Here is a 143217-nt window from a genome sequence, read left to right as displayed (position 1 = left end):
TCTTTCCCAACATCAGGGTCTTTTTCCAGGGAGTCTTCTCTTCTCATGAGGTGGCCAAAGTATTGGAGTCTTAGCTTCAGGATCTGTCCTTCCAGTGAGCACTCAGAGCTGATTTCCTTAAGAATGGATAGGTTTGATCTTCTTGCAATCCATGGGACTCTCAAGAGTCTCCTCCAGCACCATAATTCAAAAGCATCAATTGTTCAGCGATCAGCCTTCTTTATGGTCCCGCTCTCACTTCCATACATCACTACTGGGAAAACCATAGCTTTAACTATGCGGACCTTTGTTGGCAAGGTGATGTCTTTGCTTTTTAAGATGCTGTCTAGGTTTGTCATTGCTTTTCTCCCAATAAACAGGCGTCTTTTAATTTTGTGACTGCTGTCACCATCTGCAGTGATCATGGAGTCCAAGAAAGTAAAATCTCTCACTGCCTCCATTTTTTCCCCTTCTATTTGTCAGGAGGTGATGGGACCAGTGGCCATGATCTTCGTTTTTTTGATGTTGAGCTTCAAACTATATTTTGCGCTCTCCTCTTTCACCCTCATTAAAAGGTTCTTTAATTCCTCCTCACTTTCTGCCATCAAGGTTGTGTCATTAGCAATTTTAATGTGAATCTGTGACCACTGTGTTTTTAACACCATTATCTAGGTGTTGAGGACCCTTTAGCAAACCCTAAACTGGACTGAGTCCACAAATAATATCTTATGCATATTTGTAAGCCTTTTATTTAAAAAAGCTACATTTAAATAATTGTTTTAATAGAAACCAGTTTTTGCATTGTTTCCTCCCTCTATATATAATTTTGTCTCTTTTAAAATTTGATTTGGTGTTTGTCAGCAAAGAAACAAAACATCCTGTACTCACACATATTTCCTATCTGCTGCTGTCCTGGCCCCAGCAACAAGCACAGTGGTGTAACTATGCTATTGCAGCCAGTAAGGGAAAACCTTTAATATATATAATATATATCTCAATCTCCAAAGCGCTTCTGTGAAAGCTATAGAGCTACAGGGATAATAACAGCAATGCATTCTGCTGATGGGAGTGAGCAAGAGAAAGCAAAAGTGAGCGGTTTAACATGAAGAAGTGGGGCAATCAGAATAAGGAACTATAAAACCACAAAGGAGTATATCCATAGATTTACAAAGCAGCCTGACGCCCTTTCAAAACACATTTTCTGCACTTATTTTCCCAGCTGAATCATGGGGATAGGCAAGCCAGGCTAGTTTGCTCTCACTTTAAAGCAATAAAATAAAGGCAAGGGAAGACGTTTTCTCCTGTTCTGGTGACTGAATGGAAATAACAGCCCTCAAATATTAAACACGGTTGCTGCATGGGCTGGGGCACCAATTAAGGAGACCTGGGGATGACCAGGGACCATACTTCCCCCACCTCTGTTTCAGGCAACATAGGATTTTTGCTCAAGCACACCTATATTTCTGGCTAGTTCTACATATTGGGAACCTAGACATGATAGGCCATCTGTATAACTGGCAGTGAAGGGGTTGACCTATTTGAAGGGCTTTCAAAGGTCACTCACATATCTGAAGATGTCCTCTAGTTCAAGTCTGGTTTACAGGTAGCCTCACCCATAAGAAGGGTAAGGACCTTGTAACAGTCCATCAGCAGACTGAACAGCAGAATATATGAAGACAGAAGCCCCCACAAATGTGTATCTAAATACAAAAATTAGCATATGCAATTTTTATGCTAAATTGTGTCTTATTTTTTTCCCTTGGGGGCATGTGATACATTTCCTTTTTTTTTCTAGTGATGCTTAAGTGCCTCTCCCATTCTCACCCCCTCCTGAGGTTCCCTGCAGTGCTATGTATTGCTCAGTGATCTTTATGCCCAGGCAAAAACCTGAAACTGTGTCACTCTGGTTGTACATGCAGCACTCTCACCAGTACACCATACAGGAGATCACTGTAGAGCATGCTTCACTGGATCCTCCACACCCACTTGCAGAAACTATGCAGATATTGTGAACATACCACTTTAAAGATCAAGGCCACATCCGCACTATAGGGAAATCTGAGAAATTTATTCTGTGAGGGAAATGGAGGTCTCGTAACACCTCTCAACACCCTTAACAAACTACAGTTCCCAGGATTCTTTGGGTGAAGCCATGACTGTTTAAAGTCACATGATACTGCTTTAAATGTACTGTATAGTGCATAGGGTTCAACTTGCATTTACCATTTTAAAGACGTTCATTTGTTTTACGTTAACAGGAGCATTAATAAAGTAACAAGTAGAAGTTCCTACACAGTGAACAAAGTGGGGATTACTTCTGAGTAGAACTGCACTGGTTCATGAGAGTTGCTATAACGTTTGCTGGATCATAGCATAATACTTTAGTTTCTTCAACATAATTAACGATCTGTTTTATAATCCCACCAGCCCTCCTGCTCTTTTGTATAATTGGTTAGGTAGATCTTACTCAACAAGGCCTCATCCACACTTCCCTTTTGCCCTACACTTTCTAGGCACAGATCCCTGCTTTCCCCAGGAAAACTCACTCTAGTACTGAGTCGGAACCAACAGCAATTCATGTTTTCCAGGATTCATTGGTAAAGGGTGGATTTTCGCAGGAAAAGCACCAGGGCAAAAAACCCCCAAATGCCTAACCTATCTTTGTAGATGTTTCTTTATGAATCCATCATATTTATTGTTCTCATTTGAGCCTCTCCCAATTTAGGAATACTGAATGTAACTCTGAGATGGGACCAATACTTAGGTCAGTGCAACTAAGAATTTTTTCATATGCTTTTGTGAATATTTTTTGGAATGCAATCCACTACTTTTTTGTCTTTTTTGGCAAAAGAATCATATTGACTGTGTTTCCTTTGGGATCTATGACACTACTCTGATCTTTTTCTCTAATAGTGCTATCTAACTTGAAATCTTCAGCTGGTTTCTGTCCATTTGACATTACAGTTTACACTTGTCCTTAGTTATTGGATTTCACATCTTTGCTTTCAGATCAGTTCTTCAGTTTACAAAATTCATCCAGAGCAGTATCTCATGTTCCATCTTGCTATGCAATCTGCCCATCTGTCAATAATTTTGCCGCCTCTACCAAGATTGGGGGAAAATAATAAACAGTATGGCAGTCAGAACAGATCTACAAATTGAACTGATATCTCTTATCATTTGAACACTGGATAGCTGTCACCTTTATGCCCTTATGTAAGGAGCTTGCAGGCCCCAGTGGGAAGAGAATGCTGACCTAGAGGAAAGGATTCTTACATTTTCCTCCTTGAGTCGCCCACCATGTTTACTCAACTTGTTTGTGAAAATGTTATTTATTTCAATTTCAGAAGGCTTGTGCCACCCTGAATACGGGGTGAGATTAAAATAAAAGAACATATAAGTTGCCTGTTAATAACAATAAGAAAAACTTCCTCTCCCACCGGGTGCTATTTTTGCAGAAAAAGAGGTGCTGGAACTCACCATGAATGCCTCCCTTGTTCTCTTATAATGGCAATGGCATCCACCTGAGAGGTGGCAGGACTGAGTTCTGGCTGGAAAAAGCCCTGCAGTCCCATCTTGTGAGGGAGCAATCAAAATTAGGATCATGGCGCATGGGGAAGAGGGTTTGGCCTCTCCACACATGCCATAGTCACAACAAAAATTGCCTCCATGAAGCTATTTGACACAGGATGGAAACTACTGTTAATGCTATACTTCCATCATATGAAGAGCACATCCAGGAGATCAAGGAGCAGCAGGACTACATTGCTCTATGTAGGTGTAGGTGTCTGCATGGGTGAACACCATGCTCTTTGTTGTACTCACCTTTCCAGAACCACATTGTGGAGTGATATGATGAACCAATATGCACTCCAATTGTACTCTTTATGGGATAAGAGCCCTTTGGGACTTTGTATGAGTTAGCCACACCTTAGTTCCTAGCCTGTACAAGGGAATTAATAGGAAGTCACAAACTGGTTCTGTTCAAAGAATTCCTGCTCCAGGGGCACAGTTGAGCCTCAGACAAGTCATTTCCCCACAAGGGAGGAGACAAGTTTGGGGCAGGTAGGAAGAGTTGCAAAGGAGAGGGCTTAGGGCAGAACTGAGGTGGTCTCTGAACATGATCACCTTAGGGGGAGGATCAGTCCCTGCTGTGTTGCCCTTAAAATACTGCTGCCTGGAGCAATGGCCGGGGCTGTTTGTTCAGTTGTACTAATCCTACTGAGAAAGGGCACAAAACCAGCACATTCTTTCAGTATTAACTAATTGTCTTCATATGTGTGTTATATTTCCCATGAATACCCCAAAGGAGGATAACAGAAATCCGAGGGCCACAAATGCTTGCATTCACAAGTCTAGCGAATCAGAAAAGCTTTCTCAACAGTACGAAATGTGTCACTGGTATGCAAAATTCTCTCTCGGCAGAGCTTTTGATAAGACCTCAGTACTAAACTAAACCCACACACCTGCCTTTCAACTTGAAAGGACCCATTTGGTTTTTCAGGGCTTAGGGGTCAGCAGTGACTTTTTCCATGTGCTCTCCCTATTTAGTTCATATCCCTTTTGTGGAGCACAAGATGGCAGACATATATATCCAGTAATAGGGGCAAAGCAGTCATCATAGGCTCAGAGACACTCTCTTCATTATTACTTCATATGTTCCCCCAAACTAAACCTTGATCCATTGATGCAGCTAAGCCTTGGTTTATCCTGGCTAAACCTGTTGGGTTTGTCAACATTTGTCCTGTAGCACTGTCCAGTTCAGCACTCTTCCTCCTTACACCTGATGGCCCAGTTCTTATTGCACTTTCATTACTGAGCATCCAACAACAATAGAATCCAAAAATATAAAATGGCTGGGGAGAGCACAATCAAAGCTAACAAATCAAACTCTGCTCTGGCACAATGCCCCGGTGTTCAAAGGAGTTGCAGCAGGGAAAAAGCAGGGATAAAGGCTTGCGTGCCAGTTGCTACCTGCCAATCAGAGCCTCTTAGTTATTTTTTGCACATATATAAGTAGCTTTTAGGCACTGAGCTCTAAGCCCAGCTGTACAGTAGGTGTAGCTGAAGTGGCCATTATATCCGCAGCAGGTGTCCTACTCAGGCAATTATTTCGGGAACATTAGTGCTTTCAGATCCTTGCCACCCTGCCTAAAAATCGTGACCAAAGAAATCACAGAGTACCTAGTGGGCACCAGAAACCATGAATAATAAGTAGCCTGGATTTATAAAGGATATAGTTCTTCCAAAAAACATGCTTTTTTTTTCTTATGACAGAACTACAGAATCAGTTGCTGGAGGGGATGCAACAGTGTCATTAATATATGCCTTTTCAAAGCACACTCATTCTCTCACACCCCTGACATCTCATGTACAAAATAAATTTTGTGTCGTCAGGATGGGATCTTCCAAAAGGGCTATGAGCTGTATGGGGGTGGGGAGAGTCTCCAGCTCCCCCCTAAAACAAGAAGAATTTGTGCTCACATGTATATGGTAATTTATTTATTTAAATACATGGGTTGCTTTTTATATACATTATAAACCTACTGATTAGTAAAATGTATTGTACCATGTGGATTATGCACATACCCATATCAAATACCAAGACCATTTTTGAAAACGGGTCAAATGACCAATAACGTTCCTCATCTTATTACACCTTTTTGAAATGCAACTATGTAATTCATTTAAATTTATGATAAAGAAGGAGAACAAAAAACTGCCATCTGGTACAGTGAAGAGTTGCCTCTCCTTAATATGTAGAGAGCCAGCTTTTATTTACTACAGTTGATTCACCTCCTAAATTCTGCCACCAAATATCTGTACTAAGTTGTTTACCAATACCTTTAACTACAACCCAGTAGCTGTGATATTTTAGATGTGATACCAAACCAGCCAAAGACTTTTATAATTAAATCAAAGTACCGGTAACAAGATATTCTATATTTATTGTAAACTATAAATGTAAAATAAGGTAAGTACTATATTTATGGGGCTTTTTAAGACTTACACTTGCATTAATAAGGTTACTGTATATTTAAATTACAGTTACAGATGTTTATGTAAGGCTGGCTGGAAAAGTGTAGTTCCTAACCCTATTTAACTTACATGCCAAGTACCCTTAGCCCCTCTGCCCTGGTTAATCTCACCACCAGGTATTGTGGACCACACCTGGTTTCCTTTGAGCCAGGCTTGCAGGCAGTTATCTGGTCAGCTGCAAAAGCTCCTTACTGAATCCCTCTCATGCTGTTATGGCCTTTCTTCCAATCTTTGGCTTCAGCCAGTGATTTAGCTCTACACTACCAGGATTTCCCTATCCTCAATAGCCTCTTGCCACCTCACTTCTACTTCAGCTCCAGCCCCAGCTTGTTCTTCACAGCCAGTCTTCTGTCTTCTTCATCATCTCTCTCAGCAGTGGCAGAACAAGCCTATTTATGTTCCAGCCAGCCTATCCATCAACCAATCAGATTGGTATGGAACTCTCCTACTCATCAGACCACTTACTCCATGCAATGAATGACCAAGAATGTCTACCTAGTAAGCCAATTAGAAGTGTAATTTTGCAATCCCCACCTCTCAGTATTTAAAAGAACCCAGTTTCCCCCCAGACCAGACATATAACTAAACAATAGCCAACTCTCAGCCACCAAGGTATACTTAGTATTTCAAATTTAACCCGTCATTTTATGTGGTCCCACATACCTATACATTGTATCTAAACCAGGCATGTCCAAAAGTCCATTTTGGGGGCCTAATTCGGCCCGCTGGTCGATTTAATCCAGCCCCCATGCCAGTATATGTCCTGGGGTAAACTCCTTAAAAAAGCTCAGCAACTTTGGATGGCCCTCACACATGTTCACTTCATCAAATCTGGGGCCCTCTTTGGAAAAAGTTTGGGCAGTCCTGAATTCTAAACCAAACCCTGTTCTAGTAAGTACCTTTTAAAAAGTGAGTTCTCCACAGTTACCAGTGTTTTATAGGGTGGGAAAGCAGGTTACGACATAATGCTGTCTAACTACTTGGAACCTAACCTTGAGCTTTGAATTTTCTTTCCTTCTTTTATGTGATTTCACAGCCACCAATCAAACTGTTCATAATTCACCCCCACCCTGCCCCAAGCACGTGACTGCAGGGACGTGGGTTGCTTGTGCACTGTTGTGAACACAAATTTTTAAGAACATTTTGCTTGGCTGAAAAAAAAATTATATTGACAGATATCCGGAGGTATTAGACTGAGAGCACTACTAATATCCTCTGAGACGTATTTCAAGATATCTTAGAAGCCAAAGGCAGCTTTGTCAAACTGTTAGTATTCTGGTAGGCTCTGGTCATAGAAGTAATACACAATGAATTGCCAGCCCTCCATCATTAAGATCAACATTCCTGATGCAGTTTCCCTTCAAGAACACAGATCATTCTAAAGATTAATGCACTGAAACACTACAATCATAGACTTATGAGGACAGACAATTTTGAAGTAAATGGTGGAATAATTCACAAGAAGTAAATGTACTGATGTACCAGGTACAAAGCCTCATCTATATCTATATCTATATCTATATCTATATCTATATCTATATCTATATCTATATCTATATCTATATCTATATCTATCTATCTATCTATCATCTATCATCTATCTATCATCTATCATCTATCTACTATCTATCTATCATCTATCATCTATCTACTATCTATCTATCTATCTATCTATCTATCTACACACACACACACACACACACACACACACCACCCCGCCCTTCCCGGTTTAAAAACTGGGCTCAGGGCGGCTAACAGCAAATATAAAACATTGATTAAAATGTAACTTAAAAACTCATAAAACAGCATAGAATACAACATAAAATGCAGCATCAATATCAATAAAATTCAATAATTCAGGGGTCATTTTTTTGGGGGGGGAACCCAGTCAGAAGACATTGAATAATCACCAGGGCTAACTGGCCAAGTTGGTCCTACTAGGGCAGCAAGGAGGTGTGTGAATAAGAATTTAAATGTGGGGTCCCAGAAAGGGTTTTTTCACAGAAGAGGAAAGGGAAAAGGGAATAGAGGATCAGGCTACATAATTCAAACTGAAGCTCCACTGGGGTTTATGCCATCAGCCACAGTGGCAGAAGGAGGATACAGCAGCTGCAATGTATTCTTTGATGAAACCATATTATCCTGTTAAAAAGTGGACAGTGACATCCATCAAATTCAGTTTAGGGATGGAAGAGAAATTCAATTCAGTTCACATTTAAAGATGAAGCTATCAAATCTGCACTTTCTGAAACAATATAGGAACCAAAACGCAGCCATCCTTCAAAATTCACACTTATCCAGCTTTGCAATGCAGTTCTCTAACCAACCAATGTTTAGGAAAAATACATGCATTAGGGGAAACTGCTTCCAAAAATGTGTACATTAATTAAAACTTCATTTAAAAATGTGTTTATAATGAGAAATGTGCACAAAATGCTGCTGGTTTTTTGTTTTTATTTTAATTGCAAACTGCTTCGGAAATCCTGAGAACTGAGTTTAAAATTGGGAAAACAAGAAACGGAGGGCACCAAAACTGACAGGTCCATCCCTAGTGACCACTCAAAATAGGCATGTTTTTGAGAAAGTGCATTGTGGGATACCAGAGCAAAATCCTTGCAACACATGGAAACATTCCAGCTATAAATTGCGAATGTCAAATGACTTTATATTTCTGGGGATATATTCAGTGTAGCATGAATTGAAGACCAAATACAGAGTGTTGTTGTCATGGAAGCGGGCTGCTGTATTGGAGTCCTGTCTTTCATATGATTCAGATCATGAGGTGATTGGTTACCATATGCAGCAGGACAGACATTTTGGAAAAGTGAGAGAAGCTATGCAGATGTCCATTTAACCACACATTCAATCATACATTTTAGTAGAAAAAAGATGGGGAATTCTGAGGTAGTAGAATGGACAAAGTTGCCTCAGGCTGTAGGGTTGAGGGATTCCAGTTTTGACTGCTTTTGCAAGTAAAAATCAAATAGAAGAAAAGAAAAAGAAAAGACCCTGCAAAGCGAAAGTCTTTTGCTTGAGCATTGGCTTGCAGTTCTGGTGTTCCGTTTGCATTAAGTCACTAAAACAGGGCATAATATTTTTTTAAGTTTATAATTTTCCCTCAGTCTGAATAACTCCAGTCCATCCTACCACCTTGTTCTGGTGCATGTATAGACCAAGCCCATCATGTCAGTAGCTAATGTTTGGTAAAATTCTCCTTATGACTGGGCAGGTTGTGAAAAAGAGAAAGCTGACCCTGAGGTAGTTTGGTCTTCTGTGTGGGGTCTGAATCTCAATCAGTCTTGCTTTCTGGGGTTCAGCTGTGACAGCTTTCCTGATTAACTAGCAAGCAACCTGAGGTGTGAAGCATGGAGAAAATCACTTTGGGCTGGAGAGATCTATGCCTTCCAATACTTGCATCAGGGTTAGCATCATCAAGCACCTTCCAATGTCTGCCTTAGGCTGGGGGACCACTGGAGCTTCCTGCTCCTTGCTGTTGCTGAGCAAGCGAGCAATATGAGGAGTGGTGGGAAGGAGCAGTAACCTCTGCTTATCCTTGTCTCATTTCCCTGGGAGGTACGGTGGATTACCAAAGAAATGGGCAGTGGCAACAGCGACAAGGAGGAGGTGTGAGCACATTCAGTGAGCACCAAGACCGACTTGCCTTAATTTCCTCCAACACCTGAAACTCTCACTGGTGCATGGCTGTCCACATTTCCCTTTTTTAAAGGGAAATTCCCTTATTCCGAAAAGGATTCATCGCAAAAAAGGGAAAAAGTTGACAGCTATGCATTGGTGCCCTGAGGTCACCATCAACACCTCTGTTACCAGCTTACTAATTACTATACAGTGGTACCTCAGGTTACATACACTTCAGGTTACACACTCCACTAACCCAGAAATAGTGCTTCAGGTTAAGAATTTTGCTTCAGGATAAGAACAGAAATTGGGCTCTGGCGGCGTGGCGGCAGCGGGAGGCCCCATTAGCTAAAGTGGTCTTCAGGTTAATAGCAGTTTCAGGTTAAGAACGGATCTCCAGAACAAATTAAGTACCACTGTATTGAATGTTGTAGAAATATAAGGCTGGACATTAAGAAAATATGGGTAGGCCCAACATCCCCTGAAAAGAGCCAGGGTGGTGTAATGCATACCCTCCAGCGAGTCGCTGTGGAAAACCAGGACATGCATTTTCTCTCACACAGTAGTGGGAAGGGAAGGAAATGACCCCACTTATGCCACCCTGAGTTACTGAATTGAAAAGGGAGGCTAGAAATGTGATGACGAAAAACAACAACAGGGTTTCTAAAGAACAGAAGGTTTATGCTTCAAACAGGAGAGGACTTTAGTAATATGGCACCCTGAGTGATGGCAAAATTTGTGGCCATAAATATTTATTTGGCACCCTCCCCCTCTTGCCTTTCCTTCTGCACATGCTGCCAACTGCACTACACCATAGTTGCAGCAATTCAATTGCCCATCTGTCTGGGGCCTTTGAGTAGGTACCTATATAAATATAGGTGTTGTTGTTGTTGTTGTTATCATGCACCCCCTCAGCTTGGCACCCTATATAAGGGAACCACCTGCACTGCCCTAAATCCAGTGCTGCTTAAAAATAAATGTACCTGCCAATGTAGGAGTAATTTAGGCCAGGGAAGGGAATCCCGTGGCCCTCCAGAGGTTGTTGAATCCCAACTCCCATAAACTGGGGTTTCCATATTTCAAGATGTAAATATGCGGACACGATTTCTCGGTTTACTTTCCAAAGATCCAGGACAATCCACCGCCTTCCAGAAATTCTTCCCAGATGTCACTTCCGCCTTTGAGATCCGGGTAACGTCCAGGAAATCCTGGACGTATGGCATCCCTACATAAGCCTCAGCTAGCACAACCAATGTCATGGCTGGTGGGAGGCATAGTCCTCATGCAACATCTGGAAAGCCATAGGTTCCTCATCCCTGGTTTAGCCAATGAGATAAACATAACCTTAAATAAATTATCTAATCAAATTCTCTCTCAGGGATATAATCATATTCTTTCTCGGGGCAGCTCAGGCAGGTCTGTGGCCTCCTTGATTATATTATTTCCCAGGCCCCTGTCCTGAATTTCCAACTTACGTTTAAAAATAAATTATCTGACCCAATTACTTGTGGAGAGAGATATAAAGGAAAGTGTGTAGGCAGGATCCTACCCAACAGCTGAGTAAGAAGCAACAATGTTCCAGTGCCTCAGCCCATGAGCGCAGAGGTGCCAAGATAACTGACAAGCACCAGGCGCTTACTCTTAAATGTCATAATAACACTGATTCTCGTGTTATTAATAATATTTTATGCACATAAATCACTTGAATGTATTCACTGTTGGGTACTGATTCTACCCACCCCATCCATGATGTCCCTGTAGACACCCCCACCACTTCCCCTTGACATTAACAATTAATTAATTAATTAATTAATTAATTACATTTCTATCCCACCTATCTTCCCAGAGGAGCTCACGGCAGCCAACAGCAAGCACTAAAGCAGTGCAATTGAAAATAAAACATTTAAAAGCATTAAGAACATGTGAGAGACATTGAAAAACAGCCACATATTCTCACCGCTAATAATTTCATGGCTGTCAAGAAGAGTCGTCTTTCAGCCGTCAATTGCCTGAGCAAATAGGAACGTTTTAGAATTCCTCCTAAATGTTAATGTGTGAGAGAGAGAGACCAGAGAGGGCATTCTGCAAGCGGGGAACTTTCACCAAGAAGGCTGTGTCATGGGTCAGTGCCAAGTAGACAGCACCAGTGGCAATACCCCTAACAGGGCTTCCCCTGCTGATCACAGGTTACTAAAAGAGGTTATACCCACTTTTGACCCAATACATGACCAGATTATACCTGGTATCACTGCCAGTGGGCAGAAACATCACTGCCACCCAAATCAGCCATTGTTAGACAAAGGGTGCACAGAGTAGTACCAGCCTCCTCTCAAATGTCAGGATAACAGGAGCATGGTCTTTCTGGAGGACTGAGTATGTACATCTCACTGGAGGGCTTGTTTGTTTGTTGCATTTATATCCCGCTTTCGTTCCTCCAATGAGCTCAAGGTAGCGCACATAAGTCTCCCTCTATCCATTTGATTCTCACAACAACCCTTTGAGGTAGGTTAGGCTGAGAGTGAGCGGTTAGGCCAAATATCACTCAGGGAGTTTCATGGCTGAATGAGGATTTGAACCCTGGTCTCTCCCAGGCAGGGTTGCCATGTATCTTCTTTTTCATGGGTAGAGTTGTCATCGTGACCCATAGTTAAAAGTAGAAGTTGCAAAATGTGTCCTCTTTTTTGCTCTTCAAAATATGGCAACCTTACGGGCCTGGTCCTAGTCCAACACACTAACTCCTAAGCCACACTAGCTCTCACACCTGAATCCTACATACACTTTCCTGGGAGTAACTTCTGTTGAACTTAATGGAGTTTACTTCTTAGTAGACATTGTGCAGGATTGTGCTGCACATCTAGAGCCCAAAGAGGACCTCAGTGTTATAACAACGTCACAATCAGAGATGGACTGACCATCCATACCTTCTATGGGTAACAAGCCTTATTGCTCCAAAGCTGTAAATTTCAGCAAAAATGGGACCCATTTTTTTCCTTGTCATGGTTGTCTGCTAGCCAACAGAATAATGATTCATTTCTTAATAGTGCTTAAAATTGAATGGAAACTATTAATTAATCCCAGGAAGGAACTCGACTAGCTAATAGTAATTAGAAATCTCCACAGCACACAGGAGGAGTGATTTCTGAGTCCAGCCAAGATGGCTTTTCTATAGCTAACAGAAACAAATGATTCATAGCATCAGAGCTTTCAACAAGCAGCAAAGTCGTGATCTGATAAGGTGTCGAATATTATCACACCATAGTAGGCATCTGAATAATCTCACTTACCTGGGAGTAAACTCCATTGGGTTCAGTAGGACTTACTCCTGAGTAGTTAGAACTGCACTGCCAATTTGGGAATTAAGTATATAGTTTGGTGAACATACTTATGGCCTGCTATGACTGTACATGTTTTATGTAGGTTCCAACAATGAGCAACATGTAAAGCAAGTTGGTTGCTTAATAGGTTGCTGTTAAAGTAAAATAATAATAATAATAATCTGCTAATTTTCAAGGCACAAGAAAAACCCATATAACTTTTTTGTGGGGGAGGTCTTTTGTGGGGAGGGGAAGTGAAATAATCCTTTTCAAGGTAATACCATAAGTAATACTGAAAATAATACAAATAATACTTGTATTACTGTTAAGAGAAGAAGAAATTAAAGCATACAGAGATAGAACAGGGAAATTCATATATTCACATGTACCTATGGAAGATATTTTTACAGGTTTCCCGCAAACCTGCATTTTATTCCCCTTACCAGGCTTTTTTTGGGGGAAATTGACTTTTCTTAAAAACATTTATGGGATTTTACTGGTTCCTCATATCATAAATTGTTCATCTCCCCCACCCAGCCTTCAGCATGTTATTAGATTCTCAGCAAAACAAAAAACAAAACCCAGAGGGAATCAGAAGCAAGAAGGTGATGGAGAAGAGCTGAAAAACACATGAAATGTAAGCATTCAGATCAAAAGCAAGTTGTGGGTGAATGTACATGTGTGTGTTATGTTATGCAAATGAGCTGAGTCTTCCTCATCAACTTCTCGTCAACTTAAGACATAATTGCTCTTTCTCAGCATTTTGAAGTCAGAAAACCCTTTCTCTCTCTCTCTCTCTCTCTAAATATATATATATATTCCAAATTGAATATAGTGCAATATGATTAGATATAAATAATACAACATGCCTGAAATAGTGTCGCCTCTCGGCATTAAAGCATGCACGTCATGGAAAGAAAGGGGAAAAGCTTTTTATCTATTTTGGCATATTTTGTTTGCTGTGGTTTGTTTTGTTCCTTAGGAAAATTCAACCTTTGCCATGGAGGAAAATGCTCAGAACCTTCCTTTGTTTTGTTTTTGAAGGAAATTAACAGAGAGATGAGAGAGAGAGAGAAAAAGGACGCTTTTGACTGAAGGGCTGCCATAACAACACACTTGAGGGTTGGTTGTCTGAGCACACCAGGCCCTCCTGTCTTGGGAGCAGAACACAGCCTCAGTTGTGATGTCAAGGGCTTGTCGTGTTGTACACACAAGGGACTGGTTCTGCATTAGGAAAGAGGAAAACATTGCAATGGCCCTTCAGTTTTCTCCATGTTCTGTATATTCTTGTGACTTATACGGACAATATATTTTCGGCAACATGGTAGCATTCTTGTCTTTCTGCCTCTTGTAGCAATAAATGTCCACTAGGGCAGAACTGAAATGATCACCACTCTCTTCTTAGGCTATGAAGAGTCTCCACCCCTTTCACCATTTTGTTTAGGATGTGAATTCAGCACCATAGCTCAGAGCTGTTTTTTCCTTCCTTCCCACACACAACTCCAAGGAACCAGGCAGATCTAGCAACATGAAGGTGTCCCAAAGCCAAATCAGAGTGAGGGCCATGGTCCCTGCCCACACTTTGACGTTGTTTCATGCAAAAAAGGAGGAGGAAAATGGTGCTAAGCAGCACTGAACAACACAGTGGCCATGACTGCCTGGACCACAAACAAGGGCCAAAAAACTAAATGAAGCTTAATACCCCCTGAAGTGTCCTTTCAAGACAAAAGAAATTGCTATAGAGATATTCAACTGCATCGTAATATTTCCTTTTTCAGTTGCTCTGGCAAACCATTTCCCCGCCCCCTCAATTTTCATAGTATACCCAGAGGTAGCTGCTAAACTAAGAGATCTCCCCAGTAAGGAGTTCAACCAGTGCCCTTATGATAAAGATGCGTACATTTTGTATAATAGGAGAACCACTATGTCATCGCTAGTGGCAAGGTCCAATTTTCATGCCCTGGTTTAGAGTTTAAAACAGTTAACAGAAGTTAATAATGAAGAGTCTTGTGTCAGCTTAAGTACTAACAAATTTATTACGGAATAAACTTTCATGGACTAGGGTCCACTTCAACAGATGCAAATATCATTTCCAGAGGGTCTCTTGCAGCGAAATACAGTCTACTTCAACAGATGCACCCTCTGGAAATGATATTTGCTTTAGGGCTTCTCCACACTTCTGCTTGTCCTGTGCCTAGAAAGCCCAGGCCTGAGTAGTTTTCCCAGGGAAAACCCACTCTTTAGCGCTCAGTCGGTAAAGGTAAAGGTAAAGGTACCCCTGCCCGTACGGGCCAGTCTTGCCAGACTCTGGGGTTGGTGCGCCCATCTCACTCAAGAGGCCGGGGGCCAGCGCTGTCCGGAGACACTTCCGGGTCACGTGGCCAGCGTGACATCGCTGCTCTGGCCAGAGCCAGAGCCAGAGCCGCACACGGAAACGCCATTTACCTTCCCGCTAGTAAGCGGTCCCTATTTATCTACTTGCACCCGGAGGTGCTTTCGAACTGCTAGGTTGGCAGGCGCTGGGACCGAGCAGCGGGAGCGCACCCCGCCGCAGGGATTCGAACCGCCGACCTTTCGATCGGCAAGCCCTAGGCGCTGAGGCTTTTACCCACAGCGCCACCAGCGCTCAGTCGGAGCAAATGGCAATTTGGGCTTTCTCCGGCTGTTTGCTTCAACTGAGGACTAAAGAGCAGTTTTCCTCAGGTGAAAGCAGTGGGACAAGAGGAAGCATGGCTAAGCCATTAGTTTCACAAAAAAAGTTTCTTATTCTACTATATCACATGGGTGCACAGGCATTGTCTTAAAAAGAAAAACAAATATGAAGCTACTGCTACCATTGCCCTATCGCCTGCATGGCCCCTTGTAATTGCATTATAGGTATCATAGTTATATTGTTATATATATAAACAATATATATGGTTATATATATAAACAATACAGTATTGCTGTATTGTTTATATATTTGCTTCTAGTGTATTTGGTTTGCACAATCTCTCTTTTGTAATTTTTTTTTTTTAACACCCATTCTTTTAATTGTAATTTGTTTTAACTGTTGCATTTTTACACTGCTGTGACCTACGTTGGGGTCTGGTGATGATGAGAAGGTTCATAAAGCTTCATCTCTTTTTTACTGTACAGTGGTACCTCGGGTTAAGAACTTAATTCATTCTGGAGGTCCGTTCTTAACCTGAAACTGTTCCTAACCTGATGTACCACTTTAGCTAATGGGGCCTCCTGCTGCCGCCATGCCACCATAGCACGATTTCTGTTCTCATCCTGAAGCAAAGATCTTAACCCGAGGTACTATTTCTGGGTTAGCGGAGTCTGTAACCTGAAGCGTATGTAACCTGAAGCGTCTGTAACCCGAGGTACCACTGTATATCTAATGCATGCACAGCCCCCATTATCCATGCACGGACTTAAGCTAGAGTAACCCAATTACCTCTTAGGATGTGTGACCAGTGCTTGCCACCCTCAGAGTGACCTTTGTTATTAAGGCTTTAACTGAAAGGCAGTGGTAAACTCAAACCAGGAACTCTGCCAGTAGGGCCTGGGACTTTTAAGGCCAAGCTACAAGTAACATTAGATACGTATTTGCACTTAGTACACACAGGGTTTGTTTTCTGAAGATGCAAATAGCATCAGCTGGGTGTGGGGCTGATAACTAAGTGTTGAGTGTTACCCCTTCCTCCCGTGTTGTGGTTCTGAGGAAGCTGGTGATTGTTTCAGGGGGAAATCCTCCATTGTTGGCAACGCTTCAAACTTTCTGAACCAAAAGCAGAGGCAGAAATGCTTTTAATAAGATGAATTAAACATGATGTGGCGACTGTACTAAAATGGAAAGCACTCTAGCTGACCCCAAAGGGACCCAGGAGGCACAGGAGACTGTCACTTTACTGAAGCCAAGCAGACCTCCTGGAAGCCACATGTATGGAAAAGGTGAGATAGAAATATAAGAAGTAAATAAGGGGTCTTGGTGTTGGTCAAGCAAGCCCTGGCTAGAGAAACAGCAAGTGTGAATCCTTGCTCTCTTTGCTTGCAAGGCCAATCCCCATTGCTGCAGACTTGAGGGGGAGATAATGTTTGCCAAAATCTTCAGCATGTGAAGTAGGTATCCTAACTGGCCTCAACTTAGCAGGCAAATAAAAGCTTTTTTTTGCCAAATTTTAACCCTATTGCTTTCCATGAGAAAGTTAGGCATGTAGTTCAATATTTCCACTGAAATGAATGGGACTTAGTCCAGTTAATGTTAAGCACGTTTACGTTCCATTGATTTTAGTGGGAAAATGTTTAAGCACATCCTTAACTCTCTCAGGGAAATCAGACTCACTGGCCACTAGTGAAGTTTCCATTGTGAAGGTGGGAAAAGCACCCTGGTCTTGGCAATGCCCTAAAATGCTTAACTCAGAAATGATACACCAGTCCAATATGTTGAGCTTATTACAGCAACTGTTCCCACAGGCTTACATTTTATTTTGCCCTCTTAATTTACTAAGAATTTTGATCATCTTCACGACAATCCTGAGAAGTTAAGGGGGGCAAACTGGTTGTATGCACATGTCTGCTAAGCACATGATTAGCCGTCCAGCTGCGAAGCAGGGGTTGTGGAGTCTCACTTTGATCAAAATGAGCAGGCTGATGTGGGAACCAAAGTCTGCCCTGCCCCTCACAGCTGCTTTGAGCTGTTCCCCCCAGCCCAGCTTCAATACCAGAAGGTCTCCTTGATCAACGTGCAGCTCTAAGTCTAGACATGTGGCATTTCACATGTTTTTGTTGCAGCACAGCATGTTGGAACAAAATGATCTCCTCATGCTTCACACCAGTACAAATTTTCAGCACCATAAACAAGGCTTAACCCTACTTGCCAGAGGATTTCTGTAAAGATCCTTAGGGCAGCAATATTAGTTGAATAACCAGTCACATCCATCAGTTAAAACATTTTCATAAGCTAAAAGTGTGCCTCTGATTAATCAGTCAGTTTTAAAAAAATGTATACAGTGTGTGTGCACGTGGGCAAAAAAACAACTGCAGGTGTCACACTTAAGAGAAAATGCAGTGTGTGTTTTGCCTGTTGTGACAAATGTGTGCACCATTGAACAGATGGCTACTCAGAAGTAAGTCCTACTGAATTCGGTGGGGTTTATGCCCAGGGAAGTGGTCAGGATTGCAGCTGAAAAGCATGATTTGCCCCTTAAAACTATTGTTTTTCTCATATACAGTTAACCAAGTTTCCTTCAACTGGGTTACAGCCCTAGAGATAATGTAGGTCATACATGTTTTACACAGATGCCACAAAGAGACACTGACTAGATTGGTGATACTGACAAGGTCTTACTATTCTTTTGCTGAAATCTGTATAGATGTAATTAGAACAGGAAAAAGAAGGTGCAGTTACTGCTGTTTGTCAAATTCAGTTGCCTGCTCTCTCTAAAAAGAGCTCATCAATTGACTGGCAGTAACCTCACCCACCTAGGTGAGGTTACATCTTGATTGTGCAACCAGAATAAGTAAAGCCTCTTAGCAGGGGAGTCAGACAGCCGTGTGACATGGTTAACAATCTGTGGACATGCATCAAAACAAGCATGCTCTGAATACCAATTCACACTACTTGTGGATCTCTGAGGACTTTTTACAGGAGCGACACAGATATTTAACAAGGGATGGGTGTGGTCAGTCATGGAGCAGGCATCTCTGTGTCCCAAGGTGAGGGAGTGAGGTTCTTCAGCAAGGTTCATCCACAAGGAAGCTTTCTGTTCCTCTTTGTTCTGCACTCTAGCACAAAACTTGAAGTATCTGCCAAAAAAAAGAGGCAGGTATTGACAGTGACAGAGGATGCGCAAACCACACATCGTATTTCCAAACCTCTAGGCATCAAGCAAAGGAGGAACTTGCACATCACCCTTGAAAAGAAATGCCCAAGTTCTGCCCATAATGGGAGTGGATATAGATATTGGAAGGGCTGAAGCAGAGCAAATGCAGACCCATATGCACTGGGAACAGAAACTGCTTTCGAATGAGTCTTGATCCAATTTAACAAGCATAACTTCCTCCAAACAATCCTGAACATTGTAGTGGTGTTAGGGTGCTGGAATTCCATGAAAATACAGTTCACGGTGTTCCTCAATAGGAAGTCAGGATACTTAATTAGGTTTGAAGTGGGATGATGATGATGATGATGATTAAGCAAGGATAGAGAACACTGGACTGTCAGCCAGCAACGTTCTCCATGTGGATGCTACAGGAGGCCAGCGTTCAGAATTCTGTTTCCAGGCACCAAGAAAAAAAGAGAGAGGGCTACCCTCCAAACCAGCCTGAATGAGCTTAGCTGTGCTCTAAATCACTGCTGGCGATCTGGTCTTGACATCTCAGCCTGGGGGTTCTCCCACATAGCATTTGCACAAGTCCAGATGAAATCTAATGACAAACTGAAGTGAATTAACTAGAAATGGGGAGGCAATTCAATTTGCATTATGAATTTAAGGGAGTGCTTAGGAGGTGGGGACAACACTCCACCAAGGCTTTCCGTGGGTGTCTTATAGAACTCTTGCTGTGTGTAAACAGACTCACTCCTGCTTAGCCTTAACAAGCAAAACATTTCAGCACACGATGAAGTAACGAAAAGAGAGAGAGAGAGAGAGAGAGAGAGAGAGAGAGAGAGAGAGAATCCTTGAAGAGGATGGATGTTTCCCCAGCTCATTCTCTGCAGTCGTGGCTGGGTGGGGGAACTCTTTTCCGTTCCTGCTGAGAAGACAGAGCCAGCGTGTTGCCTGAAGGATCCAGGAGGTACAGCTTAGATGCAAACCTGTGTTGTTTTTTTGGCAGACAGAAAATATTGCAGCTAGGGATTGGGAGCCACCTTAAAAGTGGTAGCTAGAGCTGTCAGGCTGAGTGGGGAAGCACTCAGACCAAGAGAGACAGCAGTTGCCAGCAAAGACAAGCTCTATCCACAACAGCACAGCAAGCAGCCTGGAAGAAGAAAACAGACATTGCTCCCAAGCCCTCCTTGCCCCCTATGCTTGCCTGCATTTCCTGACACCCAAGAAGCCAGCCAGCCAGCTAAGCCTCCTGGATTATAAGGGCCAAGGCTACAGATGACAGGCTTGGGCATTCAAAGCCATCTGCTCTGTTTATTTGGTTGTCCTCCTAAGTAAAAGGGAAGAAAAGGAAGGGAGGAAAGGAAAGGAAAGGAAAGCAAGCTTCTGGCAACTTGAACGGTAAGGCTGAAAAACACTTCAAAAAGCAGAGAATTGCAGTCAGCCTATCTGTGCACACGTGTGTGTGTGTGTGTGTGTGTGTGTGTGTGTGTGTGTGTGTGTGTGCTTGTAGCTGATGCATGTTTATTTCACTGGAGCCCATGTTGCAGACAAATAGCAAAGCTCTGGCTGGTGTCTTAGAGTGTGGGGAGTTGGTCTGCAGTAGAACTGAAAGGAGGACGCAGCTTAAAGACTGCAGCAGGATGTCTGTGAGGTTTGTCTTTAATTCAGCTGCAGTTTAATAGTCTGTTGGGTCTAGTGCAATGTAAAAAGACACTGGGCACTTGATGCTATTAACATACAGACACGGTGCCTGCTGTCAGAGCTAGTTAGGAAGGAAATGAGCGTCCGTTAACTGGGCTGGAAGGAAAGCTGTTGTGAAAGAATGATGGAAGGTGGGTAGAAGAAACAAGAGCAGCCCCCTCCCAGGGGAAACTTTGCTCTCCAGAGATTAAATACAGCTTCTGGTTTAGAGAGATAGGAGATGTGGGCTTCCTTCCACACACATTTTTTTCTCACTGGTTTGCTAAGACATATAGAAATAGGAATCTTCCTTAACCTGCTAGGGTCCTGGAGCTTCACCTGTTCACATGAAGTTTTGCCACTGCTGTTTTGCAATGCAAAAGCGGGATAGTTTCAAGCTGGCTGAAAATCTGATCCTGTTTTGTTTACTAAAGCCACATCTGCAAGGTGGGCTTTTGCAAGTCATATTCTATACAATCCCATTATGGGACAGAAGGAGAGTAGTCAGATGCAAAAGAGGATAGAGCACTTTTGACAAGCAACTGCCTGCTGAAATTCCCCGTCTCTTCACAGCTATTAAAGGTGCAGGAGCTGTGGCTCTGTTGTATCTGGCACTGCCTTACAAAGGAGGTATTTGTTTAACCAGGAATGATACTATGGTTTCCTACCTACCAACCCCATTCCAAATTACTCTTACAGTCCTAACAATGTCTGCAACAGGTGAGGGGCAGGTAAGCAGGGTACAGTGGAGCACAGAGATTTGATATTTATCAACATGCATTGGGTCTGTACTTGTGTGTAAGCAGAACATCATCCAAGGGGCAATTAACATGATGCATTGTTGTGGTCAAGTTGATTAGACCCAAGCTAAATTTAGCATGTGGTGATTATGTAGTTTCATCTTGCACCCAGTTTGGCACTTAGACCAAACTGCTGATTTAAATCTTCTAATCGCCAGGTGCTTTGTGGCTAGTGTATGTTGAACTGCAAGTTGAGCATGTCAGTTAAATTCTCACAGTATCATTTCATCATCTGGTAGATGATCCACTCAACACATAGTCCCATCAGTTCTTGTGAAACTGAAAGTTTTCACAACTAAGAACCCACACTTTCAATATGGAGCTCAAACCACACAATCCACGGCAAATACTGGCACATTTTTATACTTCAGTGAAGGCCATAGAATGAGCCCAGCTAATATGGCCATTAAGCATTGTCTGCTGTGACAGACAGCAGTGGACTTTCCTAACCAGGTTACAATGCTACTCAAATACCTTCATAAGCAAACCTCCTGGGAACTGAACAGGGAGCTTTGTGTATGCAAAACGTGGGTAGTAGTTCTAAACAATCCTGCCCTCCCTCCCATTACTGGAAGCAAACACATGCTTGTAGATTCAGGCACTGCAGTACAGAGCCACATCAAAAGTGTTCTGGAATTGTTATCAACGTTCTTTACTAGGGATGACACAACCCAACCTGGGTTTGGAGGTGGCAAGTTTCAATCTGCCCAGAAACAGCACCTTCAGAAAGCCAAATGAATGGTGGTCTAACATGATACTCCCATCTCCAAGCTGACTGATATTTTTACAGGCTATTTTTAGGCAAACACTGATGTTGGGCAATGTGCCATTTAAAATTTACATATCTAACAAAATTAACAGAAGCAAATTACACCTTTTCTTTCTAAGGAGATGACAATCTATGATTTTAGTCCAGGAATTACGTCATCCCCACCCACCCTCCGCTGGCTTAATGGAACTTGGCAATTAGCAAAACTAATCAAAATGGCTCTATTTCCAATGTTTGCTAAAATCTTCAGCATGTGAAGTAGGTATCCTAATTGGCCTCAACTTAGCAGGCAAATAAAAGCTCTTTTTTTGCCAAATTTTAACCCTATTGCTTTCCATGAGAAAGTTAGGCATGTAGTTCAATATTTCCACTGAAATTAATGGGACTTAGTCCAGTTAATGTTAAGCACGTTTACGGTCCATTGATTTTAGTGGAAAATGTTAAAGCACACATCTTTAACTCTCTCAGGGAAATCAATTGGATTTAAAAATGCTTAACTCTGAATTGTCTTTCTGGGGCCATTTGAGCAGCACCCACTGATTCTTTGCTGGTATCTCCTCAGATGCTTAAAGTGTTTGGGTTCCCTTCCATTTGCATTTTATGAGAAAGAAATTGAGCAGCCTTATTCCTATGAGGGCATCAACTGAATGAAGCCTTGGCCATTATTATAATTTGCATAGCATTTTCTGTTGTACAAGTGTACTTTCAAAGTCACTATCACATTCACTCCCATAACAGCCTTTAAGGTGCAGGTCATCCCCACGTTACGAGTGAAGAACTGACTCTGAGGTGCTCTCCTTGACATATGGAGCATTCATAGCTAAGCAAAGATTTGGACTTGCTTCCCGCTGGCTTATGTTGGTGGCTTTTCAGTCACTGGGTCTACAGCTACCTGATTTCAGACCAACCGCAGACATTCTTCTATGAGATGAGAACAGCTAAGCCATCTGGCTATTATCTCCACGCAGTGTGAAAAATTAACTTTGGAAGATAATTCATGATTTCGCAAAGGAAAAGACCAGAAAAACAAAGCTTTCTTCCTGAATTGGTCTGTTTATAAAATGTTTGCAGCTGCATCGGTCCCTTAGGATGGAGGAAGGGGGAATTAAAACAGTAAAAGCACAGTCCCTTTATTAGTGCCAACCCCCCCCCCCAAAAAAAATGACAGAATAGCAAGCTTTATAAGCCTCTTACCTCAGGCTGGAAGTTATGTTAAAAATAGAGGAGGGGTATTTGGGGGCATAGCATAAACTCCCACTGTGGCTGTAGTGTAATTTCAGAAATGTAGAAAATGTGATTTCAGGATTAAAATAGAAACTTTTCTTTCATGACTCATGAGATTGAGATGGGATTGATGTGATGCTCTTTTTTTTACTGGGCCAAGATCAATGATGCTTGAACCCAGAAGGAGCTGGCGGGGGGGGGGGGGGCGTTGTTGCTCCTCTGCCTTCCCAACCCAGCGGTTGCTGCCAGGGAGGTGGGGCATAAGAGTGGGGAGGTTGGTGTTATGCAGGCGCAGTGTTATTGAGAGTCAAATTGGCTTCGTCACTGCACCAGCACCACACCAGCCTACCCAGCACTATGACACTCCTTCTCTTCCTCTTGGTTTATGGCAGTGATCACTGCAGTGGAAAACCAGGTAAACGACGCTGCCCCAACCTGCCAGCCAATGCTGCGTGGGCTCTAGTCAGATGAGACCAATGGCCCATCTTAATCTGCCATGTGGCCTTAGAGCTTCCTGCTTGATCCTTGCTGCTCTGGGCAACTTTGAACATGTGCCTATGGCCCCTCTAGTTCTCACTTTCCTGCTCTAGAACCTCCCTTTAGTCTGTGTTAACCACTCCTCCCCGGCATCCTTAGCCAGCCAGCCAGGCAACCTGCTTCCCTCAGTCCCAGAATCTAATGGTCTAGAACAGGCGATGGAGATCTGCTGGCTGTCCAGATATTGTTGGACTTTCATCATCCCCATCCAGAATGGTCAATGGTCAGGGAACATGGGGCTTGTAGTCCGGCAAAATCTGGAGGGCCCCAGGTACTCCTGCCACAGGTTAGAGTTTGACAACTAATGTGGCCTAAGTCAGGATGGGCCAATCTGCCAGGTTCGGTTTTTCTCAGTTTCTTATGTTTCCAATGTTAAGATCAGTTCTCCACATTTCTATATAAGTTTGCATATTTTTTAAAAAAAAAAATACTCTCATGAAAATGTGTGAATTTTGAATAGCGGCTGTAGTTTGGTTCTTGTATTGTTCTTGTATTGTTTCAGAAAATGCAGATTAGGTAGGTTCACCTTTAAATGCAAAATGCCCACAATAAACATGTTAGTTGTTAGTAGTATAACCTTAATGTTTAGAAGTGCAGTCTCTGAAATACTTAAAAATGTAGAATGCAATTCTATATACATCTGCTCAGAAGTAAGCCTCATTGAGTCAAATGGGGATGTGTATGAGATTTGAGATTAAGTTTTGCCTCTTAACAGGAATGCACTGTCAGACAAACATATTTTATCCTTATTTGAAGTGCATCAATGAGACTACATTTCTAATTGCAGGAAAGGGTATAACATTTATTCAGGTTGTTTACTTTTTATAAGATATATTCATTTTTGTACCTCCAAATCATATGTCTCTTTCGTACTAACTGCCCCTGACAATAAAATCCCATGTACGTAAATGTCTACTCAGAAGTAAGCCCCAATGAGTTCACAGGGACTTACTCCCAGGTAAGTTTGCATAATTTATCTCTAAGTTATATTATTGGGTAAAAATAATAATAATTAAAAAGGCCACTAGTGAAATGCTAACATTTGTGCTTTCCTTTGATGATAAAGGATTGCCGTGTTGGTCAATATCTGTTTTAGTTTAAACCTGTGTGCTCAAGAGGGAGAGCTGTGATTTGAAGGTGGAACGGGGGGGGGGGGCGACAAGGGGCCCATGGATATCCTGTTCCCAATGACCCCCACAAACCTGGAGCTAACCCTGATTATGAATAGACCATCTCATCCAGGAATTTGTATACAGTAACTCTTTTTTTAAAAGCCACCTAATCTATTGGCCATCAACATATCCTACAACAGTGAATTCGATAAATTATGTGTTTTTCCTTTCCTGGTACATTTCAAATATATCCAAGGGTGTGATAATAGAATACAAATAATTTGCAGGGGAAGAACTGAGAGATCTTGCTATTACATCCTCCTACACAGAGCAGTGTGTGAGCCTGGCTGGGATTTCTATCTATCAGCTATCCATTTTACCATGCCATTTTTCTTCATATTGGCTGAGAACAGCAAACCTGACACTCTCATATTTGGAATACTGCAAATAACTCCAAGTCTGAGAGCGGTAGACATTCCAATATCAAGAAGATATAGATATTCCTTTTAACAGAATGTGATCGAGCTCTTGAGCAAAGCCGCAACAAATTCCATCCCCCAAAGTGGATTAATGAGTGATATTCTGCAGGTTGCCTTCCCCAACTTGGTGCCCTCCGGATGTTTAGGAGTAAAACTCCCATCAACACCAGACAACATGGCCCTGGGAGACATAGCCCAAAATATCTGGAGAGCTCCAGGTTAGGGGAAGGCAGATCTTGAGTGAGAAGGTATGAGAAGATGACAGGTATGAATCCTGATGGATGCAGATGGGAGAGTTGTGATGAGCAGATGCCTTCAGAGGATGAAAAGTGAAATTGTACCAATGGACTTTTTCATTGGTTCTGCTATCCAAGAAATTTCCTCTTCCATCAAAAGTATAAGCTGGAAACATCCAATAATTAAAGCAAAAGAAATAGATTCTGCAAATATATTGTTTGGCTCTGTAGTAACAAACTGCTTGCAACCTTTTTCTTCTCCCCCCCTCCCTTTAATCCCCCCCAATCAAACATTATCTTCACATACCTTAATAAACAAATACAATTAAAATTTAAAAAAATAGAAAATAAAACATTTTCATATATCAAATCCATATTTTGGCATTCCTCCGATCCCTTGACTTCCCTCCATTTCCTCCCCTGGTTCTTTTGTGTTTTCTTATATTGTACATGTCTATAATTTTCTTATCTTTAAATATTTCCAATTTCAAACCTTGTCATTAATATTACAAGTGGTTTTTTTAAAACCCTGCTATTGTAGTAACGTCTTTACAGTGCGTTTGTAAATATGCAATAAACATTTCCCATGCTTTTTTATGTTTGTTGTCCTCTTCATTTCTTAGCCTTCCAGTTAATTTAGCCATTTCAGCATTTTCCATTAGTTTACGTTGCCAATCTTCTTTAGTTGGGACTTGTTCTTCTTTCCAGCGTTGGGCTATCAGTGTCTGTGCGGCTGTTGTTGCATACATAAACTTTTATATTCTTTCAGTATATCTGTTCCAATTATACCTATTAAGAAAGCTTCTGGTTTTTTAACAAAGGTTATTTTTAACATTTTTTTCAATTTGTTATAGATCATTTCCCAAACCTTTTTATAACCTTACATTGCTACCACATATGGTAAAATGTACCTTCTGCCTCTTTACATTTCCAACACTTATTATCTTTTGTACATTTTTGATAGTTTAACCGGTGTTAAATACCATCTATACATCATTTTCATATAGTTCTCCTTAAGTGCCGTACATGCCATGAATTTTATATCATTTCTCCATAATCTTTCCCAGTATGCCATCTATATATTATGTCCCACATCTTTTGCTCATTTTATCCTTACACATTTGACCTCTTCATCCTTTGTCTCCCATTCCAACAATATATTATACATTTTTGATGATAATTTATAATTACTTTCTATTATTTCTCTCTTGAATTTTGAGATTTCATATGCAAATAATAGTAATAATAAAATGCTTGCAACATTTTTCATAGACCTAATAGAAAGAATGAATTCAGAGAATGTGGAAGGCATTGCACAATTCTGTGGTAGTGCCATGTGCTACTCTGGCAAATGCGATCCAATTGTCCCTTTTTGATTTTCTTCTGCCCAGATACTTTTTGAGAAAACAGTGTAATAATATTTGATAGCATGGATGTTGACATGGAACTACATAATGTCCCTTCAATATTTGGTGAGATTGCAAATACACTTCTCCCCCCACCCCCGAACATTCCTGATCTTGTACCAAATGTACCTACAAGACTTTGTCACAGATTCCTATCCTACAATTAGTATAAAGAACGTGTAACAGTACTGAGCAGCTGGTAGATCCCATTTTATTTGTTTTTGCAGTTTTCCCAATTTTGTTAGACATAGCAGTTTTCTGATAGGAAGAAAGAGAGATTACAGGCCCCTTCATTCATTAATCTCATGAAGGGGATTCATATGATTACAGGAAAAGTGGGGCCACCTGCTCCCTGGCTTTGACTCCCTGCTGCCCCCATATCTAAGAGTTGCGCATGGATGTCAGAGAAGGGGAAACCTCTGGTTGTAGAGGTCTGCACCTGAGAAAAGGTCTATGCTCTTCTTAGTTAGCTATTCTCAGTTTGTTGATGTTAGGGGAATGGACTTTGGAGTTGTACAGCCTTGGCGGGCAGGACCAGTGATGGGGGACCACTGCTCCTTTATTCCCTGGAAAGAGACTTACGCAGAAGGATGAAGGCTTGCATGCTGTAGGCCAAAGACATCACTCTCATTGCACATTGAAAGTCACAACCATGTTACATCATGTCAATATTCAGGGTAGTCAGAACTAATTTGTAGCCATGGTGAATATTACTGAGTTGGGATATAAGAGCAGAGGGGCTTTCACAGTAAAGACAAATAATTTGTGCTTTGGATTGGAAGCCAATGTGGGTATTTAAGGAGAGATCTGATGTGATCAAAGCAACATGAGGACACGAGTGATTTGGACTTCTAAGTTCTGTTTTGACAGAGGTGAGTGGGCCAAGATAAGAGCAGGCTGCGGTAGTCAAAGCAAAGGTGTGGAGCAGAGTTTTTGTTGAGCCAGTGGAGGGGCAAAGAGCCATATTTTTAAAGAGCCATATTTTTAATTAAATTTCTCTTTGTATTGTTGTTCAATTTCCAGTCTCACCGTGGGATCAAAGTCAAGCTGGACCTTTCTGATTCTGTTATTAGCACACAGATCCTGCGACTGGGTATGTAGATTTTTATTTTGCCTTTTAAAACTTGCTGCTGTAACAACTACCCTTTTTCCTGGGTTAGATATATCAGAGATCACCATTCTGGTGGGAAGGTAAACGGTATTTCCGTGCGCTGCTCTGGTTCTCCAGAAGCAGCTTAGTCATACTGGCCACATGACCCGGAAGCTGTACGCCGGCTCCCTCGGCCAATAAAGCGAGATGAGCACCGCAACCCCAGAGTCGTCTGCGACTGGACCTAATGGTCAGGGGTCCCTTTACCTTTACCTATGTTCCATGTACACCACACCACAGATTATTTGCAAAGTGCTTCCCAAGAAACTGGTTTCATTCCAAAGAGAATAGCTCACTGCAAAAAGAGTCTGCATTATCTCACAGTGTGTCCTTTTGAAAACAGATGTTTTCAATACCAGATGTATCCACACCTGCCCAGTGACATTGTGGGTGGGTGTATACCAAGAATGCAATCGTTACCTCCTTTCTACTTCAGGAGCATGCGCAGGAAGGAAAAGGTGTGGATAACCTAAACAAGAGGAAGGTTTTCAAGTATGTATCATGTAACCACCCGCCCTTGTGAATGTCAGGATCTAGAATCAATCTAGCTTAAAAGCAGGCGATGAGCATGAACAATCATGGAGGAAAACTACTACAGGTTAGCGTGCATGTAGCCTGATTTCAAAACTCTAACCACTATGTGAGACTGGCTCTGGTTTATGCAAGAGTATCCTGTTTAGAAAGATAACTGGTTCAGGGTGAAGCTACTCTAACACCACCAGAATGTAACTAAGACAATTCCCAGTCAAAAGCAGCATGATAGGAAAAATTGTGGGGGGTGGGATCTTGTTATTCCAGCATATGGAGCAGCACATTCTCTTTCTAATTTGTCCATATTAGCTTCCCAATTCACTGTGTATTATCAATCACAGTGTGAAGGACTGTTGTGCTAGGAGCAGATGGAAAATCAAGGGGAATGCTCCATTGTTGCACTGTTAATTAGAAATGACAACAACTCCTTGCCTCATTGTAGAGATTAAGGTCTAAGAAAACAGCTACAGTCGCTACCATCTTCCTTCATAGGAAAAGGAATACATTTAGGAATAGCTGGCAGTCTAATGAACCTGGTGGATTTTTTCCTCCATCAAAGGCAGTTTTCTTGCACTTCAGACTAAATCAAAGATTTACAATGTGTCATACAAGAAAGATAGCAGGACCTGTATCTTTCCTCCCCGCAGTCAAAAAATGTCAGGAAGCAAAAGTCTTGCACAGGGTTTTTTTACCCTTCCCACCATTCTAGAGGCTGGTTTTGATTTAAAAACAAAGAAACAACCCCCCCCCCCAACAAGATACAGCCAGCCAGTTGTAACATGTAGCTTGGTCATTTTAGAAGCAGCTGTGTGAACAGCTGAAGCAAGTTAGATGAATTTAGTTCTTCAGCATTTGCAAGTCAAGGTGGGGCTGGAATCTAATTCAATCCGCTACTTAATCCATTTATACTAATCTGTAGCAGGCTTTGTGCAGATGACCCTGTAAGCACATGGGCTGAGTGAAAGAAACCGAGGGTTTATCTAGTCTCAAAAAAAGAGAAATGGACAAGGATCTCCATGGCAGGAAGATGAAGTGAGTGTACGTATCCTAGTATTTGTATCCCCCTTGATCCAGCAGCAGTAATTCATGGTGCTCCTTCTTTGCACTGAATTTTGCTTTTATTTGCTGAACATGTTGCAGAATACAATTGCAAAAAAAAACCCCATAACCCCACACAATCTGTCTGGAGGGCCTTACATAAATACAAAGAACTGTTTTTTTAAAAAAATATCAAACTCTTTGCCTTTACTTTTCCAGAATGCATATTGTGTGCTGGCATTTGATTCTCATTGGGGTGGATGGTTCCAAAAGGATAGATCTATGTTTAATAACCCTCCCTTTGATTTAATGATATACTAATGGTTCTGAAGGTGTGGGGGCTGGGAGCTGTGTCATTCCAGGTGGTAAAAAGTAATATGAAGGAATGGCAGAAATCGGAAGGAGAAGCTGCTGTTTAAATGTATGCTTTCTCCTCTGAGCGCTGGTGGTATTGACATCAGTATGCACAAAATGCTTTCAAATAAAATTATCCTGCAATTGCCTGGGATATTTCATGCAGGAATTGATTGGGCAATCCTAAATTTAGTTAAGAGGGGAAGCCCAGAATCCAGCTTCACACCTTCCTCTCTTACGTCAGAGCCTGAACACTGACTGTTCTTGAGGCAGCTACAGACACAATTTTTGAAAGGGACCTGGTTTGTCTCTGTGTGCAAAGAGCAGGGCTGCAGGAGGCCCTCTTCACTTTGATACGGCCAGCAAAGAGAATGCCAGGTGTAAGTGGGGTCCTAAACACCAAAGTCTCCAGCCTTAGCTCTTCCAAATTTGTGTCCCTCTGGAGAACAAAAGGTTTATCTTGGAAGCCCTGGGAAAGCTGTAGATTTCTTTGAGAGCTGCTCATCAGCTCCTTTTCCCTGGCACTGAGAGAATACTAGAGCTATACTTTGAGAATATAGATGCCTTTGCTTCTCATTTACTGTGCACAGTCCACACACCTGCCATCAAGATTGTTCTTTTGTGTCAGTGGAGAATCCAGGATCTGTGAATTTTTCTTTCTTTCTTTCTTTCTTTCTTTCTTTCTTTCTTTCTTTCTTTCTTTCTTTCTTTCCTTCCTTCCTTCCTTCCTTCCTTCCTTCCTTCCTTCCTTCCGTGTGTGATGTGATGGAGGAGATTGGGGGCCCTGGCAAAGGGATTCTCCATTTCAGCAGGGAGACGTGAGAGTGGAGTGCAGCAGGAATGGATCTTGAGGAGCTTAGCTATCATGTAGCAGCTCCGCTCACTCCATTCATCAACAGAGCATGGGGCAATATGATGGCTCTCTGGGCTCATTGAGTCTTTAGGTGGACCTAGTACAGCCAACCCTTCCTCCCCTGGAGTGATTCTTGTAGTTATCTTGGGGATATCTAGCTGATAGTGGAGCTCATTCCAGAACTATTTTAGTGTAGAGGTAGTTTGAGTCTGCAGGGACTTAGTGCAGCTTCTGCAAAGTGTAGATAGGAAAGAACAAGAACGTTAGGGTAGGAACAATTGTGTTTGATGGAAGCATGGCAGATGTTACTGTGGACCAGCATGAGTGCATTTGCACCAACCAATACTTTCACTGGCACCCATAGGGTCTTCTTCCCCCACCCCTGGCATGAAATTAGTCTTTAAAGAAAGAGTCTATTGTAGCCAGTATAATAGATTTTGGTGTGTGCTTGGTTGTGATGTCTGCAATAGTGTCTATAGTTTGCAAATGTGCTCCTGGGCCCTGATCTTGGCCATTTCTGCTGGCAACTCATTTCCTATACCAACTGCAGAGGTGTTGTACCAGTATTTGGATCATCTGTTCTGTCTGCTCATTTATGCAGAGACGATAGATGGAAGAGAGTCGGCCCTTGATTTGTAACAGTGTCAACAGGCTTGCCAGAACCATAATAGGGACCGTGTGCGTTCATCTGTGATAACGTGATTGAGTGCCCAGCGAAGTCAAAAGAGGAGGTGAGCTATTTTGCTAGCCAGAGGCACTGGATTAGCAGGGACAAAATGAATTGCAATCATGTCTGGGAGGTGGTGAACACAATGGAGTTTGCTGTGGTGGTTGCTCAGGGACAGGTTGGCATTGGTGATGGAAACAAACCAAAATACCACAAAACTCTGTGTTAAGTCTGCTGTGGTAAAACCAGCATAATTCCTCCTCTGAAAGGTCTCTGTGAGAGACTCTTGATGTTTGTGCAGGAGTTGTACCAGGATAGACACTTCCAAATGGTGAGTAGAAAGTAGGGCACCAGGGAAAGAGAGTTTATCAGTTCAATGGTTTTTTAATCCCAACATTTGTTGGTTAGTTTATTAAATTTATATACCAACCTTAATCCAAAGACCACAAGGCAGTTTACAATATCTCCTGCAAAGGAGGAATAATGCCACAGATACAGCACCTTAAGTTGCAGCAGATCACCTTAGGTGTAGAACTGATAGGTAATAGAAAAGATTTTCAGTAGGTGATATTGACAGGGGAAGACAGAATCATCAAAGGATGTCAGAGTTCATCTGTTTCTTGCTTAACCTTATTCAGTTTTATTTCTGCCAACCTAGCAATTTGAAAGCACACTAGTGCAAGTAGATAAATAGGTACCACTGTGGCAGGAAGGTAAGCAGCATTTCTGTGCGCTCTGGCACTTGTCACGGTGTCCTGTTGCGCCAGAAGTGGTTTAGTCATGCTGGCCACATGACCCGGAAAACTGTCTGTGGACAAACGCTGGCTCCCCCGGCCTGAAGCGAGATGAGTGCCTCACCCCATACCCACCTTTGACTGGACTTAACTGTCCAGGAGTCCTTTCCTTTACCTTTATTTCTTTTATCAAGGAAACATAGAACCCAGCGGCTGAATGCAGCCCTCCATGCCTCTCTATTTGGCCCTCAGGGCACCCCCTCAGCCATACCCTTCACTGGCCCTGCTTGCCCCCTCCCCCAAGTGTTTTTGCCTGTCTGGAATGTGCCCTTTAATAATTATTCTTCTCTAGATGGAGGATACAGAGAATGGGGGTGTATAAACTGGGCTACTGGACAAAGGTAGTGTTTACATTTGTTTCTCCACCCACTTTTGCACCTGGCCCCACCTACCACTGGTAGGTCTGTCCTGTCCCTCCCCTATCAAAGAAAGATTTCCCAGAAAGGAATGTAACTCCTGTTTTAAACCTTTGGAGACTGCAGACTGCCTTCTTGCTGAAATGGAAAATGAATTCCAACACAGCAAGGTTACCCCCTCCACCTCTCGTGTAGACAGGAGATCAAATTACTGGTACCGGAAAAGGATTTTGGAGCATCATGCAAAATTCAGCTGATGTGCATTATGGCTGACTGGGCCGAAAGACTTAAAGCAGAGTTGCATGAACTCCTCCACAGAGTTGCCTTGATTCCCTCCTCCACAGCCGGGGCCATTGCAACACTCTTGTTATTTGAAAGGAACTAGAGCAGGCAGGGAGCTGCTTGCTTCCTGCTGGGATCCCACAACCCTTTCTCTTGGTGAGGGAAATCCCTGCTATGTACATGCTGCCATCCTGCATAATCGTGACCAGGCTGAGAAACTGAATCTATAATCAAAACATTTCCAAAATAGCCTAGCCTCAGGGGATTTCCCACTGGTTGCCTGCTCATCTGCTGTACCCAGAAAGGCTGCCTTCCATGTTACGTCACGGGTGCCTGAGAAGAATGCTGGCAGCAAAGAGTCGGCTTATCAAGAGGAAATGCTTTCTAGTAGTCTATGGTCTTGAGCACCAGAGCTTCTGTTTCTGGTCTATGTCAAAAACATTATGCTTTGTGGCTCAGCCAGCCATCAGCAAAACACTAAGAGAAGAGCCTGTGATCATAAGTGCTCTGGGCAGAAGGAATACTAATAAAAAAACCCCAACCAGCTCCACCAAGCTAAGCTACCAGAAGCAGCACAAGAGAGCTACAAGGCCTTGTTTGGGTGTAATGCTGAGCCAGGGTTTGATCAAACCACAGTTGGTCCAATGAGTAAGGATCGTTCTTGCAGGTGCCTGTCAGGGAACTGCCATCGGAGCCAGAGGAGGAGGGAGGGCTCCAGAGGGATGCCAGAGAGCGTCCCAGGAGGGAGAGAGGCAGCCCATCTGCGGGGGAAGGAAATCAGCGTAGCACCAGTGGAGAAGGGGGGCAGATGGGGGAATCGGTGAGGAGGCTCCATGACTCCTCGCCGGAGGCCAGCAGGGAGAGCACAGGTCCTCCACTGCCCACACCCTCCCTGCGCAGAAGACTTCCGCGCAGGGAGAGTAGGCGGAGACTTGGCGTCAAAGAACTTCTTTGCTGGAAGAAGTTCAAGAAACGCCCACTGACGGATTCTGCCAGCGATTGAGACAGCCACGGATGGGTGGCTGTCCGGACAGAAAGGGTTCACCCAGGTGACTCAGCCAGGTGTGGCGATGACTTACGCACGAGCAACCCCCTAGAACCATTACAGTTCCCAAATAAACCATAGCTTGTTTCACCTGATGTCTCCCCCTCCCAAAATGCCCAGCTGCTATATCAGTGCCCTCTGTCACTGATTCACTTCTGCAGAAACAAGATGGAAAACTCAAGTGTGCTGCTCCTCCGGCCACAACTCTGAGAAAAAGGCTCTGTTCCCCCAATCCTGGGTGCTCCTCGTGAAGGCTCACAACACACACAAAATCTTCATGAACAAAAGTGACTGAGCAGGCCCACTCACCTGGCAGATTTGGGGAGAAAACAATCTGATCTGCCAACCAAAAAAATTTATGGTCCCCTGATGTGCAGTGTTTAAGGAAGTACTTCCTTTTGTCTTCCACCCTATTGCTTGCAGTTCAAGGCTGTTCTTGCTTTTTTTATTCTCTTTTATGTAAGCTGAGAAAGTTTCTTTACTACCAGGGTGCAAAACGATTGGGTATAAACATAAGAACTTCTTCATTCCATACACTGATAATAAGTCCCAGTCTATACTAGCTGCAAGCTACCTGGTAAAAAAAAATTAAAAAGCAAACATAAATAGTTTAAGGCAGGCTTGGAAGAAAGAGGAAGAACCTGAGACTGATTACTAGGTTTGTTGTGCAGAAGAGGAAACTATTGCACACTTTTGAAAAAGCATGAAAATATTTTCTGTGCTTACCCCCTCCCCTTTTTGAGGTCTGCTCAAACCTTGCTGCTGTGCATTGTGAGAATATAAAGAGAGTCATGAGACTGTACCTGTGGGTTGTGCATTTTATATTTGGAACATCTGTGCTGCTTCTGATCCCTAAAAGATGACTGTCCCAGATGTGCCCCAACAGCAGAAGTGTGGAGTTTGCTTTTATTGCACAAACTGAACATGGCAGAAGGTCGTTTGCTCCCGTTTCTTAAAGAACCTCACTTTAGGCCAAGATGCTTATTTCTGCAGGTTAAAACAATGTTTTTTTAAAAGCAGACCAACGAACCAGGCATGTTCAGCAACAGCAGCTGACCACAGATCACTATCGGCCTGTCGAAGTAGGAAGTATTTTGGCATTTCCCCTTGATATCTTATTGAACATTCTCTCAGAAATCGGATGCCCTGTAGTTGACGGGGGTCACCTGCCTGCTATTTGCGGCTTATCTGTGTGTCTCTGTGTGCATGCAGTTAGTTTGTACCATTTTTATTTTTTTTACTGCGCCTTCCAGCAGTGCTCTCAGGGTGTCTAGCAAGATCACTGTCGGCTGACAGTGGGGGGTGTGTGTGTGATGCAGCTTTGTCATGGTGCAACTGCTCCAACGCCCACAGCATGTGCAGATTAGATAGCAAGAGTGACTTTCAAGGGCTCAACAGGCAGAGAGTCCAAACGCCCTCCAAGTGCTCTGTTTGCGGGTGAGGGGAGGATGATTATATAACGTAACCGCTTCAGGATTTCTCTTTGAGAAATTGCTGAGGGAGGGAAAGCACTGCAAATATTTTAGCAGGCTGGAGATCAAAGGTGCCCTTTCTCCCCCAGAAGTCGGAGCCACAATCCATTTCCTACTCTCTCTGGAGCTTTGCTCCCTGGATCCCTGGCTGTTGCTGAGTGGGATTCCCATCTCAGCCGCAAGAAATGCTGCCGGCAATTGTTCTCTCAACAGCAGCAGCCTCTTGTCCCCTGCCCACTCTGGCACTAGGAGATTTGCAGCTGGGGGAAAGGAGTGGGTTGGCAAGCCAGAGGAGGCAGCAACTGAAAGGAGGGGAAGTTGCTGAACTCGCTGAGAGTAGCAGCAGCACAGCTTTAAAAATGGAGAAGAGTCTATCAAGGTGAGGAAACTCTATTGCAGGCATCAGGAACAGGGGGAGAAGATTGGGTGGGGTGTGTGATTTCTTTTTAAGATGCCAGTGGAGAAGAGCATGAGTATCCTCCCCTCTAGCACTTCCTCTCATTTCATGTCTACTTTTTGCAAGGAATATGATGTGAAAATGGAGAAGCCCGTTGGGAAATGTAAGTGGGAACACTTTTATTCTAAAAGCATCACATCCAGGAAACCATGGTACTTTCATACACACGCACACAAAAACAAGCACACACGGTTGCCTAGATTGAGGAAGGACCTCAATCACTTTTGTTACTCTACAATTCTATGGTTCTGTGATTCCAGCCCCAATTGGTTATAGCTAAAAACTCATGAAACAAGCCCTCCCAAAGCTTGGACAAATCACACTGGTGCCTGAAAGATAAAACATGTAGAGGTCTGACTAATAGGCCTGGAGAGGACATTCCAAATTACAGGCCCCATCGCAGAGAAGCTCTGCCCCCACTAGCCACCCATCTCACATCAGAATTTGGGGGGTGGGGGTGGATTCTACATACAGAAGCAGTGATCTCTTAGAGAAGCTGATGCCAAAGCATTACTCACAGACCAAATGTGGGTGGAGCCAGAGGCAGAACTAACTAATTCTTGGTTTGTGCCCATCCTCCTCCGTGCTGAATTCTACAAGAGGAGGAAGCTGGTAAGCAGTGTCACCCACTAGATTGCTTGTTAGAAAGAAGGCAGGCAGATAAACATTGACTGAAGGAGGGTAGATTGAGTTCAATGGGCCAGTGCCCTCTTTGCTCTAATGGAGCACAGACTTTGCAAGGAGAATGTCAAGCAGGTTTTTTTAATTCCCCCCTAAATCTCAAAAGTCACACACTCTTCCTCTCCCACACATATTATGCCTCTATTTGAATGCAGAGATGTTCTGCAAACATTTTTGTCAATCCACTGTCCTCTGGCCAGTCAAGTCTCTACAGCACTCAGCCAATCCTAATCCATTAATATATCTATGGCAAAGAAGTTACTCCCATGTGTCCCTGGGCAGAAAAAACCATGTAAAAATGGAGTGCTGGGGCTGCCAGTTTTCCAGCCAGAGTAGTGAAGGTTCCCCCTTCTTCCAATTCTGTTCCATTGTATTCCTCAGTATAGATATAATAGGGCTGCATTGAAAAGCAGTCCAAGCATGCTTGGAATTGTTTCCTTGAAGGCCACACCTCAAAGCACATTATTGGTAGCTAGCCAGGAGAAGGGAGTGGTTGTTAGTTTGAGTGGCTAGGGTTTTTTGTTTTTTTTAAAAAAATTGTTAAGAGAGAGCAATGGTGAGCAAAGTGTAGCTATATTTCTGTAATATCAAATTTTTACTTAATCGTTTGCATTTTTGTGAAAGGGGGATTGGGAGAAGTGGTGGGTGGTTTCTGCATGTGTTGCAGCTTTCAACACTTACATGGTATTGGAAATGTATGGTGTGTGTGTGTGTGTGTGTGTGTGTGTGTGTGTGTGTAGATTTGAGAGATGTATTGGAGGGTTTGCATTCCTGTTTCCCCCCCTTAGGTTTTAATAATGCTCCTGCGTGTTTAGTTGGTTATTGTGAGAACAGTTTGCTGGACTAGATGGGCCGTTGGCTTTATCCAGCAGCCTCTTCTACTGTGATGATTATAAGTACAGTGGTACCTTGGTTCTCAAACTTAATCTGTTCCGGAAGTCTGTTCGACTCCTGAAACCATTTGAAAACCAAGGAGCAGCTTCCGATTGGCTGTAGGAACTTCCTGCAGTCAAGCAGAAGCCACGTCGGATGTTCAGCTTTGGAAAAACATTCGCAAACCGGAACACTTTCTTCTGGGTTTGCAGCGTTTGGGTTCCGATTTGTTTGACAGCTAAGCCGTTCAAGAACCAAGGTACCACTGTTTATACAAAAGCTACAAAAGAGTTTCCACATCGAGTGAAGCTGATGCACCCTCTGCATGCTCATACCATTTTTCTCTGAGGCTTTTAGTTCCTAATTGTATCTCTGCTGAAAAGTTTATGTGTACATGCTAATACTGAAGACCTAATGTCCTGTTCTGAAGCAGCACAGTCCATGGATGCCCCAGAAGACAGAATATTGGTCTGGGGCAATGGTGAGAATGTAGATCAGTGAAAGAGACAGTCCACTGTGCAGATATTTACAGGCAGCCAATACAGAATGGGTTCTGGAGAAACAAGAGAGCAGGATATAAGATTTGCAGGACCATGGACAGATCACTAGGTAGAGGGAACTTCCTCCAACAGTCCCAGATAATGGCTTATATCCTTCAGCACTTCAGACCTAAGTACACTCCCAAATACTCCATCCCCATGGAATGGAGATTCTTAAGGTACTGCCCTCAGGTCTGAGGCCTGGCACTTTGATGCTTTTTTTATTACTTACTGATCTTATGTTCTCTGCACTGATGAGCAGGACTTAGGGAGCAAGAGGTTCTGGGATCTTGGGGCTGGGTCTTGCTCCTCTGGTAGGGATGTGGGCAAGATGGACACAACCAGCACTTCTCACTCCTCGTCCAAGCTATTGCTTTTAGGCTCTTGTGTGATCTGGTATTCCAGTTATGTAGGATTGCTGACTGCATGGAAAGCCCACACACCAACAGCTTAGTACAGTTTGCTCCTGGAAGTAAATGTCTTCATAGTCATATAGATCTTTCCTAATAACTGCTCTTTGCTACAATAAAGATGTGAATCTTGTACTTTGGTTCAGTCAGTCAGAATCTATAACAGAACTTTTCCACTGGCTGGTGTGGCCAAAGGCAAAAGTGAACAGAGCTGTGTATCTTTTTATATTTGACTACATTCTGGCCATTGAGAAATCACAGCGTGCGCACGCACACACACACACACACACCCATACGCACACACCCCTTCATCCAGTCAACCAAGAGGCATTATCACAGTTCACAGACACATTCTAGTCTGGCAAAAGCACCCAAGGAAGATGTGGATCAGAGCTAGTGAGGGGTTGTCTTGTGAGAGTGGGGTTGGGAGGGGCATGGGCTGGGGAGAGTCCTGGGAGCGAGGTAAAAAGGCCAGGAAGATGACATTCAACCCCTGGGCTTGAGGTTCCTTAACCCAATCTATAAGATCGCTGAAAATTCTATATGCGTGGGTGCTTGGAGGTACTCTTAAAAGTTGTTCAAGTTGAAATCCACCCCCACAAAAATCTTTTGTCCATATTTTTGTCTCTCTTATACCTACCTAGTACCCTCCAGATGTTGTTGGACTCCCTTCATCCCTGGTCATTGCCCCTACTGACAAGAGCTGTTGAGAAAGTCCAATTTCATCCCAACAATGTTTGAATGGCACCACCTTGACTACCCCTGGTTTCAGGGGGATGCCATTTCAAAATATATTTGATGTGCACTGCAGTTGATCAGGTTTCAAACCTCTCCCCTGTGTCTCTAGTTGCAAATGTCTGTGTAGGGACAGGAACATCTTGCCCCTAGTATATATCCATGCAAATCAACAGGCATGAAGACTAAAGGCCAATGAAGTGCATCCCTACCTTTCCACAGCACACACTTCACCCACAGCCTATCCAGACAACTAATTTCTAAATATGCTACATTTACATGCCGCCTTTCTGTTGAACCCCAAGTTGGGGTTTGTGTATGTGAGCCTTGTTGCCAGGCCTCTGATGCAGCCAGGCAGGTTGTCTTCTGATGGAGACAGTTGTGGGAGAGAAAGGGCCAAATGTTCCCATCCAGGCTGGTGAAGGGAGGCCTTGCCATCTCTCCTCTCCTGATGTAGCCAGATGGAGCTGAGTGATGAGTTTTGAGCTGTGGCTATTCTATAAAAAGTGCAACCAGATCAACACCTTAAAAAGCAAACTGTTACAGTCAGGTTGTATTTATTGATACAAACACCCCTTCGGAAGGCAGTGCAATAAAGACTGCTATACACCAAATGAATACAGTATACAGCAGATGGGCAAAAGCCAATTATTTCTTTAGAAATTCTCTTACCTGCCCTTTGCCATAAGGTCCCAGGGCATGTGGCAGCAATAGAAAATACAATTATAAAAACATATTGAATCATTGCAATAATACAATATATAAAACCAACCCACATGGAGTAGAACAATACTGTATAAATTGAGCAAAACATTATAGTTTTCAGCAACCATGATAGTGGGAATGGAGGTAAGGATTCAAGCAGTGATTCCTGATTTCAAAAGATATGTGTTATGAGTGCAAATGTACAAGATAAATTTCGTTAGAACAATGGTCAGTGGTTTTTGAATACAGTGATACCTGGGTTTAAGAACTTAATCCGTTCCTGAAATCCATTCTTAAACCGAAACAGTTCTTAAACTGAGGCGCGCTTTCCCTAATGAGGCCTCCCGCCGCCAGTGCCCTTCCACCGTTCGGCTTCCATTCATAGACTGAGGTAAAGTTCGCAAACACTACTTCCAGTTTTGAGGAGTACGTAAACTGAATAGTTCGTTAACAGGGCTGTTCGTAAACCAAGGTACCACTGTTCAGCCCTGTTAATCCAGCCTTCTTTTCTCTCATTTGTAACATGATGACCTCCCCTGTCAGAGGCAGTGTGCCTTTGAATACCAGTTGCTGTGAATCGCAAGTCGAAAGAGTGCTGTTTCACCCAGGAAGTGCTTGTGGGCTTCCCATAGGGATCTGGTTGCCTACGGTGAGAACAGGAAGCTAGACTAGACGAACTTTCGGCTAGATCCAACGGGGCTCTTCTTATGGCATTATATATTCTTAAACTTCTAAATTTAACTTCCCTCCTCTGTCATTCAGATAGTGATTCATGCATGTATTCTAAATGCCCGAGAGAACGTAGACTGGGGCATGGATTCCCTCATTTTTTCACAACCATCATGTACTTTTACAGGAAAGCACCAAATTTACATCAGGCACAGATTAAAACATGGTGATCATGCTATGGAGGCATGTGGAATAAGTCATGTTTCCAGTGTACTCCATTCAGTTCTCTTTCTTACCCTGGTTTTGCATGTTTCTCCCCTCGCAGAGTTATAGTTCCCAGCAACTTTAGCAAATTACAATGCCCAGGATTATTTTAGGGGGGAAAGGTGCTCTGAATGTGCTTAATAATAATAATAATAATAATTAATAATAATAATAATTTATTATTTATACCCCGCCCATCTGGCTGAGTTTCCCCAGCCACTCTGGGCGGCTCCCAATCAGTGTTAAAAACAGTACAGCATTACATATTAAAAACTTCCCTGAACAGGGCTGCCTTAAGATGTCTTCTGAATGTCAGGTAATTCTTTATATCTTTGACATCTGATGGGAGGGCGTTCCACAGGGCAGGTGCCACTACTGAGAAGGCCCTCTGTCTGGTTCCCTGTAGCCTCACTTCTTGCAATGAGGGAACCGCCAGAAGGCCCTCGGCGCTGGATCTCAGTGTCCGGGCTGAACGATGGGGGTGGAGACGCTCCTTCAGGTATACAGGACCGAGGCCGTTTAGGGCTTTAAAGGTCAGCACCAACACTTTGAATCGTGCTCGGAAATGTACTGGGAGCCAATGCAGATCTCTCAGAACCGGTGTTATGTGGTCCCGGCGGCCACTCCCAGTCACCAGTCTAGCTGCCGCATTCTGGATTAATTGCAGTTTCCGGGTCACCTTCAAAGGTAGCCCCACGTAGAGCGTGTTGCAGTAGTCCAAGCGTGAGATAGCTAGAGCATGCACCACTCTGGCGAGACAGTCCGCGGGGAGGTAGGGTCTTAGCCTGCATACCAGGTGGAGCTGGTAGACAGCTGCCCTGGACACAGAGTTAACCTGCGCCTCCATGGACAGCTGTGAGTCCAAAATGACTCCCAGGCTGCGCACCTGGTCCTTCAGGGGCACAGTTACCCCATCCAGGACCAGGGAGTCCTCCACACCAGCCCGCCTCCTGTCCCCCAAAAACAGTACTTCTGTCTTGTCAGGATTCAACCTCAATCTGTTAACTGCCATCCAACCTCCAACCGCCTCCAGGCACTCACACAGGACCTTCACCGCCTTCACTGGTTCTGATTTAAAGGAGAGGTAGAGCTGGGTGTCATCTGCATACTGATGAACACCCAGTCCAAACCCCCTGATGATCTCTCCCAGCGGCTTCATATAGATATTAAAAAGCATGGGAGAGAGGACAGAACCCTGAGGCACTCCACAAGTGAGAGCCCAGGGGTCTGAACACTCACCCCCCACCACCACTTTCTGGACACGGCCCAGGAGGAAGGAGCGGAACCACTGTATGACAGTGCCCCCAGCTCCCAGCCCCTCTAGACAGTCCAGAAGGATGTTATGGTCGATGGTGTCAAAGGCCGCTGAGAGATCCAGCAGAACTAGGAAACAGCTCTCACCTTTGTCCCTAGCCTGCCGGAGATCATCAACCAGCGCGACCAAGGCAGTTTCAGTCCCATGGTGAGGCCTGAATCCCGATTGGAAGGGATCCAAATGGTCCGTTTCCTCCAGGCGTGCTTGGAGCTGTTCAGCAACCACCCGCTCAATCACCTTGCCCAAGAATGGCAGATTTGAGACTGGGCGATAGTTGGCCAAATTGGCTGGGTCTAAAGATGTTTTTTTAAGAAGCGGTTTGATGACCGCCTCTTTCAGCGGGTCTGGGAAGGCTCCCTCACAGAGGGAAGCATTCACCACCCCGCAGAGCCCATCGCCCAGCCCTTCCCGCCTCGCTTTTATCAGCCAGGATGGGCAAGGATCAAGGAGACAGGTGGTCGGTTTCACTCGTCCAAGCAGCCTGTCCACATCCTCGGAGGTAACAGATTGGAATTGATCCCATGTAACAGGACCAGACAGAACTCTAGCACTCTCCCGCCCTGGCCCTGCTCCCACGGTGGAGTCTACCTCCTTCTGAATCTGAGCGATTTTATCTGCAAAAAACTTTGCAAAAGCATTGCAGGAGATCTTGGGGTCCCTACCAGGCCCCGGTGGAACAGGTGGTTCTGATAAATTGTGAACCACCTGAAAAAGTCTCCTGCTGCTGTTTTCTGCAGATGCAATGGAGGCGGTGAAGAAGGCCCTCTTCGCCGTCGCCATTGCCACTTGGTAGGCTCGACGTTGAGCTCTAACCCGTGTCCGGTCTGATTCAGAATGAGTTTTCCGCCACCGGCGCTCTAGCCGTCTCAACGATTGTTTCATCACCCTCAGCTCTGGGGAAAACCACGGGGCTGTCCGGGCTCCATGCAATCGGAGAGGGCGCTTCGGAGCCAGACAGTCAATAGCCCTGGTTAACTCCGCATTCCAGCGGGTCACCAGGGAATCAGCTGAAAGGCCATCAACTTGGGATAAAGCATCCCCTACCACTCTCTGGAAGCCAATTGGATCCATTAAGTGGCGGGGGCGGACCATCCGAATCGGTCCCACCTCCCTGTGGAGGGGAAGGGTTGCGGAGAAGTCTAGTTGCACCAGGAAGTGATCTGACCATGGCACTTCTTTTGTTTCGCTTTTAGTTAGTTTCAGATCACCAACATCCATAGAGGTGAACACCAGGTCTAAGGCATGTCCGTGGCTATGCGTTGGGCCAGACTTATTCAGGGACAGGCCCATGGAGGCCATTTAAATGTATAGTGTATACATAGCCTTATGGTTTAGGTACCCAGTGGAGAGACTTCTCACTGCCAAGAGCATTACACAAAGCTTTTGCCCTCACATGCAGTATTTGAGCTCACTAGAGAAAGAATTGCGGTTCTCAAGGATCCAGTTTTAGTGTTTTGATTAGTACTGGAGACCCTGCAGCTTCTCTGCAGAACTTGCTAGGTAGATGTTATTTAGACCACGTAATAAATTAGTGAGATGGCTGCGCTGTCTCTACACAAACAACATAGTGTCTGGAAAGATCGTCACTCATTGCACACATGTTTAGGAATCCCCTTTGTTTGTGTTATTTAGATGGGAAATTAGAGGTTAATAGAGCTTTTTACAATGTCTCCTATGTAATTAGAATGTCTGGGCACCCAGCAATTTCTAGAAAGTTGCAGAAAGGGTTGCTTGCTTGATTTGACTTTTGCACGGGGTGTAGATGTTAAACAGGATGGTGGAATGAATGTGGCTGCTCATTCTGCCAGGTTCTCCATGAATTGTGAGGCATAATGCCAAATGGCTTTCCCATGACAATTGATTGTTTTCAGGAAAAGGGCCCAATCTTTGCCTTTACTGAGCCATCGGATACCTCCTGTATTTTGGGAAACTGTCATTCATTTCTGAAACTGTAATCAGCTGCTTATATTCAAATCAAGATGAATTAAGTTGTTCCTGCTTTGAAGTTCCTTGTATGGTTCATCTGAGCTCATGGCTGAGAGATTCACTCATTTATTAGGATACAGCAGAGCGATTTTATATTAGCAACACTGTCCATCAAATCTGGCAAAAAGCTTGTATTTACTTAATTTATTTTATCCTACCTATCTCTGAGTTGCTCAGAGTAGCATACATGGTTCCCTTGCGCGCTCTTTCTCTCACATGACAGCCCTGTGAGATAGCTTAGCCTTAGGCTAAGAAATAACAATTTGTCCAAGGGCATCCAGGACATTTATCCAAGCGATATCTGTGTCATACTATTATGAGGGGTTTCTTGGTGTGTGTGAAGGCTGTATGCCTCAGACCCTTCTAATTCCTGGATCCAGCATTGATTCAATCCCTGGAATAGCCAGGCTAGCTTCCTGGTGAGTTAATGGTCCTCTAAGTATGGACCATTAAGGTAACAAAGGAAGTGGCTCTGTGCTAGACAACAAATGGATGGGTTTGCTAGTAGTTAGAAATACAAAGGCAGAGTTGATGCATGTGAAGTAGAAGCTAGAAGCAGGTGAGAGACAGAACCATACCCAATTTCTGCTGTAATCCAAGGCTGTGACCAAGGGAGAAGTAAGGCCTTCTTGGCATGTTGGGGCCATGAGCCTCTCCATCAGGTTGTATATATGTGTAAATAAATCATATATCATTACAACACCACGGTTTCTGATGTCCCTCTTTCCAAGAGTCTGGAACCCCTGGAATCTCAGAGATTTGTTTGGTGTACCTCATTCCCCCAAAGAATCATGGGGACGATAGGGTGCTGGGAATTGTTAGGAGACCGCTGTTTCCCTTACAGACCTACAGTTCCCAGAGTTCCTTAGCAAGGAGGATGGATTGTTAAACCGCTCTGAGAATTGTTGTTTGAGGGGATAGGGAGGGTCTCCTAAACTCTCAGCAACCTGAACAAACTCCAGCTCCCAGGATTGTGGCTCAGATCATTTTTAAAGAATAATTGCTTTGGTGCATTCCTGGTCCCCTCCCACGTGGGTTACAAGAGTGAGTGGGAGAGTGGTGGTTGGCAGCCATGGGATCATAAGACCTATCTGACTCCACTGCAGGGCTGTCGTGCAGCAGCTGGACAAACAAGGGAATGTGAGAGGCTCTCCTGAACATCCCCTCTTTTTCACAGCCATGAGTGTTAAAATTGGTATAATAATGCTTTAAATGTACCGTACGGATGTGGCCAGGCTTTAAACCCGTGTGACACTCCAACCACAACCCCACACTGGAAATGGCCTGTTTCATTGTGGGGGCTCTGGAACTTCCCCCTCTCTCTCAATTCATTTTTCAAATTGTTAAATAAGCATGAGCCAGCACAGTTCTGCCTTTGTTTCCCTGAAAGCCAGCATGAAAGAAAAAGATTTGGGGGAAATGTATGCCATTCTATAACTTGCACATTTTAATTCTAGATTTGAAGACACTGGCGTTTCTCCAGGAAGCATTTTCTGATGGCACTCCTAGCTGCAGCAGAGACAAAGATGGCTCTGCGGAGACCAGGCACATTGGCGTTCATCCTGATCAGGATCTGAGTTCTGCTGTAGAGAAACAACAGTGACTCAGTAGACATCTGCAGAGCAAAACTTGAGCGATGGTCAAGAATAATTTCTTGTTCTAGAGGTGCAGCTCCTCCTGAAGACCTCTGCTAAGGGTGGAGACAGCCTCCCCAGAGCTCGCCTGAAAGATGAACGATGGCACCTGGATCACCCTTAGTCCGGCAGAGTTTGCTCAGCTCCAGCAGTATTCTGAGTGTAAGTACTGTCCCTCTCTCAGCTCAAATGCTTGCCATTTCGGTGTGGGCTATTTATGCCAGCATTAGCACAACAGCTTCCAGCACGTGGTGAATAAGATGCATGTAATCCTTCTCCTTTCTTTCACAGGAAGGATACAATTAATTTGTACTGTGATGTGTCATTCTGTGAGATATGCCACAATAACTTAAGCACAGAACATCCAAGTGCATACAATAAGTTCTTTTAAAACCCGGAGATGTAAATTTAAGTCCTGACTACATGGGGAGTGTTTGAGGGGGGGTGTCATCAAATACAGGGCATTGGGCTCATTCCCCCACCATGAACCACCTGCAGTCCATCCTGGGAGCCTGTTGGTCTGCAGAACAGGCAGGGATAGTAGTGAGGGATTCATGTGGGTTTGAAAGGGTGGTGTGTTCCACACAAGGGAAGAATCTGCAAAGCTGTATTTAATGTGATACTTTCATTTTTCAAGTACTGCTCCCAGCATTGAAGTGCCAAATTGAGAGCCTGAGAAGCTCTTAATTCCAAATGTGGTTTTCCCCCCACACCACTACTAAGCGCTTAGGCTTTAGCAAAATTCACAGCAGAAAGAAATGATAAAGCTAGTGTATGCAGGTCAATAACTTGGTGCGCTCTCTCGGGTTTTCTCTTCCGCAAAGATCTGGCCTCTGGAAGAGAAGTGTTCCTGCTGCAAAGGCCTAAGATAACATTTTGATACTCCTGTGTGGTAGGGCTCTGCGATGCTATCGTGAAATGTGTCAGTTTTCATGGGGACACGTATGTAAGAGGGCTCAACTCTGTATTTGGAAATACCAAACACCCAGGGTGGAATTCGAAGGAACGCGGGCGCTGTGGGTCAAACCACTGAGCCTAGGGCTTGCCGATCAGAAAGTCAGCGATTCATATCCCCATGATGGGGTGAGCTCCCATTGCTTGGTCCCTGCTCCTGCCAGCCTAGCAGTTCGAAAGCACGTCAAAGTGCAAGTAGATAAATAGGTACTCCGGTGGGAAGATAAATGGTGTTTCTGTTTGCTGCTCTGGTTTCCCAGAAGCGGCTTAGTCCTGCTGGCCACGTGACCCGGAAAAACTGTCTGCAGACAAACGCCAGCTCCCTCGGCCTATAGAGCCAGATGAGCATGCAACCCCAGAGTCGTCCACGACTGGACCTAACGGTCAGGGGTACTTTTACCTTTACCTTTAGGGTGGAATTCAGTGCTGCGCTGTTGCAATTGCTCTGTCTGTGAAAGCATATCAGCTTGCTGGGCAGCATGACCCCCCTCTGCTCTCCCCATGTGCTATTCTGGGGGTTCTTCCAACACCCTGAGGCAATTGGGAGGGTAAAGGGGGAGGAGAGAGGGGAAACCCTCATTACTGATGACGTTGATTATGCGAAGCCCACCCCAGGTCTCAAAAACCATGTCTCGTTTTGTTTTCACAGCATAATTTTTGCACTTTCCCACCAAAGCCTCATCCCTTGCATTCCACCACCAGACCTAAAGGATAGTTTTTCCAATGCGTTCTCAAACAGATTTCTATCATGGAGGAAATGAGAAGGCTTTCTAAAAATTATTTGTGCCTGCGGATCCATTCACATTACCCTTTTTAATTAATTTTTTCTATCCAGGCTAACGAACATGCTTAAAGTGTGCTTGGGGTGAAGTGGTCCAATGATAAAATGCTGCATCTGTGTCTCAGCACATGAACGCAGCACTTGCCAAGTATGAATCTGTACAGCTATTGACCCATGGAAAAAATGCAGCTCAGCCAGGTGCCTGCCTGGTGTCTGCTGGGCTAAGTCTGCGGGGCTTTTCTTCTGTTCTTATAATGTGAACACCTAGAGAACAGATCAAGGGCAGCTCCACATCCAAATGGGCTGGCAGTGCAATTTGTGGGGGAAGGAGGAATGTTAGTCTCAGTACGGACTAGTCATAGTCTAAGTCAATGGGGCCAGCACTAAAGAGGCAGCCCTTCAGTGTGTCCACACATACAACAATCTTCTCTGTTTGTGGTTGGTGGATATACTTCCACATTGGAAGGCTGGGGAATAAGGATGCACAGAACAATTTCTTCCCACTGACCTTATTGCTCCAAATGTAATCCTTCTGAGACTCTAGCCCAAACACTGTGATATTCATGACCACTTTAAGAGACGGGATCTTGAGCGTTTGATATGAGCAGTCCCCTTAGTTTATTTTTAGTAGCCTTTTTTAGGCATCTGAAAGCAGATTCCCTTCTTTTAAGCATTTTCCTCTGGTATTTCAGTCGATGTTGATCCTCTGGGGCTGATTTCCTAATCCAGGGCAGCTGAGCTGTGAGCCTGCTGGGATGTTTCACCTCCTGGAGCTCTGAGACCCCAGGAAGGGAGATTAAAAAAAGAAACTGGCTTCCATCACGACTTCTTATGAAAGAACCTTTCTCAAATATTTTAGTGGCAGAAATAATGGATGATAGCGATCACAACCTGCTAAATTAATGCTGTTCTTTGCACCGGGAGAGCATGGGGAGCTAAGCTGCTTTCAAGTCACATCACTCAGTGGTTCAGACAGGAAGTGCTACAGTGAAAATGCTTCTATCCCATGACAGATGCAAGTTTCCAGTCACTGAAGGAGGAAAATCCAGCATGCTAGTGAACAGGTTTTTTTTAAATAATATTTATTACTTTTAAACCTTACAAAAAAGAAGAAAGAAAAAAGAAGCAAAAGAAAGAAAATACAATACAATATATAAACAATACACAATGCAACATTAACACATTAGACTAAACAAAACAAAGCAAAAACAATTAAAAAACATACATCATACCATTTCAATGCCCTATCTTTCATTCCCTCATTTCATCGACCTCCTCTCACCTCCCTTTTTGTATTCCACTTCTGTTAATTGTTTCAGCAATTCCTTTCCATCTTTTTCTATTTTCTGTCATATAATTTTCTTAACTTATTTTAACCTTATTTTCCATTAATACTATAATACTTATTTGTGCTTAACTCCTTATAACATTTCTACTAAAGCCATATAATTTCATTCCAACATTTTTCTAACACTCATTAATTTTACAGTATTTCTATAAATAAACTTTAAACTTTTTCCTATCTTCTTCCACCGTCTCTTCTCCCTGGTCTCAGATTCTGCCAGTCCTTTCCACCAATTCCATATGGTCCATCAACCTGGTGATCTTTTGTCCGAGGCTCTTAACTCTTTTCCAAGTCCCTTCTGCAGATCTTCTTCATATTTATACATGCACTTTACTTTGTCTTCTGCTGATCTTGTTCTTAATTTCCTTCCTTTGATGCTGAAGAGTAGATCTCGGGGGAGCTCCGACTTAGCAATGTTTTTATTCCTTCTCGACCGGTCAGCCAAATCTCCGTAGTTAAAACTAAAATCCAAAAGATATTTCAGGACGTGTTTCAAAATCCCTCCAAATCTGAAGGTCCCCACAACTCCAATCTCCTCCTGACCCAAGTCCAGGTTCCAAAGGTCAGTACATCCCTGCACGGGGGGATCTATCCAACTTTCCTTCTCCAGTCCAAGCAGGGCTCCAATCCTCAAAATCTGACTTTCTCTAAATTCAGTCATAGAAGGCAACAGCTTATATTCATCAAATTGCCTCTGTAAGGCTGGGGCTCTCTCCCTCTCCACTTGTATTACTTTAGGTTCAACAACAACAACTTTCTCCCTCGCCTTCTCCACAATTTGCCATGTCAAAGTAGATTCCTGTATCGATTCCTGAATAGTTTCTGTATAGATGTTCACTTTTTGTCCCAAATTAGTCACTTTTTGTCCCAAGTTATCAATTTTGATAGGCATCACATCCGTCTTCTTATGGAGCTGTTCCAATGAATCACTTATCTTGCATAATGCAATCACTAAGGCTTCTTCTGTCGACATTCTTACCGATCCAAGGTCAATCCCTGGTTCTCACGATTTTTTATCTTGCAGCTGGAGATTCCCCCAGCTCAACTCTTGTAACAGTTTCAAAGGCTCCCTCTAGAGGGAAACAATTTCTATTTGTATCAATCCTTTTAAGCACGGTTCAAGTGATAAAATTAGTTTCAATTTTCAGTTACTTTTACTCCTTTTTAAACGCAGAAGGAAACAATGAAAACAATGTATTTCTCTTATTTAACTATCTGTCAACAAACGTTTTATTCACAGTCAATGAACTTTCCCAAAACGTCAGACTTACTAGCAGCCTGTTTCCAGGTTCAGAGTGGTGGTAATTTAACTTTCTTCACTCTCTCTCCTGCAGGCTTACGCGGTCCAAAATTTCCCCCCTCTTCTCCTGCCTCCAAGGGGGGTTTAACCCTTTACAGAGGACTTTCCAAGACTTTAGCTTGCAGCCTCTTTGCTTCAGTCTATTTACAAAAGGGGAAGGCGGACTTCCTGTTTGAAACCTCCCCGTTTCGGTGCCAAATTAAGACGTTTAAAAATTCAATTTTCCGTTCTACTCACGGGTAGTTGTTTTAAGATCAAATTGTCCACAGGAAAAAGTCAGCGCTCTCCAGCAACAGCAATGCAGCTTCACTCCGTGAAAGAAGCAGTCAATTTGAAGCACTGCGCCACTCACCCCACGTCGCTCCGGATCCCCGAAACCGGGTTTCCCCGTGAGTAGGGGAGGCGCAAATGTGCCAGCTGAATCCCACGTTCACAGGCTTCTCCCGCCTGTGATTTTTAGTGGATCCCCGCCTTCGCCATGGCGGCCAGACCCTGATTTCCACGAAGCAAATTCCTCCCGATCAGAGGAATTCAGCCATTGCTTGAGGCGCCAACCCGGAAGTGCCAGTGAACAGTTAATTTGTGCACACAAGTTTTGAAATGGATGGAAAGGGCATTTAGGCTCCATACACGCCATACATTTATATCCGCTATGTTATGGGTGCTGGGAATTCTAGTTCTGTGAAAGATAAATTACAGATCCCAGGAGGGAGATGTGCTTTAAATATGCTTAAAATATATGGGGTGTGTGTGTTGTTTTTATTTTTTTAAAATATTTTTTTATTAAAGATTTCTTAGATTACATACATACTTGCATTGTCTCTTTTTTCAAGTTGTGTTTTCCACAGATCAGTTTCATTTGTTGTGAGACATTAGTATTAGATTAGGAAGAAAAGAAGGGGAAAGAAGGGGGGGAATTAGGAAACACTTTGGAGACGCTCAAACTTAGGACGAAAGGGAGACAAGTGCTAAGATGAAGGCACATTTGGCAAACCCTCACCTTGATCAACTCCCACCCAGAAACCTATGTCCCCACTGTGGAAGGATGTGTGGAGCCAGAATTGGCCTCCACAATTCCTTACAGATTCACTGTTCAGACTGTGTTCATGAAAGACAAGTTTACTCGGCTATGAGTGATCGGCAAAGAAGAAGAAAGAAGAATAGCAATAGCAGTGAGGAGAGGTGTGGTGAGGAAATGGTGTCCCAAACAGGGCATTGTGTGCTGCAGATCCGCTGCTGCATGGATGGCACTATCTTGGGAGAGATTAACCCACCCTAAAACAGCTGCTCTGAGACCCTTAGTCTCATGTTCATTTTCCTGTATGTGTATATATTCCCCTGGTGCACCTTAGGATGTACAGCTGTTGGGAATGGGGTGTGGAAGAAGCCATGCCTAATAAAAACCCTACCAGAGGGCTCTCTCATTAAGCATCCACCCAACAAGGTTACCTATGTGAAGCTTGCAAGACCATCTTGGCTGTGAGTCCTGGAAGTCCTGCTCCCTGCCTTGCAGGCCTTTTCCCACCTGGCCTGGGAGGGTGGGGCCCTGACTGACTGCAGCTACAAAAGCTGCTGAAGAGGACAGAGACCATCTTGGCTGTGATGCGTGCATGTGTCGCAGTAGCAGTCAGCATCTGAGAAGATGGAGGAGAGGACAGAGGGTGAAGAAAGCTGTGAGTGGAAGGAGACCCTTTTCTCAACCTTTGGGACCCCCTGGGAAATTCAGCAAACCTGCTGCACCTGGAATTTGATGTGGATAGTGCAGCTGAATGGGACATAGTACCATCCACCTTGGGCCTGCCCATAAAAAGCAAGTCTAAAGTGAGAGGCTAGAGTAATGTCTGCTGTTTTCAGGAACTCTCCTTGTGAGAGTTTTGTGGGAGAGCTGAGGGTTTGTCTGGGCCCTGGTTGAGAACCTGAGATGGTGTGTGTTCCCTACACAATACTATGGTCAAATATTTGACATTGCAACTCTGATATATCTTCTGCTTCAAAGGATACATCTGGGGTGTTGTAAAGATAACGTTTAAGGCGCTCTACTCATTGCAGGTTCATTAATAATTTCAAAATAAAGCAGGATGGATTTTCATGAAATTTTAGAGCCCGCCATGACTTTTACAACATCATTTTGCCCAAGGTGTCGGCATGGTTGTATATAATCATTCCTAAGCTTGGCAAACTGCAATGACCTTCTGAAGAAACAGGTGACTTCGTCAGACTTCTATGTAATTAATAATATTCATGGTATTGGCATTAACTTTATCCTTCTAGATTCCACAAAGAAACTGAAAGATGTTTTGGAAGAGTTCCATGGAGACGGTGTCCTAGCAAAATATAATCCAGAACAGGTAAGAAAGCTTGCTGTAAATGTATTCCTAAATTCTATATCGAATCAACACCAGTAGTCTTGTTGGTCCATTTGAACAAAATGCACACCTTTGGTGAAATAATGCCATTTGTTAGGATCAACCACGTGAAATTTTGAGCAATGCACAACTCTTTCTCAGGCAAGATGTTTAAAAAGGCTGGTGTTGATTTACTGTTATTAATAGTATTACTTATATATTATTTTATATATTATTTCTCTCTCTCTTTCTCTCTCTCTCCTTTTCTTTGTTAAATTTGTAAATAAAAAAGTAATTGAAAAAAAATAAAGGTGCAAATATATTATCACATCACCATTTCCAGAAGGGTAGTCATGTTTGTTTCTATTGGTTTTGCATTTCATTTTCCCCTGAACTCATTCTTCTACATTCCCCATATGCATATATATATTCTTGCCAGTTCAGGATTATACTTCATGCCTCTGATAAAATGGACTGTGAGCTTATGCCATAATAAATGTCCCATTGCACTTAGGGCAGTCATTGCCTGTACCTACTTCCCAGCAGCTCTAGGTGCAACCTGAAGCCTGCATAGAATGTAACCAAGATTCATTGGCTGTCTCCTTCCACATTCTGTTTTGAGACCGTGACCAGATGTAGATTGTGTCGCTTCACCAAGGGCTAGCCTTTTCCGCATCCATCCATCCCTTACTCTGTTTACTATCTAGCCCAATGAAGAGTTCTGGAAAACTCACATGCTCATGGCATTTTGATTGATAAAGGCATTGTCCTAAATATGGATATATTTTTTTAACATCTGAAGATGCATTCTGATAGTGTAAAAAGAGAAATGGAATAACAGTAACTGGGAGTTGCCTGTATCATCAGTTTCTAAGAATTTGCAATTTCATTGTTTATGAACAAAGGTACCAGCATGAATGAATATAGCTGCACATAAGTATTTTGATTTTCTAATCTGAAATTAGAATTCTCTAACTTGGGGGGAGCATAAAGTATGCACACTTGTGTGTTTTCATTGGCTTAAAGTGGGTAACATTACTACTTTCCCTTTCCACCCTCTTAAAACTAACTTTGAACAAGCTGAGCAGAAAACATTTTCAATCCTCACTGCATTTGCCCCCATGTTGAAAGTGTTGTTCCTCAGATTCTCTGGGGGTGATTCCTTCGTATTTTAAGGAGAAATTAGGATAGTGCCTTTTCTGATACATATTTTTTAGAGAGGTGAAGAAACGTTTCCAAAGAGCAACAGATCTGAAGGCCTATGTTCTCTCTCCTAGGAAAAGCAGATTAGTAAGAACAATAAAAGTGGGTTGCCCCCACTTCCACGCTAAGAGAAGGAAATAGCTGCGGTGTTATTCAAGAAGAACACAAAAGGCTCCAAAACCTTAGAATATCAAATGAAATTAAATAAGAAACGGGCACAAAGAGCTTGTGAGGGAATTCTTGACATGCAAAGTAATTACGAGGACAAGCCAACAAAAGAAATGGCAGGAATTGCAATTGTGCTCCCTCTTAGGAAGAGTGCTTGCTAGGCACTTAGGAGGGAACAGGGCAAGTGCTGTGTTGTGGGTGGCCGTAAGTGGGCCGCACTGCTTTCTACTGAGAGCACATTGCTGTGGTTTGTGCCCCATGGCAGGAGATATTACTGTGATTATTTCCACTGCACAAAGCCCCCAATGTAGGTATAATTCATTATTACCCGCTCTGAGAAGTTACTGCATTTGCCATTGGGTTTAATGACTAATTGCCTTTAAAACTGCTTTAAAGAACAGAGTTGCTTTCCAGCAGAGGCTGCGGAGGAAGCTGCCCATAAAGGAGTGAGTGGGGTGGGGGGGTATTTTCCTACAGTCCTTTTGTGCCGTTTAGCTTTTATTTGTTTAATGGTACTCCTACTACTTTATCCCTGCAGTAATAACATATGGAGAGGGGGTTGTTGCGATAACCCCCTGCTCCAAATTATACCACTGCAGCCAGCCCGCTTCCTACCTGACTTGGGAAAAGCCAGGGTGGAATTGTTATTTCCTGCTCTTTGAGGGGATATCCCGTCATTTCCTCAGACAGCTGCTTGCCTGTAGCGATGGCAACGTAGCAATCGCTGTGAGCAGAAATCAAGGATCTGTACAGATGTGTCTGGAAGCAAGAGTGGGGGGGAGCTTTTCGGCTCTAACAGTGAACCTGCCTCCTCCTCGCCTCTCAACCGTACGTCCTCTAATGACATGTATAACAGCTTCCAGAGAAATTTCTTAAGTACCTTTAAACTGTTTGCTCCTCCCTTTCTCCCACATTTCAGGTGGGCTGTCCACTTTTATTTTCTTTAAAGATCCTTAAATGTTGATGTGCTCAGGTCTGGCACTATGCTTCCAAAATAAAATAAAAATCTACCAGGTTTGTATTTATTGGTCAGTTTTCCACCCAAAGGCTTTTGAGATGACTTAGAAGATAAAAAAGTTTAAAACCAGATTAAAAACCAAGCAACAGAGCAACCTACTAATACAAGTATAACTACTTTGGAGCTAGAATACTACAGTCATAACTCTTGTTATGTCCGCTTCAGGTCGCGCATTTTCAGGTTGCGTCCCGCGGCGATCTGGAAGTACTGGAAAGGGTTACTTTCAGGTTTTGCCGCTTACATATGCGCAGATGCGCAAAATGATGTCATGCGCAGAAGCGGCGAATCGTGACCCACGCATGCGCAGATGCGGGTTGCGTTCTATTCAGGTTGCGAACGGGGCTCCGGAATGGATCCCTTTTGCAACCTGAGGTACCACTGTAAAAGGAAATCACTTGATGACAAAGGCCAAGCAGAATATAGACTAATCCACCTGATTGGGTGCCTGCAGTCTAACCACTTTTAGAGCAAGTCTAGAGATGAGAAGAAAGGTAGGCATGACTCGTGTGTGATTGCCATTCCCTTTCTCTCCATCTGAGTCAGCCTGTCTGAGAAGGGGTCAGGAAGGAGAGTCTAAGGCAGGGGTGGCCAATATGATACTTTCCAGATGTTGAGGACTATAGCTCCCTAAATGGCCTCGGCCCAGTATACCTAAAGGAGCGTCTCCACCCCCATCGTTCAGCCCGGACACCTAGGTCCAGCGCCGAGGGTCTTCTGGCGGTTCCCTCACTGCGAGAAGTGAAGCTACAGGGAACCAGGCAGAGGGCCTTCTCGGTAGTGGCACCTGCCCTGTGGAACGCCCTCTCTTCAGATGTCAAGCAAATAAACAACTATCTACCTTTTAGAAGACATATGAAGGCAACCCTGTTTAGGGAAGTTTTTAATGTTTGATGTTTTATCCTGTTTTTAATAATGGTATAAATAATAAATAAATTATTATTATTAGCCCTCCCATAACCAATGGGATGGCTGTGGTGAGTGGCGTTGTCATCCCAAGCATCTTGTTGCCTATCCCTGGTCTTTAGGGTTCAGTAGGGTGTGGGATATGCACACCCTGCACAGTAGCTACAGATTTGTATTGAGCATTTCATCTAGCCATAAGAACATAAGAGGAGTCCTGCTGGTTCAGACCAAAGGCTCATATAGTCTACAGTGGCCAACCAGATGCCCGATAGAAGCCCTCAATGCAGCAACACCATTCTAGCAGCCATCATGATTAAAAGCATAGGTGTTGTATCCCGTATTGAAGGTAACATTACCAAGAATGCACTTTTTCAGTATCTCCAGCATCTGTTATTGCACGGTGTAGAATTGGACCCAGAGGGATTTAAACCATAAAGTTCTGGTCTGTTAAGTTCCCTTAGGCTGCAGTCCTCAAGATGCTTTGTTGGAAATGAGCCCCTCTGAACACAATGGAACGTTTTTCTGAGTAAACACACAAGATTACGTTGTAAATGACCTTGGGCATTGTGTTCACTTAGCCCAACCGACCTCACAGGATTGTTGTGAGAATAAAATGCCAAATTTGTGATAACAGCCCTGTACTTCTTGGAGGAAGTTCCAAATACAAGGACAAGAAATAAAAATAATAAATAAATGAAGCAATCTTTCATTTAATTCTTTAAATAGTTCTTGCAAAAAATCTGCCTGTTCTCTTATGTCAAAAATTTCAGGGATAAAGTTTTCACAAGCCTTTTCTCTAGCATGTAAACAGTTCCATCTGCTGGGAAATTTTGACAAGGGCATGCTTTTAAAATGCAAGGTTTTTAAAAATGACGGATTTCCCCCAAGTGTGTTCTGAAATAATACAGTCGTGGGAAGGACTGTAGCACATACCATCCTGAAAGTCTGGTTTGCCTTTGTCCAGCAGAATAGCTGTTTCTGTTCCTCCTGCTCTTCGGTCCTTCTTCACTGAACTTTGCTTTGTCTTTTTTCCGCTCTTCCTTTCCTCAGAAACAAGACACTCTGAACCAAGTAAGACTTGCTTTCCATACTCTAGCTATCACATGTGGTGTTTACATGTTGCCTTGCATGTTTGCTTCTGCTTAAACTGACCCCCCCCCCCAAAGAAATATGATCAAAGTTATGACCTTCAATTTTAATCAGTATTCTACAAAAATCAGAAAACCTCAGTGCCTCTTCTGTATGCTTAGGGAGTCAGTGTTGAGAGGACTTAAACATACAGAAAAATGTCAGAATAGTGAACCAATGTCTGAATTCTCACATCATCTTCATCCTTTGAGCCTCATCTAGTCCAACCCTCTGCAGTGCAGGAATGCTGCCCACAGCCATCGCTGTGTGGCCTTGAACCACCTACCTTCTGCTTAGCAGCCGGACCCATTGACCCATTGTGCCAGGGGAAGGGCAGCTTGTGCTGAGCATGCCATCCTCCGTTGCAGTGTAAACTCCTGGGACTCAACTATACGGCTGCAAATAAAGCGTTTAAAGTGTGTTTTAAGTGCAATATACAATGTGGCACTAGATGGCGATGGTGAGCCCTATGGAAAATTCCATATATTTTTAAAAACACTTAAAAAGAAGAAGTATTTTCAGAATGTTTTTTAATATGTTTGTAGATTCCACCCTGAAGAGCTTTAGCTGCATTTCCTATTTAGGTGTCGCTGCTGCCACCCCACATAAGCTTATAGTCCAGTATGCGCCTCTGCTTTCAATGTGTGTGAAAAGTGCACCTCTGCCTTTTCCTGTGTGGCATGTTCTCCTGCGCCTCTGCTTCGGGGTGGTGGGGGTGGAGAGAAAGCTTTCTATTTCTATATTAGCCCTATATGTCATTTTGCAGTTCCTCTGTATATTTCTAGATTAGCCTTCTCCTACCTGGACTACAACTCCCATCAGCCCTGGCATCATGAGGCTGATGGGACTTCTAGTTGCATCTGGAGGGCACCAGGCTGGGGAAGGCTTCTTTAGATATATCTGTTATATATCTGTTACGTGAAAAGCTTCAAAGAGAGCTCAGTGTATTCCTGCTGCATATAATGTGCCGCTGTGTGTGTTTACAATCTGATCTGTTTATTTCTCTGATGTGTTGGGGTACTTAGGATTGCACAGGGCCCCAGATGTGGGGGAGAGGATACATTTTATGAGCGTCCAGAGATCCACTGGGCCCTATCTCAAACCTTGCAAGCCTAGTTGATGGGGTGGGGAAGGCTGATCTGTACTTTATAGTGAGGTAGGAGAGCTGAAAATAATACTGCCAATATATTTCACATCTGGCAACCAATGATCCCCTTTGGTTTCAGATAGTACATGGGTAGATGAATCTTAAAAGCCTGGAACACAAATTTTCAAAGCCCTCTAATGTGTTGTATATTTTGCTCTAGGAGACTTAGTTTGGTCAGAATACACTTCCAGAGTTAACGCTAAATACATTACTTCTGGTAAATGAGTCACCACAAAAAAAATTGTGTTCCAGGCTTTTTAGGCTTGTCTACTCATGTACTAAGGGATGCGGGTGGTGCTGTGGGTTAAACCACAGAGTCTAGGACTGGCCGATCAGAAGGTTGGCGCTTTGAATCCATGTGACGGGGTGCGCTCCCATTGCTCGGTCCCTGCTGCTGCCAACCTAGCAGTTCGAAAGCACGTCAAAGTGCAAGTAGATAAATAGGTACCGCTCTGGCGGGAAAGTAAACAGCTTTTCTGTGCACTGCTCTGGTTCTCCAGAAGAAGTTTAGTCATGCTGGCCACATGACCTGGAAGCTGTACGCTGGCTTCCTCGGCGTCAGAGTCGGTCACGACTGGATTTAATGGTCAGGGGTCCCTTTACCTTTACCTTTACTCATGTACTATCTGAAAGCAAAGGGGTGCACTGGTTGCCAGATGTGAATTGTTTTCCAGCTCTCCGATCCCACTTTTAGGTTAGAGGATAGTTGTGAATGCATATTTCCTTGTATCTATGTACCTATTGTCCATATCTTGTGATATTTGCTGGAGCTATTCAGAAATAACGTTAGAACAGAATAAGCAATATTTTGAACAGTGAGTTGCTGGCCAAGGTTCTTCTCTAGAATAGTGTGTGCTGTTGTTCGAGAGAAATAGATTTGTGCTTCCTTATATGGCATGCTCCCTCAAGAACTACCAGTCCCAGAGTTCCTGGTGCATGGGAAGGAGGGGGTACAGCTGGTGGGAGGAACAAAGCACTATAATAGGGATACTGATCCCAGGGGCAGTAGGAGCCAGTGCTGCTGGCAGGATTTACTGGCTCAATTATATTTGTGAGTAAATGCCACGCAGCGACTTCGTCTATCAAGTTCAAACTTGCAAGTTAAATTGACTTTAGGAAGTTAATCCATGATTTTTCAATGAAAAGAGCCAGAAATATAAAGCTTTAACTTGAACTAGTCTATTTATAAAATGTTTTCATCCATTGGAATCAAATACCGTTATCAGGACCAACCAAAAAGATACAAAATAATCAGAAACTTCATAGGACTGTTCATCAGGCTTGACATTATGTTTAACAAAAATAGCAAAAAGGTGAGTGGGATTGGAGGGCATGTTTCAGAAACAAGGTGCAATTTCAGAAATGCAGAAAATGTAATTTCATAATTAATACGGTAACTTATCTTTCATGACTCATGAGATTGTATAGGACAGAAGCGTGATGTGGGGAGGTGGGGGGGGGGGAGTGTGTTACAAGTTTTTATCAGGTCACCAAAAATTATTCTTGGGCCCTGGTTTCAGAAATGAATTCCTGCTGTGCAGTCTGTGGCTATTTCTCATATTAGGCGTTGGGATATAAATGAGACTTATTTCTGTCTCTGAAAGCTGAGTGCTGCAACTGCAAAATGTGCACTGCAAGCTGGTCTCTATGATGCATCTGTCACAACAAACATATTTTATTTTGCCTTACTTGCTTTGCCCAGGGTTCTGGAGCCCATCACTGCTGCTGCCCCTCCCATGCTTACTTTGAACCTTCATTAAATTTAATAGTACGCCATGGAAGCATCCATCTGCCATCCCTCAAGGGATGATGGGCTGTTCTTGGTGTGAGGGGGAGACAACTCTCAGATTTGTGTTGGGCTGTTTTGAGCAGTGCCATTCAAACCCTGCTCTGTAGCTTAAAGTTGCCAAATCTACTCTAACTGCATATGTCCATTTATTTAAATAGCTGAATTGCAAATGTTAAACCACCTATGGACCAATGCTGAAGATAAGCTAAAAAGAGCAATCTAGAGTTAAACATACCAACTGGTTCATTTTTTAAAAATAGCAAGGGGATAACCTTCTTCTCCTTTCTAAGGTAAATAGCCCATGGACCACAGGAGACTGACATCTTTGACCTAAAAGATTTTCACTCATTTTTTCCTGATGCCATTTTGAGGACCTCTATTGGATCATACATGTTGTTCCAATGGGATACTGAACGCTACCTGTTCACAGTTTGTTAATCACAGGTCACCATGGTGTATATTGTGTAAATGCATTCACAATAGCCTGAAAGCTTGGTGGTTGATTTTAATTGTTGCATTGTCTGGAAGGAATCCTACTTCTACAGACCGTCCCTTTTTAAAATGAGAAGTTAAACAAATCTAAAGGGCTTTTCTGTTTTGCTTTATTCCATTCTTCCCTGAAGCCAATTGACTATGAGGGGTTCCAGCTGTTCATGAGAACATATCTGGAGGTGGATATTCCAGAGGAGCTCTGCCAGCATCTCTTCATGTCCTTCAAACGAAAAATCTGCCAATATTCCCCAGAGAGCCAGCGACAAAGTTCCAGCATTACACAGCTCAGCAATCTTGGTGAGCAACATCCATTCTCCTTTGTCTGCTTCACACACCATCACTGGTACCTGCCATTTGCTGATTTACTGGTTGACTTGTCATTTTTTAAGTTTTTAAGAAGAGTGTTGCATGTTCAGTCAAAACTGAAAATGAAGCTGGGATGTTTTTAGAAGTCGTCTTCTGTGGCAGATTTGTATTTAGAAGGAACAAAGTGAGACTTGCAACAAAATGCAAGTGTGGAGTTCTCTTCCAGTCAGTCTCTTTTATAATACCATATTTTTCCGTGTATAAGATCGTCTTATACACGGAATGTTACAATTAAATATGGTATATAAATAAATACTGTACATGGCGCCATCCATATTCTTTCCCCCCAGCCTCCCCTCGCTATTGGCCTCACAACAAACCCTGATCTGGTACTCCCCCCCAGCAGCCCCCACTCTGGACATTGTCCCTTCCACCCAGTTCCCTCAGTCACCCCCTGGCTACCCAGACCCCCCCATTCCCCAAACGAACTCACTCAGGCAGCTCTGGCAGTCACAGCTCCTCGATCAGCGTTTGCATCTGCCAGCGCTCAATACGGTACATACCGTAAATACTGAGACAAAGTGCACCACACAGGCGGGAAAGCTGGATCTGCAGCTACGGTGGAGTTACACTGAGCAGCCGCCATTATGCAGCTTGCCTCAGTGTTTGATGTTTAAATATACGGTACTAAATATACTGGTGTTTTGAATATTTCATAAAATATCGAAGTTCTGTTTGGTGTTTAAAATATTTATTTCTTAGTTTTGGACTCAAAACATAGGGGTCGTCTTATACATTGGGGGTGTCTTATACATGGAAAAATACAGTACTCCATTTCACCCGTTGTTATCCCTGGTTTCCCATTTCCACCCTCCTCCAACAACCAGTTGGCATTCTGTGGCCACTGAGCCTACTGAGTCCACATTGGATTCCACCTCCTCCAGGCCAGGATTCAGGTTAGGCCATCCACAGCTTGGGTTCACACACACACAAACACTTGTACTTTGCATTATTGGTGAGACATAATAATATGTGCACACAGCCCTTTCTATTCTAACCAAGTATTTATATATTTGCCAAGAAGAAAGTGTTGACAGCTGTTTACTACAAACTTGCAATAAACGCTACTGAGTGTACGTTGTTAAAGTGTGTGTTTATTTTTCTGTTTCTCTCGGGCTTTCAGAGTCTAAGTCCATTGATGCAGGCATCTCTATCCAGACTGAAGTTGCTTGCGCCCCTGTTACAGGTATCTATGATAAGCTCTTTTATGAAATCCCTGTTCCACCTTTTAACAAGGACCTCCATAGCCATAAATGGACAGAGTGGTATTGTACAGAGATTTATAAGTACAAAAGACTATGTGGGCTTCTCTAATTTACTCGACTGCTTTCCCACGTTGGCCAACCAGAAACATGAAACAAATGCAGCAGTCCTCTCCCATTGTTGTCCTCCAGCAACTGATATCCAGAGACATGCTGAATTTGAGACTGGAGGTAATATACAGTTATCATGTATGTAGTAGCCACTGATAGCTTGAGTCTCCTTTTAAAGCTGTTCATGTTGATGGCCACCAGCACGTGAAAGTGAACTTCCTTGTTTAACCATAAGAAACATATAGAAGGGATGAGCTCTGGCCTTGCTAGCTAGGGATGATGGGAGTTGTAGTCCAACAACTTCTGGGGACCCACAGGTTGAGAACAGCTGCCCTAAGGTCATCTGATCCAAACTGCTGCTAGTGCAGGAAATTCCATCCCTACAGCATCTCTGAGAGATAGCCATTCACCATCTGCTTAATAATCTCTAACAAATTAGAGTTCTCTCACCTTCTGATGCAGTCTGTTCTACTGTATCATCAGAAAGGTGTCCTTAGTTTTAAGTCTAAATATATTTTCCTTGAAAATTGAACCTACTGGTTTGGATCTTGCCATCCTTCCTTTTGTCTGTCCTGAATCTCCTGCCTTTACTTGATGTTCCTGGGTTCCTCTACTCTCTTGCTCCCCCCCCCCCTTTTTACCTGGGACTACCCACTCTCTCACTCTGGAATCCCCGCACAGTCACATGCAGCAGCTAAGTAAACATAGAAAACAAACAGTATTTGAATGCCAAAGCTTTTTACAGCTCTATCTCTCTCAGTATTTCAGTGCTGACCTGGCATTTGTAACCATCAGGTCTTGTCAGGAAACTGTTGCTATGCAGAGATGGCTCTTTCAACTCTACAATGCTGATATTACATTGAAGTAGCATCTACCATTCTGGTTATGTACCAAAGACAAAAATGTGTGTGTGTGTGTGTGTGTGTGTGTGTGTGTGTGTGTGTGTACACAGTGCTATTTTTCTAGAAAAAGAGATGCAGGAACTCACCATGAACGCCTCCCTTGTTCTCTTATAATGACAACCTGAGAGGTTCCGGAACTGACTTCCAGCAAGTTCCGGCTGAAAAAAAGCATGCTTCACTTCAAACCCCCTTTTGGCATTTCAGGAAACAGCCCATTCAGCTCAAGGTCTATTTAAATCTGTTTTGTTCCCACCCCATTCACTATTGGAAAATCAAAATAATGCCTTTTGACAGAAGTGGATGAAATTTGTAGGTGTGGTAACCTATCTGCAGAATTACAAGCAAATATATACAGAGAATATTGTGCCGGAGGCCTGTCAGTCACAGTGTTCTCCTCTTTCCACTTTGGTATTTGGTCTGCTTCTTCCATCACCCCATCCTGACATTATGATAAGCTTAGAGACATTACTTTCACCAGATGCTTGTCTGCAGCATTTTTTCATGTCTGGATCACGAGTGTGCCACAAGGGGCTTCATGGGTCCCTGCTGCGACTTGTACCACCTTGTACAGATCCTGCTTCATCACTAAAATCCTCCTGAGGCACCCCACCCTCAGGATTCATCTGCATCCAATGCACACTTCTAAATATAAATCTTTTTATTCTGACAGCATAGTTATTGTAAAAGAGACAACTGGAGCTTGTTCAAACGCATTTTATGAAATACCAAGCTGTGATAAGATTAAGTGTAAGGAGTTCTGGGGAAACAGCAGCTTAGGAGCTTCCTAAGAGACAGTCAGTTTCTGTTTTCTTCTCAGGTTCCTCTGATGAAATTAATATTGATAGCTTGCTAGACTTCATAGTTCAGCTATGGCCTTTCCTGACCTACTGAAGGGAAAAATAATTAACTGGCTAAAACCTGATTCTGCTTTAAATGCATAGTGTTGGATGTGATCAAGGTAGGGAGAGTCGTTTCTGTCTGAAAACACTATGAAATGCAGTGACAACACCAGTCCTGTGGTAACAGAGATGGAGATGAGTGTAAGACAGCAGATCAGAGAAGAAATGAGCCTTGTGTCTGATTTGAGAGAACTCAGCAGACCAGGCCTAACTTCCTGGGGACTGAGCTGGCACAAGCAGTACATGAGATACTTCTCCATCTGCACAGGACAGACTGAATGACAGTCTTTATCCAATAGGCTCCAAGTTGGAGTGCGCAGAATAACACATTCCATTAAAGAGTTCTGACTTCATGCTGTGTTTGAATTTATAGGGATCAATGGGAAAACTCTCCTAACTGCCACAGGAAGGCACACACCTGAACCCAAAAGCTCCCCGGGAAACCTGGCAGAGCCACAAACAGCATCTCTAAGTCCTGCTCCAACTGCCAATGCCAACGCCCTTGGGAATGCCTCACCTAGCTGGTCCAGGTCATCTTCACAGAAATCCACTGCTGGTACCCCCTCGGCTCAAAACTCCTCAGGGTCCTCCAAGCTCTCCTCAGGTTCTCTGCTTAGCCCACAGTCCCCAGGTGAGTCCCATCTTTGCTCTTCTGTTCCTCAGGCCTTGTATGAACACTGCAATTTCCCTGCCCCAACTCTCTGTAGCTGTGAAGAGAAGCCAGGTCCGCAACATACATTTATGTTGCATTTAACACACATCTGAAACACGTGACTATCTCCGAAGAACCCTGGGAACAGTGAATTGTTAAGTGTATGGAAATTGTATTTCTGCAAGGGGTAAACCACAGTTCCCAGGATTTTGTGGAGAGGGGGAGCCATGTGTTTTAATGGATGTGAGGTGTGTTTTTATGGTGTGGATGTGACCGCAGTTGTCACAGGCCAAAGCCACAGCTTGGAGTTCTCTGTTTGGTTCTGTCAGCAAAGTCTTCTTAGGAAACCTGAAATGGAAGTTGAACTGGAGCACTTTTGATCTCTGTGAGAGTTTGGGAAGCAAACACATCAGCATCAGGACAAGAAAGTGATTTTTCAAAAAGCAATTCTCTCACTGGGTCAATAACTACAGTGGTGCCTCGCAAGACGAAATTAATTCGTTCCGCAAGTCTTTTCGTCTTGCGAGTTTTTCGTCTTGCGAAGCACGGTTTCCCATAGGAATGCATTGAAAATCAATCAATGCGTTCCTATGGAAACCGCCTTCAGACCAGGTTTGGGGACAGTCTGTCCCCCGACCTCTTCTGAAGGCCGACGGGGGGGGGCGAAAGTCTTTGCTTCCCCCCCCCACTGCTGTTCTGAATGTTGGCGGTGGGGAGGAAAAACCCTCCTCCCACCGCAAGCCCCTTCGCGCCTTCCCCTCTGTTCCCGGACCTCCCACCGCAAGCCTTAGGACAGGTCCGGGAACAGAGGAGAAGGTGCGCTGCGCTTCCCCACTGTCCCCGGAGATTTCCCTATGGGCTTTCGTCTTGCGAAGCAAGCCCATAGGGAAATTCGTCTTGCGAAGCCGCTAAAAAATCGGAAAACCCTTTCGTCTTGCGGGTTTTTCGTTTAGCGAGGCATTCGTCTTGCGGGGCACCACTGTAACTATGTTACTTCCAGCATTCTCTCTCCGCAGGCCCAGCCACATCCATCTGCTGCACAGTGGTAGTCAGGGACTCCTGAGAGTTTCCTCTGAGACGCTCTGGGAAGCACATTACTGTTGCCTTTGCAAACATTGGAGTGTATTTGCAACAAGCTAATTTATCTGAGGTGGTGTCACCAGCTGCCTCACCTCAGCTGCAAAGCCACATTTCTATTTCAAGCACAGTGGATTCTGCAGCATCTTTAGATATTGTGGCGGGGTGGGAGGAAAGTGTCTTGTTTTGCTGCTGAAATCCTGTCAGCCAGTATCTTTTTTACCATGGCAATAGGAGCCAGGTTGGGCAAGCCACAGAGTGTCTTATTGCCTCCAACCCACTCCTTTATGTCAGGGAAGCATAAGTGGAAGAAGTTGTGAATCTCCTCATTTCCTAAGGGCCAGCGCTCACATCAAATGTGCATGTCTACCCTGCCTTATGTTTTGCCTGTTGACCAATTTTTAGTTGCTAGTCTTGAGCCAGCTACTTCTCTTTCAGTATTTGGTTGTTTTTCCTAGGTCTTCCTTCTCAGAGGTTATATAGATGAATTTGTGTTCTGATACATATATACCTCCTCATACCTTATATACCTTGGCAGACGTGTAGATTTGGGATGTTATGCAAGAGGTTTACTCATATGAGCACCACTGGCCGTGCTGGCAGTGGCTGACAACATTTGGGGAGCACCAGGCTGGGGAAGACTGCTGTGGAGCAGCAGCAACAACAACAACAAAAGCCAAATTTGCTCCATTATCTACATGTGATGGCTTTTCATATATATAAAGTTGGCTCACATATTAATCATTTCCTTCCCAGGCCAACAGATAAAATACAATGGGATATGAAACCCCATAAAACCACCCTCCAAAAGTAATTTTAAAAGTACAAGCTGAGTAAAACAGAAACACAGTAAAAAAAAACAAACCATACATATACACACACAACTTTGACATGACATGCTTAGCATTTCCTCCAAAGGGTTAAAAAAGGAGGGGGTGCATTGACACACTTCCTTGGAGTTCATTCCAAAAACTGTACACACTATTATGAGGGTTTTTTTGGGGGGGTGGATCCCCCTAAATGTGTTATAATTCAGTAGACGTTATAATTAATCAAGGTTTGGTTAAACTTTGCCAAACACTGAAACCCCCTGGATTTAGTTATCCTAACGGGCCAAGATAGCTTGCAGAGCTAGGTGGAGGGGTCATTTTGTTGTTGTTTAGTCGTTTAGTTGTGTCCGACTCTTCGTGACCCCATGGACCAGAGCACGCCAGGCACTCCTGTCTTCCACTGCCTCCCGCAGTTTGATCAGACTCATGTTTGTAGCTTCGAGAACACTGTCCAACCATCTTGTCCTCTGTCGTCCCCTTCTCCTTGTGCCCTCCATCTTTCCCAACATCAGGGTCTTTTCCAGGGAGTCTTCTCTTCTCATGAGGTGGCCACAGTATTGGAGCCTTAGCTTCAGGATCTGGGTCTTTAGCAGGGGACAAAGGCCAGTGATGGTCCTTGGAGTCAGTTAGCAGGAGAAGGAGTGGCAGAACTGCAAGGGAGCAGAGGATGACAGCCTGGAAGAAAGACACACAGAGGGTGGCTTTTTGCTGTCTCTGGAATCCAGAGCTGCTCTTAAGGGGGAAGCCAGAACCTCACAGGATGTGAATGCTCTGCAATCCCTCCATCTAGGCGCAAGTAGTATATATGTGCAAACAAAGCCATATCTCATAAAGATGCCGTAGTCTGTGCTGTGCCTTGTTCCCAAAAGGAAACTCAAACCCTGAATAAGCCCCTGAAATCCTGCACCGCTCATGGAGATTGGGGTGGCATGCAACAATTCATAGAGCTGGAAGGGGAGGAAGCTAAATGGCCTCATTACATTCAGCCACCCACTAGGGAGTGATGAAAGTTTAGTGCAGTGCTATGCACAGCTTTCCTGAAAGTAAAGAGCAAACTGGAAGGTTTGGGAAGGTTTCCCCTAAGTGGAAGGATTGCTGTGCTGCACTTCTGCTGTTGCTGCCTCAATTAGTTTAGACTGCTAGAGATAAAACAGGCCTATAAGGATGCGCTGCTGGCAAGCCCTTCCTGAGGTGCTTGTGCCACTGGTAAAGGTAAAGGGACCCCTGACCATTAAGTCCAGTCGTAACCAACTCTGGAGTTGCCAGCGCTCATCTCACTTTATTGGCCGAGGGAGCTTCCGGGTCATGGGCCAGCATGACTAAGCCGCTTCTGGCAAACCAGAGCAGCGCACGGAAATGCTGTTTACCTTCCCGCTGGAGCGGTACCTATTTATCTACTTGCACTGCATGCTTTCAAACTGCTAGGTGGGCAGGAACAGGCACCGAGCAACGGGAGCTCACTCCGTCGTGGGGATTCGAACCACCGACCTACTGATCAGCAAGTCCTAGGCTCTATGGTTTAACCCACAGCGTCACCCACGTCCCATTGTGCCACTGGTAGGATCAAGCAAAAAAAAGGCCCCGAGTTGCTGTTGTCTTTCTAATGTCTACCTGATCGCATATTCCAACATCTCTTTTGGAGCTTTGAAACACCTGTGCTTATTTTTGACCTCCTCTTTAGGCTCCAGAAGCTTGGAGAAGAAATTACCATTCAGCCTTCGAAAGAGCCACATCTCCCTGAAAACAGCCAGTCCGCATTTATCAGCCCCACTGGCTCAGGTAGTCTACCTGAAGGACATTGTCTGCTACCTGTCACTGCTGGAAAGGGGACGGGCTGAGGATAAGCTGGAGTGTAAGTGCTTGGGTGACAGGAAGAGTGTCTGTGACCACAGCACCAGGTCTCAAGACTTGTTTTGTGCTGGGGTCACTTGGAGGCAGTGGTGTGGTATGGGGGGGAATGGGAGGGTTTGTGGTTTCAGGGGAAGCAATAATGGCTTTGAGCTTCAAGTTCTGGCAAGAGGTGTGTGTGTGTGTGTGTGTGTGTGTGTGTGTGTGTGTGTGTGTGTGTGTGGTGAATCAACTGGGTCACAATCCTCCATCCCTCTCCACTCGTTTTCCATCCATTTCCTCTAGAGCATCATAGGCAGATATGTTGGTTAGGTGGCGCCTCTTAGTTGACCAGATCAACTTAGGTCATATTTCTATGCTGCGTTTGCTTCTCTTGGGTCCCTTCTTCAGAGTTTAAAAACAGGCCTGAGGTGGTGGACCCTTTTCTTATATTCAAATTATGGGATAAAAGATACCGTGTGTGTAGGGGGCTTTAATCTAATCCACAAGCCCCACACATATTATTTCCTGCAACCTTAGATGGTTCATGACCCCCACAAACTTCTTTAAAAATGTATCTTAACAGAGCATCACAAAACGTAAATGGACCAGATCCCCTCAGAACCCTGCTTGTTGTAATTTGGAGTACTGCCTTTAAAAGAAAAAAAATATGTCAGTCTCCAGGAGAAAACATGATCCTTAACTTTGGAGAAGTTTAGAGACTTTTCTTCTCAGAGGAATTCTGAAAATTCCTGGATCCTACAGCTCATCTATCCTGGCTAGCAGAAACAGACAGAAAAGGACAACTAAAATGCCAAACTCCTGGCAATCCCTTAAGTCAAGCGTAGGGGGTGAACCACCAGCTCCTGTGTTGGGCTACCTATGTATGCCATTTGGGTGTATGTGTGTATCTGCCTGCATATGAGCATAAGCCGTGCTCTCTGGATGGGTGGTGTATGTCAAAGTGTGGGTGATCCTGGTTAGCCATCCCTGCTTTAGGCCTATCCAACTTAAGTAGACATTGTGTGTGTTTAAAAAGCTGAAACGTCACACAAATTCCTAGGCAAAACTTCAGAATTTAAATTTGATTTTGCATTTTAAGCAGTTTCCAATTTGATCTGGAAGGGACCTTTTAATATTTAAAAAAAAACAAAAAACTTTGGGGACAATCCAGCTCTTTTGCATGCAGTATTGATTGCTCCCGTTAAAAGAAGTGAATTCTAACATGGAGAGAGATGAAAGCTCATCAATCAGTTTCCATACAAACTTTTTGCAGAGCTGACTCACACAACCACAGAGCTTATCATGGCTGTTTTCCTTCTCCTTCTCCCTTGGATGGCTTTGAATTTGTGCCAAGCTGACTGTGTGACTCATTTGCCATTAGAAACCCCAGAGTCATTTTGCGCACCAAAGGGCAGGTTAATTATTAAAATATTACGAAGCAGAACGCTGTAGGATCCTCCTCACAGGATCAGCTTGGGAACCATAATGTGGATAACCCGCTCCAGGGATAACATTGTGCCCAGGAACTTTTCAAAATGCCACAGCAGGAATGGAAATGTGTTGTTGGAATTGGCCTCTGGAAAGAGCATCACTGATATGAAGACTGATGAATAGGCACCCTGGTAACAGAGCTTGCCTGTTTAAAAGGATACTTACATGTCTAAGAAGAGGGGTGTTTCTGTTTTTCGTTTTGTTTTTTGTAACTACTAAATAGGTTTCTTCTAGGGCAAAGTTGCTCATCTCTTCTCATTACCTGCACAGTTCAAGTACTGCACAAAAATTGTGGTTTGCTTCATGGATTGACCTGGTTATCATGATCTGAATGAAAGGCAAGAGATGAAAGAGGGTACCTAGCAATTGTGCTATGATGAGGAGGAGGAAGGCAAGCTGCTACTTATTTATTACTCTCCACAATGCACCGAGTCAAAGCCATGGGAAATAATTTATGGCTCTGTTACATTAGCATTTCAGGAAACTGTGCAAGGCTGCCCTCTGGTGCCCTTGGCTTGTTTTTCTTCTGCTTTTTAATTGTTTTTAAAAGACACCACGTACTGATGGATGCGACATCTCTGCTTATCAAAGAATTTTTGCACGAAGCTTTCATAAAAGAAACCCCCACAGTCAGTTTCTTTCAAGTGGTCACCTAACAAAAATTATTTGAAACTGACACAATATGGAGCAAGCCAAACAATTGGAAGAGTCATAGCACACGGAGAATGTGGAGGTCAAAAGATAGACACAACTCAACATGACACCAGGAATACAAGTGAGGATTGAAGCACAGTACCCAAAGCAGCACTGAGATCAGCGAGCAGGATAGCTCTGATGAAATAACATTGTCATGAAGATAGGACCAGACAGGTGTTGCAACCATTGAACGTTATTTTTTTGCCAGTTAAATCCCTGTTTTGCTAGTTGGTTGATTTTGGCATTCCTTATTATTGTTATTTTTCCTGCATGTTAAATCAGCTGTTAATGATGCCCAAGGCTGGCTCCAAGCAGCAGCGGAGGAAGCTGCTTGGACTCCTGGGGCAGCGCACCTAAGGGTGGGGCAAGCCACCCATAGGGGCAGGGCACACCACAGGGCCTCCAGAGTCTGCCTGCCTCCTCCTACTCAGCCGCCCTACAGCTGGGGGTGGGAGGCAGTGGGCAGATCGTATGGGCAGCACGGAGCCTGCATGCGCCCAAGCCACTGTGTCTCTCCCAGGAGAGATGCGGTGGCTCGGGTGCACTGCAGGCCCTGCTGTGAGTACTGCCTGGCATTTTGTCAACCCCCCCTCAGTGGTGACACCCGGGACAGACCACACCCACCGCACACCCCATCCTCAGGCTCCAAGTCTGAGGAGCAAAGTGTTCATTGTGTTCCATCCTCCATCAGTGGACTATTCAGGGCTTACCTGGCAGCCTAGAGTAATGTTTCTGGAATTTCTCCTCCTTGATCCAGACTCAGAATTCCATAGCACTTGGAACTAAGCCTAGGCTGCTCAAGCCCAAGACTTACAGCAGGCAAAAAGGGGGAAAGGGAATTCTGGAAGGAAGGCTGCCAGGCTGCGTGTAGTCGTAAACAAGGAGGGGACACTGAAATAAAGGTGCCATCTACACTTCCGGGTTGGCGCCATCGCCGAATGGCGGACTCCCTCCGAGCTCCGGAGCGAGCCTGCTCGGCAGGGGCTGGGTCCTACCACGCCGGCGACGCGGGGACCCTCAAAAACCATGGGCGCTGAAACCCATGGGCATGGTGACTCGGCGGGCACCGTTTGCGCCCCCCGACCCGCGAAGGAGCCTTTTTAAAGGCTGCAGAGCGGGTGACGGGGGGGTGCTATGAGTCCTCCACTTCCCCTGCCGAGCGAAGTCGCATGCCATTCGACGGAGAGCGCTGACTTCTTCCATTGAAAATTTGGCCTTAAAAGAATAACCCGTGAGTAATTGGAACTTGGATTAAAAAGGGGGGGGGAATTAGAATTCGGAGCGAGCGGGGGAGGTGCAAAAAGGAAGTCAGCCTCCCCCCTGTTGTAGAGGAGTTAAAGCAAAGGATTTGACAACTAAGATCGAGTGCAACTTTATTTTGAGAAAGTTATTAATTTCGCGATGGAAAATTATAAGACTGGGCTGGAGGAGAAAAGTGGAATGTGAATTAAAATGCAACACACACACACCCCGAACCCCGGGAGCGATCCGTGAGAGCGCCGGGAGAGGAGAAAAAGAGGTTTTGACAGCTGTCAAAGGAGCTGTCAAAGCGGAAGAACAAAAAGAGAACTTTGTTACAAGGACTTTGCCGGTTACATTTGTTACAAATTGGATATAAATTGTTTAAAACAAGGAATAACAAGTTACTTTGACTGTTGGGTGTGATCTGGAAGGAAACTGAGTTACTATAATCCCTCTAGAGGAGCTGTGGGACACTACAAGTATTGCTGGCATGGAATTTGAATAGGACTTTTTATCTCCTGGGAAACTGCAGAAATGGAACACTATTTTGTCTACAGAGGTCTATACACTAAAGGAGACAATAGATTTATCTATTGAAGAATGGAAGGGACTTGACGTAATGTTTTGTTCCTGAATAACAAAGCCTCTGCAGAGGAATTAGAAGCTTTTGGAATTAGAACATTTGTGCAGGAGAGCAGGGGGAAAAAAAGGAGGAGAGAGATCAACAAGAACAATAAGAATAACAAGAACTGGACAAAGTTGGAAGTGGGAACATTTGGGACATCCAGATTTGAAAGGTCTAAAGAAATAAAATTGGAGTTTTTACTCTTAAATACAAAGATCTGGATGGAAAAAATGGACCTTTTTGAGACAGACTCCTTCCAAGATTGGACATTTGAAACTAAAAATAACCAAAAGACGGCAAAGACTATTAAAAAGACGGCAAAGTGGACTGGTGAAGGACTATGGCTTAGGTGTGGGAGCTCCAGGACGACAGTAGACATTGATGGACATTGGGAACGCAACCGGGAAAGGGGGGAGGGAAATTTGGAATCCAAAGGGTGTTAAATTATATCTTATTCTTTTTCTTTATTTTTTTATTCTAATCTGTACTGCATATTAAAGAGGGGAACTCGTGGAAGGGAACAGGTCGATTTTAGGGGATGGGAAAATACTTTTAAATTGGGTTAATGATAAGTTTAAAATTGGGGGTAAGAATTTGTTGAATTTATTTGAAAGAATTGGAATACAAGAGGGGGAGGGGAGGGGAAGTCCTGGAAAGATGCCAATGAAAATAAGGTCTTAAATTTGGATGTTTTTCTTTTTTTGTTATATTTGAAAATCTTCAATAAATATTATTTTTTTAAAAAATGAAATAAAGGTGCCATCTAATAAGCACAGCCCAGGTTCTTATTTCTAATAATCTTAGGCCTTTTAACATGACACTCTGCACTCCAAGCAATGCTAAGCTAATGAGTCTAGTTGCCATTTAATACCTCACAAACTTTAATGGGGGGAGGTGTGATAGTGGCTAGACCCCACCACCTGATACTGCTAGGACCACCAGATCACACACATGAAATCAAAGTGGCATCCGTAGTTGTTCCCACCAGGCTGTTGGCACCCTGGCAAGTGCCTAAGGATGCCAAGTGTTGGTGCTTGCACTGCCCAAGCTGTGCACTTATATTAAGTTCACTAATGAGCATGTTCAGAAAACGTAATACATATAAAACAGGTAGAATGGTGTCACTTGCTTGTTTAAGTGCATGTAGGGTTTGGTGTGTCATAAAATCTTTTAGCAGGGCCTCTGTTTGTCAGGCCAGAACCAAAACCTGACTGCACTCAACCCTAGGCCATTGTCTAAGCTTGCACATGACTTCACAGGGCAACTATTTCTGTCTAGGTGCTGACGGGAAGTGAACAGTGAAGGGCTCTCAACATCAATGAATGCGCTACTCCAATAGGAAGAGTGTAGTTGAAAGAGAGGTACCCAGCCAATCCCTTGGGCACTGGAAAATTAGTGTGGTTTAATAACATTCGCTTTCTTTAAAAAGGTACATGTAGAGTATGGGGCCAATGGACATTCCCACCCCCCAAGGCCAAAGATCCCCCTGGAAAGCAACTTGGACAGCCCCCAAGGGCTGCAGTTTCATTCCAGCCAACTCCAGCAACGAACTTTCAGCCTGGTCTCTCTCGCCACCCTCCCTCCCTTCCAGGGCCAAACTAGACGTGCTGCTAAACATGCCATTATCAACCATGTCTATGGATTTGCTTTCTTTCTTTTTTTTAAAAAAAAGCAAAATATGTGGCCCACACCATACGCCTGCTCTTAATTTGTGTTCTCTTGCAGTTATGTTTCGCCTCTATGACACAGATGGCAATGGCCTCCTGGACAGCTCGGTAAGCCATCTCTCAAAACAGTACCCTTCTCGAGAAGGGGAGGACACAAGTCTTTCTAAATGTTTGGAGGCCTCCCCATGTGCAGAGGATCATATGTGCATCTGTGATATCTGATTGGTCTCTGGGTCAATCTCCTAGGCCTCGGGGGGCAGGTGTGGCATCAGCAAGCCATTCATGAGCCATTCCTATACTGATAGGTCCTGGCAGGCTTATCTAGTGGCGGCCGTATGGCTGAGTTTAGCTATTCAGTTTCCCAGTTTTTCAGATGTAGGCTTGCTCCAAGGCATTATTGGAAACCCAGCTGCTCTTTTTAAGGGTGGGACAGAGGGAGCCATTGATGTTGCTGGTAGTGGCGGCAGCACCAATGGAGGGAGGGCATCAATGGCAAATGCAAGGGGACCTTTAGCTGCCTGATGCCCAGGACCCACTCCAGCCTGATGCCACACTCACACACACACTAATCTTTGATACAGCTTTTGAGGATGTCAAGGCCTTTAATGAAGCTTAGATATGCTAGACTTCCTATTTCCTTAACAGTATATTGGCTTGAGATCCCATATTTATTACTAGAAATTGCATGCAAGTCCTGCTATTTTTCTGCGTGCGACACATGGTATTATATATTACCCTTGAGCAAGTTCCTCAGTGGAATTATCCTCACAGCCTCCAAGAACGAGAAACCGAACCCACCTAGCTACATCATAAAGACAGGATGCCTTCCTTGTGTCGTGGTATATGTTTGGAATGTCAGCATATGCATATTACTACATTACTGTAAATCCAGGGTGGGGAAGCTGGTGGTCCTCCAGGTGTGGCTGGGCTGCAGCTGCCATCATCTCTGTCCATTGGTCATAATGGCTGGAGTTAATGGGAATTAGAAGTTCAAGCAACATCTGGAGGACCACAGGTTATCCAGCCCTGCTGAAGATGTGCACACATCTACATCCCCCCCCCCCTTTACCTTCCTTTTTGTCTTATTTCTGAAACCAGGAGCTAGATCGTATTATCAACCAGATGGTTCATGTAGCAGAATACCTTGAGTGGGACTCCACAGAACTGAGGCCGGTGAGTTTCAAGTCTCTGCTGAGCATGGTCAGAATTAAATCGTGAAGGCTCTCTTTGCTGCACCCTTGAAGATCTGCTATATATTCTACCAATGGAATAACTTTTGTTTGGTGGGTTGAGGAAGGATCTGTTGATTCTAATAAAATTTTGTTGTCTTCTACAGATCTTGAAAGAGATGATGGAAGAAATAGACTATGATCATGATGGAACTGTGACGCTGGAAGAGTGGATTCGGGGTGGCATGACCACTATTCCTTTGCTGGTTCTGCTGGGCATGGAAACTGTGAGTAGCTGGCCTAACTTCAGAGAAGATGAGCCAAAAGATGTTCAGTAAAGGTAAAGGGACCCCTGACCATTAGGTCCAGTCATGGTCGACTCTGGGGTTGTGGCGCTCATCTCGTTTTATTGGCCGAGGGAGCCGGCGTACAGCTTCCGGGTCATGTGGCCAGCATGACTAAGCCGCTTCTTTTGAACCAGAGCAGCACACGGAAACGCCGTTTACCTTTCCACCAGAGCAGTACCTATTTATCTACATGCACTTGACGTGCTTTCGAATTGCTAGGTTGGCAGGAGCAGGGACCAAGCAACAGGAGCTCACCCCGTCGCAGGGATTCGAACCGCCGACCTTCTTATCGGCAAGTCCTAGGCTCTGTGGTTTAACCCACAGTGCCACCCGCGTCCCTATAAAAGATGTTCAACTGAGTAGTAAAAAAAAGTAGCTATTCAAGATTTGTCTCCTCTTTCAATGAGGGTTTAAATATGTGATACACCCAGTTTCTTTCTACTTGTATTTTTGGTTCAATAATCTTACGGCACTTCAAAATGTGAGTAGTTTCAACAAATGCTTGTATTTAAAGCAGTTATGGGGAACCTCCAGATATTCAGAGAATCATAGAATTGTAGAGTTGGAAAGGACCAAGGGTTATCTATGCAATGCAGGAATCTTAACTAAAGCATCCATGACAGATGGCCGTCCAACTTCTGCTTCAAAACCTCCAAGGAAGGAGAGTCTTCAACCTTCCTAGGGAGTCTGTTCCACTGTTGAACATCTGCTACCCCATTAGTAAGCTCTTCCTGATGTTACTTGGAAACTGAATCCGTTTGTTCGAGTCCTACCCTCTGAAGCAGCCCAAAACAAGCTTGCTCCATCTTCCACGTTGCTGGACTCCAGCTTCCATCATCCCCATCACCAATGTTGTAATCCAACAACATCTCAGGAATCATTGGTTGCCCACCCCTAATTTAAAACATTGATGTGTATAAGGGAGGAGGCACCACCGCTCAGTGGTGGAGCACCCACATTTCATGAAGAAGATCCTTTCAAAAGGATCTCTGGCAGCAAGTGCTGAGAAAAAGAGGCTTGCTTAGAAACACGGAGAGGTGCTGCCAGTCAGGGAAAATAAGAAGTGAGTTATAATAGGGTTACCAGACGTCCCTGGTTCCTGGGGACAGTCCCCGGAATGTCCTCAGATTTGCAAATCTGTCCCCGAGAAACGTGGCTGCGGCACGCCACTTCAGGAGCTCCTCGCTTCCATGGTCCCACCATTTTCCCTGCGCTACGGCAGTGAGCAGCGAGCAGCTCCTGAAGCCAGCCAGAGCCAACTGCACTACCAGGCTAGCCCCTCCTGGGCAATGGCCAGTCGCCCGTGACTCCTGAGCCTCCCTGATCTGTCAAAATGGGGGGAAGGGGGCAAGAGATCAGGAAAGGCTCAGGAGTCACGGGCGGGCAGCACGCCATTGCCCAGTTTTTTAAAAACTGCACATGTATGTTCCACAGGGTAGGAAAGAAGGGCTTGCACCTTTATACATGTGTGCTTGGGCCCAGGGTCTTTTGCCTCACCATCCCCACTACTGACTCCCTGTTGCTACTCAGTTTTTGTTTTTTTTAAAGTGTCCCTGCATTCATTGAAAAAAATCTGGTAACCATAAGTTATAATGTTATAAATGCGTTGTAAATATGTGACACCAGGAGGCGCTGTACAGCAGTCAATGGAAAATTGCTTTGAGAGCTATATAACGGTTTCTTTCTTAGCATTTTTAAAGATCAGTGTAGATCCAGCCTTAGTGTTCATGTAAATGGAGAGTGTTGGGTGACTATCACCCACAGCTTCTTGGTGGGATAAAAAAGATGGATAGAAAGACTGATAAAAAGTCAGATCCCTTATTCAATATCAATGTGTATTTGAGGAACAGGAATTCTTTGGGAACAGGAATCAACTTGGTGGATCCACGTTTGGCAAGGCAACTAAATGTGTTAATGTTAATGCATACCATTGCTCATGCATACCAAGATGCTTTGCCTCCCCCTGTTATTTTGACTATAAATATCGTTCACACAGCACAGATGATAGCTCTACTACATTCAGGAAAAGATACTTACCGTATTTTTTGCTCTATAAGACGCACTTTTCCCCTCCTAAAAAGTAAAGAGAAATGTGTGTGCCTCTTATGGAGCAAATGCAGGCTGCGCAGCTATCGCTGAAGCCAGAACAGCAAGAGGGATTGCTGTGCAGCAATCCCTCTTGCTGTTCTGGCTTCTGGGATAGCCGCATGAAGCCTCTTCAGGGAAGCGGGAGCGTTCCTCCTGATGCACTGAAGAGGCTTTGCGTTGCTTTCGCTGAAGCCAGAACAGCAAGAAGGATCACTGCGCAGCGATCCCTAGCTTCTGGGATTCAGAATTTTTTTTCTTGTTTTCCTCCTCCAAAAACTAGGTGCGAAAAATACGGTAAATCACTTGTGTTGTCCAGGTCAACAAACATAGGTCCTAATAGCTTACAGACGCAGTTCTCAAGGAGCATTTTTTCCACAAGCCCTTTTGAGACAAACAGAACTTTAAAAAGAGCACAGAATAAAGTCAATGATAGCAAAGGAAAAGAAGAAAGGTTTTTGTTTTTTAATACAGCTACTTTCAAAAGTTAAACCACACGAGGGCAGCAGAATGTCAAAAGTCAGCTTCTCAAATAACATCTGTTTTATACAAGGAAAATTAATGAACTGCTGTTGGCATTCCATAAATTTGTTAAGAGAATGAACAGAATTATAACAAGATTTATAGCAAATATTAAAAAGGAGGTAAATGTAGCTTACTTTAATAAAGATAGAAGTTAGATGTAATCAAGTAGTTTTGGGTTGTGAACCTCTTTTTGTTTTGTTTAATTTCATATTTTGCCACTTCAAAGCCTGACCCCCCCCCCCCGATCATTCAGAAACATAGATAACCAATTTCAGATCCTGAAGGAAGCGCTGCCTGGAACACCCAACCTCGGGAAGTTCTTACTCTGCCTCAACTCTCTAATCCTGCAACCTGAGAATCTCAATGACCTATCCTACCGGGCCACATGGATCTCTTAAGTCCTTGAGTCTAGGAACTTCTGGAACTAGTTGACCATTCACAGTCTCTCATTCATTTGTCTCCTGGACCATGACATCAGTGGATTTCATCCAGTTTTAACATTTCCTGGCTGGCTCCCATCAGCCCCAATTAGTAGGCATTGCTTTGCCTGTCCTTACAGAGTACTGCCCATCATATGTCTTTCTATAGTGAATGGTTTGGTTGAAATGCATTTTAAAAAAGAAGAATCATCTTCAGATTGTACAATGGGCCCTTGATGGCCATGCTCATTGTGATGCATATTGGGTATTTGTGTGACAGTTTCTCAATTTGAGGGCAGAGATCCCTGTGCCATGACAAGAACTAGATGTTTATAAAGACATTTCACAATGGGAGGAAGTTTGAGTGTCGCTCACTCTATAAGGGGGCTACTAAAGCCAGATTTTTATTTTTATTTTTATTTTTTTAAGCTGCTAAGCAGAGCAGTATTTTGCAAGTATTGATGTGGCATACGTAGGCGTGTGTGACTTTAGGAAAAAGCACTTGGAGGAATCCATTTTCACACATTCTTCTTATGTGCACAAAGGAATAGCTTTTATGAGTAGGAGGTGAGAGAGTTATTTGGTTTGGTGCTTAGAAGCTTCCACTCATGTTCTTATGTGCCAAATGGAGGTACCAGTTACCACCACCATCAATCAGAAGAGAGTATTTTCGGTCACCTAACATTCACGCCTGTAATAAAGGATGCCTAGGTGCCTTTGTTCTGTTTGCATTCATGCTGTCATATTTGACTCACCGTACTCTCCATGGACGCAGGTGGCGCTGTGGGTTAAACCACAGAGCCTAGGGCTTGCTGATCAGAAGGTCGGCGGTTCGATTCCCCGCGATGGGGTGAGCTCCCGTTGCTCGGTCCCTGCTCCTGCCCACCTAGCAGTTTGAAAGTACGCAGTGCAAGTAGATAAATAGGTACCGCTCCAGCGGGAAGGTAAACGGCATTTCTGTGTGCTGCTCTGGTTCGCCAGAAGTGGCTTAGTCATGCTGGCCACATGAACCAGAAGCTGTACGCCGGTTCCCTCAGCCAATAAAGCAATATGAATGCCGCAACCCCAGTGTCGGCCACGACTGGACCGAATGGTCAGGGGTCCTGTTACCTTTACTCTCCATCAAACCTTTCTTCTTCAGATAATACCATTTTAAATAACTATTGAGCCTTTATTGTCCATTTATTCTTGATATTTCTTCAATGTCCCTTGGAAACTGGTGAAACTTGCCTGGCTAGAAAACATGGTAGAGCAAAAACAAAAACAAAAAACCTAATTTGTGTGTTACAATTATTCTTTTACATTTTCTAACCGGCATCCTCAAAAATGTTAGTAGGCTGTGGAGGCTGTAAACGGACCAGTTCAGACAATCAGTTTGCAGGTAGTTTACATCACATTTCTGGTCATCCTAAATTGAAAAGGTTATCCTGGAAAAGGTGCTGCAAGAGACGCCATCTGTATCTTCCACTCCATCTCAGTGGGCTTTTTTCCCTCCCTGTAGAATGTAAAGGATGATGGACAGCATGCGTGGAGGCTGAAGCACTTCAAGAAGCCTGCCTACTGCAACTTTTGTCGCACTATGCTGCTGGGTGTCAGGAAGCAAGGCCTGTGCTGCTCCTGTAAGTGCCCAGATAGGCTGCTTGTACAATGCTCATGTGAGATTCACCCTTGTTTGTTGACCTGCATGTGAATGAAGTGGAGCCAACAATGCCAGAATCCCCAAGACAGATGAGGAGAAAGATTTCCTGGTTTATTTTGTTCCTTTGTAATTTTGACGCACAGCAAGCAGGGATTCCATATTGACTTCTAGTGGGTTCCTTATTCTGGGAATGTTTGGGGATCTTTCTAGATGCGCAACTCCCAAATGTGGTGGAATGGATGAACCATAAGCCAGGCCTCACCTCTACTTGTTGAATAAAATTCGTACCCTTTCCTAGGATCCAAAGGGATCTAGGCAGTGGCAGCAAAGTCTGTGTGCCAATCCTACAGCTGCTACTATGCACTGCAAATGGTCATCAACATTCTGTGGGGAACCTCAGGCGAAAGGAGGGGGCAATTGTGGGCCTCTATGTCTTTCTATCTGGCCCTCAGAAGTCTCCCTGGGCCACACTCCTCACTGCTTTGCACCCCAAATACTTTTGCCTGGCTGGAATGAGACCTTGATCTCTGATAATGCCTTTCGGTTGTCTGGATGGATGGTGGAGCAGTCTATTTATTCCACCTGTCTGTTCATAGAGTCCAATAATCCACATGAAGGTTGTTACAGTTCCACAGAATCTTTTCACAGATTCTAAGACAAGGATTTCCGGAATATTGGTCTTGTTTCGCCATCCTAGGCTTCATCAGTAAAATGAAGTAAAATGTGTGAGATTACAATATTGTATTTATTTGCATTACTTACAGCCTGTATACTGATGAACAGACAGGTGGAATAGACACTTATACATGTATGGACCTTATGCATGAACTGACTAGAGAATAAACTGATCCACTGGGTCTTCTGCTTTTTTGTTGAACTTTATGAGACTTCCGTTGAAATTTACAATTTGATACAATGAATAGTATACCTTATTTATTCAAAAGTACAGCCGGTTACGTCTTGTGTGTTTAATGAAATAGCTAGAAACTGCTTGCCTTGATTATAGGGTGAACTTAGAGCTGCTCTCTTTTTCTTTTTCTCTACAGTTTGTAAATACACAGTCCATGAAAGATGCGTGTCCAAAGAGATTGCCCCCTGCATCAGCACTTACGTGAAATCAAAGAGAAATACAACTGTGAGTAAGGCATTCATGAATGCCTAGTGCATGTGTTCACTTATTGATGACCTTCCATCTAAGGCAGGCTGTCTGCAATGCAGATCATGCTGTCGACACAGTCATAAGAGCCCTGCTATTGTGCCAAGAAGGACCTGTATTTTATAGGCTACCACACTTCACCAAATTGCCATACTGCTGGAATAGTTCATAAGTATCAAACTGAAAAGGGAGGAATCTGCCTTCTGGGCAACTGTTGCAGATATGGCTACTTCTCCAGAAGAGGTTAGGCAAGCAAACGCTCAACAGCAAAACATCAAGGCCCATTTCTGGCAACATTCTTAGAGCTCAGCAGCTCCAGGTTCCCTGAACTCTGAATGAAAGCATCTCCCCCCAGGATATGGTCATCAGCCCTGTCATTTGATGTATAAGGACATTGTGCTGGAACTCTAGCTGGGTTTGTAGTCAGAGAGAGAGCAAGCACATCAAAAAGCATTGGCCAGAGTTGCAGCTGGTACCAGAAGCTGTACTAAAACATAGCTGAGAGGTCAAGACAAAGCAGAAACAGAGGCTGCAAGACTGGGAAAGAACTCAGAGAAGCAATGGAGAAAGTCAATGATTTTTGGACTGTGCATGCCCATGTGAGCAGTTCATTGTGGCATTATAGCTAAAATATCCATCTAATAATCTATACCAATGGCATTTAAGATTGTGAGTAGCCTGCCTTATAATACAGTGAGTTTAGCCAAAGGCTCAGGAGACACCACGATAGTTGGATCACAGACTTCCCCCAAAAAACACTTTCCCATTCCTTTCTTTATCCCATGCTTCAAAAGCATATCCTGAAACATTTGAAGGAACAATGATTCTCACGCTCATTCAGGAGCATTTCTTCTCCTTTGCTGCCTCATATTTAGTGCCTGAATTTCTTTTCCAGCATGGATCACCTTGTCTCATGCATTTCTAGGTCATGCAGCACACATGGATTGAGGGGAACTCCCCAGCCAAATGCGATCGTTGTCATAAAAGCATCAAGAGCTACCAGGGCATTACCGGACTACATTGTGTATGGTGCCAAATCACAGTGAGTACGTGAAGCAAGTGGGGTGGTGGTTTTTTAAAAGAACGCTAAGCTGTTCAAGGCAAGTCACCTCCTACATCAGCAGGCCATGTTTCTTCTATATTGGCAACAATCACGGCATGCCTGTGAATAAATAAGAAATCTGTTCCTCAGTTTTTCTCCTGATTGTGAAAATGGCCACGACACTGAATATTGTTGAGAAGCCATGGAATGTGACTGAGCTTTGTTCCTTGCTTGATTTGGTACAATGAGCCTGGGACATATAGAAGTCATTCCACTATCTATAAGTTGGTTTATTCCACTCACCCTGAAATATTTCCCCAATTCAGGAAAGGCTCCATTTGATCTTGGAGTTCCCAAGTCAGCAGCCCCCCATCCACAGGGACCACATGTGAGGCTAATTTTTATATTCATTCATCTTTTACCATAACATTACCATAACTGAGCCAGTGAATCCTAGGATGCTTTCTGTTTGATAGTTACCTAACCCCCAATTCTTCTTCTTTTCTCCCCCCCCCCCAAATTTGCATTCCCACTATATATGATAATAGTCCCCTCTTGCCTTCTGACATTTCCAACATGTAATGTAATATTAGCCAGGTAACATTTATTTATGTTGTTTATTAATGCCAGTTAGAGAAACCACCTTGCCATTACTTGTAACAGCCTTCCTTTTTACCGATATATTTAAAGAGAATCTTTGTGCTGTGTTTTCTCCTCTTGCAGCTTCACAACAAATGTGCCTCTCATGTGAAGCCTGAGTGTGATGGTGGGCAGCTCAAGGACCACATCTTATTGCCTTCGCACATCTGCCCAGTTGTTCTGGTAAATGAGCCTGCTTGACACCTATGAAATGGGCTTAATGACTGGCATTTTCTGTCTCACATATGAAGGCCGCTAGATGATGCTCTCAAAAACTTAAGATTTTCAACCCATCCAAACTGATTTTGTTAACTTATAACCAAGTTACTTTCCCATAGAGCTGCTAGAGAATGCCTCTTATGTCCGTTACTAGAAAGCTGGTGTGTCCCTAAGAAGGCTGAATGACAAACTGCTTGCAATCTGGGCATTTCGTACTGAGCCACTGCTACTGCTACCATACTTTCCCACTACTCCATTAACTATATGCAGCTATCAGTTTACTAATAGTGAATTGAGGCTTGCTAGAAGAGGAAAATCACTCCAATTGTTTCAAGCAAATAATCATTAGCATACAGCCTTAGGCTTTGTTGCAGGTGAGAAAGTAGCTGAAAATAAAAACTCAAAGGAAGAGTGTTGTGCCATATGATGTAGTCTTTGCACAAGCATTTTCTCTTGTTAGAGCAGGCAGGGATAATGAGCAAGATCTAGCTGGATCCTGAGCACCACATAGACTATTTTGGCAAGTGGGTAGGGCTGTCCACCTGTCAACCACCTTATGTCAGGATGACATCAGATGACCCAAAGGAACATTTTTTCTCTCTTCAGGTGCTGCTCAAGTCTTGCCTGCAGAGGAAGGTCCTTTGCATTCAAAGGAAGAATCGGAAGCCAAATCTTCTTCATTTTAGCTCCAGCTTCATTTTAGCTACAGGTTTCCTGCACTTGACGTCTTATATGATGTCAAGCGTTGGAAAGGTGGGCATGGTCTGCCCACAGTGGCCTAGTGGGCCAACCTCCAAGGCCTGTCAGGCCTGATTAGGCTGTAGGTTGCCTATTCCTGTGTTAGAGCCACTTTGTAATTACTTGGAATAGGCAGACACTCCAAGGTGTGCAAGATTGTAAGATGGACAGGCTCAAAAATGACAATTGCTGAGAGATTTCCACACTTTTTGTAGTTTCCTTCTCAGGTTTTGCATATAATCTACCTCTTATTTTTGGGGTTTGGGGTTTTGCATATGCTTTTAAAAGATCATTCTATCTTTGAAGGTCCCAGGGTGGGTTGCAGCAATTAAAAGCACAATATTTAAAACTCACCTCTGTGGAAAGAGTACTCCACAACTTCCACAAATGAAGAAGTTTCCTCTTTCCTAATGAGGAAACTGTGGTGGTACAAACATTGTACTTTCAAATGCTATGTCTACTTTTTCCTGTGTCCAGAACTATGAGAAATGCGGAAATAGTGAAAGCTGGTAATTGAGTCCCAATGAAGAAAATGTATATGTGAGGTCAAAAATCATGAAAATGCCAGTGATCTGGATTGTACATTAAATATGGAGAACAGTAGCAGTTTTTTTTAATTAAAAACCATTCTGTGAATAAAGTTTTAAAACAGGAAACCAAGGACATTATCTATCTCTCTATCGTCAGATTTATGTCCCACTCCAGAATGTATAAACTTGTAAATCCATGGGGGAAGAAACCATTGGAACTGGGAGAGAAATTAAAACACACCTTATTACTTGCTAGTAGAAATGTAGCTACCCAAAATGCATAACAGAAGACCCAAAGTTAATGTATAATATATTAAATGCTGTCTGTCAAACAGTGCCATGATGATAAGCATTCAGTAATACATTTCATAAAGTGCTAAACAGTAGTGGACAGATTGTTTGGGCAAAGGCACTTACCCAATCTCCCAGAAAGCAGGCCATTGCTTCTTACTGGGAGGAGGGGGGCGAGGTGACAGCAAAGTCAGCGCAGTGCAAACGCAGCAGCTGAGCCAATGTGCTGTTCCTGCCAGCGCATTGACACTGCACAGCCTTCCCCACTGCCTCACCTTTCCCTCTCTCCCTCCTGGTAAGCAGCCGAGCGAGGCATTCAAGTAAGCACCTTCGCCCCCCCAATGCCATCCACTACTGGTGCAAACAATCTTTCTTAATTTATTGACCCTGCAGTGAATCATATTGAATCAATCGCTTCAACGGTGGCTTGAAATGATGGACACAATGATGGTTCCAAAGTTCAGTATTTGACTTGCTCCCTGAATCTCGCAGTTCCACCATCTCCACATTTGCTTCAAAAAGGAGCTCTTGGACATTTTAAAATATGACAAACACCATACTTGGACACCTTAAAACAGGGAATGGATTCAGAAGATTTATAAGAGTCAGCTCAGTTTCTGTTTTTTAACCCGATGTGGAATTCACTGAGCTGGCTTAGCTGGCATATGGCTGTTATAATTTGGAACCCCATCATGGTCCAGGGTTTCCCTTTTGTCACTGCTAAGGAAAAACAGAGCTGGGAATTAGATCCTAGTGAAGGAAGCCCTTGGAGATACTTACTAAAGAAGAAAAATTTGGCAATTTTATTATGTGGTGCTCTTTTCTGGATTTTTCTCATATTTACTTATTCCTCTGTTACTATTGCTATTCAGAATAATCTATGAGGTTTTGTGATGCTTTTAGTGTTGTAAGGCTGCTTTGAGATACAATTTTGGCTGAAAACTGCAGTATAAATATGATTAAACATAGAATAGTATATCTATTTTGGATTCATTCACTTTTCAGGTATCTAAGCATCATGAAAGCTGCATCAGTGTTTAAAAATCCACGTTAAAAAGCTTAATATGTATATAAAAAGCTTTTCTTAATATGTGTATGGGCCTCTGAGAAAGCTTTTCAGCTGTGCAGATTGTGGAATTTTGAAGTTAATATAAATCTTGGAACAACATCAGCCTGGGAAGCAAGTCAAGTATTGAACTTTGGAGCCATCGTTGTGTACACAACTTTCTAAACTACTTTTGGAATGACTGATTCAGTCCTTCAGTGCCATTCACTATGTGCTCACTATATTCAGATACGGTTTGCACTTCATACAATGTATTATTGATGGTTAATCTGCATGTTTGTATTCTGTGTTGCTTAACAGACAGTATTTTAATGCAAAAGTTTAATATGATATTAATTTAACTCTTGGAGCTTTTGTGGTCTTTCTGTTGTATTTCAGTACAGTCAGGAGGAAGTCATCCTTCCCACTTTGTTTATGTTGTCAGTGCTTCCTTGTTATTTGCTGGCCTTCATCCATGCTTCAAAGTCCTTTATGCATTTTCCCTATTCCAAAGGATAGGCAATCCCACCCAAGAAGATCAGACAGTGAATCGCCATCGAGCACATCCCCAGATGATACAACCCTGGCCTTCAGATACAACACCACCACGGTGGATGGGCATGGACTACAGGTAGACCGTTCACAGCTGCTGCTATCATATCTATTGATTTGACTTCTGTCCTGCTCAACATGCATGGTTCTTCCCATCCCTGCTGTATCTCAGCACCAGCCTGGTGAGATAGTTTAGACTGGAAAGTGGGGACTACCCTAAGGTCATGCCCAAAGAGCTTCATGACTGAGTGGAGATTTGAACCTGCCCTTGTCCAGCACTCTCACCAGTATGTCACACTTGCTTTCTCACTTTTCTCTTACACTTGTGAATGAGCGTGTGTATACCTGCAGAATTATATTTTGTACACCCTGCCTAAATTGCAGGCTAGTTGTGGAGGAAGGCATACCAGGGAGAAGATGTCATTCTGCACTGATCTCCTAGTCCATGGGTAGGAAAACTAAGGCCCGGGGGCCGGATCCGGCCCAATCGCCTTCTAAATCTGGCCCGCAGACAATCCGGGAATCAGCATGTTTTTACATGAGTAGAATGTGTCCTTTTTATTTAAAATGCATCTCTGGGTTATTTGTGGGGCCTGCCTGGTGTTTTTACATGAGTAGAATGTTTGCTTTTATTTAAAATGCATCTCTGGGTTCTTTGTGGGGCACAGGAATTCATTCATTTCCCCCCTCAAAAAATATAGTCCGGCCCTCCACAAGGTCTGAGGGACAGTGCACCGGCCCCCTGCTGAAAAAGTTTGCTGACCCCTGTCCTAGTCTCCCCATGAAGCTGGTTCTGGTATATCCTTTGAAAGTCGCCCTGTTGAATTGTGCATGGTTAACAGATTAACCCTTGGATCCATCCTTCTGCAGCTCTCCCCATAGAACCCAAGCTTGCTGAAGCTCTGCTAACCTAATATTGTCTCAATAGCAATGCCTGCCTTGTCCTTTAAAGAGTTCAGTCTCTAGGCGTATATCAGGAAGCGCACAAGAGGATATTTGCGGAGCGTAAGGCAAACATTATTGAGTCAAAGGATGTATATATTAAACAGAGCCGAGCTCCTGAAGCTATGGCTCGTGTGCTTAGAAGGCCCATAGACAGAATAGGTGTGGATAAGAATAAGTGCACAAATTGGTGGTTCCCAGCTTTCTCCAGATTCTGCTGATCCAACATGTTGCCAGTTGCATGCCTTACTTCCTCTGTGGCAGTGCCATATGACTCATTCCCCCCCATTTCGCATGAATGATGTTTTGTATGCTGTATAAGGAGGCTCTTTGTTTGCTTTGTAATTTGCTTTCTAGATCACCCCTAAGCCTGGAACACATCCACTGTTGGTGTTTGTGAACCCCAAGAGTGGAGGGAGACAAGGAGAAAGGTATGTTTCCCTTCCTCCTATTGGAAAATTGTACCCTCTGCAGGATAGAGGTTTTTGGTACAGTAAATGCACATTTAGTAATCATTGCAAGTAATGCAAACATCTTCCCTTAAGGAAAGAATAGCAGAGAGATTGCATTTCCCTGCAACCAGACAGCAATATTGTGCTGCTTGGGAAATACCCCAGATAGCACTGCTCAATGGGGTTGCAAGGCCATGACTGATACCTGTTATCTGGTGCCTGGGACGTCACCAAGTCTTTGGCTTGATAAGGACAGCTGTAATTCAAAAGTATTTATGAAACAAACATTTCAGAGAGGGGGCTTAGAAATAGGAGAAAAGATTTCCATATGGAAATGGTTTTATTTGTCTGCTTGATGATTGTTTGTAAATCTGAAAATTTAAATAAATTTATAATAAAGAAAAAGGAGAAAAGATGGGTCCACGGTGCAGTAAACATCATTCCAAAAGCACCCTCCATTTTCTGAATATGAAGGTGGCAACTTTTGCTACACTTATGGAGCTGCCCTGAGCAGGATGTGGTGTGGATAGAGAGTAGCTGATGCTAAGAAAGTGTAATCATCTGCCTTGGCTAGGGATAGGGGAGAAATTGGAATCCGTTCATATTTAAAGGCAAACTTCCCTAATTCTCACTTTCCAAAACTATGCACAAACTGATGCACAAACATCCTTAAAAAATGTGCACTTCTTCAAATCTTGTAGTGCAATCTTCTGGCCAAGTAATGAGTACAAAAATGCATATACTGCAGTAAAGTGTGCATTATAATAGGGGGAAATTGATTTGCAAAAATGTGTGTTTTGGGGCAAAATTGCTTGCAAACATGGAATATTAGGAGAAATTTGCACTAAAATTCTGATGAATTTTCATGAGGACTTTTTTTAAACAGAAAAATGAAAACTGGTATGGAAATGTGGAGAACTTAAGACTGGAAAAATGAGAAATTGAGACATAGTGAAACTGACAGATTTCCCTCCTCCTAGACTTTACTCTCCTTTTTAGGGGCCATCATTTATGGTTTTTCTTTCTTACTTTCAGGGTTCATCGGAAATTCCATTATCTACTCAACCCCAGACAAGTTTACAACCTGGATCGAGGAGGACCCACTCCTGGGTATTGAAATCCATTGATCAACCTGCATCCATTTTGCTATCCTTACGATTCCCTCTTAGTTGTGCTGCCCATTCTCACTCCCCATTTGCTTTTTGCTCACCTTCCCTCTCCAGTTTCCCTTTCCACCTCCCTTCTCGCTGAAGCTTCTTAACATACCTTAGCTTGAGGAACTCAGCCTGCTGCCAATTCTTTAGAATTATGCGTGGAGCTCGTGCTGGAGTTTATGATATTTGCCATGTCTATCTTAAGGCAATAAACCTTTGGGCTCTGGGACTCTACATCCTCCTGATGGAATACCTGTGGATATTACCCCTGAATACAAATTATACAATCCTGCAAAAGTTATTTGTGGCTAAGGCCCATCACACTGCTGTCAATTGGATGTTGTTGCAGCAACTAGCTGCTGGATCTTGTCCAAAGTTTGCATGGATTTTACAACAACAACAACAACAACAACAACAACAACAACAACAATTCCCCTTCATGCAGATCTTTCTTACAAATGCCGTGTATTCCTTTATGGGTGTTCTTCTTGAATGTGTGCTGTGCATGTTGAGTCTTCACTGGTTTTCCTTGTTTTGTTCGATTGCAAACTTGAAAATGGGCAAGAATTGCATGATTTAGGACTTTGGAGAGCAGCAGGGCTGCTGTGCCTTTTTTCACATTTGCTTTTGTGTGAATTTAAAAGCAGTTTCGATGTGGCGTTCTTTCCCATATATGGGAAAGCAAGCTATTCTAAAGAGCTTCCCTACCTTTTCCTTCTGCTTTCTCTTAGTTTAAACTTTTTCCGTGATGCTCCAGACTTCCGTATTCTGGCTTGTGGAGGAGATGGGACCGTTGGATGGATCCTGGACTGCATAGGTAAACTGGGATCCAGGGATGCTGCATGGTTCAAAGTACATTAGATTCGTTGGATAGCTGATACACCTGGGGTCACTACTGTGTAAGAGAGAGGAGGGCTCCTGTAGTAGGTCAGTAGCAGAGCACTTGCTGCCCCAGGCTCAGCCCCTGGAATCTGCAGGTAGGGCTGGACAAGGCTACTTGCCTGAAACCCTGGACTTCCACCAGGTGTGGACTGTGCTGAGCCAGATGTACCAATGGTCCAACTCTGACTCCAATATAAGACAGCTTCCCGTGTTCCTTTGAGGGGCTGAAATTAGAGTTCTTCCGCTAGCCAGAGTGAGGCAACCACCTCAGCTAGCAGATGCTGGGAGGCAGAGAGGGACAGAGTTTTGTTGCACACAGCCTACTCCGCTGCCCTCTAACCTAGCCTGGACAGCGTCCCATTGCTAGGATTGGTGCAAGAGTCAAGTTCCAGTCCAGTCAGCTGGAGCAGGAGAACATCTTGGCCTCAGGCAGCAAAATGTATTGGGCTGGCCCCATCTACATACACAGACTCAAACCTGCCTCTGTCCCATACAAGGATTATGAGGGTTTTGGAGCTCTGATGAGGATTCCAGATTGCCCCATGCTTCAGACTACAAAATATCTTGGACCAGTCCTGTCTCCATACACACACCTCATCCACCAAGAAGACTCAAATGCATGTAAAATGTACTTTTAAAACAAGTATTTGAGTGACCTTGGTGGTTAATTTTTCTTACATCGATCGTCACTGTGTTTAGAACTGTATGCCCACATGCACCTCTGCCCCATATAATGATTATGAACAGAAATGGAGCGCTGAAGATTCCAAACTGACAGCCTGGCCACAATGATCTTCTCCTCCTTCCTCTGCCAGAAAGAGTAGCCAGACACTCTCTCCCCCTGCTACCACCCCACCAATTTGCATCTCCGTTAATATTGTCATTATTATTCAGCATCTAATATTGAATGAAGTGTTGTGCGAATTGGAACAGAAGACCAAGCCTCTGCAAATGGCTTACAACCTGACAAAGCAATACACACAGGTGGTAAGAATTGAGAGGAGAAATGCCCGTGGTATCCACTGATAACAACGGGCCTTGCTCCCGAGTGAGTGTGCATAGGTTTGCAGACATATCATTTCTGTCCTCCCCACAACAGAACGTCCTTTCGCTCCTTCAACGGAGTTCCCTTCTTTTGGCAGCATCATGCCAAGGATTTCCCTCCCTTGAAAGAAAGATGGATGTTGGCAATGAATGAGAAAGCGGGGGCAGCTGAAAGCATGTCTCTCATGCAGCCTGGAGACAGGGAGAGTTCTGTACTGTTGAAGTGCGCACAAGGAAAAGTTTGTAGCTGGGAAGACTCTGTGGCAAGGAGCCCAAGGAGGTGGACCTGCAGCAGGAGTGGGCTGAATTTCATATTAATAATAATAGTTTATTATTTATACCCCACCCATCTGGCTGAGTTTCCCCAGCCACTCTGGGTGGCTCCCAATTGAGTGTTAAAAACAATACAGCATTAAATATTAAAAACAGGGCTGCCTTCAGATGTCTTTTAAAAATAGGATAGCTGCTTATTTCCTTGATATCTGATGAGAGGGCGTTCCACAGGGTGGGAGCCACTGCCGAGAACACCCTCTGTCTGATTCCCCATAACCTCACTTCTTGCAATGAGGGAACCAGCAGAAGGCCCTTGGCGCTGGATCTCAGTGTCCGGGCTGAACGATGGGGGTGGAGACGCTCCTTCAGGTATACCTGATTGAGGCCGTTTAGGGCTTTAAAGGTCAGCACCAACACTTTGAATTGTGCTCGGAAACATACTAAGAGCCAATGCAGATCTCTCAGGACCATATATTGATTCATATATTGATTGGCATTAACCAGCCACATCTTTGACTGCAGGCTGCATTATAAAGAGGCTTTTCTGCCTCCCTTTTCTGAAAGCTACACACATAGATAGGGTTGCAGGCTTGGTCTCCTGAAATTCTGAACTGAGGTCCAGCAGCTCAAGGAACTAGGGATGGGGATGGGAGGGAAACTAGTTTGGTTTGCCTTTTTAGGCAAACCTACTTTATTCACACTTGCTGCACCAATAAGCAAACTGAAATGAGGTTATCCTTTGAAATTCATACTTCTCTGAATTTTGTGATGCAGTTGCCCAGCTAGACGTGTGCTCAGAAAGGTGCATGTTTGCAAAAGCAACATATAAAACTACAATATATTAGGTCAAATTGCTTTCAAACACCAGCACACCATGTATAGCCAGGGAATACAGCTGTGGTTCGTTCTGCTCTTGGGAAATCCTGTCCTCATGAGCTCTGCTATGGCAGGTGATGTAGAAAAAGGAAAGTTGACTCCAGCACTCTGTTGGCTTCTAAAGTCTGTTTTTCTTTTTGCAGATAAGATAAACATAGCAAAACACCCTCCTGTGGCTATCCTGCCCCTGGGAACAGGCAATGACCTTGCCCGCTGCCTACGATGGGGCGGAGGTAAGTATTTTGAGTCAGCCTAACACTGTAGGGTCATTCATCACGACCTCACACCATGACTTGCCACTGATCCCTCCTGACAGCAGTCCCATGTGCTGTTGAAACCTGTCAGCTGCTTCTAATACCACTTGTCGTTGTCCGGGCTTTGCACCACTGGAGACTGTCCATCACTGACAGCTCTTCAAGGTATACATTAAAAAAGAAAAGAAACCTTACCACACCCACCATGCAACTTGCAATCTTACCCAACCCACAGCCTTATCTACTAGAAAAGAGCATGGTTCCCCATGCACCATTGATGTTGTTGGGCCCAAATCATTGCCAGGATTGTTTCTCCTTCTCTGCTTCTGATCACTTGGCCTTCTTTTATGGCTTTGCATAGCGCCGAGGCATCCATTACCAGACTCTCTGTAACACAACTGTTTGCCCCATTAGTGCTTGGCCTATTCCACCGCTGACATTCTGTTCCTTACCATATGCCATCCCTTTTTCCACTCTCAAGGTTATGAAGGTGGCAACTTAATGAAGGTCCTGAAGGACATTGAACACAGTGCAGAGGTAATGCTGGACCGATGGCAAATTGATGTCATCCCTATTGACAAAGAGGAGAATGGGGACCCTGTCCCTTACAGTATCATCAACAACTACTTCTCCATAGGAGTGGTAAGCACTGTCTGTACAGCTCTTGTTCCCATGATCTCCCTCCCTATTTCCCCTGTAGTATCAGAAGCCCTAGATAACGTTGTGTGTCGAACTGGAGATGGACAATAGGCTTTAGAGGTGATACAATGGCAGCATCGTTGTCCATGGTGTACATACTATTCTGTCCCATTGTCACCTAGGGACAAATGGCTTCTGCGTGTTTTTGAAGTCCCCCACATCCCACAAAACCTGCCAAGTAAAGCAACAGCAGTGAGATATATGCATACCACAAGCAACACCTTCAGCCAACTCACAGCTATAAGTTGGAGTGCAGTTTTCTTGTCTTATGGGCATGCGGTCAAAAGCTCATATTGGAGACTGGAAATTATGTTTTGTACTTGAGAATGGAGATTGGGGAGATTGTGATGACTCTTAAATCTCAATAAGAATTTATTGCAAACTTGTGATCTAAGAAGACTCACTTCTGCATCAATAATAATTATTATTCGTTAAGACAGTCTTCTTTATAAGAGAAAAAGCAGTTAGTCTTTATCATGAAGTCTGTGATGCAAGAATATGGGTAGTTGACCTACAGGAGTGTCATGGGACTTAGCCAGTTTGGTCAGCTGATCTTTCAAAGGCTCACATGACCCAGTCTTGTGGGTAGTGTGGTCAGGAACAGAGCTGGATAAAGGAAGGCTGAATTCCTGTGTGAAAATAGGATTCAGCTACAGGGAACTGTGAATCCTGACTTGCGATTCCTGAAATGTAATTGGGCTCCCATTCTGAGGCTCTTGACTTCAGAGCTGCCTAGGAAGATCAGCTTGCACATAACAATGGCTCTTTGTCCTATGCTGATGCTCCCTTTCCCATCACTTGATGGAATGGGAAGCAAAAAATTTGCCCTTTAGAAGCTTCAGCTATCTGTAAGGGGAGTCCTGTGTGCAGGTGATGTTTTCAAAAGGCGGCTTTTTCTCCCCTCCTGATCACAGGATGGGGAGAGAAAAGGGTTCCTTGTGGAAGGATCACCTGCACGCAGCAGAAGTCCCTTGAACCCCTCCCATCAGCTGATGTCACAAGTAACATCAGATGATTGACAGTTGGGTGGCATTTTGAGAAAATGGCACCATGGTCAAAATTGGACTCCTTGGTGGGCCAAGATTGGTCTGTGAGTCTGTCTAGCTTATTTAACCATTGTTCTTTCCCTGGGATCTCTCTTTGTTTCTTGTATCTTGTGTACACTATCCTTGCAGCTGTTGCTGCATATAGGAATAAGTTATTGTCTTTTTTTTTTTGGTAATTCATTCCCAATTATGCAAAGAAGGAATGCTTCCGGTTTCTTTAGAAATGTGAATTAAAAATAAAATAAAATAGCTTGTTATACACCATTTCCCAAAATTCCTTTGCCCTGTTGCATTTCCATCATAGGTGAATAAAAGTACTCTCAGCCTCTAGACATTCCCAACAGAGTTTTGAATCTCTTTCATACATTTTGGCCAGTTTGACTGGTGTCAGATACCATCTGCATTGCAGTATTTGCACATTTTCTCTTACTTGGTAACATGCCGAGAAGTTCATTGTTTGGCTCTATAATTTTTCCCACTCATCAATTTCAATATTATGCCTGATATCAATGGCCCACTTAACCATTGCTTCCTTTATAAGTTGTTCCTCACTAATTACATTAGCATGAGCATATCTGCACTATTGAATTTGATTTCTTGCTATAACATTAGCAGCCTTTTCCTTTCTGTACCTGAAATTTAACTACCTGAATTTCTATTCTACCCAGTTAAGAATTCTGTGTAACTTAATAGATTGCATGCTCCTTCCCTGATTGAAGTTGATCCAATGAAAGATATCACTTTACCTGTGTTGTAGGGTTGCTAAGAAGCTCCCCACAACAGCTGACTCGTTTTAGTGTTCTGACATGGTGGGAGAAACAGCTGATTAAAAAAAAAGCACTGAAGCATTTGTTTAAAAACAGTCTCATGTTATATTGAGGTTCCATTTATAAGTGATTGATTGTCATAAATGTGTTACAGACATGGCCAGTATGTCTTAAAAATGGCTATAATTGAAGTGCTGACCTTTTAGATTCCAAAGTCCATGCTTAATATTGCATTAAATAATTTTAAATTGTCTTAACACTTTGCAGATCTTTAAGGAAAGTTACTTTTGTGTAACTTGTGGCACAATTTCCATAGTGCATTATAGTCAATTGCAGGGTGCTAGCAGGTCAATGAAAGTAAATTGGAGGGATTTGGTGCTACGAAATCTCATTGCTGACAAGGTGCCTTTAAATATTACCACTGACGATGACAAGCCATTTCACCTCTGAGTCCAAGCTGCCACATGCTGCTTCCCATCTTTGCCCCCTTTATTTTTGGGCTGTGAGAAATGTGGGCCAGCAGCAGCTATATCACTAACAGGAAGTTTTGGATTACAAATAGATCAGGCCATGGGCTTGCAAAGTCCCTGAGACTAGTGACACCTCTGCACCCCATCACTGAGATGTGGATGATGAACAGCCTGCTAATCCCTGGATGGAGTAAAGCACATTCCTTGGGCTATCTGAACCCAGAGAGACTGCAAGAGGGGCCCTTGTGTTACTATTTGTGACCTCTGTTTATGTATGTGTGCATTATGTGGCCATTCAAAAACTACTTGAGGTTTATGTCTGCTCAAATACAGCAGACAACCATGATAGATAAGTGGGATAACAAGTTTTCCGCTAACTAAAGAAGGCTTAAGCTAGGTCATTCCATAGAGGCCTGTTTTGATGCATTCTTTGTTGATTTATTATGCTGATCAGGGCTTCTGATGATCTTCTAAAAATGATTGTGTTAATATTCTAAGGGTACAAAGGAGATTACAGTGAATAATATGCCTAGACAAAATGGATTCTTGTGCTTTCAAAAGCTGTCATTCTAAGGGTCTGCTACAATTCTTTGCCTGCATCTTAAAAACTCAAGCTGGGGTTGCCTCCATACAGTCAATATTTTGCAGGGGAGATTCAAGTACCGTATTATTCGCCCTATAGGACGCACCGTCCCATAAGGCGCACCTAGTTTTTTTTGGGGGGGAATAAAGGGGAAAAATTATTTCCCCCCCCAGGCGTGGGGCTGGGGCGGGGGAGGCCCGAGCTTCCCCCGACCCCAGCCCCCAAACAGGCAGCTCTCTGCAAGCTGTGGGAGCCCAGCGCTGGCTCCCGCTGCTTGCTGAGAGGTCCGTGAAGCCTGAACGCGCTGATCTCAGGGCGTGCAGGCTTCGGCATGCAGGCAACTCTCCGCAAGCAGCGGGAGCGCTCCTGCTGCTTGTGGAGAGGTCCGCGAAGCCTGGACGCGCTGAGCTCAGCGCAGGCTTCAGCATGCAGGCAACTCTCCGCAAGCAGCGGGAGCGCTCCTGCTGCTTGCGGAGAGGTCCGCGAAGCCTGGACGCGCTGAGCTCAGCGCAGGCTTCAGCATGCAGGAAACTCTCCGCAAGCAGCGGGAGTGCTCCCGCTGCTTGCGGAGAGATACGCAAAGCCTGGAGAGAGAGTGGGGTTGGTGCGCACGGCCCCTCTCGCTCTCCAGGCTTCAGCGAAAGCCTGCATTCGCCCCATAAGACGCACACACATTTCCCCTTCATTTTTGGAGGGGAAAAAATGTGTCCTATAGGGCAAAAAATACGGTACATACTGGAAATTTACTTTTGTGCAATTAAAGTGTATCAAAGCACTCTGTGACCCTGATGCAACAAATCCACTATTTTTATTTTTCTAAGGGATTCTGTGATTCTATTAATGTTGGCAGTTAGGAAAGTGACAGGGAAAATACACTAAAAAGTTTGGGATGAATGAATGAATGATGCCTAAACACCACACAAACAAAGTAGAATGATTGCTCATTGTCACATAAGCTCCAAGCAAACAATTCAGAAGAAATTCTCAATAAAGACTAGTCACAAGTCTTGTGCAAGCAAATCAGAATGCATATCCAGTAAACAGGTCCTCTGAAGCAGCTCTCCGAAGCATGGGAAAAGTGGCAAGAGTACCCAAGGATTCATAATGTTGAATTAACCAGATGTCCCTTTACCTTTACTTTTTAACTCTGTCATGAATAACTTTAGGAGGTGCTTTGGGAAGCCCTAGCATGACCTCTGAGTACTCGGAAACAGGGAAATGTTGTATTTCCCATAGTGTTCCTGTTTTATAACTTTAAAATACACATGGGGAAAAGTAACTTTAAAATCAGTTACAGTGGTACCTCGAGTTACAAACGCTTCAGGTTACAAACGCTTCAGGTTACAAACTCTGCTAACCTGGAAGAGTTACCTCAAGTTGAGAACTTTGCCCCAGGATGAGAATGGAAATTGTGTGCTGGCGGCACAGCAGCAGCAAGAGGCCCCATTAGTGAAAGCACGCCTCTAGCTAAGAACAGTTTCAGGTTAAGAACGGACCTCCGGAACAAATTAAGTTTGTAACTAGAGGTACCACTGTATAAGGTCTGTTCCCCACAAAAACTGAAAGCATAATTTATGGGTGAAAAGTGCTAATTGTGCAGTTTTATGGGACACCTGAATTAATGAAACTGTCTTCAGTATTTGGAAGGCCTCATTGACTAATTCCCCCCCCCCCCCCATCTCTCTTTACAGGATGCATCCATTGCACACAGATTCCACATGATGAGGGAAAAACATCCGGAAAAGTTTAATAGCAGGTAAATATCTTTCCCCTTCTCCACTATCATTGTAGTGCTGAAGAAGGCAGTGTTCAGTAACTTTATGATGGAATTAATGTCATTTGTTTACATTGGATGATCTTCAACTATGGTTTACTTAAGAGTAGGCCCTCTGAAATTAATGGATCTAACTTAGTGGGTCTGTTCTGAGTAAGTCTAAGGTGGTATTCAGCTATTGTGTATTGCTTGGAATTTTCCTGAGTTGGGGAGAGGATGGGTGGTACTTCTGCTCTGTGTTTGTCTGAGTTGGTGATATGGTGTAATGGGATGCAACTGATCTTGGTAGGAAGCCAACACCTGACTCTGTTCTGTTCACCTGCTGGATGGCTAAAGAACCTGGCACACTGGCCAAACATTTCCCCAGGAATATCTGTATGACAGTATCTGACCCCTATAAGCCTAGGGTAGCCATCCTACTTAGGGACACCTCCATGATTTTAACAGCTGAATGGGAGGAAGGAATCAACAGGTGATGCTTTGCCCAGCATGGAAATAGCAATTTCTGTGGGGTGCAGCTGTCAAAGACAACCCACACATAAGCTGAAGTTTGCCCACATTGTTCTCTCACCAATTTCTGTAACAGGCAAGGATGAAGTGCAGCCAGTAAAGGCTTCCACATATGAACAAAGCAAGGGATACTGATGGTTCCTTTATGTTGTTTCACACCTTGTAGTAGGCATGACTTTTCCTGTGCTTCTCATTTGGTACTTAAATATGGGAGGCCAACATGTACTCATTATATATATTTGTGTGTGTGTGTGTATACGCACACACACATGCATGTCACAGTGCAATGAAACCATGAACAAACCTTTTACCAGTACAAAACCACATGTTGATTAATATTTGGTAGGGTAGCTGGGTGTCTAGTAATATGTTCCTGAGGTGGGATCCAGCCCATGAGGCACCAGTTGGCCTTCACTGGTGTCGAGTATGATGGCTAAGGGATGGTCCTCATAGAAGCAGAGTTGGAAGGGATCCTGAGGAGCATCTAGTCCAATCCCTGCAGCAGAGAAATCTTTCCTCTTTTTTTGTTCGTATCAGCCCATAAGTAAGCGAGGTATCAGTCAAAAGGTATTTTAGCAAGGCAAAGGTAAATAATCTACTTCACTCATCTCTGCAAAACAAACATGTATTAGCATTTCTGTCTCTCCACTCCCTCAGGAACAGAGCCATTCACTGAGAAGGAATGTCCAAATAATGGCCATCTAGGACAATGCAAATATTATTTGAGGAATCATATATAAATCTGTATTACCTGGCCATCTCTGTTTGAGCCCTTCTCTTTATCTTTAACTCAACTGTAACTTGGTGGTTTGCTTTTTGTTTGTTTTTTACCTGAAACTGTAACTGAAGAAACTCATTTCCCTCTGTACAGCAGTTAATTACGTCAGCCTCATGGCATGCAGTCCTGAGGCAATGTGGCCTATACCATTGTAGGATTTGCAACTATTACTATTTGCAGGTCTTTATACTTTAATTTCTGCACAGAAAGCTGCTAGAGCTTGGCTGTAAACCCAGTGCTATTCATTCACACTTCATAATTACATAGAAATTCCAGGGCCAGCAGGAACAGGCTATCAAGGCAAGGCACAACATCAGGTTAGAACTAGCTCACATTTCACTTGCAGTTCATAAAAAAATGGTCCTGGCTTGCAGTTCACAAAAACGGGAGACTTGTCACTAATGGCCTGTGCAGGAGACATTCAGAGAATTACTCCTAGCGTTCTTGTGTTCATAAATTCCTTAGAACTTTAACACTCCTCCAACCACACTCCAAGCTTAAAGTGAAAATCTCTTTTATCCTCTAAAATGTACCCCAGGGATAAAATCGCTAATATGGAATGAGAAACCTAAGAATGACGTAATGCTTTAATGTATCCCCTTTTCTTCTAACAGTTCACACAACTGCTCTGCCCCCCTTCACTGATGTTTAGCTCAGCTGTATATGTTCAGATGGTAGCCAGGTTGAATCATTTGGTACCTGTGCAAACATCAGGTTGGTGCATGCGCTCAGAAACCTTCCTGATGAGCTGAGCAATGCCATGATTTGCTTGTCACAAATTACCATACGTGGTGCTGTCCAAACTAGAGAAAGAAGCAGCTGCCTATATGTGGAGTGATTGCATGAACGCACACTTAGATGATGAAGAATAAATAGGGAAATTGTAAAGCTATCTCACACATAATAACATAAATAATGTCAAGTCCGTTACATTTCTGGTCTGTGTACATCTCATATAGTTCCTTGTGGGTTAAGGTTGAAACCCATAGCATGCATTAGTTCAGACACAGGGTCTTCCAAGTGAACCTATGAACAAAGTAATATGGGGAAAGTTGATGGATATGAGAAACAGTTGAAGAATCTGGGCTTCAGGTGCTATCAGACGGGCCATCACATAGTCAAAGACTTGGGCCACATTCACACCATACATTTAAAGCACTGTGATACTACTTTAAACAACCATGGCTTCCCCCCCAACATGCTAGGAGCTGTAGTTTGTTAAGGGTGCTGAGAGTTGTTAGAAGACCTCACAGAACTACAATTCCCAGAGTGGTTTAACAATCAGACCTCCTTCACAGAGAACTTACCTTTCAGCCAGTGCTATTTTTCTAGAAAAAGAGGTGCCAAAGCTCACCATGAACTTTCCTCTTGTTCTCTTAGAATGGCAATGGCGCCCACCTGAAAGGTGCTGGAGCTGAGCTCTGGCTGGAAAAAAAGCCACTACTTTCAACTCTCCTCCTTTCCCCCCACTGCAGTCTATAACTGGAAGTTCTGCTTTCTGCAGAAATCCATATTCAACAACCTTTTAAAAATGATTTAATATAGACAACATCATTTCTTCTGAGTGTTAGTTTTCCTTTAAGAAGGTTTTTTTTCATTACTGCACACATCCCTGCCAATAGCATAGCTGTGTCATTAGACTCCTTGCAGATGGGTTCATTTCCCATTAATACTAATGGCAAAATGTTACATTTTTGCTTTGGCATGTTTGGCATATGTACACTGCTTCTAGGAAACTTAAGAACGGGTACCAGAATCATAGCCTGAAATGCCAGCTAAGTGCTTATGCACCTGAGTGTTTCTTGGCCCATGCTGTTACTTCTCTCTCTCTCTCTCTCTCTCTCTCTCTCTCTCTCTCTTTCTTCCCTCCCATCCAAAAATACTTGGTCTTCATCCAGTTTCCTGATCCTCTTGTGAAGCCATCCTCCATGGAGAGCAACCCAATCAACATCTCTACTTGCCATTTAGTTTGCTATGCCTTCCCACCTCTTATTAGTGGTTTATTTTGGTTAACCATGGATTTCCTCTCCAGGACCTGTGGACATGCATTTCTAACCAACTGTCTACACAGCTTTGGCCCAGCAGCAATCTGGGAACTTACAGAGCAACTCTAAGGAAGGATGGGGCATTAGGTATAAAAACAGCCTGAGAGTATCTCATAGTTTTCAAACAGTGTTCCTGGAAATCCTGGGGTTCTCTGCAGGTTTTTCAAGAATTCCTCACAGGGGAAACATAGCTCTGCTGTTGAACTTTGCTTGCAGAAGGTCCCAGGTAATAGCTTTGAGAAAGAGACCCCCTGCCCAATTGGAGTAAGGAAAACTGGACTAAATGGACCACCTGGTGGATGATTTGGCTCAGTATAACGCAGCTCTATCTATCCTCCGTGTGTGGATAAACTTCCTTAAAAGTTTGCTGGTCCACTGCAACTAATCTGTTCCTGCAGTCTTCAACTAAGTGTGCATGGATGCATTCTCATTTCATGAAAGAAAACAAAAGGCTCAAGAGTCCCAGGCAATGCTCTGCATCATGTTCTGACTCAATATTCTAGAGCCTTTTAAGAGTCTCAGCATTTGTGTGTTAAGGGTGTGTGGTTGTGCACACATCTGGCCTTGACTGGTTTGGGTCTGATCACCCCATCCACTGCCTAGAATGCAACTCCCCACAGCTATCCACAGAGGTAATACAGCCACCAGGCCAAAAAAGATTTTTCACCCCTGGCCTAGGCCATGCCCCTGAACCTTCTGTAATGCATGTAGAAAGTTTCACTAGTAGTCTACTTCATCCAGAGTCCTGCATCTGACAGACAAGCTTTGGACATTTAAGAGAAAATGCATAAAGGAAGGTCTGCTTGACTTTCAAACGCTTGTGGCGAGATGTGTGTGAATACCTTGACACTTGCTGAACCCATCTTGTGCACTGCTTCCAAATGAATTTGTGAGCAGAGCTTAGTAAAGGTAAAGGTAAAGGTACCCCTGCCCGTACGGGCCAGTCTTGACAGACTCTAGGGTTGTGCGCTCATCTCACTCTAGAGGCCGGGAGCCAGTGCTGTCCGCAGACACTTCTGGGTCACGTGGCCAGCGTGACGAAGCTGCATCTGGCGAGCCAGCGCAGCACACAGAACGCCGTTTACCTTCCCACTGGTAAGCGGTCCCTATTTATCTACTTGCACCCGGAGGTGCTTTCGATCTTGACAAAATAGTTAGGCTAAGCCTTAAATGGCTTCTTTAAGTTTGAAAGCAGACAATGGGAGAGGGTGGTTCCTCCAGAGCCAACACAGTTTGAAAGAGGAATTGCTGCACGTTTTGTTGACTCGTCCATTTTTGCCTCTGGTAAACAGGTTTTGACATTTTTGTATTTTTTTAAAAAAACAAACAAACCTGCAAATCCTCACCAGACATGGCAGCGGAAGAATAGAAATGGCTGTGTACATGATTAAGGTTAATGGGAGTTGTAGTCCAAGCCATATGGAGGATGCCAGGTTAGGGGAGGCTGGTAATGTACAGAAACCTTTATAAACCCCTTTCAAGTCAGGCAATGGTTTTCTGGAGCCTAAAATAGCACAAAATGCCTGTTTGTGCTATGCAAACACATTCTGACAATTGTTCCATTGGACAGAAAGATGCAGGTTGTGGCTTTACTTTCTCACATGAATTCAAACCCAAGCCTTCTCTCTTCAAGAAAGCTCCAAGTAGACAACGCTTTTATAAACTGCTTAGAGGTTTTACTACGATCCAACGGTATAGAAATTTGGTTAAATTAAATAAAAAATCCAAAAGGCAAGAACGTGCGTTTGTTTTGTTTTTTAGGAAGGAGCAGGGCACCACACAATGCGAAGAAGAGTATTTAGCAAGGAACCTAGTGAGATGTACCATACCTCTGAGCTGCCTTATTTAGTTCTGGAGATGTTTTTACACCTACAGGTGGCCGGGAGTGGAACAGCTGCTGTTTCTGTCTTTAAAGCATTACAGCAGTCCTTAAACCTTTGAAAGATTTCTGGGGACTGAGTAAGAATTTTGGTACAGGGAATGAAGCTCGGACATGAACACACTTCCTGTAAACAATCTCTATTAGGTTACCATGGTCTTAGGACTGCACTGGAGTCATCTTAGGCTAGAGAGGTCCCATCAGACATGCAATTAAAAAGAGAGAGGAAGTCCTCAGGCGCTGGGGTGAGAGTAACAATGCAAAGCATATTGGGATGAAGAGGACTCTCCTTTCAGCCCACACCATTTTGCTGCCTGAGGCAGAGCAGCAAATCCCTCTCCTCCAAAGTCAAGCTGCATAAAACCCAGGGCTCTTTAAGGTATTCTGCAATGTGAGGCAAAAAGTTGCCCGAGAACCCTAACACATACACATACCCCATCAGTAAAAATATAATAACAAACTAAATAACAATTTTCTGCCTTTTATGGAATCCAAAATCAGCCACCTGAGGTGGTTCCCTTACTCTACCTAATGGTAGGGCTGGCCCTGTTTCATTCTCTAGATTGTCTGCTGCTAACCCCTATCTTCTGATTCTCTTCCCCCTCCTGTTTTTTTTTTTTAAAAAAAATACTTCAATCCCAAGCACTGGATGCAGATGGAACCCAGCTCCACAGCCCAGTCTTAAACAGCATGGTCACTACTGATTATAACACAGTATGTTTATTGTAGGAGGGATGCTGTTCATGCATCCAGTGTTTTGACCAAGTCCTCATAATGTCATTGGCATAAAAATGCCAGCCAGTACCCTCTACCCCAGTGATTTAATCTGGAGTGGAAATCCAATCTGTTTAAAAACTACTACTACTACTACTACTACTACTACTACTACTACTACTACTTGTTATAAATGACCTGAATATCTGAATGGCTCATTTGCAACATTAAGCTCTCTCCTGTGTGGAAATAAGCTTTCTCAACATTCCTTGGGGGCCCCTCCAGACTAGAATTTTATTCTGTACTGTATGTATTTTGCAACGTGTTCTTTATAGGGTTGCCATAGTTCAAAAAGTAAATCTGGACACAAAAGTTGTTCAGCTTTTTTTGCGAAATCTAAAAAAAAAACCCATGCGTTTTCAAGCAAGGAGATCTAAATACCAGCCATGTTGGGACATATGGCAACCCTGTCTTTATAGTGCAATGTTCTACTTTAGTTTGTTGTGCGATGCTTCCCAAATATTACCACATAGTTGTTCAGAGTTTAGCAGAAATGAAACAAGAAACCAGAATATTTGCAGTAAAAAAAAAAAGTTTTGGGATTTCAGTGGGAAATTATGGGATATGCACTGATGTAAACTGAAGCCATGTGACCACCCCAATACTTTTGGAGGTGTAAATAGCTTTGAAAGCATGATTGCTTTCAAACCTAATCTGGAGTGGGGGCAAGGGAATGGATGTGCTTATGGGTTGCCCTTCACAGAATTAGAGAGAGGACTTTGTGGACCCAGCATCTGGAAGGCCACAGGTTCTTCAACTCTAATCTCAGCTCTGAAAGTCCCTCCTTTACATTAGGATCTCCCTGCTTCAGTCTAGGGACAGCAAAGGACCAGAACTGTATGATTACTCCACGTCCACCAAACCCCTGGGTTCCCAAGAGACCGGTTTGCAGCTGAAGTCTGTTGTCTTTGGGTGAAGACAGCAGGCGATAAGGGCTATCGGGAGTGTAAGCAGGAAATAACATTCATTGTCCTGCTCCACATCTTGCTGATAAACTGAAGAGCAGTGGTCAAGGGTCAGAGGCAACATGTACCAAGCTGATCACACACTCTTATACTGACACACTTTGCTTTTCTATAATAGCCCTTTCCATATGTAGCCAAGGGCATTGTTAAGGGCTCAAGCCATGGGTGTTTTGCAGTGAAGCCCAGATCGTCGGCTACTTCCCCTCCGCTTTTTAAAAAACCTTGACTTAAAGGTGGCTGAGAACCCTGCAAAATGCAGTGCTGGTGCAGACACGCAGGATCTTAACTGCCCAGAGTCATATACACATTAGCATATGCAAACTTAATGGAAATCTGTGTCATAGGTCTGTATTTAGCAACCCCCCTGCATGTAGCGGTTGATAAACTAAAGCCTCTGATAAATGAAAGCTTCTGGTTCTAAGAATCTGCAAGGTTGTCAGCCTTGCAAGATGCAGGATATAGTCTCAAGCACTGAATGTCTGAAACTTGATCCTGAAAATGTCAGCTGTTCTGTGCACGGAGCACATTTCTGAGACATGTTGCATGATTGTGGAGAAATACCTGAAAACGTTTTGGTCGGTTCCTCTGAGACTGGGCACAGCTCCCAGGAATCGGGGACTAGGAAGCCATCACTCAGCACAGCTCTTAGTGAGTGCTTCATCAGGCCACACCCACCTTCCACTTACTGCTTTTAGGCTTTTCCCCCTAGTCTCTCCTGAGCACTTTCTCCCCTGCAAAAATTAAAAAAAAAATGGGGATGAAAAAGTATAAAATCTGCAAAGTTGTTTTTAACAAGACGCATTTCAAAATTATGCAAACTTTATTCAGACATGCATAATTGCCTCTTCAAAAAATTAACCGTGCAATTTTTGAACCTCTGACGACAACTCTAACAATGTCAGGATGAGGCGCGTAGCAGGGTGAAAATAAATACTGCCTGACATGTGTGTTTGCATTTAGTAAATCAACCTGTCTTCTCTGCCTTTTCTTTCTCGACTGAACGTGGGCGGGTTTCTCATCCACCCCACACCTCCTTACATTTTGCTGTTCTGCTCTTATTTGCCAGTGAGACTATGGCTTCACTGTAGTCCTCATTTGGGAGAATCTAGGGGGAGGGTGGGTCCTAGCTTGGTTGTTCAACTCAGAGCCCCTGAATCTCTCAGGCCTTGCAGCTATTTGTGAGGAAACTGGCACAATCATTCAGAAATTCCTCTTAAGCAAATACCACTGAAAAGTGACTGAAAATAATGTAATATCCCAATTCCTTTTCACGTAATTATTTTATTTGATTGATTTGGAGTTTGGTGGGGTTGCTGTTTTAAAAAAAGATTGCTTTTTATTTAAAAATGCTCAAGAGAACCTATATCAAATAAAAGCAGCAACAAATACAAAGGACACTGTACGCATCCCATTCAGTTGGTTGGGCCCATTCCCAATGCATTATCCCTATTATTGGGGCAGGAACTAATTTCAGCTAAACATATAAAGTGTACACAAATGTTTGCTCTGTGTCCCAAAATTACAGCTGTTTCAGGTTGAGTCTGGGTGTATTCATTGAGTTATCTAAGGATATTTTACACTTAAAGTAGCAGTAGGGAACTTCTGCCCACCTTGCAATGTTGTTGGACTACAGTGCCCATCAAGCCCAGTGGCGTAGCGTGGGGGGTGCAGGGGGGCCGGCCGCACCAGGCGCAACATCTGGGGGGGCGCTCGCACTCGCAGCTCTCTGCCCCTACCTGGCTCACTCACTCTCTCTCACTGCAGTGCTGGCTGTGCGAATCCGATCCGAGCCGCCAGGTCGACGCCCACTGTGGAGGGGGTGGGTGCCTGGCGTGCGGTGCGGAAGGGGGCAAGAGGCTACCTGGGGGAGGGACAGTGCAGCGGCCGCCCAGCGCAGCGCTGAGCGCGGGAGAGAACCACACCAGACCAGACTAGGCAGCAGCAAGAAGAAGCTGGCAGCGACGACAGGTTAGGGGTTAGGGGGCGCCTGCCTTGCCCCGGGTGCTGACAACCCACGCTACGCCACTGATCAATCCTATCCAGCATAGCCAATGATGAGGGATGATGGGAGTTGTGATTCAGCAACATCTGAAGGGCAGCAAGTTCCCTATCCTTGAGCAGGTGCCTTATTTTGCAGTGCTGAGGCGACTCTTAGAAACTTCCAGGAAGATTCCATTGCTTTCCCTGTTGCCAAAGAGTTGGTGCTGCTGAAGCAAGGGTTTGGAGTCCTGCTCAATTCTGTAGCCAGGTGTTGTTACAAAGACAAAAAAATGTAGTCACTCCCCTATCCCTTCCTCAAAGATGCTTCTCTTCTCCTCTCTCGCATTCGCTTTGTTCTGCTGACTCCTGTTTAATCAGCTAGCTGTTCTAAACATGGCAGCATTGATTGTTCTCGCATTCTGTGCATGAGAACCATGATTATCCAGCAAGGACACAGAGGCACTGTTCTTCTGGTTGTTATTGCATTTAGCGTTCGTGATTTCAATCCCTTTCTCCAGGACCAAATTGTCCCTGCAAGGATCAGCGAGGTTCCCACACAGTTTTATTAGCACAAGAAATCAGGTAAGCCTGATCTCTGTCCCCAAAGGCTCTTAGGTCAATCAAAAGGCTAGTGCAGGACAATTTTCTTTTGCCAGTTTGAGTTGAAATTTTGGATCTTTCGCAGTGGAGAGCCATAGCGATCATCAAACTAACTGGGCCAAGTTTATTATGAAGAAGTGAATGGTAGAGAGTACAAAAGTGCACATTTGTTCCATGGCTTTAGCCCTCTAGCCGGGACCTCCTTGCAAACATTTTGCACAAATCTGAAATTAGGCAAAATTTTCAGAATTTTAATTGGTTTTATGAGTTTCAACAATTGAGATTCTCCTTTGAAAATTTCCCTTTTTTGCTTATACTTCTTAAAATAAAATAAAATATCAACATGAAGCCTTGTTGATGACTTTGGGGTTCATCCACACTTATCTTTGCTCCTTGCTTTCTAAGCAAAGGTCTGTGGTTTCCAGGTCTACGTCTGAGCATGGTTTTGTGTGTGTGTGTCCCAAAGCTTTTCCAGGGAAAATTTGTGTTTTACTGCTAAATCAGAGCAAATGGCAATCCGTAGAAAACCCAATTGCTGTTTGGTCCGATTCAGCAGTAAAATGTGGGGCAAGCTCTCTCTCTCTCTCTCTCTCTCTCTCTCTCTCTCTCTCACACACACACACACACACACACACACACACAATGCTTGGACACGGACCAGGAGAGCCCAGATCTTTGCCTAGAGACGCAGAGCAACGCTAAGTGTGTATGAGCCCATAAAAGCAATAATGTTAAGTATCAGCTTAACCTTGAGCTCTTAAGAAGTACTGCCTGCTGTTATTGCACCTGCTGTCTTAATTACCCCACAAAGGAGATGGACTATGCCACCATTCCATGGTTGTGGTGCAAGACTCGCATTGGGTTCCAGGACAAAGCTTTGCATGACCCTCACAGGAACCTCAAATTGCTGTATTCCACCATCATAGACAACAGCCAAGGAACCAAGGAGCTGTTTTCCCTGAGTCTCTTGCGCGTGCACACAATGAAAGGAAGCTGCTGATACTGACCCATTATTATTGCTCCTGGTACATTTGCAGTGTTTAAAGTCATGTGCATAAAAGCTCAAGTTTTCCGCAAACATAGCAAGGTGCCACATGGAAAGCTGTCTTTGTGGTATTTCTCATGTTTCCAGCCTGGCACCCAGCTCCAACCAGCTTTGAGTGGGTGACTCTTGGTAGTTTCCCAGAGAGTTACCACCTTCCTTGGGATGATCAGTGTTTAGCGTGATAAGCATGCAGTTTTTACCATTTTACTGCATGAAGTCTGGATGGCATCCCTTGATGTTTCATGATGCTTCTGTTTCAGGAATAATGCCTGCCCCCCCCCCCAACATGAGATACGTTACATTTGTATAATCTAGGAAAATCTGACTCTTCTTTCTGGTAGCACTGAGAAGGCAGTCAGAGAATGCCTGTGGAGGATGATAAGCAATACCTTCCCTTTCACCAAGGCCATTTTGCACACACAAACAGAAACACAAAATACTTTAGAGGCTGACATTCTTCCCACTACACCAGTCCAGGTCACATGTGATCATCTACCTCCCCCAATATTTAAGTGGCAATTATCACATCACCAAGCTTACTCTCCTTTCAAAATTTCTCCCCCCCCACACACACACCCTTCATGAAAAACAGAGAAATGCATTGTTTGCATTTATTTTGTTTTATTCTTTGAGGATTATGGACACCTCATCACCTCCTCTATGCTTACAGGAGCCCAACAGCAGTGTGGCTGTCCCTCTACAGCAAGGTGATTCCCCCTGCTACCTATTCTGGGTGGATTACAGTACAGAGAGATCTCACTGGTCCCAGTCTTTCAACTAGGATTTGCAAATTTATTGTCCAAACACAGATATTTTTGAGTAAGCCTGGATAAGCACTCCAATTTTTTATTTCTGCGGAGCCTTGGTACTCCCTCTGTGTAATGGTTTAAAAATGCCCCCGTGAATTTAGTCTTGGATCTCTTCCTGTCTCTTGCATTTCACCAGACCACCCTGCACAAAAGATTATGGTGCCGGCTGAGAATTCAATCACACAATGGCCCTAATTTTCTGGGAGGCAAAAGATGTTCTTTTCTAGCTGTTTCCAGTGGCAGTGTGGTAGTTCTCTGCATGCAGACATTTGCAGTAGATATGGTGTTCAGTGACTGCTGGAGAGGAACAGTATGTTCGGAAAAGGAGATGATGGAGGGGATCTCTCCTTCTGTAATGCCCCCCTTTCTTTGTTCTCTCTGTCAGAATGAAGAATAAACTTTGGTATTTTGAATTTGGCACAACGGAAACCTTTGCCGCCACCTGCAAGAAGCTCCACGACTATGTAGAGATTGAGGTGAGTTTCCAGGGATGCTCAAATTGCCGCTTCTACTGGAGACTGTTGTCCATGTGATTGCAGTGCCTCTTTGTTGCCCAGGAGACTATGTGGGTAATTCTTAATGCTGATACAAGCTTCCCTTCCGGGCCCCTGTTTCCATTAAGCTGATCCTACACCTGTCACACACAAGCTGCTAGGAATACTCCTTAATGGGGTTTACTCTATGTAGCAGCTGTAACGTTGAAGAGTACCATGGAGCTCCTGCTGCCACCACCTTGAACCGTTTCCAGGAGTTTTGACATGGCAGGAATGATGTAGGGATCAGCTTTCAGAGTCACTATAAATTCACTGCTTCCGGAGGAGTAACCGTGTTAGTTGGTTGCAACAAAAGCGATGAAGGACCCTAAAAACTGATGGGTATGCTGTATTATGGCTTCACCATTCACAGACTAGACTGCAGTTCATCAGATGCCGTGAGTGTTATAGCTATGAATTCAGAGGAAAGGGGGGACATGTAAAAAGTCAGGTCAAGTGGCAATGAACTGGAAAAGGTAGTCTGTGACACTCCAAATTAAGGGTTTTGCCCCACACTTTCCAGTCACAAGTCCACACTTAAAAGCTCTGTGTCTGAGCATTTTGAAGGGGATTCTTTTGCCCTGGAGCTTTCCCTGCAAAAAGCCACTCTTTAGTGCGTAATAGGTGCAAACGTCAATTTGGGGTTTCCACGGATTGACGTCTGTTCAAATTGAGCTTTAAAGAGCAGATTTTTGTGGGGAAAGGTTGACTGGACATGCAGTTTTAAAGCGTGCACTGTGCCTGGAAAGAAAAGAGAAAAGAGAAATGTTAAGTGTGGGTATATCCTAAGTGGCCATTCACAACACCAATATTTTGTGATAACACTTCCACTGTAGCATTTCTCGGCTAATTAACACTAATAGCAGGAAAGAAACCCATTGTCCTTTCATGCCCAAAGCAGGTATGGATCAAATCCATTAGGCAACCATAAGCTTTGCAGGCAATTAAGACTTGCCCACAGTGGAGATCTTCCAAGACCTGAGATGCTGAGTCAAGGTACAGTGGTGCCTCGCAAGACAAAATTAATCCCTTCCGTGAGGCTCTTCGTATAGCGTTTTTTTTGTCTTGCGAAGCAAGCCCATTGACAGCTTAGTGGATTAGCGCTATTAGCGGTTTAGCGGCTTTTAGCGACTTAACAGCTTAGCGGATCAGCTGATAAGCGGCTTAGCTGCTTAGAAAAAGGGGGGAAGGGGGAAAAACCCGAAGGAACTCGCAAGACATTTTCGTCTTGCGAAGCAAGCCCATAAGGAAATTCGTTTTGCAAAGCGCCTCCAAAACGGAAAACCCTTTCGTCTAGCGGGTTTTCCATCTTGCGAGGCGTTCGTCTGGCGGGGCACCACTGTACCTATTATTTAGCACCTGTTCTGCTCCCATGCTGGTTTCCTGATAATCTGTGTAATAGACAAGGGGGGAAAGGATTTATACAAGTGGCTAAATCCAAACTACAAAGGGATCTGCTTCCTGTATTTCCAAACAAGCCCTTGTACTATTAGTCAACGCTGAGAGTATTTTTGATAGGCAAATAACATCAGCGACAGAGCTCCAAACTTGATTGAACTTTTCCCCCCAGATTATAAGAAATAATAAAGACTGCAATGTTTAATCAATTCGATCAACTGGCTGGTTAGATCAATAGATTAAAATGTTAATTGGCTAAAACGGTGCCACTGTTTAACTGGGTAGCGGGGGGGGGGGGGGCGTTCCCAACATACTATGAATATATAAAGGTAAAGGTACCCCTGCCCGTACGGGTCAGTCTTGCCAGACTCTAGGGTTGTGCGCTCATCTCACTCTATAGGCCGGGAGCCAGCGCTGTCCGCAGACACTTCCGGGTCACGTGGCCAGCGTGACAAGCTGCATCTGGCGAGCCAGCGCAGCACACGGAACGCCGTTTACCTTCCCGCTGGTAAGCGGTCCCTATTTATCTACTTGCACCCAGAGGTTCTTTCGAACTGCTAGGTTGGCAGGCGCTGGGACCGAGCAGCGGGAGCGCACCCCGCCGCGGGGATTTGAACCGCCGATCATGCGATCGGCAAGTCCTAGGCGCTGAGGTTTTACCCACAGCGCCACCCGCGTCCCCAAGAAATAATAAAGACTGCAATGTTTAATCAATTTACTCAACTGGCTGGTTAGATCAATAGATTAAAATGTTAATTGGCTAAAACGGTGCCACTGTTTAACTGGGTAGCGGGGGGGGGGCGTTCCCAACATACTATGAATATATATGCATATGAAAACTGCAGGTGTTGTCCCATTTTAAAAGAGGCATTCTCCCATACACAAAGGAATGCCTCTTCTATTGTAATGTCTGCTATGATATGTAAGTGCATCATCTAAGAACAAGGAAAGCATGTTGCTGCATTCAGAAAGTATTTGGCCCAAACACAAAACAAATGTGTTAATCAGCTAAAACTTTGATCTTATATATTTTATTTAACCAGCCGTACTAATAACTGAAGAACAGGTTTGTTGTATGCATTTTTTCTAAATATCATGGCAGAAGTTTCAAAACATCTTGTAGCACCTTAAAGGCTTGGCCATTTATGATGGCGTAAGGAAAGGGACAGGAAAATGCACTGGAAAGAGTGGAACAACACTTGCTTGACTCAGTGCCGTAGAACCTCTCAACAAGCAAATCAGAATGAATGTTCAGTCAGAAGCCGATGGTGTCTAACCTCCCTGCACACTTTGTGCGAGCAAATCAGGATGAATGCTCAAATAAATAGGTTGTCAGGAAATGACCAGATTAAAAGAAAGTCTGGTACATTCTTTTAGTCTCCACTGTGCTTCTGAATGCAGTGAAGAGGGGAGGCTAAGAAGCAGGTACATTTTGCCTCTTTCTTCCAAACATGGATCCACAGCCCAGGAGAGAGTCAAGAGAAAAGTTCCCAGGAAAGCTTTGCCTAAGGGACATTACTGGAGGGCCACTTCCTCCCCCCCCCCCAGGGTTTATGACTTCCACAGCCTTCCTGAAAACAATCCCCATCTTATTGCTAATTGGAGCTGGAATCCTGCTTCGGGCTCACAGTTACAGATATGAGCAAGACTTTGGATTAAAACACATTCAGATCCAGCTAACAATAAATATCCTGTTGCCCTTCATTGTTCAATGTGTAAACAGAAGCTTTCTTTTTCTGCAAACAGCCAGAAGTTCAGTCCAGCCTATCCTTTGGTGACATTGCCATCCACTGCTAATTTGGGTGCACGGGGGCAGTTTCTTTGCCGTGGAGGAAGCTCCTCAGATACCAAAGGCAGCAGTTCTGTGAAAAGAAAAATGGCCATAGACACTAAGCAGCATTTTAAAAGTGCATACACATCACTGAGGGATCATCCTTCAAGTGTACTTGTTGGTCCCAGCGTCTGGGCTCTTGCCATCTCTGAAGTCAGTTGGAGGAGAGCAGAATTTAGCCTCTTCCCCTCCTCCTTACAGCTGTACTTCAGAGCTTGGCTGGAAGTGTGTGTGTGTGTGTGTGTGTGTGTGTGTACACCCCGTGTTTGCATACAGTGATCATTGGGCTAGATGGAAACAGCCTTTAATTGGAGAGGAGTGTGAACAACTTGCCAGGGGTTGCTAAGAGCCCTGTCATTTTACACTCTCTTTTTCTTTTCTTTTCTTTTTTACACAGTTTGTATTGGGGCTTTGGAGAGGTGTGTGTTTTCTGTAAACTTCCTCCTTTCCCCATCGGTGGATAAATGAACCTTTCATTAGTTATTCATTAAAGCTAGAATGCAGAAACGTCAGCTGGCACAAAAACCTTGCCCTGGCGATGGAGTGTTTTGCAAATGACTCCCCCTGTCCAACACAACAGAAGATGGCCTCCTGTCAAAAGCTATGCTCAGAACTAGGTTGCGTGGCAGTGCTTTTAAAGGCAACAGGGAAGCGCCACCTGTTTTGAAGGCTTGCCCCATGATCCTCGGAGGAAGGGCTGTTGATCACTGATGGAGCAGCTGGTGGAGTACGTGCTGAAGGTCCCAGGTGTAGACAGATTCATGGAGGAAAAAGCTATCCATGGCTGCTAGTCATAATGATCAGAGACAGCACTGGGAAACAGCAGCAGGAGAGCACAGCTGCACTCATGTCCTGCCTCTGGGCTTCCCAGAGGCACCTTGTTCACCAGCGTAGGAAGAAGGATGCCAACTAGATAACCCACTAGGGTTCTTTTTGCATCCTTCCCTCCACCGTTGTGTACATAGCCCTGTCTGTCCTAGCCTTGCTAATATTCTAGTATTGTTTGCAGAGCAGGGAGGTGCCAGCCTAGATTAACTCTGTGTATATGTGCAGCTTTTGGGAATTCAGTGCACTGGGTGACGTAAAGGTGAGAACATGGGTGGCGCTGTGGTCTAAACCACTGAGGCTCTTAGGCTTGCCAATCGGAAGGTCGGCGGCTTGAATCCTCGCAACGGGGTGAGAGCTCCCGTTGCTCTGTCCCAGCTCCTGCCAACCTACCAGTTTGAAAGCACGCCAGTGCAAGTAGAAAAATAGGTACCACTGTGGCTATGATTGCCATACATTTGGAATTTCCCAGACATATCCTAAATAGAAGAAGAGGAGTTTGGATATGATATCCAGCTTTATCACTACCGTAAGGTGTCTCAAAGCAGCTAACATTCTCCTTTCTCTTCGTCCCCCACAACAAACACTCTGTGAGGTGAGTGGGGCTGAGAAACTTCAAAGAAGTGTGACTGGCCCAAGGTTACCCTGCAGCTGCATGTGGAGGAGCGGGGAAGCAAACCCGGTTCACCAGATTACGAGACTACTGCTCTTAACCACTACACCACACTGGCTGTAGTCAGTACTGTACTGTACTCGGAAGCTGTGTCCAGGCAGAAATCAGTAAAATGTCTGGGAAAATATGGACTTATGGCAACTTTGGGCAAAACTAAAAAAAAAAAGCAGCTCATCAATGTTGCCCCCCCCCCAAAAAAAAGCTCAACCAATTTTGTGTCTGGATTTTCACTGTGGCAGGAAGGTAAATGGCATTTCTGTGCGCTCTGGCACTCGTCACAGTGTTCCATTGCGCCAGAAGCAGTTTAGTCATGCTGGCCACATGACCCGGAAAGCTGTCTGTGGAGAAAAGCCGGCTCCCTGGGCCTAAAAGCAAAGATGAGCACCACACCCCATAGTCGAATTCGACTGGACTTAACAGTCCAGGGGTCCTTTCCCTTTTACTTTACTGCACTGGGTGAGCATATCCAGATCATCTCAAAAGCTCCACGTGGACATGCCCTACTGCTGATTGCTGGGTTGTTGTTGCCCTTTTCCTTCTCCCTCAATTTTTCACTCTACAACTCCCTTTTTTCCTTTCAGCCTTGGTAGGGGCTTTATAATAAGCATGCTTTTTATAAAGCACAAAACTTATGTGCACTTGGACCTGAGCCATCCCCAACACATCAAGTGTCTGGGTCCCACTCATCTGGACATTTCTCCTGACCTTCCCTTCTAGTAATTGTATCTCTGATCTGTTTAGTAACAGGGTGCAAAAAAACGAAAAACCCTGCAGGATTCCACAGCTTCCCTAGGGAACTTTTTCCCCATTGTCCAACATTACTTAAAATTTTAGGGAGGGGTGCTTTACTGGTTTGGTTTTTAAGTGAACGCTACTATTACCTCCTACGTCCTGCACACCCAGTACATCTATAAAATAAGTGCAGCCCAAAATAGCATTTGCCTTTCTTTTCCAGGCATTGACTGCTGAGATTGTATTCCGTTTGTGAATCACTACAACTCCTAGGTCCTTCTCGCCTGTGCTGGATCCTAGCAGGCTTATCCTCCAGTGGTGGCTGGTGACCATTGGGATTGGTAGGGTGGGACGCAGAGAGCCCAACATTAGGCAGAGTCAGAGCCAATCGCAAGGCTGAGCCAACTAATTCTAGTTTTGTCGCCATCCTTCTCCTTTCTGAGTTCTAAAAAGGGCAACACTGAGACTTAAGGCTTATCCACACCAGAGGTTTTGCCTTTGCCCTTCCACTTTCACCCAGCAAACCCACTTTTTATCACTAAATTGAAGCCAGTATCAATTCAGAGAAAACCCAGTTGACGTTTGCTCTGATTCAGCGGTAAACAGAAGGTTTTCCTAGGGGGAAAGTGGCAAGGAAAGCGGAAATGTGGGTGAGCGCTAAAGAGAGGAAGCAGGCAGGTCATGCCACTCTCTGGACTGCTTGTAAGTAAGAAGGACAGAAGTTGGGGGCTGGCTAAGGGCAGGCTGAGGTTGGTGGGGCAGAAACCCCCCTTGCCCAAATACTGTTACTCTCACATTTGGGATATGTATGCTATGTACATTGCCATTTACTTTCATGCTGTTTTATGTTGCTTAACGATCATTTTGAATCATTATAAGAAAGATAGGCACATTTAATGACCTCATCTGAGCCCTAAAACTAGTGAGACAGCAACCCAGGTCAGAAGTTGCACTTATTCAAAAGACCAGCAGCTCTTTAGGAACCAGGGATTCCTGTCACCTGGTATCAAAACAACTCACTCTTCAATTACAGCACTGACTCTTTGGGTAAAAGCAGTGAAGGGTAGAAGCAGCCAGGCAAGCTTATCTCACAGAAATATGTTAGAAGGGTATCTGCACATTTTGCTTCCTAGCTTTCTTTCAGGATGGTGTGATAATTAATTTTCAAATGAAAGCTCAGAATCTGGGGACCTTGCTGGCTGTGGGCCCATTACATCAGTACCCAGTTGTCAAAATTTTCTGACATATTCCAATGGCCTCCTAACAGTTTTAAGAATTGCCAAATAATATTGCCCATCACCAGACTTCTGAATTTAATCAAGAACACATGTTACTGTTTAAAATGGCAGACTTAGTACTTACACCTGGGCAGATGCAGATACCTTTTGTTTCAAAGTTCATCCTCCTAAAATGCTAAAAAAATTATCAGAAAGTTTCAAAATTTCCTAAATTCTGATATTTGCTTAAACTTGCAAAATCATGCTTAAGGAAAGCAGGAGTTCCAGTTCTTTAGAAACCATGTTAGTAAGTGGGGAGACTTTAAGCTAAGCATTCAGGGGGAAATTAACTTTCAGAACAAGGAAGCAATAAAATACTTCATAAAGAGGCATTCCAGACACAAGAAGGGCAGATATTGAGGAATAGTATATAGGAAGCCTTAGTAGATGCCCTTTCCAGCTGCAGTGAAGTATGGAAGATGCCCTACCCTGCAGCTCCATCCCATCCTCAGAATTGGTACCTTTGATTCTTCTTTGGGGTTGCTTCTCTGCAAGCCAGCTGGCCTAGGGGGAAAAATACAAAGCTGTCTTTCAATTGAATGGTTGTCTTTGACTATTTTGTTTAACACAATGCAAAAAGGGATTCATGGCTGAGAATTGAAGTCAGATGTGGAATATACAAACAGCAAATCTTGCCAGAAGCTTTTGGGGCAATATGCAGTGTGCAGTGCCCAGCTGGTGCTTGGCCTTAGCCCCAGAACCTGTTTTCCGTCCCATGGCTGAGTCATGGGGCATGGGAAGTAATAAAGACAATAACACTTTTGATGATGTGCAAAGTAACCATCACTCACCCAAACGATCACAATAGGATCTGCAAGAAAAGTTTCAAGGCCTGTTGTTATAACCTCCACACAGGCTTGGGTGCTAACACTTGTCACGGTGTGATATACCGCAGTTTTTGCTCTATAAGACTCACTTTTTCCCTCCTAAAAAGTAAGGGGAAATGTGTGTGCGACTTATGGAGCAAATGCAGGCTGTGCAGCTATCCCAGAAGCCAGAACAGCAAGAGGGATTGCTGCTTTCACTGCACAGTGATCCCTCTTGCCATTCTGGCTTCTGAGATTTAGAATATTTTTTTTTCTTGTTTTCCTCTTCCAAAAACTAGGTGCACCTTGTGGTCTGGTGCGTCTTAGAGAGTGAAAAATACAGTATGTTCTGAGACAGAAAAAGACTTATTGATTACATACAAGGATTCTACTTACCCAGCCAAATTATTTGAGCCTTTTTCAGGTTCTGTACTGATGTACATCAGTAAAATGGGAAAGGCACCTAGATGTAATGCTTGTGGAAATAGATAGCCCTCATTTCCCACTCTCAGGGCTGCAAAGTGTTAATCCGGTGGCATGAAAGCAACAGTTTGCCCTCCCTCTGGCTCCAGGCATCTGTCATGAGCACAGTGAAATGACAGTTTTGTTTTGGAAATTGGCATCAGTAACGGTATAGACTCCTGGAAATAAAGTTGGTTTTTTCCCCAGCTGCAAATGTCTACTTCCAGTCTCCCTGCCAACAGCCTGTCAGCTGCCCCTTCTCAAAGAGGCCATTGTACCACACTGGCACAGAGACAGAGCACGGTTAAAGAGGGAAACATTCTCTCTGCCCATTGGATGCTCGTTCCTCTGCTGTGTGAATATATGGCATCTGTATCACGTTCTGTGGCTGCCAAACCTTTGCTTACCCAGCAGCACAGAGAAGGTTCAATCATAATATTCCCGTGAAAAACAACAGAACCAAGTTTAACTGTTGGCAATCATTGTTCCTTCTGAACTGAAGCAGCGACCCTATTGCTGTTTATCTACCTTGTATTTAGACCTGCTTTTTTAAACATAGCTTTCTGTTGATGTCTGGGTCTGTTGCTCTTGTGATGACTAGCATTTCTAGCAAGCTTCTTGAGTCAATTAAAAAAAACTGTTCAAGCCTCCCTCCCCTTTTATAAAAGGTGATGCAAGTACTGTATATTTTGCTCAATTTTTGGAGGGTATTGTAGGGTCATTCGTCCCTGGAAGTATCCTTTAAGGCTATGTTGAGAGAGGGTATCTGGAAGCAAATGTGTTGGTGATTTACCACTTTAACTGTCACAACTTTAAGTGAGGTGAGTTTATCTGTTGTTGAAAGCATTTTAGTTACCTTATCAGAATAATTTTGCCATCAGGCTTTGCCACTTCACTAGCAGAAGTCACACCAAGGAGTATCTTTCATGCATTTTGCATCAGATGCACCAGCTGCACACCCAAGCTCTTGCTGCCGTTATCTTTGCATAATCTTCAAAATTAATTTCTGTAGATATCTTACATGGGGCGGCCTTGTAATGTTGCCCATAAGGCTTTTGCAGGTTCAGAATGCTGGGACTTGCCTCCATGTAGGAAAGGGGAATTGAGAACATATTCAGCCTGTTTTATGTCAACTGTACTTGGTTCATGTTTGTTTCTGGGCCCAATTCAAGCTACTGGTTCTCACCCTTGAAATCCCGCATGGCCTTTATCTTCAGAGAATGCCTCTCTCTGCATATGCACACATACACCTCTCCACTTGTTCTAATCTTTCAGCAAGGCCCCATGCAGGATAGGTCCTTTCAGTAAATGCACAAAAACAGCTGTAAAAAAAAGTGTGCCGAGTCATTTTCCTAGCGCCCTTGAGATTTTGGAGTGCACTTCTAAGTCATCACTCAGCTTTTGGCAAGAGCGGGAATTCAATGCCTTTCTGTTTCAGAAAGCTTTCCACAGTCTTAGAATGATACTCTTGATTGTACATTAATGCTGTGATGTGTTTTGATAAAGGTGGTGTTTTATTGGCTCCTTAGCAGTTGGAAGTTACCTTGGATTTTTAGGAAAGTGGGATAGAAGTGTTAAAATAAATACATAACAATGCAGTGCATTGATGCAGGGCATTTTATGCCTCACAATAGCTTCCTTTATCTTTGTCTCCCACCATTACCTGCCAGTGTGATGGAACAGTTCTGGATCTGAGTAGCACTTCACTGGAAGGTATCGCAGTCCTCAACATTCCCAGCATGTATGGCGGCTCCAATCTCTGGGGGGAGACCAAGAAACAACGCAGCTATAACCGGATGAGCAAGAAGGTACCTGAAAAGTTACAATCCTCAGTGGTTACTGATGCCAAGGAGCTCAAGTTCTGTGTTCAAGGTAAGGGCATTTATTGTTATGATTGCAATAGGATGAGTGGATGGGTAGCTACAGACATTTTAAGAACTGGCCTTCTGCAACTGCTGCTGCCCCATGTGTAATCCATACTCAAAAAACTTGCCAGTTTCGAAGGGCCAAAAAGATGTGTTGTGGCTCTCAGCTCAGTGAAAGTGATGGGCATGCAGTGCTTTTTTCCTTTAAAAATGTTTAGGGGTACTCTCATTTTCCTACTCATATTGAAATACTGCCCCTCAATGAGGCCAAACTTAAGATTCACCCCTGCGTCCCCCCAGAAAAAAAGCACTGTGGGCATGTATGCATATGCACTGAGATATTTGCTAGCAACAGTAATGGGCTGAGAACTAGCAATAACAGAAATTACCAGAACACATCACCTCTGTAATGCAAAGCCAATACAAAAGGGCACAATCCCTCTCCATTTGAATAAATGGGAGCTGTGCCATAATCCCTGCCAATGTAGAATTTGATGGAGGATTGCACTGCTAAACTTTAGTTATGCCCTTATCAAGTGTGTTTACAAACTCCAGTTCTGCTGCTTCTGACTTCTTCGTCCTTTGAAATAGAGTATAACAACCAACCTGTAAAAGTGAATGTATGCACTTTCTGCATCTAGTTTGTGTAATTTGCATATCTCCATACTACCATCCCACTATATAACATTTTCAAATTAGGAGAGGCCAGGTCCCTGCTCCCTAGGGGCTTACAGTATTGAAATTGACACCAGGTAGACCACAAAGGAAGGGGAGGGAGAAATAAAGGCTGGGGTAAAATTGATTTGTGTTCATTTTGTGTTGCTCACTTATATCACAGCATCCCCATTTAACCTGTCAGCACTCTAAACTAGCAAAAGGGCATTTCTGGCACATGGTGGCACACATAACATTAAGGGTATGTTGGATGAACGAGTCCTTGATGCTTTGACTTGATGTTATTAAAGTTGGTGATGATATTACTGAAGCAGGTGAAGAAACAGAAGAAGCATCCAAGTTTGTTGCAGTGCTGGGATCCCTGGTCTGTATAACTCTGCTGGGATGGCCAGTCTGCCGCTTGGAGCTGGCAGCTCTTCTGGCAGAGCTCTTGTGCCTCTAATAGTTGATTGACATGAAGCTGTATTCATTTTATTGCTATGATGCCATGTGGAGAAGATATTTACCTGCCACAAGGGAGACCTGGCACACCCAGAATAAGCTGGCAATTCTAGCGCTGCAGGAGCTGCTTTTCCAGTTTAGTGGGCAAGGATAGGGCTTCTCTTCCCTCAGGGACTTCAGCTGATACAGATAAAGATAACTGATCTGGTTTGTGTCGTTCCCCCCCCCCCCTCTTTCTAGCCTAGTAGTTCCTCTCTTGCAAAACTTGGCTCACTTATGCTAATTACCACTTGCTTTGTTTAGGAAACCTTCATGAAATTTACGTAACACTTCCTATGAAATTAGAGCAAAAGCAGGTTACAAGACGGGTAGGTAAGATCCCAGAATGATAAGGAAGGAGGTTTTGTTTTGCCACTCATGGCTCAGTAGAAGTTGCTGCATGCAGGATGGTAGCTGTCGCCACAGGAGCTCCCAGAGCAGACGCCTTATAGGTTATCAAGACCAGGCGCATTGTGTCACTGTTCACTAGATTTGCTAGGCCCAAACCACACGTGACAGTGGCAAGCCAAAAACCATGTCTGAACTGATCAAGTCTAAAGTGGGGGGGGGGTGGGATTTAAAGTTCCCAAAAGGAACTGAGAAGAGAGCTGGGTTCAAGTGGTTGCAGCTGACATTTGGGGTTATTGGCAAGATCAACAGTGTTTACAGTTCAATGGAAAAAACAGCAAAAGCACTATGATTTACAACTATAAGAAAAGTATTGGATATTACATATGTAGCTGGGCTTTACGTGTATAGCCACACAAAAACTCTCGCTCCCACACTGGACCAGGCCCCTGCAAACCCTCTCTCTCGTTCTCCCCAACCCATCATTTGCCCACACAAAAACTCTCTCTCTCAAACTCTTCCTCCTGGCACCACCCCAGTCCTCTGCTTGCATCCCATGATAATTCTTGTTCTTGGCTCTCCTGCTCCCACTGGACACACCCTTTGCCCACGAAATTTGGAGGAGGAGGAGCTTGAATACATGAAAAAAGGTGTCCTGTCTGAAATCCAAACAGGACAAGAGACACTTTTTTCCAAAAGAACGATTACATTTTTCTAGGGACGGGCAGAAACCTGAGCCCAGAGACATTTCCAGTCCTAACAGAAGGTGGAGTTTATTGGAATCCAGTCAATATCAAGCACTGAGGATCAATTTTCAAAACTGAGTAGCAAGTGGGAGTGTAGAGCTACAACTTCACATCAACCAAGCTCAGCAGCAACTATAGGTACAAATATAGAAGATAAGGGGGCAGTGCAATCTTAAGCATGCCTCCTCAGAAGTATTCCCCATAGAGTTCAATAGGACTTAACTTCCAGGTCTGTGTCGTCGTATAGGACTGCGGCCATAGTTACTTATTTTTTGCTCTCATGTTGAGAGCCAGCCTGGTACTCCACCTCAGGTCCCAATTGCCTTCCAAGATTGCTCAGCAAGGCAGAGGCTGAAAAGGGTGGCGTGAGGCCAGCTAGAGCTTGTGGACGTGGCAGGGCACACCTGATAATTAGCCAGCCCTCCTAGTGACAGTCTACCATGCAGCATTCAAAGAGCCGTAATTAACAGATCTAAATAATCTTTTAATGTAAGCAACACGGCTGGCTTCCAGCTGTGAGTGCGAGGATGTCTCTTGAGAAAGGGCACAACAGGGCACGGACAAAGAGGGAAAGATGCAATAAGAATAAGGATACAGTATATTGACTGTCTAGTCCAGGGGTAGGCAACCTAAGGCCCGGGGGCCAGATGCAGTCCAATCGCCTTCTCAGTCCAGCCCACGGACGGTCTGGGAATCAGCGTGTTTTTACATGAGTAGAATGTGTCTTTTTATTTAAAATGCATCTCTGGGTTATTTGTGGGGCACAGGAATTCGTTCATTATTTTTAAAAAAATATAGTCTGGCCCACCACATGGTCTGAGGGATGGTGGACTGGCCCACGGCTGAAAAAGGTTGCTGACCCCTGGTCTAGTCCTCCCACCCCCACCCCACCCCCCACTATGGAACCTGTTCCAAAAACACAATACCATTTCTGCTAAAGAAACAGTCAGGTGCAGCTTGACTTGTTTGGATGAATCATTTCAATCTGCTAGTCTTATAAGCAACTTTTCTGCAGCATGCTTCATCTCTGCCGCCAGTACACAGTGCTCCAGATTGCCCCACTTAATCTGTGGTTGGATGAGTGGATCTTGCTCCTGGACTAAGATTGAGCTAAATCAGGAGTAGCCAATGTGATGTCTTCCGGATACTGCTGAACATCTCTCTGGACCATTAGCCATACTGGCTGGGGCCTGATGGGAAGTGGAGTCCAACAAGATTCCCCCTCATTCCTGCCCCCTGTGTTTTTAGTCATTCCTCCCTATTATCAACATAAATGCATGGATTACAGGATGAGGGAGTTAGTTACTCACGCCACACTTTAAAATCAGCATTTTCCACGGGGCAGTTATTTTTATGTTTGTCTTTAACCTGAATTTCATTAGAGGTTGCATATTTAGTTTCCTTCTACCCATGCTGGTCTCCTCTGAGTCTGAGTCTTTACAGAAAATGGATCTTGTAGGTTAATTAAATATTAAAGGGCTTCAGCTAATAACGATGCTGTCGCAGCAGGGCAGGGCTGAGCTGCTGGAAATGAAAAGGAGGCTCGGATTCATGGACCCACAACCACCGGTTTCTCTGAAATGCTCTTTTGGTGAGAGTGCCTGGCTGAAAATAAGAAAAAGACCTATCTATGTACACGTGGGAGAAAGCGGAAAGCATTGGGAAGGAGCCTGACATAGCAGGTGTTACTTAGGCATGGCAGAATGACTAAGAGGATGCTTTAATACAGCTACAATACAAGCAAAGGAAAGGAAGTTACAGAGGTGGGGAAACAACACTCTCTCCAGAATATTCCATGGTGACTAATGCAAGAGAATTTTCTGAACGCAGAGGACTGAAGCAGAATCAGAAGCAGCAAGCCTTTGGGCATCTCCCTCATTTGGAAGAGTAGATGGCACCTTTTCAAATTAGTTTTTCAAACTGGAGGTAATTGTTTGAAGACTGCAACTTTAAGAGCACTAAAGCAGAAGCTGGCAACTGAAGGCCTGCAGGCCATATTCAGCCCACCTGGCTTTCCCTCCTACGCAAGTTTTTCCACTTCTTCACCTCCTGGAATGATTGGTTCACAAGTGAGCTGGCACACAGCAGCCTTGTGAGCTTCCATGCTGCCTTTACAAAGCATGCACAGGTAATAATGGATAACTAACCTAAAAACAAGCACCATCCAGCATATCAGGGTAAGGTTTTCAGGGTTGATTCTGAGGAATGTCAATTATTGCTTTTTGGAACAGCTACTTCTGCAGTACATAAAAACACAGATTATTTATAAACTAGGCTTGAGTCACACAAAGGAATTGGTTTAAGAATGCAGCTTTGCATGATCTGCTATCAGTCTGATCTTCAGACTGTCAGCAAACACCTCCTTCTTGCCCAAGTTAGCAGAGCCCTTTGAGGTTTGAGGTGCAAGTAGCTCATATCCACAGCTTAATTACATTTCTTGTGTCCTGGAAGAAGAAGAAGAAGAAGAAGAAGAAGAAGAAGAAGAAGAAGAAGAAGAAGAAGAAAGAACCACACCAGAGAAAAACACTCTTGACTGTGTAGACTGTGCCATATTTCAGAGATGGAACATATTAGTCCAATGGGCTCCACTGAGCAAAGGAAGGAAATTAAGGCTGTGGGATAGTCTGAGGCCACCGACGCCAATTTCTCGAGGCCTTTCAAGCCAGGCCTAGCTTTGGAGAATTAAAAATGCTGGTTCACGGCAATGCAGAAGGAAATGACTCTTACTATTAAGACTGCAGGTGCATCCTTGGCATGGACAAATGGTTGGGTGTGAATTAGGCAAAAGCCTCCAGTTTGCTCCGCTTTCACATTTGTTTCTCCTTGTTTGCTATTCATTGTTAATCTAGGACATGCTTTTTTCCCTGCACAGAAAAGGAAATAAAAAAATAGACCACACACGGGCGCAGCTGAGCTTAGGCAACAGGATTTGCCAAACAAACACCAAAACAGGACAGGGCAAGGCCCAGCTATTTATCATTAGCTGCCGCCTCATTTTCAGTGCCTGGAAGAAATGCTATACCCTTGAGCCAAAAGGCTTCTTCTTAAGATATTTGTGTGATGTGCAACAAATGAGCAACCATCGGTAGCGCTTTTGGGCAGCACAGTCTACCAGTGTGTCACCCTGCACACGCCCCTCTGAAAATGAGTGGGTGCTGCTCCAGAGTGCTACCCCATGTACAGTTGATGCTCCTGCCAAGATGGCAAAGGGTCTGGAAACCAAGCCTTATGAGCAACAGTTGAAGGAGTTGGGTATGTTCAGCCTGGTAAAGAGGAGCCTGAGAGGAGATATGGTAGCCATCTTCGAATATCTAAAGAGCTGTCGCAAGGAGGATGGTGCAAGGTTGTTTTCTCCTGCTCTGGAGGGTAGTACTCGAACCAATGGATTCAAGTTACAAGAAAGGAGATTCTGACTCAACATCAGGAAGAGCTTTCTGACAGTAAGAGCTGTTCAACAGTGGAACAAACTCCCATGAGACATGAGAGGTGGTGGAACTTCATTGGAGCTTTTTAAGGAGAGGTTGGGTGGTTGTTTGCCATGGATGCTTTAATTAAGGTTTCTGCATTGCAGGGGGTTGGCCAAGATGCCCTTTGGGATCCCTTCCAATTCTATGATTCCTTTTGTATTGGATCAAGACATCTTCCTCCAAGGAAGGGCTTCTGTTTCAGGGATATCGCGTTTCTCAAGCCCTTGAAACATTTCCCCAGAAAATGTGATTCTTTTCCTAGCTAGATCATTGTGATCTGGAGTGGCACTAGTAATGTGGTGGCATGAGAGTTGCATGCACCAATAGATGGTGCCTGTAATATCATAAATGGTGAGTGGTATGGCTGGTGCCACAACACCTGTCCCATATTGTGACGTTAAGACTGGTGAGGTCTTCCAGGTGAGGACCCACATAACTCATCTCAAGGTGAAGAATAATGCAGAGAAACTCCTTTCCAGCTCTGAATTAATATCCCTGCTTTACCTGAGAATTCAATTGCAAGGTGAGCATAGGAAGGTGCTATTTGACTGGACTATGTATTCTATGGTTTAACCTGAAACTTACTGAAACAAAAGTATATCATACACCAAAATGCTCAAGAGGGTGAATTCTGTGGCACACAGAAAGTCTCCCAGAATTACAAAAAACACACCCCAAGTAAATTCCTCACACCCCTTTTATTATTATTTTTCACTCTTTTCTGTATGCTCTTAAACTTTTCCATGGAAATTGCTGCTAAATTTGGCTGACTGGGTTAAATACTTTTTAAAGGTATTGCATGTACATTGCATGTACATATCCATCTGAAGCTTGAGAGGTGCTCTTTCAGATGGCACTGGGCTCAATTTTTTCCATCTTAGCTACTTCAAGAAATATTGAGCTGCATACAGCACAGAGTAAAACACTCACACAACACCTCAAAGGAGATGATTTGAGGCGACTTTTTGTATGTGACTAAGCTCATCTTCTTGACCATTTTGGTGTATGATAGTGTATCTGTTGCAATAAGTTTGAAGTTGATGTTCTAGACATTGCCTTCAGACCATATTTTCTGCTCCTAAGTGCATCTTCTCTTGCTATGTGTTATGTTCATGGAAGGCAAAGCCCATACTTGTATTTGTTTTATTCACACATTACCCTTTCTCTCATTAGATCTCAGCGATCAACTCCTGGAAGTTGTGGGCCTTGAAGGGGCAATGGAGATGGGGCAGATCTATACTGGACTGAAAAGTGCTGGCAAGAGGCTAGCTCAGTGTTCCTCCGTTACCATCAGGTACCAATCACCCCAGGCTCTTGGTCCCTGCATCTTGCTGTCTGCTGACAGCTCCGGATGGTATTCAAAGCATGAAATCACAGTACAGGCAGGAAAGCATCACGTGGGGAGTGGGGGAGAGCAGAGACAGACATCTGTTTTTTGTTGTTGACTCAAATTGATGTCTTGTTGGGCCTATGCCACACATAACATTGTAGAGCTCAGGCAGCTATGGCACCCATAAAATGCAGCACTCTGTACTATAGAAGGATGGATTCAGGTTGTGTTGGAAGGGCCAAGAAGTATTTCCACCTCCCATTTAGTCCTGGGTAGGGAGATTGCTAGGCAAGGGAAGCAGCAGACTGGCTGTAGAGGTGGTAGGCAGCCATGCCTACTGGACAGTCCAAGGCGATCAACACACCACTGGTCACTGCAGCACCAAATGCTCCTCCTTCGGCAACTGGGACTATATCCTGCTTGTGAGTAAGGGCTACTGACTGAGTGCCTATTCGTACATATGGGAAACAGTAAAGACGTGTGGAATAGATAGTCTAAGAGGTAGGGAAGCTGAGAGGACCCTCAGGCCCAGGGGAGCATAGTTGGGTTGAGTGACAATCTCCTTCCAGGACCTTTGGCAACTGGTTGAAGCAAGCAGGAAGGAGAATGTTAAGGGTTCCTTTGGGCAGGTTGTAAGAGGCTTCAAGCTGGTCTGTGAGAGACTTAAGCGAAGAAGAAGGTACCTTGCACTCCTCTCCCTTGACCTCTGTTGCAGGTCCTTGTTGCAATCCTCTCTGTTATTTTTAATAGTAAGTTCCAATTTTCTAGTGGTGCATTTGAAAACGAGATGGCAAAAAGTCCTAAATGGGCAGAAATATAGAGGTGTATTTGAGATTAGAACAAAAGTCCATTGCACACAAGGAGTGTTCTAGGAAAACAGGTAGCAGGCTCACATATAAGGTGAATGACATTTCAGAGCTGGATCTGAAATACAGAAATTGACTGTGGTCTTCCTTGCACTCCTCAACAGATTGCTGAGCCATCTCCATTGTGAGTAATAGAATGTAGGGCTAGACCACCTTGTTTTTCCTCCCTCTTTGCCAAAAATGTTTGTTATTATCAGCTTGCAACAAGATACAGTTTCTGCCCCGGCTTATCCACTTCAGTCTTGTTAACTTTTTCGCTGTGCCTTGTTTATGGGTTCCAGGACAACCAAGCTTTTGCCCATGCAAGTGGATGGAGAGCCCTGGATGCAGCCACCTTGCACGGTGAGTAGTTGCATGTCATGAAAGGGATCTGGGATATGCAAGTGTAGCTCATCTGTCAGTGCTAGAAGCAATAGAAGGTTGATCTCTAGAGCAGGAGTGACCGATGTGATGTCCTGCAGATGTTGTTGGATTACAGCTTCCATCAACTCTGGCCATTGGTCATGCTGGCTGGGGTTAATGAGAACATCTTGAGAATACCATGTTGGCTGTCCCTCTTCTGGAGAATGAACTGCAGGTGAGACCCAGATCTGAGTTGTGGATCCTGGAAAGGGACTACGTTTCAAAATAAGCTTTTATTTCACATGGAAACAATGAAGCAAAATAACTATAATATCCTAGCAAATAGCCCTCTACAATTTTAGAAGGAGGAAACATGATTTTCCTGTCTCCTTTGATGTCATATTCTCAAACCCTTCCTCAGCAATGACAGTCACATTTGTATTCCTAATGGAAAATCAAAGGGGAAAGAGGGAGAGACCTATGGTGGTTGTACACTGCTACAACATTATGGACATTGCTGTACCTTCTGTGTCTCCACACCATTGTACATCATCTGAAGATGAAAGGAGGATGGGTTAGACATGTTAAAAAGACAGATTGTCCTCTGTTATTTGCGAATGAGAACAGAATGTTGCAATGAACAATTTCAGCTGAAAATAAAGGATCTTAAGATTCATGTGTACATACCAGTGGTCAGGAAATAACATTAGGAACATTTTTCTCATCGGTCGTTGAAAACCTTGTATAGTGCTTTTTCTGTTTCCTAGGTTCCCCTATGGGAGTTGAAACCCTTTGACAGAGAAGCATTGGTTGTAACTGTATACTGGTGGTGGTATAAAAATCTTCCCAAAAGCAATTGTGCTGAGCACCTGGAGGCATCTAGGGATCCAGTTCCTTTTTCGGTGTGATGCTAGATACCAGCCTCCATCCTTCATATTGCATTGAGGCCTTATCCTTGTGGCAGATGACTTGTCAGACAGGAAATGCTTTATGTGGCTTCCTGGGAGCCTGCCTGCCACCCCTGAACCATCTCAGGGGGTTGTCCTGATCCTCTGCTGCCTCCACACCCACCCAGAGGTCTTAAGGTCGTATCACAGTGCTGCCTCCAGTTTGATTGGTATTCCAATAAGCAGCCTTGCTCGTGTTGCATAAGGAACTGGGCAGACTTGTCCTTCCTTTCCCTGCTTCCTGATGCAACAGGTGTGGGGGTGGAACTTGTGAGCAGCGCCTCTCCTGACGGTGGCTTGATCGGGTCACAGGAGGGCACTCTGGCACCCCATACATTTAAAGCAGTCTTATACATCAACATCTGGATGGCCACAGGCTCCTCATCCCTGCTTCCATCCGTGAAAGCGAAAGCACTGTTGCAGTTTAAAAGGGCTGCTGGATAAAATCAGACACATGTTCAAGTGCAGATGTGGCCTACTGGAACTGCCCAGTTTTCAATGGGATACTGTCCCTGCTCCCCACACAATCCACAGCAAGATGCCCACTTATCCAAGGCATCTTCACTTGGTTGCAAGTGGTCAAAAGCCAGGTGCAAAATACGCCTGGCTAATTTCGAACACTGCTTATACCACTTAAAAAGTCCTGGCTTCCCCTCAAAGAATCCTGGGAACTGAAATTCATTAAGGATGCTTCAGAGACCCCTATTCCGCTTGCAGAGCTACAAGTCCAAAAATTCCTTGGGATGAGGGATTGATTGATAAACCACTCCGAGAATTATGGGTCTCTGATGGGAATAACAACTCTCAGTGCCCTTAACAAACTACAGCTGCCAGGATTCTTGGGTGGGGATGGGGGAACCATGACCCTTAAGGTGATATAGGTATAGGGCAGAAGGTCTTAGGGTCAACCCCTGGCATCTCCAGCCAGAACTAGGAAAGGCCGCTGCCTGAAATTCCAGGGAGCTGCTGCCAGTCAGTGTGAACAGTATTAAGCCAGGTGGACCTGCATTGCTGGGGTTGGACTACAAGACCCTTGGGGTCCCTTCCAGCTCTACAATGCAATGATTCTATGGTCAGTGGGTCAAATTTGACATAAGGCAGCTTCCTATGTTCCTTGAGCTCTTGGCATAATGGCTGTGCAGAAACAGCAATGCTCTAATCCCGATGCTATTTCTTTCCGTTCAGATCAAAATCACCCACAAAAGCCAAGTGCCGATGTTACTGGGACCTCCCCAAAAGAGCAGCTTCTTCTTCCTGAGGAGGAGGAACCGAACTCGAGACTAATCTGCAACCAAGCAAACGAACAATCTTCCAAAGCAGCAGTTCTCCATTCCAGAGGCAGCCGACCGCACAGGGGGAAAGCCTATGGAAAGAAACCTTCATCTCTTCAGATCTCCTGGCTTCTGAATCTGCTTCGGAAACATCAGTCTGGAGGCAGCATTATGAACTCTTAGTGGAAAATAACAGGGTTGGCATTCGGCAGCCGAACTGAAATAGCGGTGTGGGTTTGTATATACATGCACACATAGCCACATTCTCTAAATATCACTGGCAGGGATAACGCTAACATTGAAGGTTCAGGGGGATTTTTCTCCTCCGCAGCGCCACAGTCTAAGGAGGAGAAACTCTCAAAACTGCTCTGGTTGGGACTGTTCTGAGGAGAGCTTTTCTAGGCGGCCATGAATTGCACAGCCCTGTCTGAAAGCAAACAAACAGACATGGAAAACGGCATGTCTGACGTAGCCCTGCAGATGGGATGTGGGATCTTTTCCATTTATTCGGACTCTTTAGAACCCCAGAAGCTGCTGTTAAAACACCAAACTTGGCAAAGAAACCGAGCTTCACTTATTTATTTATTTTTAAGTATGTCAGAAGACTTTTGGCATCTCGCTGTGCTGCCCTCTTGGGTCACCAAATCCTACACATGATAAGAAATGTTCTTTATTTATTTTTTCCTTAGCTTGGGGGGTGGGGAAACACTGGGGGAGGTAAGAAGGGGAAGGAGGAGGGCACATTATTATCCACCACCCCCAAACTCTTACAACAGCAGTGTCTTTTGCTAGCTTGGTTCTAATTTTATTTTATTTTTTTAAGCAGAAGCTGGTTAGGCGTTCCATTTCAGAGGCTTATGAATGCAGAAAGCAGAGATTGCCAAGTGAGGAAACCAGAAAGAGTGAAGTTGACAATAAAAAAGGCAGGAGCCTTTTTTGGCAGTAGAAAGCAAACTCAGGGTACTTTAGATGTAGGAATAACAAGTCAGTTTGGTCTATGATGACAATGACAACCTCACCAACTTGGGGATCCTTTCAGCTTAGATGTAGGCCACGCTTCTCTCTGTTAATATTTTTGCGTTCTCCTTTCAGTTCTGGACGCTTTTCTTTTCTTCAGTCTGACCACATCTGACACATGTGAACATGTTTTTAAGTTTTCTCTGGCAGCACTGATTGAGAGCTCTGCCAGAACACACTCTCATCATGGGACTGACTTTAGTCCAATGGCAAAAATTCCAAATCAAGTGCTGGATGTGTTACAACGGCCTAAACATGCGGCAAGGACTGAACCCCAAAACCAAGAGCCAATTCCATGGCTGGCATTTGAATGTCATTAAAGGCCAGCTTGGTCCCATGATGAAATGTAAGCATACACAGAGGTCATCCTAAAGAGCTAATATTCCCCACCACCACCATGTATTTGTTCCTATAACAGAGCAGCACAGAAGAGAACTCTGAAAAACTCCCAAAGAGAAGAGATTAAAATGGCTCTATGTTTCAATATGAATTGAATACCCAGATTAGCTGCTAATCTTCCATGCTCTAACTCTTTTAACTGCATAGACTTTGAGTCAGATTTTGAGTTGTCCAAAAGCAAAACTTGGCAGTCAAGCCACGTTGGGTTTGGATCCACCAGTAGCCCACATGCCACCTTGGTTCAATTCCTATTTTTTCTTCAAGAGAGGAATCCATGAACAGCTTGAATAGCCTGTAACATAACTCCTCTTCAAAGCAGACCAGTCATTGGCAAATGGGCCTATGAAAGATTGTTTTTATTACATCATCAAAGGAAAAGAGTCTGAGCCAGGCGATGTTCTTAATGTAACCTTCTTCTGTGTGAGATAGCCTTGCAGGATTTTGTTTGGGTGGCTCTTTGCCCTGGTTTGAAGCTGCTCAGGGTCAGCAAGCATGTCTCATACACATTTAACCGCAGAAGAATAAGGAAGTGTTAACTGACTCTCCTTGTTGGCTGACAGGACCACGTGGAAGGCTCGCCTCTACATATCTGAAAGAAAGGAATGCAATCTTTGATTTATTCTTTGAAAGTGGAAAAAGCTGGTGGCACAATTCCAACTATTATGCCTATTTATTTTACTGCTTAAATAATGAGGAAGGGTGTTCTCAGCTAATGTAATTCTTTCTAGATGAAGTCACTTGGCTTCACCTAGAACAAACCCTGCCTAACACTCTCAATAAGCTAGGAAATCTGGTGGAGACCTTGACATCCATGACAACATGACTGTATTTTCATAGATAACTGTGTTGCCGTCACGAACCCCACAGTGTTACATTTGGGACCCATTCAGATGATAGCATTTATCTGAGCAAGAAGCAAAAGGCAGAACAAACTGTGGTGGCTGTGCAGATTTGTTCTTACAGCTGGAAATTGAGGAATCTCCCCAAAGAGGGATATTTTGGCTTTGTGGTCTCAGGAATGATTAAACCCTAGTTACTGTGTTACCTCTTTAGGGCTGCATGACAGCTGCTTCCACAGAGGGACCATTTACACTCAACAACTGAAGTCTTCATGTGCTGCTTACCCCATTGGCTGCCAGCTACGTTATCCTACCTGCTTCCCTTTCTCCCTTCCCAAAGCTCCATTTCCTTCCTGCTCAACTCACCTGTCTCTGAACGTTTTTGCATCACAATATCTTTGTCTCTTTTCTTTTCTGTATTCTGCTTCTTTTCTGGCGGTTCTGGTTCAATGCTGCAAATATAGCTTGTTCTCTCTTTTCTCAAATATCAATTCAATGGCAGAAGATAATTATATTTGGCTTGGTTTGGTTTGGGTTTAATTGACTGTACAGCAAAGAACAAAGGAAAATAATTTATCCAGAAGCCAGCAACTAGAAGCTCAGGATTCTTGAGTTGCCAAGGAGAAAAACAACATAGCACAAATTCTGTCCCCCTTGGGGATTTCCATGCAGTTGCAACCAGATCTTAGCCCACTTTATCAATCTGGTGCAAAAGTAAAGGAGAGGCAAGTGTTAAGCACTAGGCATTTCTGTCTCCCCCAATCTGGTACCCTCCATATACTCTGGACTGTAACTGACCATTGTCCTGACCATCATCCCTGACCATTGTCCATGCTAAGCTATAGTCCAAAATACATGGAGAGCACCAACCTGGGGAAGACTGAAGTAGATTCTTAACAATAAAGGTAGTAAGATACTAACCGAGAAAACTAAACGCAATGGGCCGGGATTCAGTACATTGAAAATATTAGTTTCTCCCTCTCTGAAATATGAGGACATGCCTATGCCACAAATTTAAGCTGGGTTGCTGATGAGTCCCTTCCTCAGGGAACTATCATTCTATGAAGAGGACCAGTAGCAGAATTCTTAGGCCCCTAACAAAAACTATTATTCTTATCATTTGTTGGGGGAAGTCATAACAATTAAACTGGCATAAAGCACAACTATGAAACTGGTGTAGACATGCTGTGGGTGATTTGATTCAGGACTAGCAAGCTGGCTTACTGAGGAACTCAATATCTTGTTTCTTATAGGACAGTTCAACTGATAAAATTGCACTGGTTTAATTATAACTAAATCCACCTTCTGACAAGGTTTACTGGTATCTGGATTTGAAATAATTCTGGAAAACCATAAGTGGCTCAATTGTTAAAATGGAGCAGGAAAACAATCACAGAAGGAAGGAGTCTATATAAACAGTAAATAAATGTTCAAAAAAAAAAAATTTAACCAGACAGGCAGTGTAGAAGTAGCTGAGATTTGCACAGAAAAGAAATCAAGTGCTCAGAATGAGTTATGGGCAACCAAAGGCATATTAAAAATGAACAAATTCTCATAAGGAAAGCAGATGGGCTAAATTCATATCTTTAAATCAGATATTAACAAAGGTTGGTGGAGATTAGGTAAGAATAGGAAATAGATTCTCTTCCAGACTAGCAAAATAAGATTCTGAGGGTCCTGGAGAAAATGACAATTGAATGGTTCAGGGGACAAGAATACTTAATTGTATTTGCCAGATTTCATGCCTAAGTACTCACTAACACTTACCAGTTGTTCAGCTTTAAGCAACTGACTGATTGCCACAATTATTATGGGCCAAATAGTGCTTTGCTGTCAGGTGTGACTGAGGCTTTGCTACATTTCTGAAATGTCAAAGCATCACAGAGATGCTTGGTGATTAAGAAGGAAGTAGGAAGATGCTGTACTTTCATGGGGGGGGGGGGGGAGAGCAAAGTTAGCTCCAATGGCATGGGAAGACAGCAACCTTGCTGAAGCTAATACATCTAATTTTAGATGCCTTTAGAAAATATAACAATGAGCTGGGTTGCATGTAATGTAACCCTAAGTCAAACCATGGCTTAGCTTGAACACAGAAGAATGGGGGCTCCTGGTGAGGAGATCACAGCAACTCCATTCCTTTCATGGTCCTCCTGCTGCTGAGCTAAGCCATAGTTTGGCTGAGACTGTCCTTTGAACCCCAGACTCATGGCTTGTCTCCTCCAGACAAACCACAAACTGTAAACACAAGAACAAGATTCAGTTGCCCCTCATGTTTAGTTTGGAGTGACACCAACCACAAACCTGGGATTGGATGAAACTAAGCCAAACCATAGCTAAGCTCATGGCAGTACAGGAGGAGGAGTTACAAAGGCGCCACCATCTCCTCTCCGGGAACTTGCACATTCACACTATGCCACTGTTGACAGTTTCACTTAATATTAATCAGGGCAGCCAAAAACAAAGTAGCGTTTTTAGTGTTTCCCATTCAGTAACAAAAATAATAATAACATAATCTAAAAACCACAGTATACCAGCCAGGCTAGACATCACCTCTTATTTGATACCCTAATACAAATAAATTTAAAAAGGATATCCTGGATATCACAGGAAACATTCTGGAGAACAGCCAACAAGAGGCATGAAATGACACGCTGCCTGATGTTTACTTGGGAGTAAGTGCTACTGGAATCAATGAGACTTACTCCCTCCTAAACATACACAGGATGCAGATGACAACCCAATCCTAAATCTGGTGCACTTAATGTGAAAATGAACATTTATGATCAGGCTGCTCTGGGACAGTAGGCAAGCCAAGAAAAAGATTTAGATATCTGAAAAATAATAATATTGTCCAGTTCCTATAGGGTTAGAGAAAGGTTGCTGAGATGGCTTATAAAAAAAGGGTTAAGAAACAATGCATTGTTTGCCCTCCAAAAATCCACCCTCCCATACAGGGAGAGAAAAATAGCCGGAGGGCAGACATTGAATGAAGGAGAGATACTTAAACAGCAGAAGTGGTTGCAGAGCATCAGAGCAGCTTTAAAACCCAAATGATCTGGCCACACTCAAGATTCCCATAATTTAAAATAATCCTTGCCTTCCACCCAGTGCCAAGTATAACTTGGCAAATTGAAGGCTTTAACATGCTCTTTTATTAGTACACAGCTCTAGAGGCATCTCAACAGTAAGCAGTAAGCTACAGACATTTGCACAAATGAACAAAACATTAACTAGCAAAACCTTTGCAGCAGTATGTTTAAGTAGGGTAGCAGCTAGGCTTTGGTAATCAGAACAATCTGGGATTGTGTCATTTTCTGTCATCCCCCCCCCCCAAAAAAAAGCGTTTTAGTGGATAGAGCATGGGTCAGCAACTTTTTTCAGCCGTGGGCCAGTCCACCGTCCCTCAGACCATGTGGTGGGCTGGACTGTATTTTGAAAAAATATGAACGAATTCCTATGCCCCACAAATAACCCAGAGATGCATTTTAAATAAAAGCACACATTCCACTCATGTAAAAACAAGCTGATTCCTGGACCGTCCGTGGGCTGGATTGAGAAGGCGATTGGGCCACATCCGGCCCATGGGCCTTAGGTTGCCTACCCCTGGGATAGAGCAATGTTGGTGAGCAAAACATTCTGCAGTGTCCACTCATCCCCTCTGCAGCCCCAAGAAACAGCTCATCTTTTTTATAGAAAGGAACCTGAAGATGAAAGATAAGACAAGCCTGGGAACCCACAGCTTCCGGTGTGCACCTTGCAAACCTCAGAGGACTTGCTCCGTGGTGGCACCCCAGTTTTTGAATGCCTTCCCTAAAGAGGTATACCTGGCGTCTACTTTACAATCCTTCTGGTACTAGATTAAAGCTACAGCCCTAACCCCACTTACATGGTAGTAAGCCTCACTGAATCCAATGAGGGACTTATTTCTGTTCTGAGTAAACATGGTGAGGATTGCAGCCTAATACAATCCCTTGGAAGGTTTCCTTCATTTAAGCAGAGGTTGGCTTGTCATCTGTCACTGATGCTTTAGTTGAGATTACCGCATTGCAGGGGGTTGGACTAGATCATTATTTCCCAACCTTGGGTCTCCAGCTGTTTTTTCTGACTACAATTCCCATCATCCCTGACCACTGGTCTTGCTAGCTAGGGATGATGGGAGTTGTAGTCCAAAAACAGCTGGAGACCCAAGGTTGGGAAACACTGGACTAGATGACCCTCGAGGGCCCTTTGAATTCTATGATTCTACGGTTTTTATTTACCCAGGCATGTAATGTGTTTTGCATTATTTAGCTGCTGTCATTTTCTATGGCTGCTATCGTTGGTGTTTTATTGTATCGCATTAGGTATTAATTAATTTGTTATCTGTTGTATACCACTGTGGACTCCGTTTTGAAGAAGGGTTATATAGAAATGCTTTGAAATAAATGAAATAGGCTTTTAAATCTCCCAGCGTGGCAAGAGACATCCTGCCTGTTCTCTTGCCAACTCTCTCATCTGCTCCTCCCCTTCTTTCTGTGAGGCATACCTGGCGCTCTGATCAATTACAGGAAGCAGGGGAGAGGGTGGATGAAAGAGCTAGGAGGGAACAGGCAGGAGGAGCCATAGCTGGCCTAGCTCCTCCTGCAGCACTTGGAAGTTGAAAGGGGGTTGAAAACTCCTCACTCCCAATCTGGCAGCCCCACCTGCCTCATATAGAACCATTTGATTTTCTTTTCCCTGTGCTTAGATCTAAGTCAGATATGGGGAATGTGTGACCCACTAGCACTTGGAGTCCAGCTGCTGTCAGCTCCAGCCAGCATGGCCATGGCCAGGGGTGAAGGGACTTACGGTTCAGCAAGACCCCTAAGCAGGCACATTCAGAAGCTGGTCTTTCACTTATTTTTTGCCTCACAAAGGCAAATTTAGTGTATGGAACCATCATTTATGTGCTCATTGGCGTGAGAGAGCTTGGGACAGGGTTTTTTCTTCCTTTTCCATTTCGTTCTTTCTCCATTTACTAGAACTGTTAGTCGTTGGAAATTCTGGCTCGTATCAGAATGGCAACTCTTTGTACAACAGCCCTGCTCCTTGTGTGGCTGTATGCTTACTGTGGTTTGTTCCTGAACTGCAATCTCTTTTTCAGGGCGAGGTTATGCCTTTTAGGCAGAAATGGGTCTGGTCGAGTGGTTTCCATCACTGCATCTCTATGCTGCAAAGCAGTGCGCCCATTAGACTTCTGCCCCTCTCCTGCAGGAGGCAACAACCTGTCCTGTTCACTCTGCAGGCCTGGGGGAGCCGAGGCAGAAGCAGCAGGAGCCCAGTTTGGCTTTTGCATTGTCAAGAGAGCAACTGATGTGAATTCCAGCTGTGGGGTTTTTATTCCAGGTGATGACTCATTAGCCCAGCTTGATCTCCAGCCCAGGCAGAGTATACAGGCTGACAGCCAGACAAAGCAGCGTTTATTTGTGAATGTCGCAAATGCCTTCTGCATACAGCCAGTGCCCAATTCACAGAGAGCTCCTCTAGGGCCATGGCGGGGTGGGGGGGGCGTGTTGCTGTGCTGGCTTCTCCAGTGACATTAGCAGCTTGCTTTATTTTGTGCGGCAGGCAATTGGTGGACTTAGCGCTTTGCAGAAAAGCAGGCCAAACTCTCTGCTCACTGGGGTAAGGTGCTGTTTACTCTCCTGCATTTACATCAGTGTAGAACTTTGGCCAAGGAACCTGGGGGTCTGCAGCTGGAACCTTTTGCATAAAGGCAGTTTCAGTAAGAAACCTTGTGATACTCCAGTATCTGCACCATGTCTGTTCCTTGCTTATTTCTCTTTCTGTCACTCTGCACATTCAACTTCTTTTCTCCTCCCATTCTCAATCTGCACATCTACCATAGTTTCCTCTCCCATCCCTGATCTTTCTGCCCCTCAGTGCTCTGAAGTGTATTTTGGGATATTGCCTAGAAGATAGATTCTGGGGGAATGTAGCTTGCTGAAAAGCCATCCAGGATGAAACTTTGAGTCAAATTATTTGCTGTTCTCTGCTTCTCCATGTCGTGAAGGACTGTGCCAGAGCTTCCGATCTCTTGTCAGTTTAGTGGGCTGCCTCCTTAGGCCTGGTCACCATCTTGCAAAATACCAGCAATGTGACCCTTAGGCCAGCCGGGCAAGAATGCTAAACAATGCCACCTCCACCACTGCACGAAATGGCTCCATGCACCACTTTGGCGCCTAAGGAACCGCTGCCCAGTTAAAACAATTCCACTCCAAAGAAATGCAGTCCATTCATATGGCGGTGCTAGAAGCCGGCTCACAATCCACATTCATCACATAATGACCGTTGATGAAACCAATATTTGCATATATGAATGAAACATGAGCCTTTACCAATTAATCCCTTCAGCGAGAACATTTGCACCATCCAGTTCCACCTCAAATGCAACATTTCCAGGTGGAGACATTTCACACGTTCAGCTGAGTCACCAGGTGTTGGGTAATCCAGTTCTGAGAAACTGAATTATATGTGTGCATGCCTGAAACAATCCAACATATATAAAGTACGGAAGCAGTTCCTCTGGTTTTTGGTGGGGTTTTCTTTTTGGTGGAGTGCTGTTAGTGTCATTCATGGGATTGCTTAATTCCTAGGGGTCCATCCCACCACTGCTAAGCACCCGCCACCTACAATGCTTTTATTCGGGAATCATGGCCTTACTGTTGAAATCCATGCTGACGGGGAATGTAGGAAACTGCTTTTATCAAGTCAGACCATTGGTTCATCCACCAGAGTAATGCCTGCACTGGCAGGCGGCAGCCCTCCAGGGTTTCCCAACCCTGCCTGGAGACGATGGAGATTGAACCTGGGACATTCTGCATGCAAAGCATGGGCTCTACCATTGAGCTACAGCCCATCCCTCAATGACACGACCATCCTTGCTCCTGTCACGCTCGCTATCTGGTGGATGAAGTTGCTCTGTCCCAGTTTGGTTCATGCTCATAAACCTTCTGAGGAAACAACACAGCAGTCCCGCGATATAAATTCAGTGTATGACGACACCAAACCACAAGCAAAACTCCTGATTGAAAACTTGGTATGCACAATGTTTGCCTCTGTTGCAGAAGCTACCAGACTAAACTGCACTTCACTAGCATCTCACTAACCAATCTTCGGGGACTCTCAGTGCAGCCAGAGAGAGGACCAGGTACGTAATGGGGCAAAATGGGCATCTCTCCATTTAGGCTGTAATCAATGCACACCTCCCACCTAGTGTATTGTGTGAATACAGGCAGCTAGAGTTAATCCTGTTCCTCACCATGAAATGTACTGTATATCCTCCTGAGCATGGACTGCTCTTCCTCCTTTCCCATGGATCTCGATGTAGTTCCCTGCATGGAATTGTGTGAATTCGTAATGTAGCTCATGTTTATATGTAAATCCTAACCGATGTGGTTTTACATCAAATAAAATGACAATGAAGTAATGGCTGCTTCTGGAGCAACTTTTGATTGAGAGCGCCAGCTGGGGTATCACCGACTGCACTTTTCCAGGCACAATAGCATGACAGTGCCGCTGTTGTCTCGTGTGAATGAAAATAAGCATCCTGTGTCCGGATTGCAGTAGTTCTCCAAGAAACCTTCTGATTGTTCAGTGTTCAAGGGCAACACAATTGCAATGAGTGGAAAGGAGGACCTAAAAAAGCAAGGACACCTTCTGCAAAACAGGCCATAGCTAGCCCAGGTGCCGGAAAACAACAGCATCAAAACAAACGGTGATGACAAAACAGAGGAGAACCCCAGTCGTAGGCACAGAGTAGGATGGTGGTGATCCCATTGTTCTCCATGCAAGAAAAAGAACAAAAATGACACTTGACCTGCTCAACCACATTTACAGTTGCCCATCATTCAAGTAGCCATTGGTTACAAGTCATTAGGGGACCAATGGCAACCTCAGTCTCTCTGTTTTCTGGTGTTGGTGTAGCACACATGCGCCACTTTATTGGCGTAATTGTAATACAACCCAGCCACAGCAGAGTCTTTGGCTCCAGGCTATCATTACATTGTCTGTCTTGGGAAAGCGCTCATCATAACAACCCATTGCCACAATCAAGCCCGTCATACCAGCTGCAGTCAACAGCAACGTCAGTCCAAACCAAAATGAAATCTGAGGCTCCTCTCGCAGGCAATTGGCAAAATACACTCTAACCAAGGTTCTGGGAGTTCCTTCACTTTTAGCTGGTATGTTCTTGAAGACCACATGTTGGATCTACCAAGTCATTCATTCACAGTTTATTGGAACATAGTCAGACCACTGGTTGGTCTAACTATGTATTGCCCACTTATCATTCATGGCCATTGGCCATGGTGGCTGATGGGGAATCCAATAACATCTGGAGGCTACTGCATTGGCGTCCCCTGGATATGCCAACCTGAACAGAGCTGTGAGCTCTTCTAGCCCTGACACCTAAGGGAGACTTTAGATCACCTGCCTTCCTTGAAACTGGGTGAAGGGCATTGGATTGTCATTTGTCCTGTAAATAACAAATTCTGGATAGGAAGCATTTTGCCCTTGAGCTCCCATGTCTTCTACACGTACTTGGCCCATCTCCAGCTATGACAAAGTCATGAAACAATTGTTGGGATGCTGTAGAAGCAGGGGACTTCCAATCATTTCATCCTCTTCGTGTTTTGGAAGTCCAACAAAAAAGCAAGCCCAGTTGTAGCAGTGACGGAACATTTCCATTCATTTTTTTTAAAAGGAACATTTAATTTTAAAATAAAAAGACTGATTTATGTCATTGTAGCCGGTATAAATCAAAGCTCCTGGTTTAAAAATAATCAGTTTCTTTCCCCTCCCCGTCACCCTCCACCCCAGGAGAACAAAAATAAAAGGCAGCAGCAGGCAAGCTCACGTGTCTCCAAAACCAAAGAAAAAACTGCATGTGAAAGGTATTGTGTTAAATTTAGAGCCTATGGTTGTTGGTTTTTTTTTTTTTTTTTTTTTTAGAATGGGTTATATTTAGGCAAATTTATTCTACCCTCTCTCCAGCAGAGCTTCAGTGGAAAAGTATAATGTAGAAGGCAAAGGATGACTTCAAACAGTTTCTTCCATCAAACCAGCTAATAAAACAGGCTTTGTCGAGGCTGCAGAACCATCATTCCATGGGTCCACCACTTAGCCTTAGAAATAATTTTATACCCGAAAAATTGCACAGAATGGATATAATTTTAGAGGCCCAGCCTGAATTATATCCTCCTGGCCACTTGCCAGAACAGATGGGTCCAAAGCTTCCCCCCCCCACAAAAAAACCCCAAACCCATTGGAACTGTTCAAGCTGTCACTGTGAGGTGTCATAGCATATGCACAGCATATGCATAGCTAAGGAGGCCCAGAGGTCAGTTGCATGCATGGCCCATGAATGTATTAACAGACCCACATGTGTTCAATACACATGACTCCCCCCCCCCCGAATTCTGGGGACTGTAGTTTGTTAATGGTGCTGGAAATAGTAGCTTTGTGAGGGGGAGACTATAGTTCCCAGGGTTTTTTGGAGGGAGTCATATGCTTTAAATGTGCATTGAATATGTTTCAAATGTATATAATGTGGATCTGGAGTTATGGAGGTGGATATTGTTCCTACATATTCACACACCCATAACAACACCTTGCAAAGAATACTGCCCATTTCAGCCACAATAAATCTTCCCAAGAGTTACTTAAGAAAGTCCTGAAAGGAAGGCAGAAAAGAAGAAGCCCAGGCCATCACTTCCTGGAAGTGGCCTCAGAGAAAGATTGGGGCTTCCTGACACAGGGATGGACAAATCCATCTCTGTTTGATCTGCGTCATTTTTGCGTTTGATTATTCATAAATCTGTTCTGTCCCATTCCTGTACATTTGTTTACGGAAAGCATATGCTGTGATGTGCATTTTTGGCACGTCTCCTGAACATATCACAAAATTTGGAGAAGTGTAAAATCAGAAAGATAATCACATTCTGATCTGTGTGTTAATCCCAGAGATATGAATTAGGTCGGTTCACTTAAAACACAGACCAAATTATTATTTTTCTTCAATTATATCCTGGGGCTACTTAAGAAAGACTTGTGTGCCTTGAGAGAAGGCCGACAAGAAGAAGTACAGGCCAGGGAGTTTGTCATTGGCTTCTGAAATCAGTGTGAGATAACACAGTCCTGTATGTTGAGCTATTTGTTTGTTTTTATATTTTTAAATTGCAAACCACCTTGGCAAACAAGCGGTATATAAATACAATGAATGAATGAATGAATGAATGAATGAATGAATGAATGAATGAATATCTCTCATGTGATTCTATATTAGTTCTCCAATTTTGCCATGGTGCCTACAGACAGCATAAAGTACAAGTAGCCAATGCAATGCCCTAAATATGCTGAGGGACTCCAACTCCCATCAGCATGGCCAATGGTCATGGGGAATGAGAACTGGAGTCTAATGACATCTGGCTTTCCATGGTTCCTTCCAAAAGATGCCAGGGCTCTGTTGCTATCAGCATACAAAACTCCCCTGTCACCCCACCAAAATGTGGGATATCTACAATGCAGTCAAACCAACAATGCATGTTTGCTAGATAGGCTGAAGCTCACAGAGTTTTCCTGTAAGTTTACTAGAGAGAACGCTGTGAGATGCTCCAACTGTGCCCTGACCCGGGAAGGGCATAGCAGATATATACAGTGGTGGAGCTTCATGCTCTGGTACTGGGGGCGGAGAGCAGGCGGGGGTGTGGCTGGCACACGTCCTGGGGGCATGGCACCCAGGGGGGGGGCAGCTGTGATGGCACCCCACCGGGGTCGTGGTGCTGGAGGCGGTGCGCTGAGTGAGTAATGTTCTTTTTACCTTTTTACCTTTTACAGGATTGTGGGATTTAAAAAGGGAGAAAATACCAGGAGAATCCAGTCTGCCTTAAAGCATCCTGTATTACTTAAATTAAAAAGCTAAAACTAGCCTATCTAAACTTTCTTTTAAGTTGGACATAATATTATGATGGCTGACTGGGAACAGTTATGGACCACAGGTATGAAGTTCACGGCATGTAATGCCTTAAGAGAAAATGTAATGAAAATGATCTACAAGTGGTACATGACACCAGT

At 43.9% G+C, this 143217-nt stretch overlaps 1 protein-coding gene across 1 annotated transcript; it reads left to right on the top strand.

The window, feature by feature from the left end:
• The first annotated feature begins 23575 nt into the window (after window positions 1–23575).
• Window positions 23576–139573, top strand: DGKG (diacylglycerol kinase gamma). The gene is given in 29 exon segments (XM_083741812.1): window positions 23576–23672; window positions 28051–28120; window positions 45661–45999; window positions 52489–52565; window positions 56905–56925; window positions 60542–60707; window positions 61900–61962; window positions 64264–64521; window positions 68131–68301; window positions 74059–74108; window positions 75099–75173; window positions 75337–75456; window positions 80047–80164; window positions 81231–81319; window positions 82266–82382; window positions 83106–83204; window positions 86359–86475; window positions 87696–87769; window positions 88826–88900; window positions 89676–89761; window positions 92163–92252; window positions 92755–92915; window positions 97530–97594; window positions 109383–109473; window positions 119205–119406; window positions 126289–126409; window positions 127593–127653; window positions 129786–129828; window positions 129831–139573. Coding segments are annotated over 27 exon segments (2901 nt in total). The 5' UTR covers window positions 23576–23672; window positions 28051–28120; window positions 45661–45932; the 3' UTR covers window positions 130055–139573.
• The last annotated feature ends 3644 nt before the right edge of the window (window positions 139574–143217 follow it).

This window comes from Podarcis gaigeae, assembly GCF_964106915.1.
Source record: "Podarcis gaigeae genome assembly, chromosome: 5".
NCBI classification, from domain to species: domain Eukaryota; kingdom Metazoa; phylum Chordata; class Lepidosauria; order Squamata; family Lacertidae; genus Podarcis; species Podarcis gaigeae.
The sequence above is the reverse complement of the archived record's forward strand: the minus strand, read 5'-3'. Positions and strand labels throughout refer to the sequence as shown.